The 144,179-nt window shown below is 44.1% G+C and overlaps 3 protein-coding genes across 5 annotated transcripts; 2 read left to right on the top strand and 1 right to left on the bottom strand.

Annotated features, from left to right (window-relative positions):
* Positions 1–16,705: 16,705 nt before the first annotated feature.
* MSGN1 (mesogenin 1) lies at positions 16,706–17,287 on the top strand. Its single transcript, XM_043553298.1, has one exon. The coding sequence runs from the start codon at positions 16,706–16,708 to the stop codon at positions 17,285–17,287; it is 582 nt and encodes a 193-aa protein (XP_043409233.1).
* A 33,382-nt stretch (positions 17,288–50,669) lies between these two features.
* KCNS3 (potassium voltage-gated channel modifier subfamily S member 3) lies at positions 50,670–90,023 on the top strand. Of its 3 annotated transcripts, none has more exons than XM_043604486.1 (3): positions 50,670–50,817; positions 75,760–75,951; positions 88,014–90,023. In XM_043604486.1, the coding sequence occupies exon 3, from the start codon at positions 88,073–88,075 to the stop codon at positions 89,546–89,548; it is 1,476 nt and encodes a 491-aa protein (XP_043460421.1). In that variant the 5' UTR covers positions 50,670–50,817; positions 75,760–75,951; positions 88,014–88,072; the 3' UTR covers positions 89,549–90,023. The 3 variants fall into 3 exon arrangements, with proteins under 3 accessions (XP_043460421.1, XP_043460420.1, XP_043460418.1); XM_043604485.1 differs by having other exon boundaries at positions 50,670–50,821; XM_043604483.1 differs by lacking the exon at positions 50,670–50,817 and adding an exon at positions 51,405–51,588.
* On the bottom strand, positions 60,229–60,560 carry LOC122497434 (10 kDa heat shock protein, mitochondrial-like). Its single transcript, XM_043604487.1, is given in 1 exon segment — positions 60,229–60,560. A coding segment is annotated over 1 exon segment (306 nt). The 3' UTR covers positions 60,229–60,254.
* Positions 90,024–144,179: the final 54,156 nt, after the last annotated feature.

Here is a 144,179-nt window from a genome sequence, read left to right as displayed (position 1 = left end):
TGGCTTAGAGAAATAACTGACTTAAGGTTCTTAACGAGTACTTAGTGGGACCAGAAGATCTGAACTTGGGCACTGCAGGTAACACAGACCCTTCCTGTCCCACAGCAGGTGGAGGGGTGTGATGAAAAGCACAAACAACACCCAGGTTGAAGTGACTGGCCTGGGAAATTTGTTCCTGTGCAGAAGAGTGAAGAGTTAGCTGAATGAAGCAATGAATGCAATCATTTTGTGGACTAATGGAGGTTGGGTCTGTAATCTAAAATCACCCAGCATTCACCAGCAACCTGAGTCAGATTTTGAGCAATAGGGCCTCCCCTGGGAAACAAGGATGGTGGGCTCTCCCCCAGAATCTTGAGGTTGTCTGGTACATGTCAGAAGATTCTGCAAGTTCCCTTCCTCCTTGGAAAACCCACCCCCCCCACGCCCAAAGAGGGGGCCTGAGAAGTGTCAAATTGGGAGCCATAAGAAAGTCGTTGCTGGTGCTGGGTCTTCCTATTGAGGTTGAGAGATCACGTTCAAAGCTCAAACTGCAGCTTCCTCCTCACCACTCCCCATCCCATCCCATCTCCAATCCAGACAGGGAATGCCTCTTCCCTTCCCCCACTGTAGTTCCTTGTAAACACCTCTAGATTGTGCTGAGCTGGGGGTCAGACTGGGAGTCTGAGGCATCCTTTTTGCTCTTTTCAGATAGAATCCAACCTCATGGTAGAGGCTCTCGGTAAGGTTCCTCTCCAGAAGAATGGCTAACAGAAGGAGAAATCTCCCCTCCCGAGCACCCAGGGTAGATTCTGGTGTGGACTGAGCTGCTCCTGAGGAAACTCTTTTCTGAATGATTGCCCATCAAACACATAGTTGTGGGGCCCAAGTTTCAGGACAACAGGGGTCCGAGATAATGCTGGTCCAACGACTTCAGATTTTATCCAGCATGCCCTGGCCCAACCCCATCTGCTCTTAAGGTATAACTTACAACTTATTTCCACCAAATTTTTTTTTCTTGATCATCAATACCAACCTCATTCTCCTCAGAAATGAGATATACCCACATATAACTACCAGGAGGATAGACTGTGGCATTTAGTTTTACCTCGAGGGCCTTGATACCTAAGGAAATTTTTCTGCATCTTGATATCACCCACTCTGGAGTAAATAGTTGACCTGTTAATGACAGGGTTACTAAAGATCCCAATTTGGCATCATTTTGTTAGCTTGCCGGTGATGACATTTTCTCTATTTAGAAGTACTCTCATCATTATCCATCCATCTGGTAGCTCTTAGCCTTTTTGAGTTATGCAAAACTTTTCAAACGTTGTGAAATCTATAGACCTCCTTACCAGTAAAATATACCCAGACACATACACGGTCATTGCTGTGCACTGCATTTGACATCCTGAAGCCCATTCCTGACCTCTAGTACCCTGCAGATAGATGTCTGTTCTAGAAAATGAGCACCCTGGTACAGGGACCTCATCTGGTTCCTGGTATGTCTCCAGAATATAGGGAGGTTTCTGGTACATCATAGATAGAATACTTAGAAAATGTGCGTTGCAGGCTGGATGCATTAACCAATCTGGAAGCGAGTTTGTGAGAGCAAAACCAGCTTGGTGATACCCTGTGAAGGAGGCTGTTGCTATTCTGGCCCAGGAAGAATGGCATTGAGAGACTGTGCACAGCTCACAGGAAGCCTGCAAGGCTGCACTCCCGCAGAAATGAGAGAGGGTGGGACAAACGAGGCCGACAAGCATTGACAAGGGAAATACCTTGGGATGTTCTGTACTGGGTCAGACTCCAGGTAGGTAACCATGGGGATTGCAAACCGCTAGACCAATCATTCCCAAATCCAGCTTTCTTAAGAGGACTCATCTGAAGAGTCTGTTATAAAAACAAATTGTTGGACCTTATCTGCCTACATTCTGAGTCAGGTGGTTTTTGGGTCACACTTAGAGAAGCAGTGCTGTAGATCAGAGAGGGATGGAAGGGGCCTGGTGCAAGAAAAGAAGGAAAATGATGGCATTTGTGGGGCACAGATCCACTTACCACACCGTGTGTTGGCCTGCATGGCACACACGATAGGTGCAATAGTGGCCACTAAGGTGGTGGCTAATATTCAGAGTAGACCAGAAAGAACACGTAGGGTTTGGATAGGAAGTGGGGTGGCACCACTCGCCCGAGGCAGAAAACCTACACTGGCCAAGGCCTAGCAGTGGGAAAAGAGGCCTGTTTTCCAAGGAAGAGTGAGAAGGGGAGGTCCAGCCTGGAGGAAAGGGAAATGTGGGGAAGGAATAGGGAAGCTTTAGGGACAAGTAAGATGGGTAATAAGAGAAAACAGAATATGGGCTCATCAGCAGGCATGGTCTCTTCAGCATCAAAAAAAGATGCTAAGATCCATAAGATGTCAACAGCTGGTGTCATGGGGAAGGCATGGGAGGGGAGGGGAGCTGGACATTTATCTCCAAATCCATTGTCTATTCCTCAGCACAGACACTACTAGGGCTCCTCAGCTCTGCCAAGAACATTCTTCTGCAGGGCTTATCACAAATGCTGATGATTAAGAAGTTTGCACAGCCCGCAAAGACTCTGCTTTTCATTTTGCAGAATGTCCAGGAAAGGCTAGTTTAAGACACTTACCTTCCTTCTGATGGCTTTCTCACTTGTACTTGCCGAACCCGATGTTCCTGTAAGGAATAATGACATGACATCTTTAGAACATTTTTGAGCTGTGAGAAGGGACAACGCTATGCACATTCACACACATAGGCACAGTTATTGTCGCAGGGCTCTATTTCCCCATTCTCTTTGAGCCCATCTCCTGGTAACAGCTGTGTGGCTCCCTAAAGCCGGCAACAGCTGCAATAATGAGCCTGCCATTTGAGTCTGTGGATGGCACAGGCTCAGCCCCGAGATGCAGCTGTTCTTTAAAGCCTTGGGGCTTGGCCTCCCCCTGCTCTGGACAACAAAGAGGGCCATTCATTAACCCTCCACATTGGAAATATTCATATGGGGGAATCCCTCTTCCTTTTACCAGTGGTACAGTCTTGTAATTCTGTCATTTACGGATAGTTTTGCCATAGGCAAGTGAGAAAGCCTCCTTAAACATAAGTTTACTCAACTCTCCGATGGAAATGATAACACTATCTACCTCATGTGGTTGTTGTAAAGCTCCAGAGATAAAAACAGGAAAACCATTTACATGCTATAAAGCAATATTCGTGTATTAGTTATGATCAAAGCCCTTGTTTCTGAGTTTGAAAAGTGAAAGAAGTTACTGAGCAACGCAGGACAGCACGGTAACCTTCAGAACTGGGCTGTCTGTATAAATGGTCACTGAGGGGTGGACAGGACACAAAGGTTTTTGGAGGAGACACTTATACTGGGCTTAAAGGGATTAAGAGAATTAGGTTAAGGGAGGGAGAGGGACATTTGAATGTGAGACACACCCAGGAAAAAGTCAAGAAAAGAAACTGTGGTCTAGGGACAGTGTAGAGCCATCATGGAGTGGGGTAGAGAATGTGCCCGAGGACCAGGGGGACGTAAAGTTCAAAGGGTCAGGATGGGCCAGAACATCCTAACCAGCCTTAAATGTCAGACAGACAAGTTATCAGGAAAGCTTTTAATAGCATGAAAAAGTCAAGGAGTCTTAAAGGCCTAGACATCATCCAGTCCTGCTCCCTGTGTTCCATACTTTATGTCTATTTAACACTCTAGACAAAGAGACCAGCGCTGGACATGCCCTTGGTTTCCTGGTGCCAGACTCAGTAGCTTTCAACCCTCTGGGGGTCTTTTGTCTGTCCAAATCAGCGGCGTGTGACTTCCCTGATTATTAAAAAAAGAAATTGGCTGGGCTCAGCCTAGATTTATCAAATCAGAATCTCCAGGAGAGGGACCTGGGAATCTTCCTTTTGAAAATAAATCTTCCTCTTTCCCTAGGTGATCTTGTCATCATGCAAGTGTGGGAATGTGTGCATGTGAACTCTATGACGTGCATACTGAACATAGAGCTCCAACAAGGACTTGGCAACCCTTACTGTATCCGACTCGCCAGCATCCTATTATCTTTACAAAAGTAATTCCCCTCCCTTCCTCCCTTCCTTCCTCCTTTGTCCTTTCTTCATTTTTGAGTAAATGTGCTACCCAGATGCTTTGATTCAACTTGAGGGCAACTGTGGTTCCTGAGTCTATATCCAAGTCCAGGTATCATGCCATTTCTCTACATATATTAATCTCCACAACAATCCTGTGAAGTGTGTACTGTTATCATCCCCATATCACAAACAGAGAAACTGAGACACAGAGAGATTCAGTTACCTGCTTATGATCGCATAGTTGTAAAAGGAGAAGGGTCAAGATTTGAACCTAGGAACACTGGCTGACAGTCTTTGCTTCAAACCATGCTTCAAACCATTAGACAACGAAGCAAGTAAGGTGAATAAAGAAAAATACCCTCAATTCCTCTTACCAGAAACAACCACTCAAACACTTAGTCATTTTTATATACAAACATTTAATTGAATCAAAGTATTAATTTTATATGCCCTGCTTAAAAACTCTACAATTAGATTATATCTCCTCTGTTGTGTGTTCCTTGCAAATCTGATTTTTGTTAACTATGCAGTATTCCATCATACAGAGAGGGCATAATTTATATATTCCTCCTTTGTTGTTAGATTTCAAAGTTGTTTTTAATTTTTTACTATCATAATATTATGATAAATATTCCTTTTTATAAATATTTGACTGTGACTTTGTTTGGTTCTATAGAATAAAGTTCATATGCCAAAGGTAGTTTTAAATCTAAAATGCATTCTAGGGACACCTGGGTGGCTCAGTCAGTTAAGCATCCAACTTTGGCTCAGGTCATGATCCCGTGTTTCATGGGTTCGAGCCCCAGATCGGGCTCTGTACTGACAGCTCAGAGCCTGGAGCCTGCTTCAGATTCTGTCTCCCTCTCTTTGTGCCCCTACCCTGCTCATGCTCTGTCTCTTTTTATCTCTCAGAAGTAAATAAACATTTAAAAAAATTTTTTTAATGCATTCTGGATATTTTAAAATATTTTTTAAAAATCTAGCCAGTTTACTCTTCCACAAGCAGTGTGTGGACAGGACTACTTTTTCACCCTTTTGCCAACTTTGCCAATTTGGAAGGTGCAAAATGGCCTCTCCTTGTTGTTTCCATTTACATGTCTTTGATTACTATTGAGGTGAACTTTTCTGTTTATTAGCCCCTTGTACTTCTTTGGTGAGTTGTTTATTCACTCCCTTGTTCATTTCCCCAATGGCAAGCTTGTGTTTTTCTTATCAGGATGAGTTTTCCAGAACAATACTCCTTTGATCCTCATATTTATGAGAAATATTTTCCCTACTTTATTCTTTGCCTTGTATCTGCTTTTTAGGTGCCAGTCTACTTGCAAGTAAGGAAATCTGGATTAAAAAATGGTCCAAAGGAGAGGCCAATGTTTCTGAAAATAAGCGGGGTCATTAGGCAGATATTTTCCTAAAAAACATGTTTAGTATTCATTTTAATACCAGGACTTCTGGCATCTTAATTTCTGGCATTGGAGAGGACTGAGGAAGTAATTTCACACTTCTTTTGCTCTTCAGGCTGGTAAGAACAGAGGCAAATCCTTAGAGAACAACCTCAGTGCAAATTGCTTTCAACTTTTTTGACATGGGTATTAAAACGCCACCCCAAGTACCAGTGGTAATAAAAAATCCAACTTAAAAGGGGAGTAGGTGTAAATGTAACACATGAGATTTTTTTTTTTTTTTTTGAATCTTTTGAATCTTTTTTTTTGAATCAGCCAGTTGCTGAAGAATCAGCGGAGAAGCACTCAAAGCTGCTTCCCCTTTCTGGTCTGTGAGGAAAACCCGAGCTATTTGGGGCTAAACGTTGACATGAGATTTTTGAACCAAGGTGAACTGCTCATATTCCCTTGCACTAAGGATTAATCAACACATCCTGCCCATTGCTCTCAAGGGAGAATTAGTTTCACTTCCTCTTTTTACTACCCTTTTCCTCTGTTCTGATGATTCTCCACCCATATGTCTCTCTACAACCCTCCTGTCTTCCACCTACGTGCCCATTTTGTGCAGACATGGTGGCTGGATTTTTCCCCCGCAAATGAACATACTTAGTCATATTTTCAAAAGAGAAAGAAGTTTAGGGACCCCACGGGGACATGGGTACTTGGAGTGGATTCTTTCTGAGACAAAGCCACACAACCTTGGCTTCCATCTACACTGATTTTGCAAAGAAAATTCACACAGCACTTGGCTATAAAGTTGGTTGATGAGTTAGGATCTTGAGGTCAGGTTGTCCGAATGCTGGAGGAGAAAGGAAGCCTTACAAATTCTTGGGAGGTAGGATTCTGTTGTTCTTCATGACCTGGCTTAGCAAGGGGGTGGAGATAAACTTAATTTCTGGTCAGGGAATCCTCCTCAGGAATGGCTTAAGAAGTACACAAGGGTTTTATCTTTCTGTTCTAAAGGACTTCTGGAGTTGATTTTTATTTATTTAGTCATTTAAAAGCTTTTTAATTTTTTTTAAAATTTGCTTTTTAATTTACATCCAAGTTAGCATATAGTGCAACAGTGATTTCAGGGGTAGATTCCTTAATGCCCCTTGCCCACTTAGCTCATCCCCCCCTCCCACAACCCCTCCAGCAATCCTCTGTTCTCTATATTTAAGAGTCTCTTATGTTTTGTCCCCCTTCCTGTTTTTATATTATTTTTGCTTCCCTTCCCTTGTGATCATCTGTTTTGTTTCTTAAATTCCTCATGAGTGAAGTTGTATGATATCTGTCCTTCTCTGACTCACCAATTTCACTTAGCATAGTACCCTTTACTTCCATCCATGTAGTTGCACATGGCAAGATTTCATTCTTTTTGATTGCCAAGTAATACTCCATTGTATGTATGTATGTATACATATGTATGTATATATATATATATATATATACACACACACACACACACACACACACACACACATCACATCTTCTTTATCCATTCATCAATTGATGGACATTTGGGCTCTTTCCATACTTTGCTTTTTGTTGATAGTGCTGCTATAAATGTTGGGTGCATGTGCCCCTTTAAAACAGCATACCTGTATCCCTTGGATAAATGCCTAGGAATGCAATTGCTGGGTCGTAGGATAGTTCTGTTTTTAGTTTTCTGAGGAACCTCCATACTGTTTCCCAGCGTGGCTGCACCAGTTTGCATTCCCACCATCAGTGCAAAAGGGTTCCTCTTTCTCCACATCCTCACCAACATCTGTTGTTGCCTGAGTTGTTAATGTTAGCCATTCTGACAGGCGTGAGGTGGTATCTCATTATGGTTTTGATTTGTATTTCCCTGATGATGAGCGATGTTGAGCATTTTTTCATGTGTGTTTGTGATGTTTTCTATGGAGAAGTGTCTATTCATGTCTTTTGTCCATTTCCTCACTGGATTATTTGTTTTTTGGATGTTGAGTTTGGTAAGTTCTTTATAGATTTTGGATAGTAACCCTTTATCTGATATGTCATTTGCAAATAAGGGATTTCTGGAATTCAGCACATCTATCTTCTGTCTCTCATCTCTCCCATGACATAAGCCAAATTATTTTGTTTCTATTTTTTTCCTGATATCTTGTCCTTGTCAAATACTCAGCCTGGGAAAATAATCTATTTGTTCATTTGTGTAATGCTTTATGATTAGTTAGGCCAAAATATTGGGGTTTTTCTGGCTTTACAATGAGCTTCAAACTCAAACCAGGAGAGCCAAAAATGCTTATTATTTCCCTGGTTTGTAGTGAAAGTAATGGCAGTGACAGGAAAGTAATTCTCCCAAGCACCTCAGGCTGCCTTTGCTAAAACTCTCACAAGCTTGACAACACAGGGGCTGCATAGGAAATTGCTACTTTTATTTCTCTTTACTAGCTCAAGGACATAAGAAGATATCCAATAGCACTTAGGTGTTTTAACACACACACAGACACACACAGACTGACACACAGAGACAGACACACACACACACGTGTACATACACACGCCATATTCCCTTTGTCTCACAAGAATTATCTGTTTTGTTATTGTTGAGCGTCAGCTGTGTGCCAAGATTGTGTGAAGAGTTGAAAAGATCCAGGTTCTTAACTTAGCCCTGATGTTTTTCAAAGGTTAGGCCCATCACTTGCCTACTAGGAAGGTCTGGGGGTGGGCTGCGCTGGCCAGTGGGGACCTGTGTGGCTGTGGCTGTGGCTGGACTGAAGAATATACAGAGGTCAGGGGAGTATGTGGAGCCCAGAGCAGGCAGGAACCCCAAAGGCTAAGGACAGCTGTCAGAACTCGGGCACTCTGAGTGTCCTGTGCTGAGCACAGAGCTGGAGGCAGGAGAGTGGGTGCGTTACCACAGCTGACCCAGGGTGTGCCAGCCACAGAATTGTTGGGTGAAGGTGTGGCCTTGCAAAGAGAAGCTTCGTCTGCTGACCTTGGGCCAGGTCCTTGGCGTCTAAGTTTGGCTTCCTCTCTTGTAAGCTGAGGGTGACGCCTACCTCGCTGGACTATCAAGGATTACATGGGATGATGTGTGCCAGGCTCTCATCTTCAGCCTAGCACAGACTCGGTGCTGTAAGTAGTCAAAAAAGGAAAGCATTAGGGGCACCTGGCTGGCTCGGTCGGTTCAGCATCCGACTCTTAATTTCGGCTCAGGTCATGATCAGTTCATGAGTTCAAGCCCCACGTTGGGTTCTGCTTTGAGAGAGCGGAACCTGCTTGGGATTCTGTCTCCCTCTCTCTCTGTCCACGCCTCCCTCAAAATAAATAAACATTTTTTTTTAAAAATAAAAAAAGGAAAGCATTAGCACTGTTATTATCAACATTAAAACGGAAAAGTGTTTTATTTACAAAATAATAAGACATTCTCTCTAAAATTTTAATTATAGGATAATATGCTTAAATATCAGCCTTACCTGTTTGATAAAAATTATTGCATGGTGCAAGGCCAGGGAAAGTACCTGGAAGTGGTAGGGAGAGACAGATGCCTTCTATTTTAGAACTATAAACCCAAAGTTGTAAAACAGCTGCAATCCTTACAACATGTGACAAGGGCCCAGTCAAACCCCTCCCTCACCCATGTCTTCCCTCATGGCGTAAAATCACCCCCTCGAGCCTGGTGCTCCGGAGTCAGACCACCCGGGACTAGATCGTGTCTCCTCCACATTTTAATCTCATGGTTTGGGGCAACTTCTCAACTCCTCTAAGCCTCGGTTTTTTTCTTATGTAAAATGGAACAAAAATAGTACTTTCTTGAGAGGATTTTTTGTAAGATTTAAATTAAATAAGTCATACAAGGCATTTAGTACTAAATACATTTATTATTCTTATCATCCCTGGGTCTGGCCAAGAAAGGGGTATCTCTCTAGGTCACACATAAACGTACACGACACCCCCCACCCCCCCTTAGACTACCAGAATGAGACTCACTGGGACAGAAAAGAGTTCCATGGGTGCTTAATTTAGGAATGAAGACAGAAAGTCTAAACCTACTGAATCTTCTCAGCCCCCACAATGCCTAGGACCCAGGGCCAATCTCCGGTGCTCTGAATACCCTGGCTACATGACTGAACGGCACCAACCAGTCAGTCTTCTCTTACTTACTGAGCTGAGGTTCAAGCTTGAGTTCTGGCTTCAAGAGCCCTACAGAGACCATCACACTGATGCCTGCAGCTGTTCTCAGTTCTTTTAGCCAGAGGTTAAAAGCCTGAACCGAGGGCGGCATGCCTAGGTTCGCATCCTGGGGTTACCAGTCATTAGGTGTGGGGCCTTGGGCAAGTTGCTGAACCCCTCTCTCCCTCAATTTCTTATTAGTAAAACAGGATGAGGGCTGCTTCTGGCACCTACTTTGTACGGTTCCTGTGAAGACTGATGTGAGTTAATCTACATTAAGCAACTAGAACAATACCACGTGCAGCCGTGGCCTCTATGCGTGATCTCCACCAGCAGCTGGTATGGTGGCCCCAGGCTGGGCTGGCCCAGTCTGCCTCCACTTCAACCTAATGACAAGGACTAGAAGCTCCTTGTCACCTGCGAGCCATGGTCCAACTGTCTTACCCTTAGGGACAAGGCTTACTTCTCCAACCTCAGCCTCAACTGGCCCCCCTGTGGACACTGAGTTAGTGGTTTCCTGCACAATTCATGCTACATCTAACCTTCAAGCAGTGTCTAGAAGGAGCTCCCCTAACCTTTCATCTTGCTAAAACTGGTCTGCTTTTAAAGGAACATCCTTTTAAGAACGCGAAGGAGTGTTACTTAAAAAGCAAAGCAGGGCTGTAGAAATCATGTCTTTCAGAAAGTCCTCCCGATTCTTCTCTGTGCCCCTCATCTGTGTGTGAATATTTATAAGATTTGACTCCGGTTTAGTCTGCCTCTAGTGGCTCTCCTCTGGCCAGTAATCACTTCCTATCCACCCACCAGTGTTTGGTGAAGCACTGAAGTGCTAATTTGTGATGGGGACACATTACAGAGGATTCCTGGGGGCTGTCACATACAGTCATGCCTGTGCCCTATGGTTAAATTTATCACAGCATTTATACATTGTTTTATCAGTATTTTTACTTCTCTATCTCCACCCTCAATACTCTAAGCAACATGAAGACAAAAGCTTCTTAATTTAATGTTCTGTTCTCAGCACCCAGCACAGGGCTTGGCCCTCAACATGTACCAAAAAACAAACAAACAAACAAACAAACAAATAGGCTAATTGACGGTCACCTTCTTAACTCCACCCACCATGTTGTGGCCCAGCAAAATAATCATCCATACCTTCAATGGATTTGCAACATAATTGGGAAAGCAAGTCAGACTAATGTGGATAGTAAACCAGAACATCAGACAGTATACATTAGTATCAAATGAATGGGGTCAAAGCTGTGGACTGTCAATCAGAGAAGGAAGAAAGTCTGAGGGCTGAGGCAAGCAGGGAAGGCTTCTTAGAGGAGGTGGGATTTGAACCAAGTTCCGCATCTTGCAGATTTTCTCAGTGATTACACTCCATGGGTGACGTTGCTTCTGGGGGCCAGAGTCTACTGTGGAAGGAGCCTGGATGTGGCATTCATACAGACTTAGGTAGTACCTACCCTGCTTTTATGTCCTCTTGCTGTGTCCGCTGGGTCCCTTTCTGAACACGGGGTTCCTCATGTTTAACATGTGAGTAGTCGTGATCTTGGACCCGTTAATGAATCTCTCTTAGCTTCAGCTTGGTCTGTACTATTGAAATACTAATACTTAGCTCATAGAGAACACACTTTTACCAGGTCTCTACATTGTAAGCTTTAAGTATGGTGGATTATAACCTCTACCATACAGAGTGTGGAAAAATTAAGATGACCTAATAGATCTAAAAGAAACAGGTGTAATTCTCAGTACCTGGTAGGAATTCAACAAAGAAGCTTTCGTTTTAATTAGACTCCAGGATTAGTATTTTCAGTTTACAGATCTATTGAAGGACTTTCTGCAACATCATGAGAAGTTGAAATCCACTTGAGCCCTCCCTTGGTCTTGAGTAAATGGTCCATCCAAACTGCCTTACGTGGTACAGGGGTCTAGGAAGCCATAAGGGGAATAGACCTTCCATCTCGGTGTTTCCTGAAGATCTGGGGACAGCGCTACTTCTCACAAGATAGACTTTAAAAAGGCAGCTTCCATGCTGATTCACTTAGTGTTATGTGGCATGGCAAAATTGCCAGGTTCAGAGTGGATGACTTCATCAGTGACCGTAGTAACTTTTATTAATCTGGAAAACATCTTAACATATTCCTATAGCCCTTTCCACTTCCCCAATGACAAGCTTCAGCTTTAAATCTTTTTTAGCTTCTTACAACACGGTATACAGGTTGACCCTAACTTTCCTGGGAGGAAACCGCAGCGCGTAAAGGGTGAGTGACTCACTCAACATTCCGTAGTAAAGCAGGGTCAAAACTAGGACTAGGATTGGGGCACCTTGGGTTACAGTTCCGAACTTCTGAGCAAAGTTTAAAGTTCTCTTTGGCAGTGGTTACCAAGGAGAGGTTGGTGGTGGGAGTGCTCCGTCTTAGCTAGGAGTGCTTGTTTTATTTTTGTCGTTGTTTAGAGTTGGCACTGGAATGTGACAGTAAAACACAGGCCAACTTACAGTCAGCTTTATCTCTGTTTTCAAATGATCTAGGGGCAACACATCCCTTTATTGACTGCACAGGAAGCTGATGGCTCCCATCACTGGCTCTGGGCAACTACTGCTCTTTGGTGAAGAACTCTAAATTGGTTTTGTTAAAAAGAAAAGAAAAAAAAAAAGGCTTCATTTGAATGCGAGAAATTTGATTTCTAAGCCGAGGTGAGTTGACACCAAAGAAAATAGGAGAGATGTATTTATAGTCCCACATATGGTGCCCATAACTTCTCTTGACTCAAGGAATCAACAGCTCACTGAACAGGGTTTAACACCTATGGCAACATTAGTTGCCGTACTCAAAGCTTACAGTGTAGACACCTGGTATGAGGTGAGTACTAGTATTTCAACTGTACAGACAAAGCTGAAGCTAAAAGAGATTCATTAAAGGCTCCAATATCACAATTCCTCAACAGCCAACGTAAGATCAGGCTGACTCCAGTGGACCCAGTCTTGCGACTACTGCCACTATCTATCTGTCCAACGATATCTGAACAGTCACTGAAGTACTAAAAATGCTAATGTTGCAAAGGAGACACATCACAGAGGGCTCCCAGGGCCACTCTTGGCAGAGATTGAGCCCTGCATCAATGAGCCTGGCCAAGGAGGTCAGTGGGAACTGAAAGAAGTCCAAACCAGGTATTTTTTTCTAATTTGCACAGAGGTGCCTTTTGGGCCAGCAGTGACGTGGGACCATGGGTGGTTTTAGGTTCACACATCAGAGCAGTCTGTTGCCCTCTGTTTCCTGTTGATTCTCTGAGCCCCGTTTGTCAGTTTCTCAGAAGTGGCTCTGCCTAGCTTCCTGGCCAGTTCCAAAGTCTACGGTCTCCTGTACAATCTCCACTACAGGCTACTGAAAAATGCCTAGTTGGCCATGCCTCTGTCATTGCTGTTATCAGGGATATGACTGGCATCCCCTCAGAAGCTCATCCTGGTGAAAATTAGACATTGGGATATTCACTCATTAATCTGTGTGGCAAATTGTGGGTTCTGCTCACTGGGGAGAGCTACAATCAAAAGGCTGCCATGAGCCTGGTATTTGAGAGCCAATCTGTACCTCCACATTACTCTTTGGAAACTAGGACCAGGAAATCTTGCAAGGCCTCTTGGGGACATGCCTCAGGGTTGGGGACTTCTTTTCGGTTTGTTACCATCATAGTCACAATATCTTATCAGTGTTTGCTCAGTGAATGACCTTTAGATGCACATTAAGACATTTATCCTGGGGCACCTGGGTGGCTCAGTCGGTTAAGCTTCTGACTTCAGCTCAGGTCATGATCTCACTACTCATGAGTTCGGGCTCCGTGCTGACAGCTCGGAGCCCGGAGCCTGCTTCAGATTCTGTGTCTCCCTCTCTCTCTGCCCCTCCCCTGCTCACATTCTCTCTCTCCTTCAAAATAAGTAAACGTTAAAAAAAAATTTTTTTTAAGATATTTATCCTACTAACTCAGTAATGTGGGAACTATGTAGTCTGACTGATATGAAAGCGTATGTATCACTTAACCTGCATTATTTTCTAGGGAAGAAAAATCTGGGAGTCACACAACTTTGCTTTCTGTTCCATTTCTGCCGCAGCCTTTTGATGTGACATTAAACAAGTCATTGTCATCTCTAGAATGCAGATAAAAGGATGGACTTAATTGTCTCTAAGTCCCTTCACACTGGTATGGTGGGTGCTTTTAATCGAGCTCACACACACAGTAACTTGTTTCATTGCATTTTAGAGCTGGAAGGGAGTTTAATGATCCCTTGCTCCAAACACCTTATTTTACAGATGCTCTTCATCAAAAAGACAGGACAGATACTATTATCCTCTTTTTACAAAGTAAAATCCTAGAGCCCTGAAAAGGTGAATGATGTGCTCGAACGGGGATGAAGTCTGGCTCATCTTTCTACTACACCACACACTCAACTAGGTTTTACTGGGTCCCGTCTAGCACCGTCCAGTTTTCTGCCTTATTGTCAACGGACGTAGAAAAACACCTAACTAGCGCGTGCCCAGCCACGGTCTTCAAGTGCTAATGGTGTTTTACCATCCTGCACAACCATTTTCCTCAGATGGGGCCTAGGATACTTCATGGAGACCAGCAGGAAAATGCAAGCTTAGTTCTGGTTGATTTCTTACCAGAGAGTATACACTGACAAACATAGAAACCAGGCAGCTTTTCTTGCTCTAAGAACAGTTTTTTGGGGAGCAGCACTGCTGGGGTCTGGGATCAGGGGTAAAGGAGCCGGAACAGAATAGGTCATTCTGATACTGGTGAGTCTGACCATGAGTGACAGTCACAACAGGAATAAAGCCTACACTTAACAAGTGTCTATAATGTACCAACTAATTGACAGATCCTGTCTCATTTAGGAAATGAAATTTCTGAAAATAGAAGTTTAAGAAATAAGCATTTTAGAAAGAAGCTATAGAAAGAAAAAAACAACATCTCTGGAGTCTGAGAGCAGAAGTAGTATTACAAGGAAAACTGTGAAGTTTAGAATATAAGGGCTAAGAGCTTAGTGTGTCAGTGGCCATCACAGCCACCTTGGGTCTACTGAGAGTCTCCATCTCATTGAACCCCATCAAGTCACCTGCCTCTACTACAAACAACTAAAATAGAGAAAACAGAATTTTTTAAAGAAGTGGACTTTGGGGTCTTACCAGGACTCTTGGCTTTACCCCTTGCTACCAGGGATATCGTAACTGAGTTTCCGTTTTAAAAAAAAAAGTTTAAATGTTTTATTATTATTTATTTTTGAGAGAGAGAGAGAGGGAGAGAGAGAGAGAGAGACAGAGTGTGAGCAAGAGAGGGGCAGAGAGACACCGAATCCGAAGCAAGCTCCAGGCTCTGAGCTGTCAGCACAGAGCCCGATGCGGGGCTCAAACTCACGGACTAAGAGATCATGACCTGAAGTGAAGCCAGACATTCAACTGACTGAGCCACCCAGGTGCCCCTTAACTGAGTTTCTTAACCTCTTAGAGCCTCAGCATTTTCATCTGTAAAATGAGACTCAAATAAATAAATAAATAAATAAATAAATAAAGGTTAGTTATATATAAAGTTTCTTGAATAGTATTAGCAGATTCTAGGCTTTTCCATAAGAATTGAAGGAAGAGAAAGCAGCGGTGGGCAGAGAGAAGAGGTTATTTATCACACTTACTATGTTTCATTAATGTTTATTCTTCACAATAGGGTCCTTTAGTAAGTGGTGAATTTAAGAGCATTCTTCCACAGATTAGCTGCTTTCGCTTTTTCTTCCCTGGGCCTAGTTAATTAAAAAATACCGTAAGTGTTCTAAATAAGACCATTGGCATTTCTTTTCAATAATTGCAAAGGGACTTAATCATGTTAAGGGACATGTTAAATGTTACTCTGCTACGTAACTTGCTTTGATCTGATGTTAATACTAATTCGTAGAACTAGTTACGTGGAGAATAAGTTAAATTTATGGGACAAATGGGGAATCTGAGACCCCTTTCCAACACCGAGGGTCTATCTCTCAGAGCGTGTAGGAAGTGAAGCAAACTAGCAGGACCATCCAACTTAACACATTCGGTGGCATTTGGAGCCACGGTGGGGAAAACAGGCTCCCTAGTTAATTTCACACTTCCTCTATACATTTCAAAAACCAAGGTGTGATTCTGCCGCTGGATTTTTAAAAGACCTTCAGAAGGCAAAATGCCAGGTATTCTGCAAACTCCCTGCCTTAAAAGAGTTTTCTGTTGCCTGGTGTCTGTTTGCCGTGGGGAATCCCAATCTGCTCAGTTAAAGCAAGGCCTTTAAGCTTCTGGAAGGATATTTCCTGCTCATTAAGGCTCTGGCTTTCCTGGAGCTGCTGGCCTTTGTCATTCTGAGTGTGGACATGTTGGAAGCACAACTCAGGAAAATTTGCTGAAGAGAAAGGCGAGAGGGAAATCGGCATTCGCTGTGTGTCTGCTGGGTGCTGTCTTCTGGAAAGCCCTCTGAAGTAAAAGTCATAATTGTCCGCATTTGACATGCCATGGAATCCAAGCCCAGAGGGGTTCCCTGTCCCTACACCACGCTGCTTCTCCACCAGAATACCCCATCTGCTCTGAAACGTCTAGGAGGTCTTGCTGAATGGGGATGGTGGCCCTCTGGGGCACCCTGGGACTCTCCACCAGGGCCCTGGGCCACCACCTCCTTGCTGCAAATTGCCCCAGGTTTGTTTTCTTTGGCTCCCTCATTAATGAGTTCCACAGGACAATGCTAAGTCTAGTTAGGCAGCCTTAATTGGTTTAGTTACAACAAGATAATTCCTTTTTTCTTCTCTTGGAGGCCTTTTTGTTTAAAGACATTTTAGCTGGAAGATGCTAATTATCAATGAGGAGAAAGTGACACCTGAAGAGTTCATTTTCCATCTTGGTCCTTGGTGTCTCCTTTGAACTCCCCCCACCCGGCCCTCTTTCCCACTTTATCACTTCTCCCCCACCATCATAAAAGGGAGCTTGCCCTGGCTGGCGGCAGAACTTTCTTTCTCACTTGCCAGGGAGCCGTTCTCTCTGCAGCTGTCTCCCAGGCATGGACAACCTGCGTGAGACCTTCCTCGGCCTCGAGGAGGGCTTGGGCCCCTCCGACAGCCCCGGCCTGCTGTCGTCCTGGGACTGGAACGACAGGGCAGGGCCCTTTGAGTCGAACGAGGCCTCCCCCACTCAGAGCCTGTCTCCGGCTCCATCGCTGGAGTCCTATGCTTCTTCTCCCCGTCCAGCTGTGGCTGGGCTGCCCTGTGGGCACGGAGGTGCCAACAGTGGGGGCAGCGGTGCCTGCGGTGGCCGTGGGACTGGTGGCCTGGGGGAGGTGGACTACAACGTGTTAGCCTTCCAGCCTGCCTATCTGCAGGGCGCTGGTGGCCCCAAGACCCAGAAGGGCGCCAAAGTCAGGATGTCTGTGCAGCGGAGACGGAAGGCCAGCGAGAGGGAGAAGCTCCGAATGAGGACCTTGGCCGATGCCCTGCACACCCTTCGGAATTACCTGCCACCAGTCTACAGCCAGAGGGGCCAGCCGCTCACCAAGATCCAGACGCTGAAGTACACCATCAAGTACATCGGAGAGCTCACAGACCTCCTCAACGGCGGGCGAGAGCCTCGGCCCCAGAGCGCTTGAGCTCCACCCCAGGACCACGACCCATCCCGGCCCCTGGGAGGGGACAGGAGAGCTTTCAAGACCTGGACTAGCTCACGGAACAACAGCGCGTAGTTATTTTTTTTAATAGAGTAAGCGTGGTGACTTTGTTGTCTGAAAAGTCCTGAGGGAATTCCCACTGGGAACACTTAACAGCCAGACAAGCAGGTATTTTCTCGTTTTCTCATGGTTTCTCAGGAGCCCGGTGCCTTTGCGAAGAGACAGATTGCGTGCCCTTCTCTGCCTGTCCAAGGTATTTTAGAGGGCCGATGACTTTAAATGCATTTTGTCCGTAAAGTAAAATTGTCACGATTAATCTTCTCTCCTTATTTTGGTGGTGGGAGCTTTCTTTCTGTTGCTGGCTAAACCCATATTTTGTGTAGCATCCAGCGTGACACCTGGATTCTTATTTAGAAAGATGTGTATCAAGTAAAGGGCTATAGCATTCCTGTTTTTATTTTGTCTGTGTGCTTGTGTGTGTACTTGTGTGTGTTTGACTAAAACCGTGCCTTTTCTTTTGCAGGAGCCAAAATCACGTAAATGCAGAAGGAATTAGCGTCATGGTAAATAGCAAGGCACAGGCAGACAGACCTCATTAAGATACAGTGAAGTACAGGCCAGCCCCTCCTCTCTTCATGCGGGGGACAGGAGGCTGCACGCGCCCGATGCCGGGGTTTGAGCGAGCGGGTAGGAAGGAGGAGGAAGGTAGGGGGTACTCAGCACCACAGCGTGGGCCTGAAGCAGGGCTGGGTGGGGGGCAGGCACGGCCTGGGCCAGGCCTGCAGTGACAATAACGTCACGGAGTCCCTTCGCGGAGTCCTTTTCAAATGGAGAGATTGGTTCAAAAAAAGTAAGAGACTATTTTAGTTCTATAGATGAGTGAAAGTGTTGGGATTAGAATTCAAGTCTGTCTCTAGCCCCTCCAGAGGTATTTGTTCTTCCTCCGCACATCCCCCCCCACCTCCAAATCAGCCCTCCTGCACCTATACACAAACACACATCCCTACTTCACGGGGGGGCCTTGTCTGGGGGCTGGTGAAACGCACTCTCGCCTTGGCTAATGGCACAAGCAGTCCAAAGGGGGCTTTGAGTGAAGGAAGTTCTCAAAACCTTTGAACTAAAAAGGCTTTTTTTCTTTTTTCAAGGCTACCTTTTTCTCCAAATAGTTATTAACAATTGATACTTTTTTTTCCCAGTGAACAGTCTGTTAATGTTTCCTGTCATTTCTTTTCCTATTGGTGATTTTTCTTTCTCTCTCTTTTTTTAAATTTTTCTTTTTTTAAAATGACATCTTAACAAAAGCAGTATATGTGTTCACAGTTTAATGTATAACTTTTCCACTTTTTTTCCTTTGTGGGTACAAACATTTACAAATAAATAGAGGCAAACATACACTTAAAAATACCTTGAGTTCTGCAAACTGCTTTTTTTTTTTTTACTTAGCAATACATAGTAAATTCCTTCTCATTTAACAGAGATAAATCTGAGATGTTAGTGTCATTATTACCTTGATTTTATAGATGGAAATGGAAGCACAGATTTGCTCTGAGTTACACATGTGAAGAGCAGGGTGGAGATCAGAGAGTCAGCGTGCCAGAGCACAGGTATTAACATAATTTAAGAGTCACCTTTTGAATAATACTTGGGCTGTTTCCCTTTTTTACTCCCCCAAAATGCTATGGCAATCATCACGGACAATTATATTTATCCATGGTAATTTTTCATAGCCTGGAAATTTCCCACCAATCGGATGCCCGGATCAGAATATATGCACATTTTAAATTTAAATAAATACTATTAGAAGACTTTTATAAAAGTTTGTAGTTATTTATGGGGCCCCAAAACCTGATGCAACAGAACTAGCTGTCCCACACTGCCACTGGATGTTGCTAACCTTCTGAATACTTAATAGATTAAAAAAATGGCTATGTCACTGTTGTGTTAATTTTAATTTCCCTATCTACTATTTGAGACGGTGCGTTGTTTTTTAGTTTACATGACTTTTGTTCATTTTGCTTCCTCTTCTGTAACTTGTCAGTTAATATTCTTTGCTATTTTTCTACTGGGTTACTTGTCTTCTCATTAATTTGGGAAAGTTCTTTGTACATTATACATATTGAAAAGATTTCCTCCTTATCTATCATTTTGTCATAGTACCATGTTTATGGTATCATATATTTATACTTTTGAATGTGGTGTCCTTTTGCTCTATGAAGCTTTTCATTTTTATATGGTCAAACCTCTCCCCCTTTTATGACTTATGCTTTTTTTTCTTTTGCTTAATTTTTCCCAGTTCCAAGGCTATCCAAATGTTATGGGTTTTTCAAATATTTTCATAGTTATTTACATATGTATCTTTTTATATTACATATAATTTGTTGTCAAATTGGTTTCCATACAACATCCAGTGCTCATCCCAACAGGTGCCCTCCTCAGTGCCCATTATCCACCTTCCCCTCTCTCCCACGCCCCATCAAACCTTAGTTTGTTCTCTGTATTTAAGAGTCTCTTATGGTTTGTCTCCCTCCCTCTCTGTAACTTTTTCCCCCCTCCCCCTCCTCCATGGTTCTCTGTTAAGTTTCTCAGGATCCACATATGAGTGAAAACATACATATGTATCTTTAATATACCTGCATTTTATTTTTGTCTATAGTACAAAGAAGGGATATAACTTTATTTCTCATTAGTGTTGTTATAACCGAAGAATAAATATATCTTGTCATCAGGGATGGTGGGTTGTGGGAGTGTTGCTAAAATGTCATTCTATGTCTACAAACCTTCATCAGCTTCTCATATATTTGTTGCTGGTGCTTTATAAAAGGAAAGTGTTGGGCAGTATATCAAGATTTTCTTCAAGGGACTCTGCCCTGTGCATTTGTAGCGAGAGTATATGTTCGTGCACATGTATATGTATTTGTGTGTGTGCGTGTGTGTGTGTGTGGTTTAATGTGTGGGGGGAGGAAGATTAGGGAAGATAGTAATATGGGGAAGGGGATGTCTAGCCTTTGATCAAGTTTTAGCTAGTTATTTTCCTTGCTGTTTTGAAAAGAGTGGGACCCAAATGCTCTTGGCTTTTGAGTTTTTCAAGATCGAGCATTAAGGATGGTTTATAAATAGGGGCGCCCGGGTGGCTCAGTTGGTTAAATGTCCAACTTCAGCTCAGGTCATGATCTTGTGGTCTGTGAGTTCGAGGCCTGCATTGGCTCTGGGCTGATAACTCAGAGCCTGGAGGCTGGAGCCTGCTTCAGATTCTGTGTCTCCCACTCTCTCTGTCCCTCACCCGTTCATGGCTCTGTCTCTCTCACTCTCAAAAACGAATAAATGTTAAAAAAAAAATAAAGAAAAAAAAAGAATGGTTTATAAATAGCTTGGGTAATTTCGGTTGCCCTGGGGACCAGATCCTGTGGATGAGTTAGGAACTGCTTGTCCTCACTGTCCAAAAACCTGGAAAGCCACAGACTCACCTACTAGCTGGGCCTGCCCTCAGGACTCCAAGGTGCCCATGGGAGGGGAGGCATGTGGAACATGAGGAGAAGGTGAGCGCTCTGTGGGAGGGGGCTTCTGGTGTGGGGCCTTGTCTCACAGACACGGTTGAGCCCAGCACAGCTGCAGTCCTCCCCAGACAGGCTCCACAGCCCAGGCCCCGTCCAGCAGAGACAGCTGTATACCAGCGTTTGCCTCCTGCGGCAATGCCCCCACGAAGATGCCTCCCTTGTGGGATATAGCTGGATCAGGTCCCTGATCCCTCTAGGGAGCATTTACGGGCAGTTGGCCGGGCAAAGCTTATAAATAGGAGCAAGTTATTTCTGGTGCTTGGATAGGGAACCGCAGATTGTGTGTGCCTGTTATGTTGTCCTCAGATTTTCATATTTATTATTTCACGTAATCCTCCTAACAAGCCCAGGAGGGGGCATTATTGATCCCATGTTGAGGGTGAGGAAACTAAGATTTGGGCCAGCTAAACAGTGCAAAGCCCCACGATTAGTGGCACATGGTTGACTAGTTGGCTGGAGGGTTCAGCTCTAACTCCAAAGCTGAGGCCCTTCCTTCCAGCTCACTCTGGGATGCTGTGTGCTGGGCAGTGGAGAGCTTTCTAGGCAAACGCTCGCTCCCAGGCTTCTCCGCCATTTTTCTCTGCTTCCCCATCTCTGGTACCCTCATTTCTTTCACCATTGGAAGCATTTCTGAAGAGGCTGTCATTTGTCTTGTCCTCTGAATTTTTTCCCTTTGAACCTCTGCCTCTGCCCCAAACGTTTCCTCAAAAATCCCTTTCACTTCCTTGCTGGCACCTAGGATGAACCACAGAGGAAACCTCACTTCTGTTCATTTGTGTTCAATAAAGTGTTCCACAATTCACACCGGGCTGAGGATTCTTTGTTCTTCTTGTTGTTTCTGCCACGAGCTAATCAGCAGAGAGGCCAGAGCAGGGGGGGGTGGGGGGGTGGGGGGGGATCCTTCGCAAATTGACAAGTAGACAGAATTGCCTTTACTTTAGAATATTAAAAAAAAAAAAAACAGCAAAAGAAAATGCACATGCAAGTGAGTTTTGGCGTCGCTGCTTTTGAGGTCCTGTTAGAGTAGCTTCTATGTGCCAACTCTGAGGTGTTATCTGATTCCTACACACACTCCAGGCTGCAGGACAGGCTGAGCTTGGACCCCAGACGGGCTTCAGGGCACCCAGAGTCTGGCACTCTCCTCCTGTCCTTCTCTGAGAATCTGAGGGGCTGCTACGTCAAAAATGAGATGTTGATGGGGCGCCTGGGTGGCTCAGTCCGTGAGTTCGAGCCCCGTGTCGGGCTCTGTGCTGACAGCTCAGAGCCTGGAGCCTGTTTCAGATTCTGTGTCTCCCTCTCTCTGACCGTCCCCCGTTCATGGTCTGTCTCTCTCTGTCTCAAAAATAAATAAACGTTAAAAAAAAAAAAATGAAGGGCGCCTGGGTGGCGCAGTCGGTTAAGCGGCCAACTTCAGCCAGGTCACGATCTTGCGGTCCGTGAGTTCGAGCCCCACGTCAGGCTCTGGGCTGATGGCTCGGAGCCTGGAGCCTGTTTCCGATTCTGTGTCTCCCTCTCTCTCTGCCCCTCCCCTGTTCATGCTCTGTCTCTCTCTGTCCCAAAAAAAAAAAAAAAAAAAAAAAAATGAGATGTTGAAGCTGAAGCAGTGCTTCCTAGAGAAACTGGAAGGACTTGATCTTGATATTTTCGTTCCAGAAAGGCCCTTAAACTGTGAGCTGGAAGAAAGCAAAAAACTTCTGAGGAAGTGGGGGGAAAAGGCAATCATTTGTTTGCCTCTTGGGTTTGGAAACTATTGACTGCCCTTCCCTTAGCAGAGCCTCCCGCTAAGTTCTGCAAATGAACTCTATTGACTTCTGTTTTCCTTCATTGAGTGAAGAGGGCAGAGGGCAGGGCCGGGGTCACAAGAGGAAAGCACCACCACGGGCTATTCCCAGCAGAGCCAATGCCAGTTCTGGATCCATCCTGCGAGGTGGGAGGCTCAGGGCCAAGTTCTCTACATACTCTTTCCCCTTTAACTTTGACAGCTAACAGTAGCGGAGGGCTATTATTAGGCCAGTTTGCAAATAAAGGGACCAGAGAGGTCAAGTCACCTTGCCCAGGGTCACATAATTGGTGCAGAGCCCAGAGTTCCACTGGATCTGCTTGACTCCTTCCTCTGGCCATTTGAGGCTCCACGTGCCAGCAGTGTGGCACACACACACATGCCAGAACGGTCTCTGCAGTCAAGTCTTTCCCACGAGCCTATGCTCTCATTTGAAGAAGTGTGCTTTTGCAGGGTCCAAAGAACTCATCGGGACTTAAACAGATCAGGGCATATTCTAAGTTGTGATTCCCTTTCTATTCTCCTACACGATGTGGAGCATGGTCATGATTCTCTCTTTTAAGATACAATGTGTGGGAGGTTTTTTCTTTATGTTTATTTATTTTTGAGAGAGAGTATGAGTGGGGAAGAGGTGGGAGAGGGTGGTGGATAGAGGATCCAAAGCAGACTCTGTGCCGACAGCAGAGAGCCCAACGCAGGGGTCGAACCAATGACCCACTAGATCATGACCTAAGCTGAAGTCCAACGCTTAACCAACTGAGCCACCCAGGCACCCCTCCATTATTATCCCCCTTCATAATTCAAGTGTGTAGGAGTTTTGTAACGACTTTGGGGGGTATTTGTATGCCTCCAGAGGTATCATAAGCCAGATTTCAAGAAATACCTGTTCATAGGGACTACAGCTTACACACTCTTTTCCTTCGGTTTCTTTTAGGCCCCAAATGACAAAACTGAAACAGCAATCATAGTAACGGCCACCACAACAACTAATATTTACCGTGTGCTTACTCCGCGTAAGGCACTCTTCTAAGCACTTTATAGGAAACAGCTATTTTAACCCCCTATCAGGTAAGAGACAGCTCCTCGAACGACCCTATAAAACAAGGACTAATGTCATCCTCATTTTGCAGATGGGGAGGCGGAGGCACAGAGAGGCGAAAGCTTATCTAAGATGGTACAACTTGGAGGCAGCAGACCCAGGACTGGATCCCTGTGGTCATGCTCCACCCCTGGCCCTTACTACCCTCCACTGTGTCATCCCACTGCTTTCGTGATTACAAAGCATTTTACTTACATCATCCTGTTCCACCCTAATCTAAACCTCATTACACATGAAGTTGAACAGGGACCGCCATGTCCCTTTTACAGATGAGGAGGTTAAGGCTCATCATGACAAGATATCACAGCGCTTAATAAACGGCAAGGCTGGCATCAGAATCCTAGTCTGGCTCGTTCTGGCTAAACACTTCTGTCTCCTGAGAATATCTAGCTGTGCCCTGAAGCCTGCCCCCAAAGGCATCTTTCTCAAAACAGGTACATTTCTTCAAGGTGGGTTTTGCCTGAAACCTTTCCGAATCTTTGAATCTAATCAGCGCGCACTCAGAAAACAACCAAATCCACAGGTAGGGTAGGGTGATGAAATCCTAAACCCTTGAACAGAATTTTATTCTCCCTCATAATTCAAGATTTTGCATCCCCAGGACCCCCCCCCCACCCCACGATTTTTACTGTGCATCTAATTACTTCTAGCAGAGAAAGTAGACGAAATGTAAGTAACTTCAGTTCAAGGAAACTAACAAACATCACGTGTAAAGGCACGGAGGTCTGTGCGAGCAGCAGGATTTGGGGGATCCGCTGTGGGCTGGTTTGGCCCAAGCACAGGGTCGGGCTGGAGGCTCAGGGAGAGCCAGACGCTGGGGGCTCGAACGTCCTCCAAGCTGCCACGGAGAGGAGCCGACTCTCAGCCTGGGGGCAGCCCCTCACTCACGGGGTAACTGGGGGACCAGCTCCCCGGGGCCCAGGCACAGCAACGGGCGTAGAACCTCACACACACGGAGTGAACGATGGGCAGCGTCCCACGTGGCTCAGTCACTAAATGCTCGAGTGTTTCCTGTTTTACTTCTGCCAGTACTGCTTTTCGTACCTGTGACGGAGAAATCCAGTGCTCAGTGATCATGCTTACAATCTTCTTCCTACTCGTGTCTGTTTTCTCTGCCTCTCACAGCTCCTTTCCTTCAAACCCTGCAAACAATTCCTTCCCGGGTGTGCCCACGTCACCCTTGTCCTTCACCCCTCTGTCTCCCCAGCACCCCCAGCCTTCGGTACTTGCCCCTCCCTCTGTTCTGCACCACATCTGCCCAGCCTAGCAGGGGAAGCCGGGAGACTAAGCAGACACAGCCGGAAACTTCTTTGGTGGCAGGTTACACTCATTCAACGGTCGTCCTGTCCCATTGGTGAGGACAGCACTGGGTGAACCGGCTTTCAGTTAGGGTCTCTTTCATGGTCTGTGTGCTGCAGATTATTAACCATACGTGTCTCTGGCTGAGTGCCAGGCCCTGTGGCAACACACAGGTGGAGGGGGACCAAGGCGCCACATATTTAAACACAAGTAACATTGTGTTCTTTCTTGACCATTGCGGTCTTGTTCAATCCTCATAATAACCTTGTGAGGGCAAAATGCAGTCTCTGTTCTCAAGATGTTTCAGTGGAGCTGGGAGAGATAGGCCTATACCTAAATAAGCATATTATAAGCAAAAAATAAAAGAGAGAAAACATTTTTAAGAGGTGTCCAAAACCAACGGGAATAAGGGAGGGAGAGAGGAATTCTGTCTGAGTGGGCACCTGGCTTCGTAGGTAAGCCAGCATTGAACTTGAACCTCAATGGGTAAGTGGAATCTCGGTAGGGCAGAGGGGCATTTCAAGACAGGAAGAGCAGCAAAGCAGAGGTAGAAAGGCCGGGATCGGCAAGAGGCAGAGTGCCTGGGCATGTGGGCTGAGGGCGTTTGGGAACAGGTTATGAAGGGCCAAATGTCAAGCCAAGGGGTTGGAGCTATAAAATAAGGGCAAATACCTTTATTTTTTGTTTGCTCATTCTGGCAGGGTATGTGATGATGATAAATTTATGCACTGGACAAGAACTTGTGAGTTCATGGCATGTTTCTTAGCCTGCACCTGGTACCTGGGAGAGAGGCAGGACCCCTGCGCTTTGGGAGCTTATCCCCTAATAGTGGAGGAGTCAGATTCCATGACAAGGAGAAAGGACTGTGGAGTGGACAGTGAGTCTGCTAGGAACCCTAGAGATGAGTATCTGCTCATCTGGGGATGAGCAGTGCAGACTGAGGGGTTGAAGGGTTCCTGAATATGAGAACTGAGGCTGGGTGGGTGGTGGAAAGGGAGTGGAGGGTAGAGCATTCTTAGAAGAACTGAAGAGCAGAGTGAATGAGGGGCCAGAAGTGGTGGGAAGGGAGAGGGAGGTCTCGTTTTGGAAAGCTCTGGAAAAGCCAGTGCCAAAGACAGCTTTCTGGGAAACTGATTGTACCCGAGCGTTATGTTGCTCTCACTCACTTCAGTGAACACCTGGCCCTAATACACTGCTTACCGCATGCCTGGCACTTCCTAGCCCTTCCAGCAAGGCTGTGAAGTAGCTGCCATTATCCCCATTTTGCAGATGAGAAAATGAGGCTCCCAGAGGGAAAGCAAGTTGCCTGGGGCCTGTGGCTAGTAAAGGGCTGTTTGGTCACAGAGCTTCCCCGGGCCCTCTCAGCAGAGCCACCCTCATTCAGACAAAGGACCCGGAAGTACAAACTACAGAATGATGGTCACGAGGGACGAGTAACTGCTTAGGGCAGGTTCTAAACACAGGGAATACCTGTGATTCACACTAGAAATGATCAGTTCCAGGAGAGGGGGAGGGGCAGATTTCGTCCTCTGTTTACAGCCGATTTAAGGAAGTACGAATGCCTCCCCCTTTTGATCTTTCAGTTTTCCTGTTTGGAAAGGGCCCATTCAAAAATCCCAGGGGGTGAAATAGGTATATAAAACCAAATAAATGTGCCGGTCACTTCCCCGGGGTCCCCGGTTCCTGTGATGGAGGCCCTTTCGGTCTATCCTACTCTGGAGCCCCCCTGCCCACCTCCCTCCGCAGCAGGCCAGCCAGGCTGGAGGTGCCAAAGTGGGCCCCTGGGGGGCTGGAGGGACCAGAGGCGCCATCATAAAGGGCTCTACTTAAAAGGAGCAAAAGGTGTCGGGGAAATGCTAGGGCCTTGTTGTTTGTTTGTGTGTGTGGATTTTAAATACCAGGGGAATGACAGGCTCACGGTGCCAAGGACCCAGTAGCAGAAGTGCAGTGCATCTCTGTGGAAACAGGAAAACAGGAACTGGAGGCAGGTGCTCTTTCCCCCTCTTTTGGAAGGCTCTGCCCGTCCTATTTGTCAACAAACTGCAGGTAAGTCTCCCGAGCCACCAGGCATCCAGTCATTGCTTCTGGCCGCCCCACGGCCCAGGCTCACCGTGAAGGGCACGGACAGATGTTCTGGCTGCCAGGGAGGCCCCTTGCTGCAAAACAAGGGATCCATTCAGAAAACTTTATTTCCGGGTGAGCAGGCAATCCTGCAGAACTGGTCCTGGGCTGCAGAGAGGCAAGAGCAGAAGGAATGGAATATTCAGGGAGGCTCCAGCATGCACCTCAGGGGCTGTGCTCCTGGGCTCCAAGGTGACAACCCTTTCTGCCAGCCAGGCTTTGAACAGACTGCCTACCAAGGCAAAGGAACAGCTTTGGGCCTCTTGTTGCACGGTCTGAGAACTCGAGACAGTGAGAAGCCCGGTGGTTTAGTGAAGTAACATAGCAATGTCTCCAAAGTCACAAAGTTCATGAAGTTTTTATCTGCAACATGTTGGATCAAAGCTTACATCACAGGCCAGTATGAAGATGAAATGGCATTAAGTCCTGCACAGTGACTGATGGAGTAAATGCTAGTTTTTTCCCCTCAAGGTAAGGAGATCTGGTAAACGATTATCAAAAAGTTATATCAGTAAGCTTAGTGGAGGAGAGTTAGCAGTACATGATCTTTTTCCCCCACAGTGGGTAGGGGGTATATGGCCCCATGATGTCAGAGACTGGGCTCACTATAAATGATCCATCCTGGAGGCAGAGATCCCAGATCAACCACAGAAAGAAGCTGCTGCCTTTATTTCAGTCTTGAGATGATAGAATTATTTAAGTGTTTGATTATGTAACCCAGTAAAAAAAAAAAGTTCAAACAGTATGGACAAACTGAAAATGCAAAGTAAAACTTTTCCTCATTGCCTAGACAACGGCCATACTGTTTTATACTCTAGAGGTTGCCTTATGAGTTTAAATGCCTTATGAAAGTCAGAGAAATTGGCATTTACCTATTTCATCTCCTAATTGTTCTTAATGACTTTTTTTTATATCAGTAAGATTTATAACATAAATTTTGCTAGTTACAGTGAGTTGTTCTGAATGATGTGTTTGGAGCCTTATGGAAACAGTATATCCGTGACTCTGCCTGATGCATAGTTTAGAGTTCAAATGTATACTCCCTGCATGGCCTGGGGACCCCCAAGCACAGAAATGGCCATCTTTATCTTTAGAGGTGAAGAAGAGGACCCCACGCTGTTCGGGGCTTATCTTTGCCACAACAGGGAAGGTCTTTCTGAGAAGGAAGAAGATGAAGTGAAAGGCTAGGCCAGGCATGCCTCAAGGGGAGCTCTAACTGAAGTTTTCGGTTTCCTGAATGAATAACTTTCATTGACCTGGTTACAACTGGGGATCCGTTGAGTGCAACCAAGAGCCCTAATGCAGGAATAGTCCTACATTGTACACTAGGCTAAAAAAGCCAGAGATTCAAGTGCTCCCCAAACAGCTCGCTTTCTGTTACCCACAGGCAGGCTGTGGCTGGGTGCACCAACGAAACCATCCAGCACGGCTTAGAGCAGAATGATCTGACAGTAAAAGTAATGCCTGGCATCTGCCAAGAATCACAAGTAGTTAGAATCCTGACAATTTGTTTTAAAGTTTGTTTTTGCAAGGTCTAAGCTGTATTGCTGAGTGGTTATAAAATAAATCCATTTGCATTTTCTATGCAAAATGTGTGTCTCAGAATTTTATGGGAAATAGTGTCTGCTTCTATTTGCAAATAGCATTCCACCTCTTGTCATTTAAAAGCCTTTTTGACTAAATAGTATTTTAATGGCTATTTGATGATGAAGAGACCATAGTCTAAACAATCTTGGAGTCTGAGATTTCAAACTTCCCTTAACAATGCCATAATATTTATATTTTCTATACTCAGTCTATATATATGTTCTTTTAAGGGGTATCACAAGGTCAAGCAATAAGAATTTCATAACAAATTCAAACTGCTTTACAATTAGTATTCCTATCATTAAAAACAGTCTTTGTAAATCTTGGGGGGGAGAAAAAAAAACTACAAGTTTTCATTCATAATTCATACATTGTTTTTATCGGAAGAAAAAGATATTCTTAGATTTAGAAATTCACCCACCTTTAATTGGCAGGCTTCAGGGGCTGTGAACACAGCTCACAGCACGACCCTGATGTCAGTCCCCTTCAAGGCCACACACCTGGTGAAGAACAGAGTTGAGTTTAAACTCAAGTGGTGGTGGGTCAAACTCAAGTCTAAGTGCTCTCCATAATGTTTTGTGGTTTCTCTAAGATATAAAGCTCCTTTTTGAAGGGCGAGCCACCCCAAAACAGCTGTTGCTTATTGGTCAAAGTCAACTATTTACAAGCACGCATCCATCCAAATGTGACATCTACCAATTATTCCATGGCCAGAGGTGCAGGTCCCAGTGATGTAAAACTCTACAGATGGCAAATGGGGCTGGTTAATGCTAAGAAAGGCAAAAGGTACCAGGGATTTATGGGAAACAGGAGGTTTGAGCTGCCATCCTTTGACAAAATGAAAACCAAGCAGAGCTGCTATGACTCACCATACCCCTGAGAATCCGGAGCAGTCGAAGCTGAACTCGTCAACTGCATAAAGGTCAGTTTACTTGTCTCTGCTGTGCGCAGGGCTCCGGGGTCATGCATCCCCTCCGAAGTCAGGAAGTCTGCATCTGCGTGTGTGGAGCAAAGTGAAGGGGGGTGATGGGGCTCTGAATACCACTTGTAGCCCCTCTGTGTCCAGGGGGACATAGAGTCTTATCACCTACCTGAGGTAGCAGCTCCATGTCTGAAAACCAAAGCTTCTAGATGAATTAACATGCAATAAAAGCACAGATCTGACCATTAAGTCTGTACACGAATGCCTTCCTGTTTCTGCTTTGAGAAGTGCTGAGAGAAGTTTACCAGTCAGAGAAAGAGGGGGTGGGGGCGGGGAGGAGACGCACAGACACATATGCATAGAGAGACAGAGATGGACAGACATGCACAGAGAGATGGACGCACACACACTCACACCCACACACAGGGAGAGAGATTGAGAGAGAGAGAGAGATGATCAGAACCCTGAACCCTGAGGTCCTGCGGCCTCTCTCAGCCCCAATGTTAGAGCCCGGTGGGATCACTCATCTCACAAGATGTGGAGCCGTGTTACAGCAAGAAGCCCAGCCTTTTGGCCTTTTATCTCTGCAGACAAGCTCTGCTTTCTGTTTGGCCTATGAGCATGGAACTGCCCTCAGTGGGGCTTGCAATCATCAAGAGACACCATTACAGCTGCCCTTCCTTCCTCCCTTTCCAGCAATAAGACAGGATCCAGGAGAGCCGTCCTGCAAGGAGGTGCCACCGTTCGCTGATTCTTTCCTACGGCTTCCCTTCAGCTCACTAGGAATGTTCCACAGACACTCCATAGAGGCCCAAGTAGGGCTGCCAGATAAAATACAGGATGGCCTTGTTAAATTTGAACTTCAGATAATGCTTGGAATATTGCAATATTTGGGACATACTTATAGTAAAAGATTGCCCGTTGTTTCTCTGAAATTCAAATTTAGCAGGGCATCCTTCATGTTTATTTGCTAAACATGACATCTCTGCTGAAAAGATTTTGGCTTTATTGAGTAGAAAAGGAAAGCTTTAGAATGAGCTAGAATAACTCATGCATATATATGGACAGTAATATATATATATAACTAAATATATATATAACTATATATATAACTATATATATAACTATATATATAACTATATATAACTATATATATAACTATATATATAACTATATATAACTATATATAACTATATATATAACTATATATATAACTATATATATAACTATATATATAACTATATATATATATATATATATATATATATATATATAAGTAAATAACTTTTTTTCTGACACTTTTGGTCAGATGTACAAATTAAATGGGTAACCAGGAAAGACCCGTGAGGTGTTTGGCCAAGACTAGGTGAAATCAGCCAGGGCATGAGTAACCCTCAATATGTTTGTGCCCACCAAAACATCTCTACTCACCGGAATGGGAACTTTTCCACGGCAAGAATATGTCATGGATGAAAACCCTACTATTTACCAGGGATTGTGCTAGAGACCAGGAATATGGGCATGAATAAAACAATTTCTTGCTCATGGCTCACCCACTGGTAACTTAGCCCCTACGCCATTGGTATGCATCCTCAGGAATTGCCTGGGTGAGATCTGAAGCTGGCCTCATACACAGACGTCAGGGATAAACCAAAGAAAGAAGCAGGCCACTCCGGACTGGTAGGTGGTAGTTTTACTACACAAGAGAACTTACGAGGCTTCTCCTGGGCACCGCAAGATGAGGGGATCTCCACACCCATCCTCCAGGATCTTAAAAGTTTATATAGAGGTCTTAACTGGGTTCAGTCACATATCCTGTCCAGAAGCTCTCAGCCACACGTTTTTTCTCAAGTCTACATCCTTAATACCAGCTCCTAGTGCAGGAACGGTGGGCTGCACATACATTCCAAGGACAGGGGAGGGGGCCTCTGGTTGTCCAGGTCAAGCTGGAGGGTCAACCAGCTGTCACATCCTCTTGATGATGTCCTTCAAATCAGAGCTGGCTGGTGGGACACACCCAGGAAACATGAGCTCTGCATGGACTTATATACGCTCAGCTGCTAACCCGGGTTGGGCATCCGGTGCTGGCAGAAGGCTCAGTGAGCAGTTCATGGCTAATGGTCCCTTTTCTTTTCTTTTCTTTTCTTTTCTTTTCTCTTCTTTTCTTTTCTCTTTTCTTTTCTTTTTTAAAGGTTATTTGTTTTTGAGAGAGAGAGAGAGAGAGAGAGTGTGTGTGTGTGTGTGTGTGTGTGTGTGTGCGCACGAGCAGGAGAGAGGCAGAGAGAGGGACACAGAGGATCTGAAGCAGGCTCTGCACTGACAAGCTCTGCTGTTCAAACTCAAGAACCATGAGATCATGACCTGAGCTGAAGCCGAAGCCGGATGCTCTACCGACTGAGCCACCCAGGTGTCCCTGGTGGTTCCTTTCTAACAGCCCTGTGGATGATGAGGGGGCAGCTGTCCCCAATCAATGTGTTATGGGCTCTGGTTTTTAATTTGCTGCCAGCGATGTGCCAGACACTGGAAGTTTAGCCTTCCCCCCCCCCCACCTGTTTCACATTTAAGACACTCTCTTAGGATCCACAATTACAGAGCTGCCTCTCGCCGTAACCTGCGGAGCACTTTGGTCAAGTCCCCTCAGGTTGCTGGGCTTCTATGTCCTGATAAGTGCAAGGAGGTAGCCAGGGTGGATGGTCTCTGAGGTCCTGCTAGCTGGGGCACTGTGTGATTTCTCATTAAAGATGCTTCCTCCCATGAGGGCGCTGGTTCCTGAACTACGACTTTGGGCACAGGCTTGGGAGGGTCTGGCTGCCATCGAACAGGACTTGGGGACTGTGGGGACACAGAGGGATGTCTTCACTCAGTTTGGGACTCCTGGCTGGTCACATCTGCTGGAACGGGTGCTTCAGCATGAGTGGGGAGGAATTCCCAGAGTTTGGAATGTCCCTAAGCCAACGGAGGAGCATTTTTAGGGAACAGGAGAAAGCAGACCCAGGAGTGACCCCTGAAGGCAATGCCAGTGCCTGTTGGGGGTCTGTGGGGGCGCTGAAGTCATTCTGGTCGAATGTGTAAAATTGATGAACAACAACGGCAACAACTTTGGAAGCTGTCCCAGCAGATGTGATTCGAAGACCCCCTCGGTAGGGATAGCTGGAAGTTCTAGTCCGACAGGTCTAACATCTCAGAGGTAATGGGGCTTTGGGGTCATAGAAAGGTGTGCTTGATTCCTGCTCTGTGCTTGATATCCTCCAGCTGTGTGACCCTAGGGAAGTTATTTAACTCTTTTTTTTTTAAGAATTAAAAAAAATGTTAAATGTTCATTCAGTTTTTGAGAGAGAGCCCGCAAGCATTATTGGGGGAGGGGCACAGAGAGAGGGAGACACAGAATTGGAAGCAGGCTCCGGGCTCTGAGCACAGAGTTCGACATGGGGCTTGAACTCACAAACCGCGAGATCATGACCTGAGCCGAAGTCAGATGCTTAACCTACTAAGCCACCCAGGTGCCCCATTATTTAACTCTTCTGAACTAAAGTTGTTAATCTGTAAAGTAGGGCTTTCCTGTGCCACAATGTTCTCCTGTAAAAAGCACCTGGCAAATTATGGATACACATTCAGGAGAACATGTAAGAAATTCCCTTCTCTCTTTCCATCCCCAACTCCTACCTGGAAGAATAGAGATTTCGTGTGTGTGTGTGTGTGTGTGTGTGTGTAAGAGAGAGAGAGAGACAGACCTACAGGCAGTTGAGAGAATTACTGAGTGTAATATAGGTCATTATTTCCAGTAGTTCAGCAATTACTTCATAGTTTAATACAATAATTTTTTTTTTATATTAAAAAATGCCCGAGTAGCAAAATTTTAAATTATCTTGGGAAGTTATGAGAAAAAAGAGACTTATAGATCTGCATTCTTTTTGTGCTAATGGAAAGGTTACTGGAAGTAAATACAACAGAATGGTAATGTGATGATTTCTGTGCTCAAGGTTCTCAGTCCTTAAAATTTTCAGTCGGCAATCTTGTGTCGGTGCAATGGCAGAGATAAGCCACACGGGGGCGCCCGGGGCTCTCTAATGGGTTTCAGGAGGCTCTGCATCACCGCAGGTGGTGATGAGAGTGGCGTAGGCCTCGGACAGTCCTAGTCTTTGGAAGGACCCCACTGAAATAAAACGTGCCCTAAGCCCTGCGATATACACCAGCTGGCTCCATTAGGGAAGCCGACATGCTAGAATGAGGCTGGGGTTGAGAAAGACGATCTCAGGTCTGAGGTGGTGTGGCTCAGGGTCAGGAGACCAGGCCTCCCCTCTGCTTTCTTGGGTTGACTGGGCTTCTCCTTTGGCCCCTGTGCATCTCTGGGAACCAAAGTGGAAGGATCGAGTCCCATAGCAGAGGTGAGTGCCCACCACAAGCTCGGAAGCAGGAAGCTCCAAGCATTCAGTAGGACATTAGGTAAAGGTGAGATTGGGCGACCACCGGAGTGGAGACCTTGCAGTCCTGTCCTGAGCCATCCTGAACAAGTAGGAAGGCCACCGGGGAGAGACGGCAGAGAGGCATGGCCACCCTTTGGTGCGGCTTGAAGGATGAGTTTCCCACGGCCCTCCTGGATACCGCGGAGGACCCTGAGGCATGCAAGTTTGTCCTCCTTGACAGCCATCTACGGGAGTGGCCTCAACTGCAAAAGGAGGTAGCTGGCAAGGGGAAGGAAGAGGTTGCAATCTGGGTTGGAACCTCCTGGGTGAGTGACACGTGTGGAAGGACCCTGTCAGGTCCTCTGAGGGGTGCACACCCCTCATCTCCACCCACATCGGACACTTGTCACACAAGAGCATTGCTGGCCAGTTGGCGGGGGTCAGAGGAGCCATGACCACTGACAGAGGACCACAGCAGTGGCCAGTTCATTAAAAACAAGGAAAAGACCCCAAATCATACCCCTATACACACACACACACACGCACACACACCCCCCCAAATGCTTGGTTTTTTCCCCCTCTTTCTCTCCTGTCTGCCTCAATATGCTGGAGATGTTGGTGCTAGAGAAGAAGGTGTGGGGGAGGGCTGGGAAACAATCACACTTCTCCACTCCAAAGTGTGTCTGACTCCAGGTCCCTCCAGGTAGCCTTGTCCTGGGCGGATTTCATAGACTCTGGTTCTTTTCTTTTATTAAGGCTAGTGCAACCCAGTTTACAATGCCAGACTCGTATGAGATTCAGAGCCGTTCTCCTTGGCCCTTTGAGGCCACTGCCATGCTCAACAGCCTCAGAGAGAGGAGGGAGAATGTTCTCCTTTTCCTCCTCCTCGTCCTCTTCCTCCTCTTCGTCCTCTTCCTCCTCTTCCCCTTCTTCTCCTCCTCCTTTTGCTTCTCCTGCCGCTTCTGGTCTTCAATCCAGCAGAAAGTTGGGGCAGGGAGGCAGAAAGGGGGCGGTGGTGTGCTGGTAAATAATGACCAGCTCTCCAGAAAAGATTCCCTGATTTGTAGCATCTGCCTGTTTCTGTGGGATAAATGTCCCACCAAGCTGCCAATGCGATGTTGCTGGACGTGGCGTTGGGGAGAAGTGTGCGCAGTCCCCCAAGCTGATGTGAACTGGTGTGAGCCAGCGTGAGGTGGGCTGAGTTGCAGTGAGCACACCCCTGGATGACGGATAAAGGGCTCATCTACCTGAGAGGGCACAGATCTGGTCCTCTTTCTGCCGACTGCCTCTGTTGCTCTGGCTGCCATTGATGGGCTCCCATGTCCTCTGTGGGCTGGCTCCTGGGGGCCCCACTGCTCAGCCCCTGACAGGGAAGACCTGAGTCTTTCCCTCCTCTTCAGCTCCCACCACCAGAGCCCACTTCAGGGCCTCTCGCTGGTGCTTGCCCTGAGCCGGATGGGCAGCCCTCCCGCGTGGGGCTCCTGTAAGATGGCCCAAGCCGAGCTATGTTCCGAGTGTCTGCTTGACGCATGGAGAAACCATGCATCTCTGACAACAAATCACAGGAGTGCAGGTGGTTTCATCCCTGTCTCCCCACCTTGAACTTTCTATGAATGAGTTTTCACTCTCATACCACTTCTGACACCAAATGTGTGTGTTTTCCATTCCAAGTCAGTCCCCAACTCTTTGTGGACACTAACTAGATGTCCTACAAGTCAATTCAATTCTAACTCTAACTACCTGGCTTCCTTCTGTCGTGTGATGACACAGAGAGAAGACGGCTATCTATGACCCAGAAAGCAGGCTCTCACAGACACCAAATCTGCCAGCACCTTGATCTTAGACTTTCCAGCTTCCAGAATCGTGTGAAATAAATTTTTTTTAAGTTTAGCTTTGTGAGAGACAGAGAGCATGCACACATGTCGAGGAGGAGCAGAGAGAGAGAAAGAGAATCCCTAGCAGGCTCTGTACTGTCGGTGCAGAGCCCAATGTGGGGCTCAAGCTCATGAGTCGCGAGATCATGACCTGAGCCCAAGTGGGATGCTTAACCAACTGAGCCACCCGGGTACCGCAATACATTTCTGACCTATGCAGAGAATCTTATAAATGCAAATATCCAACATGGGTGTTTTAGAGAAAGTTGGATTCCTTCAGGAGAGAGGAGAGCTTTTAAGCAATATAGCAGAGATGTGAGCAGCCATTGGAATCACTGATGGTCACACAGGGAACATGGACAAGTTCCAGGGTGGTGGTATTGGATGCTAGCAGTTCCCTAAGGCCGTGGATTTGTGTGCATAAGTTGGGGGTGGGGGTGGGCAGGGGCCATGCAGGGGATGCATTGGTAGGAGATAGGTTGCCAGATTTAGCAAAAACCCCGAAATGTGTGTGTGTATATATATATATATACACATTATAATGTGTGTGTGTGTGTATATATATACATATATATATATACACACACATTAATGTATGTATGTAGTACCCTAATAACCATGGGCTGAATACTTGTGACCTCCCAAGCTTCATCAGCCTCCACTGTGATGGTATTTAGAGATGGGGACCTTGGGAGGTATTTAGGTTTAGGTTAGGTCTTGAGGGTGTAACACTCATGATGGGATTAGTGTCTTTGTAGGAAGAAGGAGACAGAGCTCTCTCTCTCTCTAGAGCACACACCAAGGAAAGGCCATGTGAGTATAGACAGAGCAAGAAGGTGGTTTTATATAGGCCAGGAAGAGGGTTCTCACCAGGAACTGAATCTGCTGGCACCTTGACCTTGGACTTTCCAGCCCCCAGAACTGTGAGAAATAAATGTCTGTTATTGAAGCCACCCAGCCTATGATATTTTGTTATAGCAGCTAAGCTAATATATATATCTATACATATATCCCAGTTAAATTTTTTTAGTATAAATACATCCCATGCAATGTTTGAAAAATCTCCTGAGAATCATTCTATCAGAAAACAATAATTTAAGGACACATTAAAAAAACAATAACATAGGGGCGCCTGGGTGGCTCAGTCGGTTAAGCGGCCGACTTCACCTCAGGTCATGATCTCATGGTCTGTGAGTTCGAGCCCGGCGTCAGGCTCTGTGCTGACAGCTCAGAGCCTTGAGCCTGTTTCAGATTCTGTGTCTCCCTCTCTCTGACCCTCCCCTGTTCATGGTCTGTCTCTCTCTGTCTCAAAAATAAATAAATGTTAAAAAAAAAACAATAACATAATATGTGAGTCTTAAAATTCCTATGCATCCCCACTCATGCTAGAGCACAAAATATCTGAAAAATTAAAACATGTGTGAGTTATTGGACACAAAATAAATGCATTAAATATGTCCCCAGGTTTGGATACCCTAGTCTGCTTGGCAGTGGGTCAGTGGTTTCAGGGTTAGATTTTCTTGTATTTATGTATTTATTTACTTATTAAGAGTGTGTACATAAGCAGGGTAGGGGCAGAAGGAGAGACAGAGAGAGAGAAACTTTTTTTTTTAATATGAAATTTATTGTCAAATTGGTTTCCATACAATACCCAGTGCTCATCCCAAAAGGTGCCCTCTTCAATACCCATCACCCACCCTCGCCTCCCTCCCACCCCCATCTACCCTCAGTTTGTTCTCAGTTTTTAAGAGTCTCTTATACTTTGGCTCTGTCCCTCTCTAACCTCTTTTTTTTTTTTCTTCCCCTCCCCCATGGACTTCTGTTAAGTTTCTCAGGATCCACATAAGAGTGAAAACATATGGTATCTGTCTTGAGAGAGAGAGAATCTTAAGCAGGCTCCATGCTGATGTTAAGACTTGATCTCATGAGCAGAAGATCATGACCTAAGCCAAAATCAAGAGTTGGACGCTTAACCAACTGAGCCACCCGTGTGCCCCTCAGAGTCAGGTTTTAGATGTGAGTATTACTAGATGAATTCATGGTTGAGGAAGAAAAGAAAGGAATAGGCTTCATTTTTTTTAGAATGATGGTGATGATGATGATTTTTTCCCTTCATTTTGGTCTTCTCCAGAGTGCTAGCCCTGTTCTAGCAGCTAGTTGAGAGAATGCTTGGGAGCATGAAGTGTGTGGTTGTGCTTGATATTCTGTTTTATAAAGAAGAACCTGGAGGCCCTTTTGAAATGGTTCTCTGAGTGGTAGCCTGCCCCAGGAGACAGGGCTGGCACTTCCTGACAAGTGTGAATTCTCCAGCACGTCTGAGAAATAAATAGCAGAGAGTTTTCCAACTGGGAGTTAGCTCTGATTGGGACTGGATTCTTCCAACACCAGGTGAACTGGGCTCACCAACCAAGAGAACTAAATAAATCAGGAGTGGTGTTCAGAGGAGAGTTTGGATGGTTTGAAAAGGGTAAGCTAGAATTCCCGGTTTCTCACCAGTAGCCAGTCTGTCCGGGGGTCTGCAGGGCTGTAAGGGATGCATGGAACATACACCTTTGCACTTGCTCAGGAGACAGATGAATAGAGACCTGTTAGAAGCAGTCTGACTCTACTGGAATGGCTGGACAAGGGTTCCACATTAAGGTCCACTGACCTTCATGAGCCTTTCATAATATACACTGGTACCTACTTCAAAGGCTTGGAGAAGATGGCAGAAAACCTTTGTGGTATTTGTGAAATTTTGGGAGCTCATCTAAAGGCAAAGTCCAATACTTTCTTCATCACGTGAAGCTTTTAGTAATGACATAGGTTATGTTCATATCAAGGCTAAGTTGGGTGCTGTGGGGGCAGCCCTGGGCTCCAACTTTAGTAACCATTAATGTTAGCATTTATCGTCAGCCAGGTGTAGGTGCAGAGGCTTAGGACTCCTGTCCTGCCAGTCCTACCCTCAGACCATCACTTCCAGTCAGAGACCACAGGCTTCTGCAATGGCAAAGGGACTGGTCTATCAAAGAAGGAGCCATGGGAATATCACCCAGGCGGGAGACTGAGTGCACATCAGTGACAGTTATGTCACTCAGACCGACCCAAGATAGGGAAGAACAATGGTTGGCAAACTGCTCATTGAGAAGATTCCAAGATGCAGAATAGTGAGGGGTTGGGGTGGGGTAGGAAATAGGCCTTTCTGGTGGCGAATGCGATTGTGCTCCTGGTTGCTAGTAACTGAGATGCGACTGGCCAATTTAATCAGAGTAATTTCCTGAGAGCTCACAGAGTTCATGAGAGCCCAAAAGATTGCACTTGGGAATGAGCAAGAATCAAGGGCATTCTGGAAGGTCAAGGAGCAAAAAGCAGAAGCATGGCAGCTATGTCAGAACTGCTGCCACGGCCGCCACCATCGCCATCTGAATCTGGTTCCACCGCCTGCCTCACATTGGCACGGCCCACTTACAACACACAGCTTGGGAGAAAATGGCTGACTGGCCAGACAGAGGGCTCCATTCCATGTGGTTAAATTGTTCTCTTTCCCTGAGGAAGGATGATCACCCTGGCAGTCTCCAAGACCTGCCCCCCAAACCTGTCTTTTGCTCTGACTAACCTGGGAAATCCAATGAACATAGAAAGTAACTACTACCCTTCCATACAGCCTGAAAGCACAGACGACTAAATAGTAAAAGGCTAGAATAGAAGAAAAAAAAAACTACTTTTCGACAAATGGAGCTGATAAGAAAGCTTGTCTGTGTCAATTTGGATTCTGGGTAGAATAATTTTTTTTTCTACTCTCACAGTTAGGTTTGGGACTTGTATTTACACTATCTTATGGTCCATAGAACTACCACACCATGACATTAACCTAAACATGGTCTCTGACGATAACATGTCTGAGAAATAAAAACCCTTTGGTACACAGGCTTGAAACCAGGCCTTACAGACATCTTGGATGAATGAGTTGTGTTCATTAGGCTGTGTGTGAGGCTCCCTTATACTGTTGGAAGGAACTAGAACAGGAAGGCAAGAGTATCTGATAAGGCACTGGGGACCTCTATCTGTGCTCTTTTCATGGCCCCACAAATGGCATAGCCAGTAGAGGGGAAAGGGAATACATGAAGAACCAGCTTTCCTAGAGTTGATAGAGCAAGCTGAGAGATGGCAGGAAGACCTTGGAACTTAGATCTAAGAGAGCTGGTGGAGGCCCTAAGAAGGGGAGGAAGATGGAAAGTCCACATAAATTTGGAAGAACCCCAGAGCAAGGGTACCACTGCCCATTTTTGAAGCCATATAGAGATACCTGCTCCCAGCATGGCCTTTGAGAGCAGTGACAGCGGAATAAGCTATCTGAAAATGTGGCCCTCGGTGTACCTTACAGGGGCCACATGCCCCATGTAGTGTAGGAAATGGGACCAGGAGATTTAGACCCTGCAGAGATAGTGCAGGCATGCTGAGATGGAGTGATGGCCCCAAAGTGCTGGGGTCAGGTCCACAAGGGAACAGGGTGAGTTCAACAAGCAACTGAGGGCCCAGCGAAAACATGGATACCAGAGATGTGTGATGGGGTGGGAGGAGTATCACTCAGTGGGCAGCTCAGTCCAGCGGAGGCCCATGGTGATGCTATACTTCACTTACCCCCACTGCTGGGGTGATGCACACACAGCCCTCCATGGTTCATAGAGATACTTCAGAAAATAAGGGAAGGGGGTGGAGGTGGGGAATTTAACTCTAGAAATCACCAGATTTACCTGGAATTACCAATATTGTTTTCTGCTGCCAGGCAGAAATGAGTTCTCAAGAGCTATCAGGGATAGAGAAATAAAGAAAATTAAAAAAATTGCACCTTTAAATCTGGGTTCTTGAAATTCACATTCAAGAATCCCAGTTCTTTGCACTGATCCTGGTATAATATTAATGTTCAGAAAACCTTTGTTGACTGCGGGAATGAATGAATGACAACATAGCTCTTCTGATTGTCAGGGAGAACATATTTGGAAGCCACGCTGCCAGGCCTCTAGCCTAAGGGGTCCCTCCTGTCATCATCTGGCAGGATTTGTCCCTGGGATGGTTTATGTAGAATAAGAATGTGGTTCAACTAGCTACGTACAACCTAGTGCTTTATTGTTAGGAGGAAAAAAGGGTGTGAAGTTTATGTGGGATTTATATCGATGCTTCTCATTAACCAACTGGAAATTTATTTTGTTTATGAGAAATGCCTCTTCATATACAGAATAGGAGCATGAGTGCTATAAGCCAGGAAGGAAAGTGGAAGGTAATTCACACTTACTATTCCTTCTTGTGCTTGGTGGGGCACCAAGCCTCAAGATAAACTTTTAAATTGGTATTATTATTACCCCTCATTTTATAATGCCTCATGTAGCTATGGCTAGTACACTTGACACTCAATAGACCTTCAAATGTTGGCTGAAGGAATTAATAAATGAAAGTTGAGTCACATGCTCAAGGCTAACTAGGTGGTAAGTGGTAGACCCTAGAAATACCTCTGAAACCTACATATTTCCAAACTCCATATTTCCATTACACTCTGACATTCTAGGATTATAATTTGTTCCTTGGTGGTCATTTATTAAAATTCTCTTTCTCTATAGTCTTTCATGTCTTGATCACCATTATATTGACTCTCCTAAGTACTTCGGAATAAGCACCTTTCTTCAAAGCAGGAGAGAGAGAAAGTGTGGAAGCCTCAGAGAGACTTTGAGGTGGACAAGATGGAAGGTGAGGGACCACACCTCCCACAGCCTCTATCTTCTCAGTCAGCAGGTGGCCAGGTCATGTGCTAAGGATGAGACCTGGGGATTGAGTTGAGATGGAGACACTCCAAGGCTTAGAAGGGAGATTTGGATGGGGTTCTGTGGGAAGTGTTGAAAAAATAATAAAGACTTGCTGAGCATCAGAAGATATCCCCGAATAAATAGCTCACAAGTTTCTGAGGGCAGAAATTATTATTCCCAAAGTTCTACAGGTAGTAAGCATTATTTTAGATCTCCTAAATTACCCATACATTTTTAGAGCTGGCTCTCGACATTTATTTCTCAGTTGATTATCTGATAGAATGCTCACTTTTTGAGAGCATTGATTATGTTTCTCCTTCTTTGTGTTTCCCAAAGTCCTTAACACTATGTGCAGCTCTGAGCAGCCTCTCAAAGGACTGGGATCAGAGCCAGAAGTTGAGGTCTAAGCAACATCAAAATATACAAGCAGGGACTGAGTCAACTGATAAGCTTGTCGAGAAGAGCACCCTTGGAGAGAGAACAAAGGCTTGGATAGAAGCTTAATTCACACTCTCATGGAAGTGTCCTCCATGAAGGTGAGCCCTCATAATGACCAACTTACCCCCCAGCTCATCAGGATTCTTCTTCTGACTTTGACACCGTGTCTGGGAGGAGATCCCCCTCTTCCTGCCTCTCCCCGAGTGCACCTCCATGACTAATGATCGACTATCAGGCTTTCTTGCTCTTGCTGTTTATGACTCAGCATCCTACCGTCAGCCTAGTATACAAGGTTATTGAAATTAATAACTGATAAGAGCTTAGTGCTTTGATGAAGGAGAGACGTGGGGACTCCGCAATCTCAGGGAGCCACTGGAGAGTGGATATGAGGGTGTACCTGTGTGTGGCTGTGTGTGTATTTGAAGCATATGTGTAACTTCCTGAGAGTAGGTGCACACCCATGCAGGTGTGGGCATTTTAGTGTGTTTGTGTGTGAATGAGGGTGCATATGGGCCCAAGTCTTGTACAGCAGATTTACTGGCCTGAAATTTATCCGCTAGTTCAGAAGAAGGTAGAATTTTCCATACTTTGCAGTCACAAAATGACCTGAGCCCGAACATTGATTTGGATCTCCTAAAGGAAGTTGTGAAAATGTCTGCGATGCAATGTTGTACCACCACAAAGCTTGACATTTCAGAAGCTAAAAAAAAAAAAAAAAGAAAAAAGAAAGAAAGAAAAAAGATCATGAAGCATCTCAATTTTTAAAAAACCTAATGACATCTTCAAGAGCTAAATAAAATAGTATGCGTAATATTTATTAATACGAAGTATTTGTTGTAACAGTTGAGATAAGGATCACTTGCCTTAATACACACACTGACACACAAATAAACTATTTATTTTTCTCTTAGATAAAGGAATTGCAGGGGGCACCTGGCTGGCTCAGTCAATTAAGCCTCCGAGTCTTAATCTCAGCTCAGGCCATGATCTCATGGTTCGTGAGTTCGAGCCCTGAGTCAGGCTCTGCACTGACAGCGTGGAGTCTGCTTGGGATTCTGTCTCTCCCTGTCTCCCTGCCACTCACCTGCTTGTGCGTGCTCTCTCTTTCTCTCTCTCTCTCTCTCTCAAAAATAAATAAATAAACTTAAAAAAAAAGAATGGCCATGATTGGCCGTATATGGCATTATATAATAGTTCCATGAAGTAGTGGAGGCCCCAGATTTATGACTCTTTGAGATAGATATCTGTTCTGATCACCTCCTAGTCACTTGGTTGGTGAAGGAGGGTTCTTGCTATAAACAGGATGAGCCTTGAACACATGACACACGACACAGGACAGATGAGACTGACAACTGGTTATTAGTCATGTGTACTCCTGGGAGTGGGCACTGAGGAGAAGGATGCCACAACCCACAGGGCCACTTGGGAGCACTTGGGAGCACAGGGGAACCAGCAGGGGCTCCAAGGAGGCAGACTTTGTAGTGACAAGAGCATGAGGCTACTCTTGGTTCCTGCAGGAGGATGCGATTGGCTTTTTTGAACAATTCCACAGGCTGGCAGGGAGGCAAAACCCATTAGGTTGAGGACCAGATGGGGTGCAACTGGTCCATTCAATAGGGGAACCAAAGGGGGGAACCAAAAGGGAAGACCTTCCCCACTGTGTGGGGGACATATCTGGCCAGAGCAGGGGAATCTTAACTAAGCCTTGGGGGCCCTGTGACACTCAAAGATGTCAAGGCAGCACATGGAATCTCATAATAATTGGGGGATACAATACAGTATAATTATCCCCATTTTCTACGGGAGAAAGAGAGACACGGGGAGGGCCAAGGTGACACAGCTAATTTTACTCTGAGTTGGATACCAAGAGGCTTTTTTTTTCTTTCCTCTATATTGCTCTATATCATATCATTATCTTATTTGAACTCTACTCCCACCCTGTCAGGGAGCATATAGACAATGAGGAGACTGAAGGTCAGAGAGAGAGGTGAGATACTCCAGGTCACACAGCAAGAGAGGAACAGAGCTAGGGTCAGACTCAGGGTGTGGAGTGAAGGGTGCTTCACTTGCTGGCACGCTGCCTCAGGGGTTGGCCCTGATATCAGGAGAGTGGTCACAGCCCGCTGGCTCCCACACTTCTGCACAGGATTGGGAAGGATACAAGCTTGGTAATCCAGATAGAAACATCAGCAGGATTTCTGCAGCTCTGAGAATTCCTTAAAGATAGGACAAGAGACTGGACTGAACCCTCGGGTTTCTTTTTGTTGTTCATTCCTTATGAAGAAATAAGGAATGGAATGGGGCACTTGGGTGGCTCAGTCAGTTAAGTGTCTGACTTCAGCTCAGGTTGTAACCTCACGGTTTGAGAGTTCAAGTCCCACAATGGGCTCTGTACTAATAGCTTGGAGCCTGCTTCAGATTCAGTGTCTCCCTTTCTCTTTGCCCCTCTCCTACTCACGCTCTATCTCTCTCTCTCTCAAAAATAAATAAACATTAAAAAAAAGAAATAAGGGGGCGCCTGGGTGGCGCAGTCGGTTAAGCGTCCGACTTCAGCCAGGTCACAATCTCGCGGTCCGTGAGTTTGAGCCCCGCGTCAGGCTCTGGGCTGATGGCTCAGAGCCTGGAGCCTGTTTCCGATTCTGTGTCTCCCTCTCTCTCTGCCCCTCCCCCGTTCATGCTCTGTCTCTCTCTGTCCCAAAAATAAATAAACGTTGAAAAAAAAATTTAAAAAAAAAAAAGAACTAAGGAATGGGACCATTGAATCAAGTATGTGCATATTCAGGGGCAAGAGTCAAAATATTTAACAACTGCTAGAAAGACTGTCAGTTCTGGGTGGGCCAGGCATTGACCCTTTAGTTGTAGGATGGTGGGAAGTTCTGGGGGATCCTGGAGAAGGAGCTGAGACAACAGGAAGGATACTGAGGGAGCTTCAGGGCATGAGTGTTTACCAACTAGTACATAAATATTTCAATATTTCTATCAACCCTGTCCATACCCTATGACCAGCAATCCTGCTGTTGGGTATGTATACACCTCTCCCATTCTTCCCAGGTCCATAAGGGGGCGCCTGTGAGGTTGTCCAGTCCAGTGCTGTGGTGGTGGTGGAGAATGTGGTGCATTCTGGGCACCTGTCATTGGGGAGGGGACGATGTGCACAGTGGAAAAGAGGAGCAGACCAGAGGCACACAGAGCAATAAGGATGGAGGTCAAAACCACCACAGTGTGGAGTGAAACACTCGAGAAGATTAAGATAAAGGACAAATTCCATTTGCATAAATTAAAAATGCATGCATTCAAAGCAACCTTGTACAAGGACACATGGAAACAGAAGGTTATCAATAAGCACATTAGAATGGCTGCCTGTGGAGAGTGGGCTGGCAATGCATGTGTGGAATGGGGAATAAAGGAATAAATAAATAATAAAAACAGGAGAGAGGCTTTGTGTGTGCTGCTGCTGACAATACGCCATACTTGAGGACGGTGAGGGATTTAATCCTCTGTGACCAAGAGAAAAAAAAGGAAAAGGCAAGAAACATGAAGTCATTGCAGCTGCCCAACATCCATGGGTAGTTGCAGCTACAATTAAAGAGGAAGAGGAGGACGCATTTGAGAGAGTGCTCTCCCAGCAGACAGTAGGGCACTGATTTTCCACCTTGCTCCTCCAGAAAGATCTTTTGGTTCCTTCTTGTCACCCTACCATTGCAGTAAAAAGTTGTGATATTTTTTCAAAAGAAATTTTAATACAAAATTCCTTCCGTCCCAAAGACTGAATAGACCATTTCCACCACCACCCCCTTGGAAAGAACTCAGTCATGTGCTCTCCCCTAGTGGCAAGTTCTCCCCCACAGGTTTGGACATGTAGACTTTATCCTGGGCATCCATCAAATGGGATGACCAGACCCTGGTTTGTCTGGACTAGTTAGGTTCCTGAAACCCTGGATTTTAAGGTTTTTAAAAGTGGGACAATCCTAGGGAAACCAGGAAGAGTTCGTCACCTTATGATCCAGGTGACCACTGGGGATATTATTACTGAAGAAACAGAAAAGATCACGGGGTTGTGCCTAGCAGTCTCTACCATGCAGCAACTGTTCACTTTTCTAGTTGGAAATAAAGGCTAGACCCTAAGTTCCATTGCAGGAATGAAGGATTATTAAAATAGGTGTATAACACCCCAAAAGAAGGAAAAACCATGAGGTTGACTCATTTGGTCTTTGGTACCTCTGGGTTTGCTTTCTTGTACTCTCCTTGAGGTCTGAAGGCCTTAGTTCATCCATCTATCCATCTACCTATCCACCTATCTATCCATCATCCATCCATCCATCCATCCATCCATCCATCCATCCATCCACCATTCATCCACCTTTTTATTCTTTTTTAAATTAAAAAAAAATTAAGTTTATTTATTTTGAGAGAGACAGAGACAGTGTGAGTTGGGGAGGGGCAGAGAGAGAGGAAGAGAGAGAATCCCAAGCAGCTTCCATGTTGCCAGTGCAGAGCTCGACACGGGACTGGAACCCATGAAACTGTGAGATCATGACCTGAACTGAAACCAAGAGTTGGATGCTTGACTGAGCCACCCAGGCACCCCTACCTTTTCATTCTTAAAGCAGGCACTGAGCATCTGTAATGCACCCAGCTCTCAAGATACTGAGATAAATAATACCACATAGTGCCTGCCCTCAAGGAGCCCACAGTTTATTTGAGAAGACTCAATCCAAAAAGGTGACAATATTATAAGAATATGACGTAACTAGAGGTTTGTACAAAGTATAAGGGGACCCAGTAGAAGGAACAACTAAATATGATTTGTGGGTCAACGAAAACTTCAAAGAACTAGTGATAATGATACTGCAGGTCAAGTTGGCATTTGCCAGGCAGAGGAGGGGGCATTATAGAAATAGGATTCAGGCAGGAACAAGGCTCAGAGAGCACACAATGAGCACAGGGGAAAGATGGATCTAATGTGTCAGGATGGAATGTAAGAATGGACCATGCGTGCGTCAGGGCAGGGGAGGATTGTGGGTATGAGTGAGACAGGAAGAAAAGTGTGAAGAGCTTGAAATGTGACTGAAAAGGTAGGTTGAAACCAGATTATGAGCACATCCCTTGGAGTGTTTTTATAGACAAAGCCTTTACTATGCTAAAGTGTATTATGCATATGGACAAGTGGAGCACAGTATGTGTTTGCCCAAAGTCTTTTGACCATGACACAGGTGTTCTATGGAACTCATCTTGGGAAATGCTCAAGGGTCCTCAGAGGAAACCTCCAATTCCCTGAGAAGAGGATTCCTTTGCGCCTGAAGACTTAAGCCATATTCTGTTACAGAGATTTTTTCTTTAATAATTTATAAATTTTGTCCTTTTATCTATAGAATTGCAAGGCTTTTAGAACTGGCAAACACCTTGGGGGTCATCTTGTTCAAAACCAAACAGAGAACCTGAGAGGAGATATTGCTGAGCTGATCAGAGGCAGAGAAAGATTAGAATTCAAGCTTTGGTCTTGAACACCACAAATATTTAAGGTACTTTCAATCTAAAAATAATATAGCAGGACATTTAAAGTAAGCTTACAAATACTTTGTGAAAGAAGAGAAATCATTGTAGCAATTATCTGAAATAAAAGCATTCTAGCTAATTAACTAGACTCAGTCTTTTTTTTTCTTATCTTTTTTAAGTTTATTTATTTTGAGAGAGACAGAGACAGTGCAAGTGGGGGGTGGGCAGAGAGAGGGACAGAAGAATCTCAAGCAGGCTCTGCACTGCCAGCACAGAGCCCGATGCAGGGCTCCAACTCACAAAACCATGATCATGACTTGAGCCCAAACCAAGAGTTGGATGATCAACCGACTGAGCCACCCAGGTGCCCCAACTACATTTAGTCTTGACCTGCCTGGCATCCAAGCAGAGATTGATGTGATGGTTTATATGTTTTCTCTTTACCTGATGGAAGAAATACAGTATATCACTTCCCATCAGAAGCACATGGAGCTGAGCAGTCCTATGACGGAGCCTTCAGTAATTCACTGCACAAATATGCAGACCCTATGAAAGGTCCTAGAAATTCAGCCTTCAAGGAGCTCATTGCCTGGTTGAAGATAAACAATGAAAATTCAATATGGTGGGTGCTACCTAAGCAAGAAGCTAAAGGCATTGAGGGAGCATGGAGAGGAGGTACACAGCCCAGGGTGGGTGGGGGTGTGGGGAGGTGGGTGCTTTCCAGAGGGTAGTGATTAGAAACTGAATGGTCTCCTAAGAGAAAGTGAGTTGCTTGAGCAAAGAAGGCTGCAGGTTGGGAAGGATATTCCAAGCAGAGGGAGACCACTGTGAGTGCAGGGCGACATGAAAAACACTGGCACTTTGGGGGAATTGTGTTTCACATCCTGAGATGGGCTGGAGTGACACTCAGGCTGCTGTCTAAAGGGAAGCCAATAAGCGGAACCAATGGAATCCATGTTAGCCACTATTACCAATGCTTCCTCACTCACCATCTTCTTGCCAGAGGTGAGAACACCTTCATTTTCACACGTAGACCTTTTTCCATTTAAAAAGCAAATCAGTACTTCCCTTACTTACAGCGGTGACATTCAGCTGGGTTTCTGTCATTTGGATTTTAGAGACAACGAAGGGTCAGGAAAAGGTTTGGGAGGGAAGAGGAGAGGGAGAACATGGACAGTGGGTAAGTGGATAAGAGAGAAAGACCTTAAAAAGAGTGTCCAGAGCAGGAAAGAATATGGAAGCCTAGAAGACAAACTGCATTGGGCCCACATTTGCTTGAGATGTCTTCAATGCCTCTGGGAGTCTCTTTGGAAACTATGGAGGAGTGAGTACTATTGTCAGCTGATGATGAATCCCTTATAGGTTAATGCATGGCTTGCCCAGATGCTTTTCTATGTCCATGGATAATGAAAAGGGGATGGGGTCATATCATGTGGCATAAAGACATTTAGATGGTGTAGGAAGGAGATGGGTGTGTGGGAGGAAAGAGGCAGTCAAGTGGATCAGAGCAGGCACTGTGGCAACAGAGACTGAGGTCAGAGGAAGAAGCCCTAGTAGGAGGGGGCGGTGATGGAGAACATGGTTTTCTGTGTGTGTGTGTGTGTGTGTGTGTGTGTGTGTGTGTGTGTGTATGAATGCATTTGCCACTTTGCCTGGCCCAACCTTGGTAAACTGTCAGGGGTGAACTTTGGGGGAATAGACATGTAATTTATGGTCCATACAATGCTTTCCTGTTTATTATTCTATATGCTTCACATGATCATCTGTAAGGGAGGAAGTTTTCTTATAAAAGAAGAAACACCATGTTCCCTAAGTGACTTGCTTATGGGGCTCCCCCTAGGGTACTGCATGATGAGAACCCCAGTCTGTCTCTTAAATCTGTGCCCCTTCTACACCCCACCCCCATATGGCCATAGTGGAGGCCTGTCCTTTCTGTCTCCAGATTTCACAGATGCCATGTGGGGGTGCTTTCTGACCTCCACCATGGGTGCCTTCCCTCCAGTTCACAGGTGCCATCCGGACCCATGAGAAAGACCTTGCTCCCTGACTCTTCTGCACTGCAGATGCCTTCTGCAGTGCTTGGAAGATTCTGAACATATTTCATTCTCAAGTAAACAACGTTGGACTTTTTGGATAACTTAGTGATTTAAAATGATTAAATAGCTAACTGCTGGGAGAGATTTGGAAGCATTCTTCTTAGGTGCTGATAAAATATAAATGTATTTTTAGAATAATCTTAGATCTTACCCTAAACATCATGATTGCATATGCAAATTACCTTCTTCAGAGGCTTGCAAACAGCAGTGTAGACAAATGCTTTGGATCCTCTTCCACAACAGGGGACAGGCTTGGGGGAGCCAAAGAACAATGGGATTAGGGACAGAGGGCCCCCAATAGCTGTTCTCCAGTCACTTGCGTTCCCACCTTGCCTTCCATGAGCCAAATGAAAATGCTGGTGTCTGAGGAAAGACTGCGTTGTGCTTTCTCTTCTCCTCTGCCATTCCTGCTTGCTACTATCCTTATCCCTGTAAGGAGCAGATTTCACCCCCTTTTAGCCTACCAGATACTGTAAACATTGCTCCTTTTGGTTCCTATTGTGGGTTTTGATCAAACAAAAACAATGGGAAAATCCAAAGACATCAGCCGGTACTTGGATGAGGTCAAAGAAGGTGTCTTTCACCTTTTCCGTACATCCCTTTGCCCCTGTCCTCTCTCATGTGCCTGGTTCAGGGCCTGGAACTTCACTCTGTGTGGTCTTGCTAGGTGCTAGTCAGAGGCCAGTGGTCAGCAGGTGCTGGGTTGGGGGCGGCTGCTCCACTGCGTGATGTGGGGCGGGAACCCAGGAACACTGGGAGCCTACAGCTTGGAGCAGCTGGCTCTGAGGAATTATTGCAAGTCTGCACAACTTAAAAATCTGCAGTTTGGGGGCGGGCGGGGGAGCGCGGGGGTGGGTCCCCGAGCGTCCCATTTCTCCTCCGGGCGGTTCACTGAGTTCTTGCTCACTGCAGAGGGGCCCGCGACGCCTTCTGGACCGCACGCCGCCCTCGCTGAGGCCCGGGTTTGTTCCTCAACCTCGGCCGAAGGCATCTCCCTCTGACCTCTCTTCCATCCTTCGGGAAGGAGACTCGACTCGTCACCCTTTCGCTCAGTGCATGTGACTTGGTAGGTAAGTCGAGGAACGGAGCGTGAGAAACAGTCTTGTTCTGCACCGTGCAGGAGTCTTCGGGCAGCGGGGCGGCTGGTAAACAGGCAGGACCGGGGCCGTTTTTTTCTTCGCACTTTGTTTTAAAACAAGTTGGGGCCTCGGCACTTCCTAAGAGAATCCCGGCCAATGTACAGAGTGTCGCTTGGGTCGCGACTTCTGGAGAGGCTGTTGCGGGAGGCGCCGGGGCCGCGGAATGAGGTGGTCGGTCTCCCGCTGGGTCGCGGCTCCAGCCCGGAGGGCGCGCAGGTAGGAGGCACTGGGCGCGCTCCTGCTCCCACCCGGACAGGGCACGCGGCTCCGGGGGTGACTCTGCACTCGGGCCTGGGCGGGGGCGCGCGCCCCGCAAGGCCGCCTGTCTGTCTTTCCGTGCATCCGCGGGTCGCACGGCCTGAGTCCCGCAACCTGCAATAGCCGGCGTCTGAGCGCCGGGCCCTCCGCCTTGGGAGCGCGGGCGGAGGGCCCGAAGCCAGGCGGCTGCCGAAGCCCGACCAATGGGGCGGCGGCCGAGCGGCCGGCCCCGCCCCGTCCCGCCCCGCCCCGCCCTATTCGCGGCTCCCAGGCGCCTAGCTCCCGCCGGGCGGGACGGACCGACGGACTCAGGCGGGCCACCCCGCTCTCCTCGCCGCCGCCGCGGCGGGCGCGGGGCCGCGCGGCGAGGCCTGATTCCTGCAGCGCGGGCAGGCGGCGTCGCAAAGCGGAGCGAGCTCGAGGCGCCGGGACTCCTGCAGGTACCTGCTCCTGTCCCCTCCTCCGCGCGCACTCCGGCGACTTCCCCGTGCGACCCCGCAACTTTCCCCACCTTTTGCTGCCCCAGCAGCCCCGCGGGCCAGGTCACGGGGGCAAGACCGCGCAGGTCTAGGCCCGCAGGGACTTTGCATTCTGCTGGGCGCCTGCCTCGCGGCGCCCCTCATCCTCCGGTCCTCGGAGCCCGCCGTCGCTGGTAGTCCTAAAGATCCGCCTGTTGCTCGAGCTGCGGGTGGCGAAACTGGCTGGGCCCCTCTGAGGGCCTCGGGAGGGTATCTAGGATCCTCTTTGGGACGTGGGGTGGGTAGCTGCGGGGTAGAGGACGGACCGGAGGCGGGAGAGTCGGGGAGCGGAGGGGGGCGGGGGGGAAGGCGGCACTTTGCGTAGGGCATCCCTGGGGCGTTTCCTTAGCCGGGAAGCCTTTCCTTCTCTTCCTCGAGAGGAGGCGCTTTCCTGGCGAATGTAAGTGCTTCCCCGGCCTCCTGCTCCGCCTTCTTTCCTGGCAGTCCTCCCCTCCCCTTTGCCCTACAGCGGTGCAAGGCGCCCCGCGACAGTTGCAGGGAAGAGCGCACCCAGGGCCCTTGTCCTGGTGCGGCGCTGCGCCCACGGACTGCCGGGGCGCTCGGGGTGGGAGACGCTTGGGGCTTGCAGGGCCCATGTAGACTCGCCCGCCGACTCCTCGGTTTTGCAAAGGTGGTGGGGGGTCGGGAACTTCCCTTTCCCGCGCTCCTCGGGGTAGCTGCCGGACCTGTACATGTGAATGGGCTGGTGAGCAAGCCAGACCTTCCGGCAGGAGCCGCGGCAAGCCGGGCTGGGAGCCTTTCGCATTGCAGGGCTCGGTCTCCCCGCCCGTCCCCCCCTCCCCCTGCCTTCCCCGCTCTGTCTCTCCCCATGTCTTTTGGGAAAGGAGCACCTTTTGCGTCCTTGCGGTCACACACATTTCCACAAGGGAGACCGAGCCGGTAGTCTAACTCCGGCAGCCCGCGGCAGGGGTGGAGGACAGCGAAGAACCGCCTCCACCCACCTGAATAACCCCGGGGCTCTGGTTTGAGGCCAGAGCGTGAGCGGGTGGAGCGGGGTTGTGCCTGGTCTTCATAGAGAGCGGACTTGAAGTTCTTTCCGCTCCTGGATTTGTATTTCATCTTACCCTTTGAGGAGTGGGGCAGGTGAGGAAAACCAGATCGGAAACCTTCCCCTCCCTTTTTCATGTATTTGCTTAAGTGATTTGCATAACTATTTGCATAGAACCGTGTGTGTTTCCCCCCTTTTTAGACTACTTGCAAATACCTTGCCCAGGTAAACAGGAAGCAAGCATTTTCCTGAGCACCTGCCCCTTTGCTAAAGGGAGATGCCCTGGTGCTTCTCTTCCCCACATAGTTCAGGCTGAAAGAGGGCGGAGTTGATTTTGTGGTTGAATTTGGTGTAATATGTCGGTTTCCCTCCTTCCCTGGGTGCTAAATTCCGCGGGGACGTGGATTCATCACTTTGCCTTTACAACCAGCTCCCCCTGGGCTAGGCCCTGGGCTCTGCTCTGGGGGATGCGCAGCACGACATGAATCTCTGTTCTGTCTAGTTCTGTTCTTCCTTTTCTTTTTTCCACCAGATTCCTTCCTTCTCTTGATCTGATACCAAATTTGTGTTTTTCACAACTAGGGATTGTCAATATTGGGGTAGGGAGGAGAAGGTGGTCCCGAAGTGCTTAAGAACTCTGAATCCAAAGCAGGTGGTGAATATTCTAAGGAGATTTGTGGGATCTGTTTTAATTCCGGCTTGTGTCTGAGCCATTTTTACCTGGAAAACCAGCCTGAATAAGCCCATTCATCAGTGCGGCAAAGCCAAGCTTTTGCTGGTCAAGTGTATAAAAATAATTAGGGTAGGGGGTGGAGGCAGTCTTCGCTCTGTTTAGAAATATTAAAATATTAAAAATCCAATACTCTGACGCTTGGGTTTGCCAGCAAAGCACCAGCTAAGTATTTTTCCTTCTTCCTTATTGTTTTTTTAAAGAAAGATGGAGAAGAATGGGGACTCCAGACACCTCCTCTATCTTAAGTGAATTTTGCCCTTTGCTGTAATTCTTCCAGGACTCTGCGTCCCTCTCTTCTACCCGAGATCTCAATCTGCCCTGTGTCTGGCATTTGGGGTTGGAATGTGTGCAGCTTTGAGAGAGCAGGCACCACAGGGTTTCCTCCTCCTTTTTTTTTTTTTTTTTTTTTTTTTTAATAGAGAACATTTATTGACTGCATACCATATGCCAGCTACTCTTCTCGGCACTTTTCCAGGCATTATCTCATTTAATCTTCAGAACAACCCCATTAGGGAGTGAGGCTTTCCTTTTTCGTCACAGTGTTTCTGGGGAGCCAGCACTAGGTGGGAGCCCTCTAGGTATATTCTGAGTCCCATGGAAGATCAAAAGAGGAGGCTGGGCTTGGGGGTCCCACTAGCAGGCAGGGGCAGCTATCCAGGGTAGTTCCAGGCAGAGGGGAAGGTGGGTGTCTTTACTGCCCTTGCTTCTCAGGTTTCTGGAAGGTAGATTCTCCAGAGTGCCACTTGGGTGAAATGCCCACAAGGATGTGCGGTCCAGCCCTGGTTTCAATCTCTTTATGGCTCCTGGACTTAAGTCACTTTTCATCTCTTGACTCTCAGTCTTTTTAGCTACAAGATCTAGATGTCTAATATTTGTTATTACCCTCTACTAGGCACTATGCTAAAAGCTCTCGATGTATTGACTCATTTCATCCAGATGGCAACCTTTGGAGTTGGGGGTCTATTATTACCTATTTTAGTTTTTAAATATTTATTTATTTTTATTGCAGTATAGTTGATATACAATATTATATTAATTTCAGATATACAACATAGTGATTTCACAATGCCATACATCACACAATGCTCACCACGATAAGTGTAGCAATTATCACCCCATTTTAGATGAGAAAAAAAGAGAGAGAAATGAAATGACTTGTGCAAAATCACACAAGTAGGACTATGTCAAGCCGAGATTCTATCCCTGGCAGTCTGGGTGCAGAGCGACTGTGAAATTCTGCACTCCTCGTTCATCCCTGCAGCCCCAACACTGTGCCCTATGCTAACCAGATGTGACTCGCTGTTACCGAGTGACTTTTTGGCCTCTGTCTCATCCTTAGAAGGAACCTTGAAAACTGCATTAGAGAAATGTTCTTTTGGCTTTTGCCAAAAAAGTCTTCTTTCCAATGTAATTGGGAAAAAGGAAGACGGATCATAAAGATCATGGGCTAGGTAAACATTATGGCTATTTCCAGAAAAAGTGCTTCTTATCCATGAGAAATCCAGAAAAATCGTAGAACACTTTGTCTTCTGAGTCAAATCCGTCAAGAAAGCCAATAAGTAACCAACCTACGAGAATCTATTGTGTGGGTGCCATGTGCCCAGTACTGCAGATACCAAGGGCAGGCAGAATAAAAGATGTGTGTTCTCTGAGCCTGAACACACAGTGGACCTGGAAACTCAAGGTTAACAAGCACGAGACAGGTCAATACAAGATGCTAAATATTTGCCTGATAAAAGTCACAAACTGTCACATTTGTATAGCCTACTATAGTTTGCAGAAACTTTCGCAGGGTTATCTCATTTAAGTTCTAGTAACAGAGTGTGATAAGCAATGGACAGGTGGTGGTTTGGAAGCCCAAGTTGCAGATGAAGAAAACAAGGCAAAGTGAGCCACTTGGAATTGGTCATAGCAAGGGGTCTTCTGACTCCAAAGACATTATCCATCTGCCTCTCCAGTAAGGTCATGGATGTGGAGGGTCCTTGGAGGTGGCTGATTGTGAATTTCATCCTGAAACTGGCACTGCTCTTGGCAGTCAGGAGGCACAGGGAAGGAGGAGAAAATATTTATTGCTGTTGTTTTATTTTTGCATTCAGGAGCCTGGTATGGGAAACGTGGAGAGAAATCCCAATTACGAATTCAATAACAATGTTGAGAATGTGCAATCAAATGTAGAATCTGACTTAGAAGAATTTCCGTCCCTGCCTTCCTTTATCATTTTTCTTTCTCTTATCATTTCTTTGTGGGCAAGGGGGTCTTGCTCTCCTTGGAATCCTGCAGAGCCTTGCACCATGGTTTGCTTGGAGTAGGTACCCTTTAAAATTATCTTTAATTGCACACATGTTGAATGATAAGGGGCTAACATCTGCTTTTAGCTAATAATGTTACAGATTAGCAGTTAATGTTGATAGCAGCTGGCTTCAGTGTGCTTGAGGAGGTCCCTGGTGAATGAAAGCCTCTTGCTCATCATCCTGAGCAGATCATCTGGGCTCAGCTGACCTTCTAGCAGATGCTTATCAATGTTGACTTAACAATGAACTTATGTAATCATATGTATCCTCTTTACATATAAAAATATGTATAAGCATTCATTCCACAAGGATTGGAGTACTTACCCAGCGTTAGGCACTGTTAGGTGCTAGTATGCTGTGGTAAAAAAAACAGACATGTAGGGGTGGGAGGTGGATGGGGAGACAGATATTAAACAAAGAAATACAAACATTTAGGGGTGCCTAGGTGGCTCAGTTGGTTAAGCGTCCGGCTTCAGCTCAGGTCATGATCTCGCAGTCTGTGGGTTCGAGCCCCGTGTCGGGCTCTGTGCAGACAGCTCAGAGCCTGGAGCCTGCTTCAGATTCTGTGTCTCCCTCTCTCTATGCCTCTCCTGCTCATGCTCTCACTCTCTTTCTCTCTAAAAAAAAAAAAAAAGATGAAAACATTTTAAAAAAGGAAACAAACATTTAAGGATTGGCAGGTGCTCTAAACAACTTCCTAGGAGAGAAGAATAAGGATGGGGAAGGCACTAGTTAAGATGTGGGAGCTGGGAAGACCTTTCTGAGGAAGAGACTTTTCATTCGGAGGGATGGACAGGAGTTGATCAAATGAGAAGTTTATCAAATGAGAATTCCAGGCTGCGGAGGGATGTGAAGCTTTGAAGGCAAGGATGCACACTGAGCCTTGGAGGAACTTCTGGAGAGCTGGGTTGGGTGGCTGGGTTGAGGCTGGAGAGGAGGACAAGGGCAGATCATGCCGCACCCTTTATGCCAGATTGGGGACCTTAGAGTTTATCCAGGGGTCTGTGGGAAGGAGCTCACGGATTTGTAGGAGAGTATCAGGAGCCAATTCATATTTCTGCAAGATCACCTGTGAAGAACAGATCAGAGAGGCTCAGGCGTGGCAGTTGGGAGCCTCCTTGACTGGAGTGTCAGAGAGTTAGGACCTAAAGCCAGCTCGGACCAAGTGAAAAAGAGTGCGAGGGGAGGAAGTGGAGGCCACATCTGTGCAGGTTGGTTCTGAAAGGGACTGGAGAGACTGAGCAGGTGCCGGATGAGGTGTGAGGCTATGCCCGTCTGTGTGGAAGCCACCCTGGCCGAGGTTAGGGAACTGCACCCATGTCCTCAGTGAACCAACACGTCCACGTCTCTGTGTTTGGAGTTATATGCCACTTGCACTTCTAGAAGATTAGAAATGTGAATCCTGTTCTGGCTTTGTCACTAACTGCTGGGGAAATTTGAGCTTATCTCTTGTCCTTCTCTGTTTGTTTTTGTTCTTGTTTTCCTCACAGCCTGGTGATTTTCTGATTTAAAAAAAAAAATAGGTGATCTGTCTATGGATACTTTTCTTCAGTCGTATCATTCGGATGTGTTAATTTGGATCGTTTTCATAAATTGAATTAGGAGAACTATGAGTGGGTATGTGGAACATTTGTGGTGAGATTTGAAGCATTTGCTCTTTGATGATTACCAACTGCCTTAAATGGAGAGACACCAGTGATAGGCCTGGTGGTGTGGAGATGCCGAGCCCCACCGAGATATGTGGGAGTGAGGCCTGGTGGAGAGCCCCGGGTATGGCTAAGCCAACTCTCTGTGTCTCGGTGGAATCCCTCACCACCTGCTCTTCATCACGTGAGACTCTTCCTCCTTACCCATGGGTATCTTATGAAAAGATTCAGGAGAGATACCTGGGGACCCAGGTTTACCAGAATATGCTGGACTTAAAGATCAAGAATGAACATCACAGGTAGCCTGATGGGGCCTTGAAAAAGCGATCAATTTGTAGCTGTGTGGAATGAGAATATAGATAGGACCATAGAACTGAAAGATACCCCCAGATCAGTTAAGACATTTGCTGCTTCCTCATGACTTCTTTCAGGAATGCTGACTTCTCTCCTGGGAAATAATTATTGTGGTGAGATAAAAGAATGCCAGCAGACTAAAATTTGGGGTTTGAACATACCCTGTTTTTTGTTTGTTTTGTTTTGGTTTTTGGTTTTTTTAAGAGAGAGAGCATGAGCGGGGGAGGGGCAGGGAGAGAGGGGGGCAGAGGATCCCAAGAAGGCTCTGTGCTGACAGGTCGACAGCAGCAAGCCCATCTCGGGGCTTGAACTCACTGACCATGAGATCACGAGTCACATGCTCAACCGATTGACACCCAGGCGCCCCAAACATGCCCACATTGTGTAACTTTCATTCTGCTGTGGACTGCTCTGGCTTTCTTAAGCCCTGACTGACGTGCCAAGGTGACCCTAAAAGCATTTCCTGGGATTTACTTAAGGTAAACAATTTAATTGGCCAGAGGGATGGGAGAACTTGGTAGCTACAGACTGTGGTTGGTAGGTCTGGACTGAGAGGAGGCGCCTGGGTTCTGGCAAAAGGTTATATCAGTATGCTTGTCTTTGAGGTCAATAAATATACCTTCTGTGCCGTGTTTTTCTTGTGGGTTTTTAAAATTCCCAGTATTCTAAGTGTGGTACCCTCATGAGGCTGCTGACTTCAAACCTCTTCCTACCCTCCTCCTCTTGGTGATTAGACAATGCCTGGTCATGATTTAGCCCTGGGGCTATTTCAGGGTTGACTCTTCTTCTCCTCCGGGCTAAATGTGTAAATGCAAAGTATCTTTGTGTGGCAGTGTCCTACCTACCTAATCTTTATCTATCTATCTATGTATCTATCTATCTAATCTATCGATCATCTACCAATCATCTCTGTCAAAGAGTGAAAGGATCTCCATAAGCCCATCTTTTCTCACCATCTCCTTAGATCACAAATCTACAGGATAGGGTCTCTGGATATGCAAAAATAGGAACCTCATGGAAGTTCATATGATGCCTGAGAACTTCACCTTTTATGCAGTTTCCCCAGACTTCCTGATCTGATTAAAAAGCACATGTCAGTGTCGTGCATCTTTGTGGTGAGGGGCACCAAGTTTTCTTCTCCCGGTGCCCCCCAGACTTAAAATGTGGATGCTCTAGTGCATTTTGCCTTCTCTTCCAGTGTCCTTTATGTGGGGCTTAGAAGCCGAGAGTATAGGATGAAGTTGTGCTATGTGGTCCTAAACGAATGGGTTTGCTTTTAGCTGCTTTTGGCCAGTTGCTGCTGTCAGCCAGAAACATCATTTAAAATTGCACAAGCCAGCCCTGTTTTACAGCCCTTCCCTCATACGGTAGGGTTCGCCACTCAGAGATAAATCCTACGTAAGCATTTATTAGACACCGGGGTTAGGTTTCAGAATGCCCACAGATGCAGAGGCAAGTTGTAAAGGGTGGGAAGCTAGAAGGTTCGTACTGGAACTCCAGGATTGGGAGGTGTAGAAGAGAGGTGGCCGTTCTCTCCCCTGGCAGCAGGGTCCTGCTCCACACACCGTGCACTCAGACACGTGCCCCACAGGTGTGCTCACTGGTGTGAGCAGCTCAGCTGATGGCACAGAAGTAGACAAACCACAGACAAGTAGTAACTGGGTATAGAGTTTCAGTTTGACAAGATGCAAAGAGTTCGGGAGATAGAAGGTACTGATGGTTGTATGTTAGGAATTTAAAAAAAAATTTTTTTTAATGTTTATTTATTTTTGAGAAGGAGAGAGAGACAGAGCATGAGGAGGGGAGGGGCAGAGAGAGAGGGAGACCCAGGATCCGAAGCAGGTTCCAGGCTCAGAGCTATCAGCACAGAGACCGACGCGGGGCTCGAACTCACAAACCACGAGATCATGACCTGAGCCGAAGTCGGATGCTTAAACGACTAAGCCACCCAGGCGCCCCAGGAATACTTTTAATACCACTGAACTGTACCCTTAAAAATGGTTACTATGGTAAATTGTATGTGCTGTGTATTTTTTCACAATAAAAACAATTTGATGAAAAAAAAAGAAATTGAGATTCCAATCCTATGAAAAATAGCATTCTCAGATGTTTTGGTCTCAGATTCTTTACATGCTTAAAAATTATTGAACCTCCCCCCCCCCCAAAGCTCCTGTTAGTGTGAATTATAACTATCAGCATTTTTTGGATACCATTAGTTTATTATAAAAGAGAGACATAGAAATTATACTACATGATGAAAGATTTCACAACTTCAGTTATGAATGGGCAGCTTTACATGTACCATTTTTTTTAAGTTAATTTATTTGGAGAGAGACAGAGAGAGAGAGAGAGAGAGAGAGAGAGAGAGAGAGCACAAGTGGGGAGAGGGGCAGAGAGAGACAGAGAGAGAGAATCCCAAGCCAGGCTTTGTACCGTCAGTGCAGAGCCCGATGCGGGGCTCCAACTCATGAACTGTGAGCTCATAACCTAAGCTGAAGTCAGATGTTTAACCGAATGAGCCCCCAGGTGCTCCGATACCATTTCAATAATGTGTTTTAGTTTACATACTTTCCAAGAATGTCACCATCTCTAAATAAAAAGTCCTTGTCTTCTAGAACTAGTTTGGTGCCTCCATATTCTGGGACGAGACCTTGATGTCCAACTTCCACACTAACTGGGTGCATCTCTCCACACTTTCTTTAGAGCCCCATTCAACGGCTTCTGCTGTTGCTTGCAATATTTTTTCCTTGAGATTTTTCTGGAAGCATAATGCCTCTTTTGGTTACAGTTTCATACACACTCCTTTGAACTAAAATTTGGTCAAAGAAGTAAAGAAACTTTCTAAATGCCTGCCCTGCCATCACTCTGGCTGCTGCAGTGCGTACTCTCATTTATCAATATATATGTTAGAAATTAAAATAGTTATATTTTAGGAGCACCTGGCTGGCTCGGTTGGTGGAGCATGCGACCCTTAATCTCAAGGTTTTGAGCTCGAACCCCCTGTTGGGTGTAGAGATTACTTAAAAAATAAAATCTTGGCTGGGGCGCCTGGGTGGCTCAGTCAGCTGAGCATCTGACTTAGGCTCAGGTCATGATCTCACAGCTTGTGAGTTCGAGCCCCGCCTTGGGCTCTGTGCTGGCAGTTCAGAGCCTGGAGCCTGCTTCAGATTCTGTGTCTCCCTCTCTCTCTGCTCCTAACCCACTCGCATTCTGTCTCTGTCTCTCTCAAAAATAAATAGACATTAAAAAAACTTAAAAAACAAAAATCTTGGGGCACCTGGGTGGCTCAGTCGGTTGAACATCCAACTTCGGCTCAGGTCGTGATCTCACAGCTCGTGAGTTTGAGCCCCATGTGGGGCTCTGTGCTGACAGCTCAGAGCCTGGAGCCTGCTTTGGATTCTGTGTCTCCCTCTCTCTCTGCCCCTCCCCTGCTTGTGCTGTCTCTCTTTCACAAAAAATAAAATAAAAATTTAAAATAAAATAAAATCTTAAAGAGGTTAAAAGTTAAAGTATTAATTATTAATTCATTTAAAATAATAATAGTAATCTCATTACATGTTAATATAAATGGCATATCTTTATGAAAAAATTTTTTTTTCAAAACAAAAACAATGCAAGAGTAGCATTATTTTATATTTTTACAAATGTATTTATTGTCTGGTTTAATGGAAGGCAGGGGGATTCTTAGCCTTGCTTCTCTGTGTAGTCTGTGATCTCCCACATCATATACTCCCTGGAAAACTCCTCGGCCACTTATGAGAGAATGAGAGTAAACAGGAAAATAACATCTTCGTTTATTATGAAAATGAGTTTTTTATCTCATGGACCCTTTAAAGGGTCTTAGGAACCCCAGGGGTCCCCTGACCACACTTTGAGAACTACTGCTATAGAATAAATCTGCCACCACGTTAATTTTTTGTTATGTTCTTTGTTTTAGCCTCTTTTCATCAAATGTTATAGGAACTTGAACTTTAGCAATTCAATGTGTTGCTTATCTGTGATTTCAAATAAAAGAACTAGGTGGCTCCTTGGGGGGGGGGTACACATTATTTTTCTCTTGTTTATGTAACAAACAAGCAACAAAAAAACCCTGTTTGCACCATTCTGTTGTTAACTTTTTCAGAAGCTACAAAATTGATCTAGCGTGTACCTGTTTGGAATTCCCCTTGCTAAACTAACTTGAGTAGGAAACTCAAGACATGGAAAATTTTGAGCGTGAAAATCAGCTAAAGCCATCCAATGTTTCCTTCAGGGTATACAAAGTTTGCTTTTTTTCAAGTGTTCGTTCCTATTTTCTGTGGAGTGAAGACATTCTTTCAGCTTCTCTGGGGAAAGTCTGCACCTGTCCCGGGGTGGTGCCCAGAGCTCTCTCCTGGGGCATGGTCCTGAGCTGTGCTCTCTCATGGATACTGTGCTCTTCAGAGGATCTCTCCTTTTCCTCCCTCCAGCTCTGCCCCACCTCCTTCTTCCTTGTCTTGAGAACTTGGAAACTCAAGGAGGAGATTGCGTTTAGGAAACAAACTGGAAAAAAGAGAGGTGTGAGATCTAATTTTAACAAGTCCAACTGAAAGCTTTTTGGCTTGCATTGTCTGGGGAATCTCATTATTTCTATTTTCTTTTTCATGTTGATGAAGTATGGAATTAGTCACAGCAGATAGTCCTGGGGAAAGCTTTAAAAAAATCCTCCCAGGATAGCTTCTAGGAGCTGGATGTGGATGTTTGTGAAGAAGAACATTTCTTTCTACCTTCCAGATAATGGATTGGATGCTAAAGGAACTATCGTATTTATTTGACGGTTTCTTTTAAAACGTTAAATGCAACTTTTGTTTTTTCACCCCATGAAATAGCCACTGTGGCAGCTTACTACAGCAACAGACACTTGGCTCTCTGGGTTTGTTGTGAATGTGCTGAGGAGTTATGATTTGCCAAAAGCAGTCTGTTACTTCCAGCAGCAATAAGCGCTTTTCTACAATCCTTTGGAAAAGCCCTAATGTGTCTGGCGCTCCCGGTTGCAAGAGGCCGCTGGATGTGTCCTTTCTGGAGGGGCTCCCCGACCAGACCTTTCCTTTAGGAGTAGTTTCTGCTTGCAGACCTTCAGAAGGTCCCCAGTTCCTGCTTGTTTCCAGGTGTGCTTTTTTTTTTCAGACTTCTCTTTGACCCTGAGAGCCACCGATTGCCTTGGGACAAAAATCCTGTCTGTTTAGTGAGCCAACCCCAGTATCTCCTGCTGGTATCCCAAGAACCCTCATAGATGTGGGAACTATCCAAAGGCCTTATTTCGCACCGGCGTGTAAAGACTGAGCTTGTAGCCTTTTCTGCTGCTTTTGAGAGGGGAGTGGGGGGTGAACTCAAGGATGGTGCTTGCTGAAATGGAGCCAGGGATGTACTGAGAGGGGCACGGGAGACCAGGGCCCTGCGGACGGCCCTGCCGGCTTCCCTGTGTTGCAGGTGGTTCCGCTGAGGTGTGTGCACCTGGCAGAGTGAAAAGAGCATCAAACGGAGAGGAGAATTTCTGTGTAGAATTCCAGCTCTTACTCACATGATAATGATAATGATAATGAACACTGTGTAGCACTTGCATTGTGTGCTGAGCACTGTTCTGAATGTGGTATACATATCAACTCGCTTCATTCTCATAGCAATTTAAGGTAGGCATTATCATTTTATCTTAAGTGAAATTATATTTCTTGTTCTATCTATACCATCTCTGTCTATCTATCTATCTATCTATCTATCTATCTATCTATCTATGTATCTATCATCTATTTATCTATCTATCATGTACTTATGTATCGATCAACAGACAAGGAAACATCTAAGAGATTTTAATAATTTACCCACGTATACAACTAGAACTTGGCACGACTGAGACTCAAATCCTGGCAGGCCAGGTACAGCCTCTGCTCTTGTCTACAAATTTGAATCTCAGCTCTGCCCCTTACGGTGGGAAAGTTATTTAACCTCTCTGGCCTCAGTTGCTCATCTGCGGAGTGGGGATGATAATAGCATCTACCTTAAGGTAGATGAAATATTTAAAGCAGCGCCTGGTACAACGTAAGCGCCATATAAGGGCTTACTAGAGATTTTTGTAATGGAGACTGTAAAGAAGACTGAGTGTACATACTTCATAGAGGTAAGCACAGGAAAAAATTTGACTCTTTTACTGATTGCGTGTATCTACAATGACTTTGTAGATATTTTGAAGCTCTTGGTGGGAAGAGCGTGAGCCGATGGAAACTCGTATTCGTCATCCCACACTTATTTAGGGGGATAAGACAGAAGTACAGTTAGGGGCGCCTGGGTGGCGCAGTCGGTTAAGCGTCCGACTTCAGCCAGGTCACGATCTCGCGGTCCGTGAGTTCGAGCCCCGCGTCAGGCTCTGGGCTGATGGCTCAGAGCCTGGAGCCTGTTTCCGATTCTGGGTCTCCCTCTCTCTCTGCCCCTCCCCCGTTCATGCTCTGTCTCTCTCTGTCCCAAAAATAAATAAACATTGAAAAAAAAAATTTAAAAAAAAAAAAAAAAAAAAAAAGAAGTACAGTTAGTTTTAAGGACATGAGCCTCGTGTGTAAAGACAGCCAGCAGAGCACCGCCAAGAGGAGCAAAGTGTGAGCAGCTTCCCCAACACGGGCCTCCCCAGGAAAGCTGGGCTCCGGCACTGGGCTCGCTGTCTCTCCTGTGTGCTTAACACTTCTGAACCTCATCCAGAATGGCGGATCATAATAATGCCAGCCTTTCTGGGTTGGTTTGGGGATTAAAGAAGTTCGACCACTCATTCATTGTTTCTTGCTAGGCATTAAGGTTGCAAAGGTTAAGAAAAAATAGGCCCTGCCTTTGTGGGGCTCCCAGTGCTGTGGTGGAGGCTTCTGGGAAATTGTTCTACTCCAGGTTAGCAAGTTAAATACTCAATGGAGGCAGGCAATGGCGGAGGGGGCCAGTGGCTGGTTTTAGGGTAGAGAGAGATCTGGGGTCAGGGCTCGGTTCTGGAGAATATGATAGAGAATATGAGTCTTGAGGGGCATTCTGAGCAGATAGATAAGTGAGAAGTCGGGGGTACTTTTGGAGAATTTCAGGTAATTCTTTATAGTCCTAGAGTTGAGTTCGGTTGTGGAATGTGAGGATAATGGATGAGGAAACATAATGACAGCTAACATTTGGTTGAGCATTTACTATGTACTAAGCACAGATAACTTTATTTTTATTATCTCATTTTTAAAGATTTTCTTTCTTTTTTAAATGTTTATTTTTGAGAGAGAGAGAGAGAAAGAGAGAGCATGTACACATGCATGAGCGGGGAAGGGGGAGAGAGAGAGGGAGACAGAGAATCCAAAGCAGGCTCCATGCTGTCAGCACAAAGCCCGATGTGGGGCTCGAGCCCATGAACCGTGAGATCATGACCTGAGCTGAAGTTGGATCCTCAACCAACTGAGCAACCCAGGTGCCCTTATTCTCATTTTAAAACTTCATGATGGCTCTATGTGGTGTGTGATACTTAGTATCCATGTTTTACAAATGAAAAAACAGAGGCTCAGAGAACTTCAGTGATTTGCTCAAGGTTGCACAGCTAGTGCTGTTGAAGCTGGGATTCAGACTCAAGCAATCTGGATCCAGAGTTTATTCTGAAGGGCAAGGGAGCTATCAGAGGGCTTTAAGCCTGCACATTTTAGAAGGTAGTGTGAACTTGAGATGGACAAAAGTAGGGGATGGGGGGAGGTCTAAGGCAGGGAAGATACTTAGAAGTGTATTGTAATAAACCATGGAAAAATACTGAGTGTCTGAATTAAAGCAGAGGCGGGAGGGACAAGGAAAGGAAAGGAATTTGAGAAATGTTGGGGAATAGAGGATGAAGGGAAGTGTGGACATGTTTATTTTAAGGTCCCAATGGGACATTCAAATGGACACGTCCAGTAGGCAGTTACAAGAGTTTGAAATGTAGTGGGGAGATCCGGGTTGGAGATAATGAAATTCCCAGGGAGAGGAGGAGAGGGATACGAGGAGCCCCTGGGGCTGGAGTGACCCAGATCTGAGGCCTGCAGATTGTATCCGGCTACAGATTTGTTTGATTTGGCTCACAGCGGTAAAACATTAAAACCAATAGTTGCCAACATTTAGAAAATTGGGAAAGTTCACATAAAAACAAGATTTGTGGGTGTTCTTGGCAAACTGGGCAATCCGACCACCTGATGTGCACAAACAAGGGACAGCAGTCCCCTTTCAGCAGGGCCGGTGCTCTGCAGCTTGTCACCGTGGCCAGATGTCCTCTTTTTTTTTCATTTCAGGCACCTGGCCCCTGCAGGTATTTTATTTTGTGACCCCAGATTTAAGGTTTGGGAAGGTGAAGCCGGTGTGCCACAGGAAGCCAAGAATGAGTAGTCAGACAAGTGGCACCAGTGAACTGGGAGGGGCCAGAAGGTGGCTGGGAGGTGGGAAGTGGACAGTGACACATGCCTTGGACATGTAGGTCTGGTCAAAAGTCACCCTGAGGTGCCCTCAGCAAAAACACTTCGTGGAGTGTCAGGGCAAGAATTGCACAAGAGGAAGGAAGGGTGAGTGTAAACGATGATTTTAAGAAGCTGTGTTGTGAAGGGTCGTTGGGGTTGGGAGAGTTTTATTTTTCAGTATGTGAGTGAGTCGAGCATATAAGGATGTATGTGATATAAAATAGTACTTTCTCTGTCCTCGACTCACATTTTGGAACTACAAGGAATCCAGGCTTTCCTTTGGTGGTTCTTACTGAAACAGAGTGCTCCAGGGTGTGGCACGGAATGAGGTGCTTTGCATGTCTGTGAAGGCTGCCCTGCCACTGCAGATCTTCCCAGGGCTACCTGCATTTTTGCTAGTCTGAGTAACAGTGCCTTAGAAGGGGCCCCTGTGCGTTTCAGCAGAGCTGGCTAAGTTGAGCAGTGTCCATGTGGTGACTTGCTACCTGCATTTACTCATGTGTTTGTATGCTGTCCATTTCCTCCTGCCGTTTGCCAGGTGGAATCTGTGTGATGGTCTTATCAAGTAGCATCACTTCTCTGGCAGCTTGGGTTCACGGGCCTTTTATTGGTTGTATGCCATGTGCCAATTTTCCCATTTACTTTTTTGTATTTGTTTTATGATATAACTTGATCTGATAACCGTGTGTGTGTGTGTGTGTGTGTGTGTGTGTGTGTGTGTGTGACCTTGTCTATCTCGCCTTTGATGAAAACCCTTTTTATTAAGGAAGAAAATGCATCTCCTTCTGCAGTGGCTGATAAATCAGCTGCCTTTCTTCTGTGGTGACCACAACTTCAGAAACACATTTGCTGTGATTTTTCTTTTCTCCCAATAGCACAGTAGACAGACAGACTTTAAAATTCAACATAGGATAGAAGCAGCCAGTAGCCAAGCTATGTGACAAATGTGCTAATGAATTCAACAAATCATTTTTAAGAACCTACTGTGTGTCAGACGAGGTTATAGGCACTTGGGTTATGGTGGTATTTAAGACAGATAAAAAGTCCTGCTTGCACTGAGCTCATATCTGAGTGGGGGAATAAATAATAAATATGATAAAAAAAACAGATTATATGTCTTTAAGTCTATTTTAGGGAGTGATAAATGCTAAGGAGAAAAAATATAGCAAGGAGTGGGGGGATAGGAGTTTCGTTGGGGGGTATTTTAGGTAAGGTAACTGAGGAAGGGCTCATTTGGAAGGTATTTGAGTCCAGGCCTGAAGAGAGTGGGGAAGCCATACAATCCCCTGTGGATAGAGCATTCCAGGGACAGAGATCAACCAGTGCAAAGGCCCTGAGGCAGGAATGATTAAAGAATAGCATGGACACCAGTACGCCAAGGGGAATGAAAGAGAGAAAGGAGAAGGAGGTGAAATCAGATAAATAAAATGGAGGAAGGGAGCGTTTGCTCTGAGCAAGATGGAAGTCACTGAAGAGTTGAACACAGGAGTACATGGTGTGATGTACATTTTAACAGGATCTCTAGCTAATGGAGTCTTAATCCTTTCTGTGCCAGGGACCCCTTTGGCAGTCTGGGAGCCTAGGGACCACTTTTCAGAACAGTGCTTTCAGATACAAAAAATAAGAGCCACAGACTATAAAGGAACCCAACTGTATGGAAATGCATACAGTTACCAAAACAGTTAAACCACCTTATGATTTAGTGATATGTGTGCTTCTTTATCAGCTCCTTAAGGATGACCTAGCAGTTGGTCTGTTACTACTGTGATTTCAAAGAAACAATGAACTTATGTGATTATTTTCTGAGGCCTGCAACAATTCTGCTATGATACAGGATTATCTGGAATTTCTGGTGGGGTGAAGTCACTGGTACTGCTCTTATTGCCCTGGGCCACTGCCTGCATTTTTAAGGGGGGGATTCCTAACTTCAGTGAAAAATCAAGATTTTTTGCCACCCCCTGTCTAAATCCAGGGACCTCTTGAATTCTCCCTACCGACCCCTGCTTTCCTGCTCTGTTAAGTGGAGGTGCAAAAGAGAAGTGGGTGAATTCAGGGAATGTTGCCCACGTTTCTGGCCTGATCAGTCTGTGCTTCCATAGACACTACTGGGGTTTACTCTTTGCCACCTTTGATCGCTGCAGTTCCCGGTGGATTGCTGTACCTAACACCAGCCTCTAATTTTTGAGATGTTCTGGGAACAACGATAACTCCAAGAGGTGTTTTTGTTTTTGTTTTTGTTTTTGTTTTTGTTTTTGTTTTTGTTTTTTATGTCTCCCTGACTTTCCTTGTGGCTAAATAGTTCAGGAGACCTGAGTTATGGTCCCTGTTTCAGCAGATTTTCTGTATGGCCACCTGTAATCCTTTCTCCTTTCCTAAAGGATATCACTCACCTTGGTGATTCCTGGCTCACAAAGGTGTGGGTAGTGCAGGTAGAGTTCTTTATATTCTATATGAATAGCTCTAGGTCATAGGGCTCCATTAGCCAGACTCGACTATTTTCTGCTCTCTGTATGTAACACAAGCTTTCCAGTCCCGCGGCTTTGCGTATGTTCCTTCCTCTCCTTGGAGAACGGCCTTTTTACACTTACTTGTCTCCTTTTACTTGTTTATGTCTGACCCCACTCTCAAGGCTCAGCTCAAATGCCACCCATTCCTGTCATTCTCCCTACTTCCCGATCCCAGAGGGACCCATTACCTTCTCTGAATTTCCATGGAACTTTCTTGGTACCTCTCTTCAGGGTACCTGACATCTCCCGCCTGTACTACACTTATTTATTTACCTACGTACCCTCCTATAGCTGCTTCTAAGCAACTCTAAGCTCTGAGGGCCAGAGTCATGTTGTCCTTTGATTTCTGTAGTCCCTGGGACAGTGCCGGCCACAAAGCAGACGTGAATCTACGGCAGAAGCTTATGATTCTCACAAGGAGTCCATCGGCCGAGGGTCCCACCTCCGCCAAGTCTGTACGTTCACTTGATGTCCACCCCCCTTCCTTTCCCCAAGTCCTGCCTAAGCCTACTCTCAATTGTTTATTTTTCCAAATAGAAATGACTGTTTACACAAGTGTTTCTTAATGCTTGCAAAGAAAGTCACACAATGTTGAGAGGTACGGAGTAGAAAGCAAAAATCACCCTGAATTCTATCACCCAGAGAGAATGCATTTAGCATTTTCGTGTATATTCTTATAGATCATTTTTTTTTTCACTTTGTAAAGTTAGACATATTTTATAAGGATCAGATCATGCCATATGTTGTATTATAATTATTTTTCTCTTTTTTACTTAGCATATTTTGATGATTTTCTCATGAATCTAGAGGTAGTAGAGCATCGATTGCAGGTAACAGGGTGGCTTTAGAGTGTTATTGCTCAGATTCAAACCATGAGGCTATCACTTAGCTGTTGACCCTGGAGAGTTAGTTAATTTCTCTATCTACCAGTTTCTCCATCTGTAAAATGAATCCAGTAAAAATACTACCTGTTCAAGTGTCATGAGGATTAAATGGGTTCAGACGTGCAAACACTCAGAGGTATTGAGACACCTGATTCAGTATACGGGACCTCCTTCCATTATTATGATTTTGGTGTTTTTAATGGCCACAGACTGTTGCATTACATGGCTACCTCCTAATCTGACTATTTCCCTGTTGATGGACATTTAGCTTGCCTTCGAATTTTTACGCTTATGAGTAACCACTGATGCAGTGAACATCCTTGGATACCCATCCTTGCACACTTGTCTAATTCATTCCCTCAGGATACATTCTCAGAGGTGGAACCACAGCTTTGTAATACACATTGCTACAGTGTCCTCCAGAAGGTTTCCGTTTACCTGTTCCCAATCACAATTATCCTGGCATGCTATGTTTCTCCCTCTCTATGCTACAGAACTGCTTGCTTTGAGTTGCTCTTTTTATCACTGTGTTAGTGCAGACACATGATGCATCAGCCATTGAAAACGTGGGGACGAATGAGACAGAGCACAGGGCCTAAAGCCCCTGGGTGGGCTGATTTGCCTGCCTGTTATCTGGCTGCAGCCTGAGCCCCAGATTTCAGCCAGTCATGCTTTAGGGGGTATCTGCAAGTGGGGGTGTCCGGTGGAATAGTGGCAGCCATATGGGCCACTCAGGGTGGTCCCAGAGCCCTGTTACCACATGAGGATGACCTTGCTGGGATCAGTGACCATGAGATTTCTCTCCCTCTTTTGAAGTGCACACCCTTCCACAGGGCTTTTCCTTACTCTCCGTTCTGAAGATTGCCTTTGGAGGTGACTCAGTGACTCAGCAGCAGCCTGCCGTCTCCCTCTGTTCCCCAGGGAGGGTTGTCTAGGAACATAAACCCGAGAAGAGGAAAGTGGTATTTAGTTACCCGTGGTTCAAGCCTTAGGGATTTCTGGAGATGGTATTGCATTTGCTCATTCTGGATGGCCAAGAAAATATCATTTATATTAACTTTTCAAGTACAATTTAGAGCCTTTGCTTTGGAAGGCACTTACTGGTTTCCTCCCTGAAGACCAGAACTTGTATAATTTTATTTTCATTATTATTTTTGATAAATTTATTTTTAATCCCTGAATGTATTAGACTCTGAGAAGTTTTCACTTTCTTCTTGGGACACAGCAAATTTTTTAAAAAGTGTTTATTAATTCAAGGATTTCTCATATTAATGTATATCTTGAAATTTGATAATTTGGAAAAACTAAGTAAGTCAGGGATATTCTTAGTAATCTGCTGTCTGAATCAACTGGAAAGTGTTGTATTATTCTGACTTCTTTGGATTATAGGATTTAAATATAACTACAATTTTTCTGGGACACTAAATCTGATTTCAGACTGATTGTGATATCTTAATTTTATTTAAGCAAAACCCCAGACCACAACTCTCATTAGCTAATCAAGATAGGAGTAGCATCGAATTTCACCTTTTGTTATTATTCCTATTATTTCATCACTCTTAGATTTTATTGAAAATTAGTCTGTGATTGATAAAATAGTGGTGAGACTATAAAACTAACATGTATTTGCACTTTTCCTGGGACATTGATGAGTTTCCAAGATTGGAGCTTTGGTCAGGAGTGGGTTTGGTCAGGGGCACCTGGATGGTTCCATTGGTTCAGCTTCTGACTTTGGCTCAGGTCATGATTTCACTGTTCGTGAGTTTGAGCCCTGTGTTGGGCTCTCTGTTGTCAGCATAGAGCCTGCTTTGAACTGCCTGCACCCTTCTGTCTCTGCCTCTCCTGTGCTTGATCTCTGTCTTTCTCTCTCTCTCAAAAATAAATAAACATTTAAAAAAACAAAGGAGTGGGTCTGGTCAGCGGGAGGACCCGTACCTGCGAAGAGCTGTAGTAAGCCATCTTTCCAACTATATTAATGCATTGTGCTGTGTGTCAGTTCTGCCCCCCAAAATGTTAGCAAATATCATATAGATTCTCAGAGAAAATCACTAACCTTTACTCCAGACTCCAATTGCCTGAAGCACGCTTCGAGTTTCAACAAAAGGTTAACCCTCCTTTTATCTTTGCTCACTTGCAAAGTTTCGCTTGTCTGACACCAGAAATGCCATGACTGAATTCTAAAAGAACAAGTGTCTGGGGGAATATCCCTGGCCCCTGTCAGCAAAGTATTAGTACCATCTGCCATTCTGAGCTTTCTGAACTCCCAGCTTCCAGACAGGTGTCTGAGGTCTCCTTAGAGCAGGGGTTCACAAGTGGGGATGGTTTTGCTCTCTGGGGGACATTTGACAATTTTGGTTGTCACGACCTTAGGGGAAAGTGAGATGTGCTCCTGGTGTCTAGTGGGTAGAGGCCAAGGATTCTGCTAAATATCATAAAGTGCATGACACAGCCCCCCCACAGGAGGGTTACCTGGCCTCAAAATGTCAGTAGCGTTGAGGGTGAATAAACTCTGTAGAAGTTTGCAAGGTCAGGATGTCTCCAGGGAAGCTGGCTGGCTGTCAGGATGGTGCTTGATGGTGCTCTTTACCTGGTGACCTTATCACAGGTCAAGGTCAAGCTCTCTCTCTCAGCCCAGCAACTTCAGAAACTCACTTTCAGAGTACCAGACTCTAGCAGATTGACTCTCATAGGAACTCACAGAAAACTGAGTGAATAAACCTCTTCCCACCTTATTACGTTCCACTAATAAATAAAACCAGCGGATAGAATGGACACGGTTGTTGGCAGCATAGCTCATATGCTCTCTGTTGGCAAGGTGCCTGGGAACTGAAATTGCCAGGAGGTGCCTCAGGGAGCCTAGAATCTGAAAAGGCGAGGGTTTGGGGTATCTAATGATAGCTGAAACTCTAGGTCTAGACACTTAAAAATCCATGCGAGATGTGCCCATCAGGGCTGGAATGTGCAACATCTTCAGGATTACACCTCTAGAAAGTGCTGGGATGGCTCTCGGCAACCAACTTTGATCTCTCACACTTTCCTCCTCTGCTTCCCTTGCTGACCAACTGCCTTTCCTTATCCATATTGATTCTTTTAATTAATTTACTCTTTAGTCTCATTGCCGTGGGGGAGAGGAATCGGCTCAATAAAAATGTGTCAACCACCATTGTGTAACAGGGATAATTAATACGAAGACTGATATTTTAACACTGTCCTTAACTGGAGGCTTCTCAGCTACTGGGTAGCACGGAGGCGACAATATTTCAGAAGAACGTGAGCAGGGCAGTAACAGGTACACTCAGGATTCTGTGCAAGTCCGTAAGACACAGACCTATGCAGCAGTGACACTTGGAATGTCTGCTTTTATCTCTCAGGCACTGATTTTATAGTTTAATTTGAGTCTTAAGAGAAGGACATAGGGAGCTATTATTACCCCTGTGCACTGTCTGCTTGTCCATGTGATTTTCCTTGTTTTGTTCCAAGACTGGATGTCAGCTCTCTGGATGATGGAAGAGTTGATCTTCACTTTTTCCCTCTACATAATGGAGAAAGTCATTTTGTATATTTCTGAGTGCTGTGGTCAACCCACTAGGAAATCTAGGTGAGCTGGAGGGTCTATCCACAAGGATGCTGGAGAGGATCTCCCTTTTTACTGCGAAGAGAGTTCTACAGAGGCGAGCAATGCCTGAGCGAGCTTGATGTGTTTTGCCCCAATCCTGCTGAATCACTCAGCAAAGTCAGAAATCTGCTTCAGTGCTAAGTCACAAACAATACTCTCTTATTTTGAACCGTTAGGCTCTGACAGAGGTGGTAGGAACATGGAGGATAGAACCATTTGGTGGGGCTGTTAAGCAGGAAGGGGAGAATGTGTTGGGTGCACACATTTTTCTTTCCCAAATTCTGCTGGTTTGGGCCATGTTTTACCCACTTCTCCCAGTCCTTCACTTTCCCTGACCACTGGATGTGGATCTCGATTTTCTATGCTGATTGACATTAGGCAGACTTACCTGAGTTTGAATCCTGGCTCTGGCATTTGGACAAATAGCTTCCCTGAGCCTCGATGTCCTACCTATAAAAGGGGAGTCACAACAATTAACACTTACGGTGGTTAAGGTGATACGTGTGTGAAACTCCTGGGAGGTTCCTGGCATGTTGTACTGGACTCAGAAAGTGCTGGTTATCATTTTACAAGGGAAAGGTCACCCTTAGAATGTGAATGCCCTAGGAGGAGAGTGAATTGGCATAAATTCACACTGAGAGGTATTGACTGGTATATCTTTTCCAAAAATCCAGTTTTGTTTTTTGTTTTTGTTTTCGTTTTTTTGACAGGAGTCATAGTGATGGGAAATGAAGCAGAACACTAGAATTCTGAGTTTGGGTAGGGAAAGAGAAAAGGCAGCCCGGGACGTTAGTAATTTATCAGACATTGATGGAGGGCCCCACTAGGTACCAGTTTCTGTAAAAAAAGATACACTTGGCTCACCTCACAGTCTGTCCCTGGGCCAGCCCTTCTGTGATGAGCCAATGCTCAGCAATGCTTGGGGTTTCTTAGAAGTGCTGTTAATTTTTTCTCTTCAGTAATTAATATAGTCACATCAAAGCGGCTTGCAGTTAATTAATTATCTCCCAGCCAGATTAATCTTACCTTCCCTTAAAATGTGCTACATTTGGAAAGGCATCTGGTAGGCAAAGGAAAGACTGTATGTGTGTGCTGTACCCTTTAAAAAAGGGAGAGCAGCATTTCTGCGTTTTAGTGGAACACAAATATCTGAGGTTGACCCAATGATGTGTTGCTGGGGGGCCATGGAAGAAGAGGAGGAGGAGGAGGAGGAGGAGGAGGAGGAGGAGGAGGAGGAGGAAGAGGAGAAGAAGAAGGACAGATTTTAGCTCCTGAATTGATATTATTTATCCCTGTTGAGATTTCTCTACCTCTTCGCTAAGAGTCCCATCTCAGAAATTCCCTTTGGGTAGAGCTGCATTTTTTTTTTTCTGGGTCTTTCCTTGTTATCTTTATTAGAGGTGAAAACACACCGAAGTGTTGCTCTGGCCATTGTTGGGACCGGTGTGTTCCTGCTTTGCTCCCTCACCATTGCCCCCTTGATGTTGGTGGGATGCCATTACTTGTTTATTACATTTGGTTCTGGGCCTGGGAGCTCCTGGGGGGTGGGGAGGAGGGGCAGCCACTGCATCTTGTTTGTAATCCCAATGCCTAGGATAATTCCAGGCCGATCTTAAACTATAATGAATGCTTGTTTGATGACTGACGTAGCTGGAGGCACTTCGTTCATTTTCTTTCTGAAGCTGGGAATCAATCTTTTCTTCTTCCTCCCCACCTCGCCCCTGTCCCGTTCCCCCCCCCCCCCCCCCCCCCCCCGCCGCATAGCACATATCATCGATCTGAAAACATGAAAGTCAATGGATGGATGCTTAGATCCTAGTATAAATCTATGGGAATGTATCAACATGAGGCACAGCTTACCTTGTTGGGAACTGGACATTTTTGTGGTTTCTTTAATTTATTCAGAGAGAGAAATGTAAATTTGTCCCTTTGTTTTGATACAAATTTACCCCCCCCCCCACGCACATGCACACACATACACACACACATGCACACACACGTTTTAACTGGAGGACTCTGATCTAGCTTGTGTAGTCCTTTCTGATCTGTGAAATACAACAATGGACAAATAAAGCAAAATCGAATTTGGCCAGTCTTTGAAATTGATTTCAAATTAGAGCAGCACTGTTAATTCTATTAGGGCAGTCACACTCAGAACTGGGTCTCTGAAATGGATTAAAATGTATTCATTTAGAGGCTTATAAGTATATCCTTGATGAATTAGCTAGGGAAATAATGCTCCCGGAAGAAATTATGTGTGGGAGGTGAATGACCGCAGCCCTGTCTCTAGTGCCTCGTGTTATCTTTGGAGGTTTTATTGGCTTTGGGGTCTGTGGAGAGTCCCAAGTGTCCACCACAGTCAAGATCTGAGAGTCTGTGAGCCTGAGAGCAATTGTGAGTCTGGTCCTGGGACTATGATGCCTCTCTATCCATGTGTGCAGTGGGAGTGATGATGGTTCCGTGGTGGGGAGAAGACCACCCACTTCCTAAGATGAGATGGGCCTCTAAGATATAGGTCTAATCAGTAAAACGCCCAGATTGCTGAGTTTGAGATAGAACATGTTGGGTGTGTTTCTTCCTTGGAGCCAAAACTTGACCTGTGGTTTCTTCGGCAGGTGAGAGTGATTTCCCAGTGATTGCTTTGGCCCTTACAATCAGAGAACAGGATTCTTCCCTCCTTTTTGGCCACTAAATGCCTGCGCACACCACACATTCCTGCGAGGGAAGAAGGGCGGAGCTTCTTGGATGATGATGGACATTCCACTGGACAGGATGAGGGCAGAGAGTGTGACATCAACACCACAAAGGTAAGAGCTTCCACTGATCTTCTCTGGCCCCCTTACTTATCAAAGGGAGGGCAGAATGAGCCTTACAATGTAGTGACAGAAATGAAGGTCAGACACCGGGGAGACTATTCTGACTCAAATTCACCGGCAGTTGGGGCACGTGATTGAAGGAGGAAAGGAGAGAGCCAGCCTGGGAGGAAATAGGTTGGATTCTTTTGGGGGATGCACGAAGGCAGCTCTGGAAGAATCCGTAGCCCACATTGCCCATCTCCCCTTTTGACATTGATAGTTCAGACATGAGGAAGTAGCACTAGTATTATTGAGATAAAATTCCATTTGTGTCCATTTAAGTCAGTCTGGCTTAAAATGGACTGTGGAGTTGGGTTGGTAAGTCTGGGTCAGGCTGCAGATTGGGGGCTTATCGGAAGTAGCTGGCATGGAGACACATTTTGTGTGAGCCGCATAACGTTAGGAACACGTTGGATCGAGTCTAATAAAACTTGAGCTATCCCTCATAAAAATCAGGATTTCTGGGTTCTCCTGGAGCACCAGCCCTCTGCTTCTACAAAGGACAATGGACAACAATGTCCTGGAGAGTTCACCACAGTCCCAACCAGCCCACTTTATTTGTTGAACTTACTTGTTTGGCCGCTGGAAGCATTTCATTTCACCTTGTCTGGTCTAGATCATTCTGCTAGCTCTTGGATGAAAACAGTGATAGCCTTTTAATTCTTCCAGATAAAAGAGTATCTTTCACTAGACCATGGGCAGAAATTAGCATAAATGGCTGAGACTGTAGAGGTGGCAATACATGATTCCTTCCATGGAAGAGCTTAGGGTCTAGTGACAGCCATGGTCAGGTCTGTGGTGGTGAGGAGAGCTGTGAAAACATTATACTGTCTTGTGGTGGATGCTAAAATAATAGTGCCCTGCGGGCTGTTGTAAGGTGAGGGGATGAGGAAGTGGGTGGAGGGGACCTATTAATTTGGCTCAGGTGTGTTCAGATTCTCCAGAACTCCCTCCCCTGGACTCCAGAACTTCACCAGTACAACCACTAGTGTGTGGGTTCCTCCACATAATGTGACTGTTGATAGGCTCCTGTCTTGTTGTCCGTCCACATTTTTCCTAGTCCACGTTGAAAATCTTTCGTCTGTGATTCTTTGCTTTTTACAAATAGGACAGATTTCTGGCCACTTGTTTCACTAAATCACTCAGTCTTCTGAGCAGCCTCTGCTTGGAGATGAGCTGTATGAGTTACAGGATCCCTGGAGAGGAGCAGCCACACTAACTAGAGGTCCAGATGGAATGAATACAGTTCTAAGAGGACTGTTCCAGGTGGAGGGAGCTGCCTCGCTTCCAGAAAGCTCTTTGAAATTTCATGTATTCTATACACTGGCTCTGGGCATGACCTTCTAGGTATCTCAGAAGTAGCTATTTGTTTTTCAGAATTGCACTATTTTACCGGTTCTAACAACACTGAGTCACGAGGGCCTAAAGCAAGGAACCCTAGCATTTCCATTCCCAAATCCACATAGGGTGGGCTATGCAATGCCACTGACATTTGACCAGGCCCTCTTATCTTCTCTGGCCCATTATGTATTACCGATGTTCTTTTCCTTACATGTTACCCACACCAGTACACAGGGAGCTTGCTGGAAGAGATCAGCGAAGGTCAGCGAAGGTGCCTGGGGAGAATACCTCCATTCATGGGTGTGGATTGACTTTAGATTTCTAATTCTGTTTACATCTGCTTGGTTTTATTTGGAATATTCTCACATGCCATGGGCAGAAATATGAGTTAGCAGGACCTAACCTTTTAAAAAACATTAGTGATTTTTAGGGCTTCTGGGTGGCTCAGTCTTTCAAGCATCTGACTCTTGATTTTGGCTCAGGTCATGATCTCATGGTACGTGGGTTCAAGCCCCACATTGGTCTCTGTGCTGAAAGTTCGGAGCCTGCTTGGGATTCTGTCTTTTCCTCGTTCTCTGCCCCTCCCCTGCTCTCTCTCTCTCTCAAAAAAAAAACAAAAAACAAAAAAAACACTTAAAAAATTAGTGATTTTTCTTTTATATTTAATGGGATAAAATGCAGCTCTTAAAAGAATGTTCCAAAAAGATGGCAGTATTAATTCTGAAAAATGCCCTATTTGCTTTAATTTGATAGGAGGATTTAACGTAGATTTTGGACAAGTGGGAGGGCAGAAGGAATCTAGGTTTTTCTTTACATTTGTGGGATTGATTGAAAAAAGTGGTTCTGCCCCATAAAAATACCGACTTGTGTTTGTTATGCTTTTGTTATTTTTCTGAGCAAAGCCAGAGCATTATCAAAGCCACTCATGCACTTGTGTGCATGTGTATTTGTCAGCCTTGAAAGGACTCTGTTCCGAGAGTATTTTTTAAGTGAGTTTGAGAGCATAAAGCAAAAAGAGAGGGAAGTGGGCTAAGAAGAGGTGAGTAAGAGGTTAATGGCTTTGAAAAGCCTTTTACAGGGTGCCACTTGGAGAGAAGATCAATGCAGGTTTTCTTTTAAGCTTCGGTGGCTATCTTGGATTTTTGACATCTTTTTCTTTCTTTTCAATCCTGTAAACACCGAGAGGCACAAGGTAGCCAAATACAGTAGATAGTGTTCTCACCATGAGTAATTTGGGTTAGTAGTAGGCAGGGGGAGCGATACAGAAGCCAATGATCTTCTTGAGAAAGAGGACAAAAATAGCAGTTGATTTTTCAGCTTTGCAGCCAAATGCCTTTTGTGCTCCCAGATGTGCATGACTGGAGACTCCCATGTGTCCTCGGTATGCTTATACCCAATCTCCCAGTAAGGAGTATAGCATTCTTTAATGAGGATGATAAAAGACTCTGTGAATTTAAAAGTCAGCCAGTCCCTCCTGCCTCCCACTTAAATTTAAATACTCATGTTTGAGGCATAGTGGAAAGAGTCTGCCACACAAAAGCTGGATAATGTTGACCAAACTCTGCATCTCAGGTGTCCCTATTTGCAACGTGGGATATAAGATCTACCACTAAGGACTGTTAGAGAATTCAAGGAGGTTCTTCATTCATTCCATGACGCTTCCTCATTCCCTCCTAGTGCCTGGGTACTGCATGAGTTGCTGGGAATTCAAGGGTAACCAATAGTGTGTGTGAAAGCACTTACTACACAGTACATGGCCCAAAAAGGTGCGTGGTAAATTTTTCTTGAAACATTTTTGATGGAGAATTTTAACATGTACCAAAATAGGGAGAATACTACATTGAACTCCTGTACCCATCACACAACTGCAACAATGATCAATCCATGGTCATATCTTGTATCAGTAAGATACACCTCCCCCACCCCCCACCCCCCACCCCTCCCGACTCTGTCACTCCCCATGGATTATTTTGAAATGAATCTCAAATGTATACTTTTATCCATAAAATTTTAATATATACTTTCAAAAGATAAGGGTTCTTTTAAAAAGCATACTTACAATACCATCAGCACATTGAGAAATTAACAATCACTCTTTTATATGATCACATATCTAGCCGGTACTCCAACGTCCCTGGTTTTCATATTTTTTTAAGCATTTGGCCTGTTAAAATCAGGAGTCATACAAAGCCCACACATTGGATCTGTTTGATATGTCGCTTATCTGGTCTGTGCCGTTTGTCTGTACAGTTTCCCACAGTCTGGATTTCGCTGTGTCACTCACTGCACATGTTCCCCTGAAATCTCCATGTGATTTCAAGTGGCAGATCTAGACTCTCAATAAAATTCAGGCCTGATTTGTTGTTGTTGCTGTTGTTGAAATACTGCAGAATTGTGTATCATGAGGCACATGTGTATCATGAGGCACATTGTGTCTTGTTTCTTTCTGTTACTTCGGGCTTGATCAGTGAGCTCAGGTATTGCCATTCTGATGTAGCTGTGGTAAAGTTCCCCACCAGCTTTTTATCTGGGTGTTAGCAACCCAGATCTGTCATTTCATGATGATCTTGTGAAATAGGGAGATTTTAATTCTATCATTCCTTCTCCATTAGATGGAACCCTATTTTAAAGAATAGTTTTATTGAGATATACTTCATTTATGATACAACTTACCTTTTTAAAATACATAATTGGGGTGTTCTTAGTATATTCATAAGGTTGGACAGTCATCTAATTCCAGAATATTTTTATCACCCCCAAAAGAAACACATACCTATTAGTAGTCACACCCTATCTCTCTTCCTCCTAGCCCCTGGCAACCACTAATTTGCTTTCTGTCTCTATGGGTTTGCTTACTCTGGATATTTCATATAAATGGAATCGTACAATATGTGGCCTGTTTTGGTCTGGCTTCTTTCATTAGAATAATGTTTTCAAAACATTATTATCTACAGCGAAATATGTTGTCGTATCAGTAATTCATTCCTTTTTATGGCCAAATAATATTCCATTGAATGGATAGACCATTTTGTTTATCCATTCATCAATTAATGGATATGGACTTTTGGGTAGTTTTCCCTCTTTGGCTATTATCAATAATGCTGCTATGAGCATTAGTGTATATGTTTTGTTTGTACATATATTTTCAGTTCCTTTATAAATATACTTAGGAGTAGAATTGTTGGATCATAGGGTAATTCTGTGTTTAACTTTTTCAGAAATGGGCTAAACTCTTTTCCAAAATGGCTGCACCATTTTACATTACCCCTGGTAATGCATGAGGGTTCCAGTTTCTCCACATCCTCACTAACACTTGCATTATGCTAAGATGCTTATATTATTATTACTTTTTGATTTTAGCCATCCTGGTAGTGGCAAGTGTTATCTCGTGTTTTTAATTGGCATTTCACTAATGACGAATGATTTTCCGTCTTTTCACGGACATTTTGGCCATTTGTATATCTTCAGAGAAATGTCTATTGAAGAAATCCTTTGCCCATTTGAAAGTAAGTTATATGGCTTTTTATTATTGAGTTGTAAGAGCTCTTTATTCTGGATACTAGATCGTTATTGATAATTTATTTGCGAATATTTTTTCACATCATGTGGGTTGTCTTTTCATTTTCTTGATTCTTGTCCTTTGACTTGATAGTGTCCTTTGAAACACAAAATTTTTACTTTTGAAGTCACTTTATCTATTTTTCCTCTTATTTTATTATGCTTTTGGTGTCATAGCTAAGAAGTCACTTTAATCCAAGCTCACAAAGATTTATGCTTGTATTTTCTTATGAGCGTTTTATAGTTTTGGCACCTATATTTAGGTTTCTGATCCACTGATTCATTAACTTTTGTATATGGTGTGAGGCAGGCATCCAATTTTATTCTTTTGCATGTGGCTGTCCAGTTGTCCCAGTGCCACTTATTGAAAAGTCTGTTCTTTCCCCATTGAATTCTCTTGACATCCTTGTTGAAAATCAGTTGACAGTAGATATGGACGTATTTCTGGATTCTTAATTCTGCTCTGTTGATCTCCCTCTCTGTCCTATGCCAATTCTACCCTGTCTTGATTACTGTAGCTTTGTAGCAATTTTTGAAATCATGAAGTATGAGTTTCCTGACTTTGTTCTTCTTTTTCAAGATTGTTTGACTATTCTGGGTTTCTTGCACTTCCATATGAATTTTAGAATCAGCTTGTCTGTCAATTTCTGAAAAGAAAAGGCAGCTAATATTTTGATGGCAATTGTGTTCAATCTATAGATTAATTTGGGGAGTACTGCTATATGGGGATGTCTGTACATTTATTTTTGTTTAATTTCTTTCAACAATATTTTGTAGTTTGGGCACAAATTTGTACCACTTTTGTTAAATTCATTGCTAAATAATAACTTTGTGATGCTCCTATAAATGGAACTGTTTTTTAAATTTCATATTTCTGTTTACTCATTGCTAGTGTACAGAAATACAATGGATTTTTGTATATTGACTTCATATTCTGCAACATTACTGAATTTACTTATTAGTTCTAATACATGTTTTGTGTGTATTCTGTAAGATTTTCTATATACATAATCATGTCATCTACAAATAGAGATAGTATTTTTGGGCTCTATTGCCGGGTACATCTATATTTGTCATTTTTATGTTTTCTTGATCAATTGACTGTTTTATTTTTATATAATGCTCTTTGTCTTTGGTAACAATTTTTGTCTTAAATTTTATTTTGTGTGGTTATCAGTATAGCCACTCCTGCTTTCTTTTGGTTACTGTTTTCATGCTTTTACTTTCAAACTGTGTTTTTCAATCTAAATAAACATTTTCTAGTGTACTATTTTAATTGTTTCTGTTACAATTGTTTTTGAATTGTTGGAATATTTTTATAAGGAAAAATTTCCCTCTTTAACTACTATATGGTTCTCCTAAGGTATAAGTCATGCAGGAAAACAAGATAAATGTTTGATTTTCTTTTTTGTCTCACATTCCAGAGTAACGAGTTGGTACTTTAGTACCCTTCAAAGGTGACCAATGTATTCTTTCTTTCTTTCTTAAAAATATTATTATGAACTCAGGGATTTTAACATACTTGATGTGTTTCAGTCTATTGGAGATTTTTTCTTTTTGATGCACAAATCTTTGGCCAGTGTGAGTCTCCAGTTGGTCCTGAGTCCCTTTGAATATTCCCTTGTCCTTCCCTTCCCTTGTCCTTCTGTTCCTTGCTTTCTAATGTAACAAGATAGTCCAGGCTTATTTTGTGTATTTCTTACCCCAGACCTGGGATTGGCTATTTCTCCAAGAAGCCCTTGTTATTTTAGTGAGAAATTGTATTTTGATGCCTCAATCTGCACAAACTCGAGATGTTCATTGCTCTTGACTTGGTGTCTTCAGTTGGGTTCCCAGGGAAATAGACTAAGACAGAAATTTATGTGCAGAAAGTTTGTTGGGAGGTTCCCTTGGGACAAATACTAGTGGGAATTGAAGGAAGTAGGGTTGGGTAAGGAGAGGCGTTGAACTGGGATGAAGTTGTGACAGAAATCTTAGCTGATCCTATGGGAACTCTGGAACTCGGGTGCCCACCTTGAGAAAAAGGTGCTGGGTTGTTGTAGCTTCCCCATACTTAAGCCATTGGATGTGAACTTGCCTGGGGAAAGAGTGTGACCTTGGGCAAGGCAGCTCTCTTTGGCTGAGGGTGATTCTCAAAGAGGGACTTAACTGAGAGCCCTTTAGCTATTAACACTTCCAGCAAGTGTGAGAATGAGTGTTTCGATTCTAAAGGGGAAATATAAGTGATGCTTCAGAGCATCCACTGGAGATAGTCATTCTGTTGTAGGTTTTTTCAGTGGAAATAAGATTTTCTTTTAAGAAAAATTAAATTATCAGTCCATAATGATATTTCTAGTTCAGATTTAGGATCATTGGGTTTTTATTTTATTTATTTGATTTTATATTTATATTTCTTTTATTTTGCCCTCAAAATCTTGGGGGATAATGATATTAACATAATCATTTACTTGCTTTAACCTATGTGTATGCATAAAAGTTTCAGAATAATTATACCAACATGAATACTAAAAATATTTTAAGATTTCTATACTATATTTGTCCTATGGTATATACCACTATAGATGTACAGTCAGATTATTGAAATTAAATTGAATTTAGAAAACCTTGAGGGGCACCTGGGTGGCTCAGTTGGTTGAAGGTCTGACCTGGCTCAGGTCGTGATCTCGCAGTTCATGATTTTGAGCCCCACATTAGGCTCTCTGCTGTCCGCCTCTCAGCGCAGAGCCTGCTTTGGATCCTCTGCCCCCCTCTTTCTGCCTCTCCCCTGCTTGTACTCTCTCGAAAGTAAATAAACAAATGAAAAAAAAACCTTGGAATAATTTATCTCTCTGAAGTTACTGACCAACTTGATATACAGTAAGGTTACATTTTTAAGGATTGTCTTTTTTAAATTTAATTTTGTTTCATAATTATGTAAAATATTTACACAGTTCCAAGTCCAGGTTCCAACACTGTGCCCTATATCCTGTTCCCTTTCTCCCCATATAGGGAGGCACTTTTTTCATTTTTGGTTTATCCTTTTGCCATTTCTTTTTCTTTACATAAGCATGTGTGTACATGCGTGTGTGTGTGTTCGTATGTATGTGTATATGCATGTATATGTATATACACACACATATTTTCCCTTTACTTAAATAATATAGCCTAGAAATCACTCCATTGCATATATATATATATATATATATATATATATATATATATATATATATATTTATATATATAGAGAGAGAGAGAGAGAGAGACAGAGAGAGACAGAGAGACAGAGAGACAGAGAAACAGAGAGAGAGAGGAGAGGGAGAGAGACCGTAGTTTATTTGGCCAATCTTCTATTGATGGCTGTTTGGATTGTTTCCAGTTATGCAAGTGTTTTTAATTTTTGTCTGTTTCTCTTTGGGAGAGATTTCTAGAAGAGAGATTGCTGGGGCAAAGGGTAAATGCCTGTACAGTTTTGCTACATCTTGTCAAATTCTCCTCCAAAAGGGTTCCCCTTCATTTTGCATTGCCCACCTCTCCTCACCCACTTCCCCACAGACTCATTAATAGAGGATGCAGGCCAATTTTTGGATTATAAATCACATGAACATGCATAAAGACAATGCTTTAATGTATTTTAAGTTTATGTATTTATAAATACACATAAATGTGTATATGTTTACATCTATAAATAAATGTATACATTTACATATATAAATAAATTATAAATGTATAATTTATATTAATCATAAATGTACATAGATATGTGTAAATATACCTTTGATCTGGTGAATGTGTTCTGGGTAGGAGTAAATGAATGGCTGTTAAATAGATGCTGGTCTGAAATAGGAAACTTGGAAATAATGATGTTCAGTATCTGCCTTACTTTATGTTGCTTTAGATGTGTGAGGCAGAGTGCTGTAGAAAGCCCTGGAATTGGTGTAAGGAACCCCAGCTTGCGCCTCTGTTCTAACCTTTAATAGCTGCCTTATGTCCACTTATCTCTTCTGATCCTGCCTCCTCATTGGCAAAATCCCAGAGTAGTAGTGAGGGACACATGACAGAAGGGATGTTTGTGATTGGCAAGGGACTGTCTGCATGCCAGGGAGCCTAGCTACAGAAGGTAAGGTGAGAACTCTTTCTTCCCTGCCCCCTGCTGGCTGCTGTGGGATGGACACAGCCAAGGAAAACAACCCCGTCCTCTGGCCTCTGTGTCCTGGGACATCTTAGCTTGCCCTCTGAGCTCAAGCATTGGACCTGATCCGGAGATGCTTCCCTTTTCCTCTCTCCTGAAAGCCCCCAACAGGAACCCCTTCTTTTACGATGTGTGTTGGTTTAATGATCAGACTTTGAGGCATGAGTGGGCCTCACGAAGGGCTCTCTTTCACCAGCACAGAGCGAATGCAAAGCGAGGAGGACAGAATGGGAAGTCTGGCATCAAGGGTGATAACAGGGTCCTGTAGAAAAGTGCCCGCGGAATGATCGGGAAGTGGATGACACACCCCCTGAGACCAGCTTATGCACGTGTGTCATGAAGGCAGACCCTGGCATTCTATTGCTGGGGCTTTCCAGAAGAGCCAAAGAGATGAAAAATAAGCCACCCGGAGAAAATGTCCATTAAAGTCTTAGTGCCAGCTTAGCTAAAACTAGGTCCTTGGAACGTTTTACTACTATACTTGCCATGAGCACAAGCCTGCTGTTAGAGATCTGAAGTTCCATAAATATTTGGACCAAGCCAGGAGCTCTGATGTAGGCCCTTCAAAGATGATATCTAACTAAAAATAGAAAGCAGAGGCAGAAAAAAACCCAAGTATTTTGAAGAGGTCAGCTAATCTATTAAATGGCATGTCAAGCTATGCTGTGGTCTCTGGTTTCATGGGAACACACTCATGGGAGCACATTCGGTTAGTGTCTCGAGAGCGAATGCCCATGCATACTTTATGACTGTAGGCTTCCTCCTGGGCTGGATGGCAGAAGGCTGGACTTTAAGGCTGTGTTCTCTGGTGCATCCTTTTCAAAGGAGGAGTCTCTTGTCTCACCCACAGCCTTGGCTTTTCGTAAACACAAGGGGCAAGAAATTCCTTCCTGATCTTTTTGCCTCCTCTAGTAGTGTCCCCGTATCATCCACTTACTGCAGAGTAGAAAACACATTCTCGTTTTGCTTTTCTACTTTCCTGTCCTTTTTTTTTTCTTTCAAATTAATCACCAAGTACTGCTGATTTGACATTATAAACTTTCCTTGATTTTTGTCACTTCCTCTTTACACACACCACCACTATGTGAGTTGGGGTCTTCTCCCTTCCTCTCACCTGTTCTGTTGTAGCCCTGTCTCTTTGGCCCTGAACTTTCACCCCAAGCAGACCCCTGCTCCACTGTCAGTGGGGTCTTTCTAAGTCACCGTTGGCAAAGACAGCTGTGTCCAGTCATTGATTAAGATTGTTTAGGGGCACCTGGATGGCTCAGTCGGTTAAGTGTCTGACTCTTGATTTCAGCTCAGGTCATGAAATCATGGTTTGTGGGTTCGAGCCCTGCACTGGGCTCTGTGCTGACAGTGCGGAACCTGGTTGGGATATATTCTCTGTCTTTCTCTGCCTCAAAATAGATAAACATTAAAAAAATAAAAAATAAATAATAAAAAAAGATTGTTTAGTGGTCTTGCTTACAGGTAAAGTCCAGACTCTGTAGACTGATATACAAGATTCTTCCCAATCTTGCTTATGCCCAACCCTTGGTGCCCACTGTTGGGAATGCCCATTCCCCTTGTTTGGTCAACTCTGCTTGAACTGTTAATGTTTGAGCCAAATGTAACCAATGACAAGGGTCATTGCTCTTTTCTCAATAAGCCCAAAGATGCTTGACTCATTTCTGTTATAGCATTTCCCACATTGCATTATTGGATTATAATAAGGAAGAAAGTGGATGGAGGAGAGGGTGTATATAGTGGGAGTAGCATGGATTTGCATTAATCCAACCTGGGTTTAAATTCTGGCTCTACCATTTACCTATACTGTGATCTTTGACTCAACCTCTCTGAGCATCCATTTTTCTGTACACATTCTGTAAAGTGTTGGCAGAATTAAATGGCATCGTGTCTATCGAAGCATCTAATAGTACCCTGTAGGCATTTAGTATATGATAGTCTCCTACCTTTCTTTTTTCTGCACCATTTGCTCTAAGGAAGTATCATTGTATTGGGTGATAGTCAAAGCTATTACTTTCTCCCTGAGAAATGGATCTGGTACATCCTAATTAGTGTCAGAACTAGAAACAGGCAGTATGTGCTGGGCCAGTATAGACTGGGTATCTATGGGGCAATTGGGAGTGTGTGGGGAACTGTCTGTGAGGGGAGGGAGCAGGAGAGAGAGGAGAGTGTCTGTATGAGGAAACTGATAGTGCAATTAACTTATAGAGGTTTCCCCAAGTCACTGTCTTCTCTGTGGATGTACCTGAAACATTATCCCATGAAGTGTAACTATATCTTTAAGATGTAGGGTACTTAAGGACAGGGAGATAATTATATGCTCTTGATTGTCCACATCCAAATGTAGGAATGGGGCTTTCTCTTAAAGGAGTGAAACATGGGAGCAGAAGGGGAAAGCTACATCTTTTATAAGAGCTGAGCTGAGCCCCCAGTCACGTGTGGGTTGGGGGCGAGGGTCAGAGCAGAGAAGAGAACTGTTTGTGAGGGTGCATGACTGAGACCTGGGCACAGGGAGAGGTGAGCTACAAGTCAGGCAGCAACCAGCCTGTCACGTTTGAACTGAGCATTGCCAAATGTGGGAGCCTCGTGGTTAAGACTGGGGATGCTTGTATTGTGTCAGTGATCCACAAGGCGTTGCTTTTTGGGGGCCTGGAGGTAAATTTTGTATGCATAAAAAAAATAAAGAACTAGGAACGAAGGTTCATCAAACTTAGATGGCAGTCTTCTTTTTCCTAAAAAATGGATCCATCAACCCCAGTTTTTGGAGAACAATCTGTTTTGTGTTCATTTTCTTCCGGTTAAAATGTGTAATGCTTTTTCCTTCTTATTCCATTTCCTGCTTTGCTCTTCACGTAGCCCATCATCCTGGAAAGGGCAGATTAAAAATAAGCTTGGCAAGGCACAACAGGGCAGCGCTAATGCCGTCTTGTGCTCCTTCCAGGTGCAGCGTGAACTTCCTCATCTCCCTTCCCATCCAGCTCCCTGCCTCCTGTATCCACCATGGTGTTTGGTGAGTTTTTCCATCGCCCTGGACAAGACGAGGAACTTGTCAACTTGAACGTGGGGGGCTTTAAGCAGTCCGTCGACCAGAGCACCCTCCTGCGGTTTCCTCACACCAGACTCGGAAAACTGCTCACCTGCCACTCGGAAGAGGCCATCCTGGAGCTGTGCGATGACTACAGTGTGGCCGATAAGGAGTACTACTTTGATCGGAACCCCTCCTTGTTCAGATATGTTTTGAATTTTTATTACACGGGGAAGCTGCATGTCATGGAGGAGCTGTGCGTATTCTCGTTCTGCCAAGAGATCGAGTACTGGGGCATCAACGAGCTCTTCATCGATTCCTGCTGCAGTAATCGCTACCAGGAACGCAAGGAGGATAACCACGAGAAGGACTGGGACCAGAAGAGCAACGACGTGAGTACCGACACCTCCTTTGAAGAGTCGTCCCTGTTTGAGAAGGAGCTGGAGAAGTTTGACAAGCTGCGATTTGGTCAGCTCCGGAAGAAGATCTGGATTCGAATGGAAAACCCAGCCTACTGCCTGTCTGCCAAGCTCATTGCCATCTCGTCCTTGAGCGTGGTGCTGGCCTCCATTGTGGCCATGTGTGTGCACAGCATGTCAGAGTTCCAGAATGAGGACGGAGAGGTGGATGACCCCGTGCTGGAAGGTGTGGAGATCGCGTGCATTGCTTGGTTCACTGGCGAGCTTGCCATCCGGCTGGTCGCTGCTCCCTGTCAAAAGAAATTCTGGAAAAACCCTCTGAACATAATTGACTTCGTCTCCATTATCCCCTTCTATGCCACCTTGGCTGTAGACACCAAGGAGGAAGAGAGTGAGGACATTGAAAACATGGGCAAGGTGGTCCAGATCCTCAGGCTTATGAGGATTTTCCGAATCCTCAAGCTTGCCCGGCACTCAGTGGGACTTCGGTCTCTAGGTGCCACCCTGAGACACAGCTATCATGAAGTTGGGCTCCTGCTTCTCTTTCTCTCTGTGGGCATTTCCATCTTTTCTGTGCTTATCTACTCTGTGGAGAAAGACGAGCAGACATCCAGCCTCACCAGCATCCCCATCTGCTGGTGGTGGGCCACCATCAGCATGACCACTGTGGGCTATGGAGACACGCACCCAGTCACCTTGGCCGGGAAGCTTATCGCCAGCACGTGCATCATCTGTGGCATCTTGGTGGTGGCCCTCCCTATCACCATTATCTTCAACAAGTTTTCCAAGTACTACCAGAAGCAGAAGGACATTGATGTGGACCAGTGCAGTGAGGACCCACCAGAGAAGTGTCACGAGCTACCTTACTTTAACATTAGGGACATTTATGCCCAGCGGATGCACGCCTTCATTACCAGTCTGTCTTCTGTGGGAATTGTGGTGAGCGATCCCGATTCTACAGATGCTTCAAGCATTGAAGACAATGAGGATGTTTATAACACAGCGTCCTTGGAGAATTGCACAGCAAAATGAACAGGGACATTTGTGCCTGTATCTTGTGTCCCTTCCTGACGTTAGGTTAACACAGCTTTATAAACCTCAATGGGTTCGTTAAAATAATTTAATTCTCAGGGTGTACCTTTCAGCCATAGTTGGACATTCATTGCTCCAAAATGATAGAATCTTCTTTATTTTTCTCAGTAAAGTGAATTAAATGCCTTGTTCTGAAATTTATTTTTTACAAGAGAGAGTTGTGATATGATTTTGGAAAAAAAAAAGGTAAATGGGACTGGGTGGGATTTATTGCTACGGCTTATGTATCATTCTGTGTTTGTCATCTACTCACATTGAGCTAACTGTAAATTACTGACAAGTAGAATCAGAGGCCCAGCTGACTGAAGACTCCATGCATGTAAGATCCACAAAATGAGACAATGCATGTAAATCCATGTTCACGTTCTAGACATGGAAATTAGGAGCCTAATAAACTTGCCTAATTCAGTGTGGAGAATGTCTTGGTTGTACGTTTTTACATCAAGTAAGTATATTTCAGGATGTTCAAACTTGGTCTGGAAGGGAACTGCTCTTTTTGGAGCATCAAGAGTCCTTTCTGTTAGTTTCTGAATTTTGGATACACATCTACCATGGGCTAGTTCTTCTGTTCAGTAGACTGGTGGTGGTGGTGGGCGGCAGGCAGAAGGATCATGTCCGTGATGAAACCATGCCGTCCAGGGTATATTGATCACACGTGTACAGGTTTGGGACATACTCAAGTTGCCATATGTGAATGAAGCATGTGCCCTTACAGATATGTTTCTAGTGTGTATTTTGTGTTTTATAATTTCTCCTGTTCAGATAAAACCTCATCACCTGAAAAGTATGCAGAGCAGAGTAAATCTCCACATTCACAGGCAGAGATAGACTCCATGCGTGGAAGGAAGGAGAAATGGTGTCCAAACACACAGATATGATTCATTATGGCCAGAGGAGTGAAACTGTAATCACTGGGAAAAGCTACGCCAGGAGCTATAAAACAAGCCACCACTTAAAAATAGCCTTCGAGACAGTAATGTCTGCATCTTATGTAAAAGCCCCTCATGATGAAAGAAGACATACATACTCATTTCCAGAACAATTCCATCCCATGTGGAGAGAATGTAGTGAAAAATCTTAATTTTGGAGATGTATGTGACTCTAACTCATGCTGTCAGACCGAGTCCTTTCCCCAAGATCTTTTTGAATGGAAAAGCCGCCTGGATTTATTACCCTACTTCCTATGTCTGTAGACGCATTTCATTGAAAGAAGGACATTGCCTGTGGGTTATCTGATGAAGATAACTCTGACTCATCTCTCCTCTTAACGTTTCCGTGACTTCTGAGACGGATATAACTGAACAGAGTTTACAGTCACTTTTAAATCTGGAGGTTTATTCATTCATGTGTGTCATCCCCTGCCCATTTGAAAAATCTTTCTTTTCCCCCAAACGCCTTTTTGATGTTGGCATAAATATAGTTTTGAAGCATAGCAATAGAATTTGGGATCCAGTTTTATTAAAGATTTCCCAATTAGTAGTGAAGTGGCTGAAGACTGCTTGTATAGTAATAGTAATAGTAATAGTAATAGTAATAGTAATAGTAATAGTAATAGTAATAGTAATAACAATAGTACTAGTAATCATAGTACTAGTAATCATAGTAATACGAGCAACAATAGTAATAGTAATAATAGTAACAGCAATGGCACTGGTAATGGTAATAATAGCAACAGCAATAATGATAATTGGCTGCTATGTAAGTGCCCCACCTGTATCATCTCACTGATTGCTTACAACATCACCATCGGCAAGGATTTGTTCCTGTCTGCATTTTAAGACGAGGAAACTGAGACTTGCAAGAAAAGTGCCAGTGCACACAGTGAATGATGGAGTCGTGCCAAGGACCCCAGGATCCAGGTTCCAGAGGCTGTGCTTTGAACACTACATCACACTGCCTCCGGCTCCACTGTGTTGGGGAGTAGATTTAAGGACACATCAGGGCAGAGTTCATCTGAACAGACAAAGAGCAACCAACTGTCGGACTCTGATCTTTCCAGGATGTGAGTCGAAAGGGGAAAATGCTGGCTATGTACCTGTCCTCTCCTGACCCACAAAGCAGGCACATTTGTTTACAGAGAAGAGTTTTCTAGAATTCCCTTGAAGCAGAGACAGACTGTGAGGGTGCTTCCTGGGCACGAGTGGCAGGCACAAGAGTTCAGGAATGTCTCTCAGCGGGTGGGTACTGAAGGAGAGCTAGAATCCTGTACCTTCTACCTGAGCTTTTCTGGTTGGAGCAGAACAGGAGTTGTTTCTGCCTATAACTCAAATTAATTTCCTGACGGTGGCTTGCCAGGGCACTCAGCAGCGTGTGCCTGCGAGTGGTGGTAGCAGGCCTCCCTCTGGGCTCACTGGCTGGAAGCCTCTGCCCCAGAACCTTCTCACCTCAGTCCCCACCACGCTCTTCAGTCAAAATCCCTGCCGGGTCACTGGGCCTCTAGTGACACAAAGCTGCAGTGCCTTTTTGGGTGTATGCCTCTCTTAGCTTTCCCACAGTCTGTGCAGGTCACCTGTTGTTCATCCCACGTGGTGAGATGGCGGGTTCCTTCTTGCCTAAGGGTTGAGCCAGCCGCTAAACGCCCACTGCACAGGTTTGCTGGCCTGTGAGTGGGGACTGAGGGGCGGAGGAGGAAGCCAGTCAACCTGATCGACCTACCTCTGACACCGCCTGTTGTGGTGTGATCAGTTCTGGGCATTGGGGTCCCTTTGAGTGGGACCAGGCCACTTTGAGAGAGTTTGGTCTTTTAGTTCTTTCAAAATCCTTGTCCCTACTCTGTGACCTCTTCTTCCATGTCCTCAGATTTGTTTTACTGTCTCAGCTTGCCCAGGCTAACACTTGGCATTCCCTGAGTGCTTCCTGGGACAGGTGCTCAGGGCGGGCACTGGGAATAAAAGACAGAGATATGGTCCTTGCCCTCAGGGAGACTTTGGGCTACAGCTGACATGTATGTGTACGTGTGTGTATGTGTGTGAGAGAGAGAGGGCTTCCTGGAGGAGGTCATACCTGAGCTGTTTGGGAACTGTAGTCTGAGATCCTGGTGAGTTTGGTTCAGTTTTAAAGATAGAACCTTCACTGCCACTGGATGGGTCCCAGCTGCAGACGGTGCTAATCTCTGCCTTTGGGGCCTCTCTTTCCCCGCTCTGGCAACCACCACCCTTCTTTAGTTAAAGGATCTTCCACCTTTAGATGTGATGGTCTCCCCACCCCTTTTTTTCCTGTGGGAGTTTAACCATGCCTATGTTAGTCACAGTTGCTTTTGTATATGCCTGAGCTCATCCCCTTGTGTTGGTTTTATATTTAACTTAGAATTTGGGGGGCAATTGGTATTATCCCCATCTAGAGCAGGGCACAATGCTGTGCATTGTCTTGGGGTTTATGTGCCCTGGTTAATATTGGAAAAACATTTTCTAGCATTCAGAAAAGGATGATTTGCACCATATGACATTGTCATTATTCTATCAGTTTTTAAAAGTCTAGAATAACAGCACCTTCCATATGATTCAATGCGATATTGGGGGTTTGCCTTATGTCAGCAAAAAGGTATTTCTCACGTTCTTAGGCAAATTTGTGACTGGTTGTCTCTGCATGTCTGCTTTAAGGAAGAAGTGGGCATCAGGAAGCTTGGGGATTGGGTATCAGCACCAGGGCTAACGAGCTGTGTGATCAGGAGGCCCAGCAGCCAGTCCTTCTCTGAGCTTCTTTTCTTCGGTTGGATTTAAGTGTAATAATCACCAGAATCCTTTCTGTCGCTGGCATTTATGTAATCTACTTTGTTTCTGCAAACTGGCTAGTTCCCCTCTAACTTTGTTTACATTAGAAATTTACATAGCAAAATCAGATTTTAACCTGCCAATGAATTGGTCTTATTCTCTGTCAGTGGAGTCCTAACCAATGAGATCTTCTTGTTGAGGACACAGGGAATTGGCTTGCTCTAAAATTTAGGTTACAGGGGCACCTGGGTGGCTCAGTCGGTTGAGCGACTGACTTCAGCTCAGGTCATGATCTCACGGTTTGTGAGTTCGAGCCCTGCGTTGGGCTCTGCGCTGACAGCTCGGAGCCTGGAGCCTGCTTCTGATTCTGTGTCTCCCTCACTCTCTGCCCCTCCTCCATTCATGCTCTGTCTCTCTCTGTCTCAGAAATAAACAAACATAATTTTTTTTTGTAATTTAGGTTATTAAAGACATTTGCAGAGCCATTTCTTTCACTTTATCTGGTGATGAGGAGTAAAGGCCCCTGAAATTGCTGGAGGGTGATGTGGGTAAAAGTTCTCTTGAACATCAATAGATCCATGAACTTGATTTGCTTGAAAATCACCCAGTGGCTTAACCTTTGGTCGTTTTGGCATCTGACAGTTTTCCCTTCTCGGGAAGAATGCCAAAGCATTTAGGAACACAGGGGAATGGAGGGGTGAGCTGAGAAAGAAGGCACACAAAGAGGGCTAAGCCCTGCTTAAAGCCAGGAGTGTGACAGCTCAGAGGCACCTGGGAGGTCATCTGGCCCCCCTCCCCACTTAACAGATGAGAAAGAGGAGTGACTCACCGGAGGGCGTGCAGCTCGAGGCATAGAGAGAGACTAGATCCAGACAGGACCACAACCACAATGCATTGCTCCCTCCCTGCCTCCTTCCCTACCTACATTTTATTAGAAAAATTTCAAACGTGTACAAAAGTTACGAGCATAGCATCATGGAACTACATGTACCTACCATATGTGAACATTATCATCTCATTAGACGCTCATTTCCTCTCTTGCTCAACTCATTTCCTCTCCAGTGTATTTTGCAAGCAAATGTCAGGCATACCATTTAATCTAGAAGTATTCCAGTAAGTATCTTTAAAAAAAAATACTCCTAAACACAAATGCAATGCCATTAATTAAACTAAAGATTAACAATTTCTTTTTCTTAAGTTTTCTTTTAATGTTTATTTATTTTTGAGAGAGACAGAGCATGAGTGGGGGAGGGGCAGAGAGCGAGGGAGACACAGAATCTGAAGCAGGCTCCAGCCTCTGAGCTGTCAGCACAGCTGACATTAGCTGTGAGATCATGAGCCTGAGCCAAAGTGGGAAGCTTAAACGACTGAGCCCCAAGTTTGTTTTTCTTTTTACAGTAAACTCTGCCCAACATGGGCTTTGAAATTACAACCCTGAGATCAAGAGTCACATGCTCTACCAACAGTCAGCCATGTGGCCCCAAATTAACAATTTCTTCTATAATATTTTTTTCTAATGTTTATTTTTGAGAGAGGGAGACAGAGTGTGAGTGGGGGAGGGACAGAGAGAGCAGGAGACAGAACCCGAAGCAGGCTCCAGGCTCTGAGCTGTCAGCACAGAACCCGATGTGGGGCTTGAGAACCCACGAGATCATGATCTGAGCTGAAGTCAGACGCTTAACTGACTGAGCCACCCAGACGCCCCAACAATTTCTTTTTTTTTTTTTTTTAATTTTTTTTTTCAACATTTATTTATTTTTGGGACAGAGAGAGACAGAGCATGAACGGCGGAGGGGCAGAGAGAGAGGGAGACACAGAATTGGAAACAGGCTCCAGGCTCTGAGCCATCAGCCCAGAGCCTGACGCGGGGCTCGAACTCACGGACCGCGAGATCGTGACCTGGCTGAAGTTGGACGCTTAACCGACTGCGCCACCCAGGCGCCCCAACGATTTCTTAATAATATCTAATATCTGGTATCAGAAGGAGTTGCATAATTGCTAGGCTCCAGTTACTTGGCATTTCTGAACACCTGGTTCAGGTAAAAGAATTCCACAAATTATGTGTTAAAGCATCACAGGGAAGCAGGGAGCCTCAAGGAGTAATGAAAATGATTTCTGCTGAGACCCTCAAATTAGTGAGACAGATTACTGTTTCCTCCGTTTTTAAAGATCTCTGGAGGCTGAGAGAACACACCTTACAGTTTGCATTTAAGCGAACAGTTACCAAAAGTGCTTAAAAATTCATTTGTCTTTGCTTCACACTCGCTGAAGGTAGAAGCGGTTGCTAACTGCCCCGGAACAAAGAATGTCTGTGTTCCTCAAACCTATCAATTTCCATTCTGTACTCTCTTCTCCTGCTGTAAAGAATCCCAATTTTGAGAAATGTATTTGCTTTTTGTTTTTCCCAGAAAAACAAGGAAGATATTTATTAGGTGTTACCCAAGTTGACCAACATCCAAGTGAGGTTGGTGTTTTAGTAGAGGGTTTAAATGATGTTCTTGAGTGTTAGTTTCCTATGGCTACTGAGATAGTATCACAAACTCCTAGTGGCTTAGAACAACAGAGATTTATTGCCTCGTAGTTCTGGAGGCCAGGAGATTGAACTGAGTTTCAGGGGCTGAAATAAGGTGCTGTGAGGGCTCTGTACTTCTGGAGGCTCCGGGGGGTAGAGTACGTGCCATGCTTCGTCCAGCCTCTGCCTACATTTCTCGGCTTGTAGACACATTATTCCTGTCCCTGCACCCATGGTCACATTGCCTCCTTCTCTTCTGTGTCACACTTCTCTCTGCCTCCCTCTAAAGACACTTGTGATTACATTTAAGATCCAGGGTAATGTCCCCAGGTCAAGATCCCCAATTTTATCAAATCTACAAAGTTCCTTTTGCCATATAAGGTGACATTCACAGGTTCCAGGGTTTAGGACCTGGATATCTGCAGGGGTCAATATTCATCTTTCTTCACCAAGGTCACACAGCTACTAAGAAGCCTTGATTTTAATGGCGTGCTAATACAAATGCATCACGTTGGTTGGGAAAAAGGAAGAGTGCCTAAGAACATGGGTTTTGGCATCAAACAAACTTGAGTTCTAACCCTAGCTTTGTCTGTGATCATAGACAAGCTCTTTAATTTCTCTGACCCTCAGTTTTCTCATCTGTATTTGGGGTTGATACCGACCTTCTGACACAGATAGTGCAAGGATTAAATTGGCTGTCTCTCTATAAAGTGTCTGGTGCAGTGCCTGGCATACAGCACGCACCCCACAAATGGTCTTCCATATGTAATCGTGATGCAAGACTCCTTTAGGCTCATCTCAGGCGGCACTCATGTAGGACCAAGTATGTTTCCGTCTGATTGCAGTACACTAATGAGATTAGATAGAATTTGATGTGAAGACATTTACAGGTGTCAGGAGAAAGGTAATTTATGAAGTATTATTGTGTGAAAAGACATGAAGCTAATTTGAAAGTAAGAAATATACATCTAAAATAGAAGAATCGCACTTCATGTTGGAGCAACTTTTAAGTGGACTGTAAACGTTTCCAGAAAACAGAAAACATCACTGAGATGCAATAGGTTTGAAGATAGGAAACAACACTGGTCCCGGAGTCCGAATACCTTTGTTTGCATTTCAGATCTGTTGATGGGCTTGGGGAAGCCACCTGACTTTTCTAAGCCTCGGGGTCTCAAATGTGTGAAAAGAGAACAGCAAGATCATGGCTGTGAGGATGTAAAAATGCTTCACACATGTTCTAGTAACACTTCACAGGAAGAAGCTATCGTGAGGCCCTCTTTCCCTGATAGGAAAGACAAAGAGAAGAAGCAACCACTCTTGTGTCTATGATGAGTTTTACTGCATCATTAAAAGAAAATCAATGAACAGAACATTTGGTTCCTGAAGCGCTGTGTAGCTTTATTTGAACACAGCTTTCTTCCTAAATGAATCCTGCCAAGTACCAACGTGAATATACATTTTATGGAAAAGCTCCATGGTGCTGTAAGGCCAGATGTATGAAGCACACACAGGGCCCCTTTTCCAGTAGCAATTACCCGATGAAATTGTGCCTTGTCTGCAGCAGGCAAACCGGATCTGTTCCCATTGGAGTAGGGAGCACGTGCTATGGTATTTATAAACTGTAAACGATGTTTGTCAGTATGCACAGCACATGCATTCATTCCTGACTGCTGGCAAGAAATAACCGCATCGGTTCTGAACAGCTAATGATGGATTCATAAATTCTGTCAGCAAATCTGTTGCCGCGAGGGATTCTCTCCATAAATGGTGAAGACTCTAGCACGTGCACTTCTAATCCTGCACTGAACAGAGTGTAAGGCTCTGGGTCAGACACTTGGCTCATTCATCCCTGGGCCAACCCTAGCAGATTCCGGAAGCCAAGGAAGAGTCATGGTGTCTGGTGCATCGTGTCACATGGAAGGTAAGCTGTAGGAGGTTAGCACGGTCAGGTCTCGCTTTGATCTCTCCTGCTGCCTAGCCATAGAGAGTGTTCAGAGCCATCTCAGACAAGTCTTGCCCCAGCTGCTGGCGGGTCTGTAGAGGTCAGCACTTTTGAATCCTTTCTAGGCTCTCAAGGGGATAGGTTGGCTTTGTTGGAGATGGAGGCAAGAAAGGTTCATGTTTGCTATATCTTTTACCTGTGGGTGAGACCGACCGCCTCGCCGGGCCACGGAAGTGAGTGGCCAGCCCTCCATGGTGCTGGAAGCCAGGGACCCAGGCCATCTTCCCTGCTCCCTCCAACTTCCAGTTGATCTGGGTATGATCTGGCTCCAGATTCTCAGCTTTCACTTTTGTTCACCATCTGCCCTTGGGACTCGGCAAACGATTTCTCTGTTGTTTACTCCAGTTTGCCCTCATACCCTCAGTTGATGTGTCTCCTCATTTCAGGCCATGTTTAATGTGTATCCCAGCCAGCCTCTTAGGGCAACCCCAAACACCAGCAGGCTGGTTCAGCCCCACCTGCTCCAAGCCCTGCAGGGAGACACCTGGACATTTCAGGCTGTTGAAGTCCATGAGCTCAGGTGATCAATGTAGGCCTGATCAGGCTTCATTCCAGGCTTCATAGCAAGAGTTATCAACTAGCACTGGGAGTCCATGTCAAACCTAAAGTATTGCATGGTGTATACATAATGGGACTTCAAATAGAACCTTCTTTTGTGTATTTTTGGTTCCTCCAGTATGATTGCCTTCCCTCCTGATCAGAAGGCCCTATGGCTCTTGATGCTTGTCTATAAGGGACTTTGTGGACTCTACACAAGTCCATGAAGCCCCTTATATTTATGGCAGCTTCCCAGCATGATAGAAAAGGATCCCTGAGCACTTATCCTTGGTAATTTCCCTCTAGAACCCAAATTATTTATTATGATTTTTCTGGATGTCCAATTTCATTTGTTCAACAAAAAAATTATTAAAGATTTCACTTTGAGATATATGTATGTGGGTGATAAGGACACAACTCTCTTGCTCACAAGAAACTCATGGTGTGGTAGAATGGGCATCTGGGGCTATGGTGCCCAAGAGAGGGCAGGAAAAGAGCATAGGTCTTGGGGTATAGAGCTTGGTTCAGGGGCTGTCTTCACCATCTACTTCTCTTTGATCATGGTCAGGTTACTTAACCTCTCTGAAACCCCTATTTTCTCAACTATTCAAAGGGGGCTATTACAGCCCAAAAGGGTTGAGATAATGCACATTAAGGACACATAGTAGGTGCTTAATAAACATTAGTTTCTTCCTCTTTCTGTTCCCTAATATGGCACTCTTGGCTAAGGTTTCATTATATAAGATGAACTGAAGCCTTGGTATTTATTTAGTGAATCTGAATAGTGTGAACAGTAAACCAGATGATTCAGAGGTACAATCTCCTTGCTCTCCACCTCATGCTTTGCCTGAATAAACTCATAGTGGTTCATCAGTGTGGTATTAAATGCCAGTGCTGCTCTGAGGTCAAGAGCAGCCTCTTCCATCCCTCACTGATTGCTGGTACAGACCTTTTCATCTTTCTCTGATGATCATGTGCATCATGAGGCAGGAGACACCTGAGCCTTGGGAGTGTCTTTAGGCAGCTACAGACTTGACATTCGTGATCCAATATTGCCTTCAAACAATGGGGGATTCTAAAAACAACATGGACCCAAAATAACCTTCATGAATGCGGTATTTGAGTGCTGACAGTCATCACCATGGTCGATAAAAGGTTTGGCAAAGGTTTCTATCCCTCACTGAGCATCCGACTTCTACAATAGAGCTGTACCAGTGTGTCCTTCATTTCTGATGGTTAAATGTTTCAGCCTATCTCAGGAAATTGTGTGCAATCAGCGGGTCTAATAAAGCTGGAGTTTTAAAAGTAATTTAGACGGCATTGAAATATGCTGCTGTATTTGGAATGGCAGCTGTACAATAATAATATTACACATGTGCTTGGCATTGATGCTTTATATGAATTCACCCACTTAATCTTTACAACAACCCCATGAGGTAGGGTGCTGCTCTCATCCTCACTTTACCATTGAGAAAAGTAAAAAACAGAGGGGTTATTTCTTGTCCAAAGTCACACAGCTAGTAATTAGGGAGCTAGGATTTGAATCCAGGCACCTGGTTTGACCTCAGAATTCATGCTGTCAATGACTATAATACACTGACTCAATACTAGTTTAAGTCCCATGACTAATGGTTATTTAGAAATTCAATTGACAAGATTTTGACGATCTCAAGTGGCTGGGTTTAAACACATACAATAGTATGACTTCCAAATTTGAGCACCGAGAATTGTTTGCTTCTGATTTCTTGGTGTTGCTGTTATTGTTGAGGCCCTGCTCTGTGGTGAAGATTCTCTTGGGTATCCAGGAGAAGACTGGAGAATTGTTCCACATGATCATGTTGAGAACTGCGAAGGGTCTGAAATTTACCCTGCTTGCATAGTAACAAGTTAGTCTGCCATAGATTCATGGATGTTGGCAGAGGACACATGATTCCTGGGCCAGAGACAAAGGGCAGTTCATCAGTCACAGCAAGGGAAATAACTAGCATATCAGCATTTATATCTGCTCCCTGAGCCTGTCTCCATAGGGTGATGCAAAGTGGGCCTGAAGTGAACACCTGAGCTGAGGAAACACTAATCTTTCATAACGGGAAGCAAGCATGTCTGTCCTTCACTCTGGAGGCTGATTTTTACGTTTATTGTACTGAACAGTAAACCATCTGCCCTTTTGTTATGGACAGCAATATCTGGAAACACTCTATCTTTCAAGGCTGTTTGCTCTACAAATATCTTTGAAAAAGTAGACCAGAATGAAGGCATTTCATGGGTCTCTTGTGTTTCTTCTCATCTTGTGAACATGAATTGTCTCCCAATAGGTCTCTGTACTTCCAAGAATCTAGAATTTCAATGTGTGGTTATGAATAACAGTCATAAAATAATATCAGACTAATATACAGTATCACATAGTCTGGACGGCAAATATAAAGGGCCTCTTGGGAGGAAAAGTCATGGGGAGCTAGGGTGGGTGGGTGTAGAAGTCTTTTTGGATCAGGAGAGATTTCTCTAAGTCAGAATACATTGGAGAGTGAAATAATGGAGAACATTTTATGCTGTGTCACAGCTGAGGCTAGGTACTCCACCATACAGGATACTAGACTTGCTAGAAGATTTGGGTTCTAGTCATGACTCAGTTGTTTATTAGTCATGTGCCGCAGGCAATCCCTCTGAACCATCTGGCTATTGTTCATTGACTTTTACTTTCCTTTTCTATAGGGTATGAATACTTATTACCTGCAGATATAGGGATCAGAATTTCGGTCAATATCATAGTAAAAAATGGAGAGACTTTTGCTTACCTACAGATTTAATGGGGAGTTGAGAAAATGAGTTGGATTTTCTTTATATTGAAGAAAGTTTGTGGTCTGGCCACAATTTATCCAGATTCTTTGAGTAATTGTTGACATCTTCTATCTTTACCATTAAGACACAGGCATCTCATCTCCCTTCTCATAGCCCACATTGACTTTCCTCTCTTTGTTAGTGTCACTATTGCTATCAATCCATCGCTTGTACCCATTGTCCAAGGATGAAGTTCTGACTCCATAACTCTACTCACATGACCTCTGAGAGCTGGCTCAGGTCTGCCAGTCTCTTTCTCCATTAGACTGTAGGTTTTTAAAGAGTGGGTAATAGGTCCTCAGTGATATTTGTCCAATGAGTGAAGGAAAACAGTTGATTCTATGAACAAAGGAATCTTTGGATCTCTAAGTCAAGACCCTCATGGTGGATGCTCAGCAGATCATGGCCTCGTTGTCACTACCGCACGTGGGCTTGAAGAGGAAGGCAGTAGGCAGGGCTGGCTCTGGGTACAGACTGTCTTCTCCAGCTCCTCCTTACCTTATCACCTGGCACATTTCCCAACCCTCTGATTTACCCCTTTCTCATAGGGGATTAGTCAAAGGTAAAAATCAGGATTAGAAAGAATTGGCAGTGGGGGGGGGGGGGACGAATCCCATTTAGCCTAACCTTCTGTCCTTCCAAGGGCATCTTGATTTTCAGAGAGGCCTCATAAAGATCCCAAAGGCTGAGACCTCCTTCCCTGAAGGAATCACGGGTGGTGGGATTCTAAGCAGTAGGACAGAGAAGAACATAGTATCTTCACAACAGAGCTCCATCCCTCTCTGTTCTGTCCATAGGAATGAAAGTAGGTTCTGCTCGCTGATAGTTTAAGCCAGCTTTCAAGGTCACGATGAAGGAAAATGATCCGTATATGCAAACCTAGAGCCAGTTTTGAAAAAAACAAGCATTACCAGGAAAGGCTATAAACAAGTTTATTTTCCCAGGGTGGCTTAGTTTTCATGAGTCTGAAACCTCAAAGGACTGAGGTGTGTGCCACCCCTTTCTGAGGCACGCAGCGTGTTTGAGGACTCTGTGGGCATTCATCGTTTCCATCCGTGAATTCTCAAGAGATGTGCAATTCAGTGAATTGGTGGCTCTTAGCTGGGAAATGGCCTTGATATGGACCACGGAGCAGCAGAAAGCCATTTTCCCCATGCCTGAGTTCCAGGAGGGAGACTTTGAACATGGGGACTTCCCTGGAGACATCAGAGCAACCAGTTACAATTGCTGTCACATTCCGGTGCTTTCTACGATTTGGTATTCTATAGGGTATCTGTGTGCACACAGGTACACATTTTGCATGTTAGAGGAAAAAGCCAAAACTTGGTGGGGATTACCCTGGTAATCCTGGATTCCGATCACTTACTAGCTGAGGGACCCGTATAACTACTTCCACCTTCAGTTTCCCCATCAGTCATGTGGGGATGATGAAGTCCACCCAATTTAGTCATCGGGAGAGTTACGTGAAATGACAAGTACTTGGTGAGGTACCTAGTGAACAGCAGGTGCTCTGTAAATGGTACCTATTGTTAGTATAGAAACAGGCCACATTCACTTATTTGTTTGTTTACTTATTTAATAACACCCCACCTCATCCCCCCACCTAAATACTGGGGAAGCGTACAGAGAACACGCTCTGATCTGCTGACTTTGATCAGAACAGATTGAAAGAGAGATGCGAGACACGAGAAGATAAGAATGAATTAGATGAAGAAAAGGTGGCAAGTGTAAAATAAATGGAAAACCCTGCATAGTTACAAACTTAAAAAAAATATGGTACTTAATTATGTGTGCTCCCACTTGTTAGCGGAGGGTTTTAAAGTAGTTTACAAAGATACGTCACAACAGAATTAAAATGACTGCAGTATATGCATTCGTGCCCTGACTGCTTCTCCAGGGGACTTCAACTTATAAACTTAAACAAATATCAGGAAGTTACTAATAATGAGAAAGAACAAAAATGAGTTAGCAGAAGAAAATTGAAGAGAGTCGAGATGCTAAGTGTGGGGTTTCTGTGTGCAGCGAGTGGCCCCTGGAATCTGTCCTGACCTTTGTCTCACATGCATGAACACCTGCAGGGGCAAGCTGAAGACCTTGAACATGGCATTCTGTAGTCATCTGGCTTCCCCTGCTTTGCTTGCAATCAGTTCCCCTTCAGCTTCCGCCCTGACTCTCAACTCAGATTCCCCTGCAGTCCTGCTCCTGCTGTCTGGCTTGTGCACCAAACCCTTTTCTCCCCTACTCTCCCAGGACTCTGGCTCAGGACCCCTCCAGCACTCTGTTCCTGGCTGCTCCATCTCAGTCCCCCATATGGGCAGGTGCTGTCTGGGAGAATGGGATATCCTGCACCGTCTGTCGCCCCACACCCACACTGATTGATGGCCTGGTCTGGTTTTGTCATTTGCATATGTGTCTGGCTCACCAGATCAGCTGCCGTGGGTGTGGAGCCCGGCTCTGGGGCCTTTTGCCTCTCCTTACTGTGGATCAAGTCTTGGACTACTTTATGTGTAGTTAGTGGTTTCCAGAAGTCACTGACTGGCTTGGCAATTTGCTGATGGGACACTGTGCATGCATACTCAGGGCAATCATTTTACAAAGGATTCTCAGGTTTCTGCCAAATGAAATATTTAGACACAGAGGGCTTGCTTCTTTGCTGCAAAACAGCATCATCAACAACACAAGCAATGATAATGACAATACCTTCAAATTTTGAGCATTTCTGCGACAGGAATTGTGCTAAACACATTATACTCATTCTTACAAAATCTCATGAGTAAGGGATAACTGTTAGCACCAGTCGCCAAACAAACTCAGGTACAGAGAGGTTAGTTGATTTCCCCAAATCAATAAGTATTAAGTTTAAACAGGATTAAAAACTGTCTTCCTGACTCAAAGGCCAGGTTGCCCACACCACTACACCTTCTGTTTACTCAGTGGCATCCATGACAGCTAAGGGACGGCTGCCTGGAAAACCTGGGGAGTCTCATTTTGGGGTCCCTCTGTAACAAGTGCCTCAATCTCTCCACATTCTTCATCTCCAAGTAGCTTCTTTTTTTAATGTTTATTTATTTATTTTGAGAGAGAGAGAGAGAGAGAGAGAGAGAGGTGGGGGAGGAGCAGAGAGAGAGAGAGAGAGAGAGAGAGAGAGAGAGAGAGAGACAGATAATTCCAAGCAGGCTGTGCATTGTCAGTGCAGAGCCTAACACGGGGCTCGAACCCACAAACCATGAGATCATGACCTGAGCCAAAATCAAGAGTCGGTCGCTTAACTGACTGAGCCACCGAGGTGCCCCCAAATAGCTTCTGAAGTAAGTGTTCATTCAAAATGAAAGCATTTGCTGTAATACTAGTCACAATCTGTAGCGATTTATTTATATCTGCACTCATTCTGCTTTCTTTCCAGCTAGGAAAGTCAGCCTTTCTCTTTTTTTTTCTTTTTAAAATATAATTTATTGTCAAATTGGCCAACATACAGTGTGTAAAGTGTGCTCTTGGTTTTTGGGATAGATTCCCATGGTTCATTGCTTACATACAACACCCAGTGCTCATCCCAACAAGTGCCCTTCTCAATGCCCATCACCCACTTTCCCCTCTCCCCCACCCCCCACCAACCCTCAGTTTGTTCTCTGTATTTAAGAGTCTCTTATGGTTTGCCTCCTTGCCTCTCTGTTTGTAACTATTTTTCCCCCTTTTCCTTCCCCCATGGTCTTCTGCTAAGTTTCTCAAGATCCACATAGGAGTGAAAACATATGATATCTGTCCTTCTCTGACTGACTAGGAAAGTCAGCCTTTCTCAAAGCCAGCCTCTTCACCTTTCTGTCCATTTGTTCATTCATTCATTCATTCATTCATTCATTCATTCATTCATTCTATTTATCGATCATCCCTGCACCATGTGCTGGGGAATAGCCGTTTGGCGGCCTTCGGTGTTAGTCCTTCCTCCTTCCTTCAGGACTTCCATCCGTCTGTCACCCCCTTGCCTGTCACTAATGCCCCCTCTTTTTGTCACTGTTCATTTCTACAGACATGTCCAAATGTTTTCCATCCTTTTCCATCCCCTTCTTTTTATCACCTTACTCTCGGCTTCTGAGCCAAGCTTCTAAAGAATTGCTAGGGCTCCAGCCTTCCCTCTCCTCCTGTACCTTTACTTCCAGTTCCTGCGGCCTGGAGCCCCCTCGCACCCCACACTGGCCTCCTGGAACTGCCCTCACCAAAGTCGCTCTATTGCACACTCACGTCCACACCACACTGATCTATCTGGGCAGCTTTGGTCCTTCCCTTGTTCTGGAACTATCCTTGCTGTCTTTGACCCGACTGTCTGGATTTTTGTAGTCTTCTGAATGTTCTTTCTCTGTCTTCTTTAGGGGTTGTTCACTCTCTGCCTAGGACTAAAGGTGGGTTCTGTGCAAGCTTACCTTTGACCCACAACCTCCTTTCCCTCCATGTTCTTCCTGTGCAATCCCATTGACCCCAGAGGTTGGGGCAGACATTTCTATTTCTGTACTCATTCCCCTGGGCTTCAGATGGACAAAGAACTCTCCCATGGAGCATCCCCACTGAGATATCCCAGGTCAAGTCCCAAACTGAGCTCATCATCTCCCCAAGGCGATGATCCTTCTGTCCTGTTGGCTTCTGAGAATGGCAACACTGTCCACCCAGTCACTCCAGCCAGAGGCCTGGATGTCATGGCCCAGAGCTGCCCAAGTCAGGTCCTCCTTCCCTCTCTTTCTTCCTGCCTTCCAAATTTCCATATTTCCCATGTCTTGTGCTACTTAGTGAGAAAATAAAATAAAGCAAAACAAAAAACAAAAAAAGAACTCTAAAAAACAAACAAACCCAAAGTCTCAGCCTCTGGTCTCATGAACTTATACTCTAGGGGGAAAGGCTGACTTTGATCAAAGTACTGTAAAAAGAAGTGTAACCTGCATTTGTGATAAATGTTGGTATGAGAATGTAAAATGAGAATCTTTCCCATGGAAAGTGAGGTTTAATTTGACACTGAAGGAAAAATATATGACAACTAGCTAAAGGGCAGAGGACAGGTGCAGAGAGAACAGCACATGCAAAGGCCCTGGTGAGAGGCAGCCAGTGCACTGAAGGAATCTTTACAGGTCTGGGGTGGCAGCCACACAGAAGAGGGGGGCGTAAGTGAGGCTGGGTGGGGGTGGGGCAGAACATGCAGGGCCTAGCAGGTCGGCCCAGGGGCTCTGGTCTTGACCCCACAAGTACATGGGAATTGTTTAAGGGTTTTATTTTTTTTTTTTCATATTTATTTTTGAAAGAGAGAGAGAGAACATGCGAGCGTGTGCAGGGGAGGGGCAGAGAAAGAGGGAGGCACAGAACCTGAGCCATCAGCACAGAGCCCAACACGGGGCTCAGACTCAGGAACTGCATAATCATGACCTGAGCTGAAGTGAGACACTTAACCAACTGAGCCACCCAGGCACCCCTGTTTAAGGGTTTTAAACAGAGGAGTGACATGATCCTGTTTTCATTCTGTCTTATGGCATGGAGAGTGAGAAGGGAGGAGAAAGTGAGGGTGTGGGGGTGCTAGTTAAGAGCTGGAGACCATGGCAGCTTGTTAGTATGCCCGATAACCACTAAGAACAGAGGGCTATGGGTCACTTTACAAAAAGTCAATCAATTTGTGTTGAAATAATTAAATTCACCTCTCCGAGGGGAGTCACCTGACTGTTCAATTATGTGAGCCCTGTTTCTTGCTCAGGAAATTCATGAAATGAATTAACTTGAATCTTCCTGAGGAAGCTGTTTTGCTGCTACATAAGGCTGTTTCCTGCAACTCCTCCATGGGCACCGCCACCCCCAGTCTCCCCCCCCCCCCCGTTCCCTTGACACCCCCCCCCCCCACCCCGCATGCCATCAGATGCCAGGAGCCAGGAAGTTGCTCTGTCAGCAGTGCCCTCAGAACTTTATCCAGGGGTATCAGTAGTGACCCCCAGTGGCCGAGGAAGGCCCCCCTCCAGATAGCCATAGTGTCTCCGGGACTGGTGGCAGCTTCCTCTGTCCTTGGCTTTGGGGACCTCTGCCTGAAGCAGCTTCCTGTTTGCGCTGAGGCTCTGATACCAGTGGCCCAGCAGGGGGTCACATGCAGGCTGGGTTAAATGAGACCACTTTTAACTGCCGAATGGACTAGGGTTTTAAAACTAATTAATTTTTTCTTATCATTAAACTTTAGAACTGAAATGTGGAATGCGGCTGGAATCTGAGTGTGAAATGCATCTTGCATTTTCCCTGTGGCATTCCTTCCTCCTCTGAGTTATGTGGACATGGGAGTGGAGGAAAGCCCAGTAAATGTTTGTTGAATGAAGCTGCAACCTATTCGTCAAGATTCTAGGAAGCTTCATCTTGCAAGAATGTCAGAGCAAGAAGTAGATAGCAAAGGACATTAGGGCATCCTGGGGAAAATCCTAATCATATAGAAGGATTTGGTGGGACCAGTAGAGTGCATGGCTGAGGATGGGGGTGTCACGCAGAAGGGCAGAAACTGAGGGGCATTTGGTGGTGAGGGCTCCACATGGAGAGTGAAAGATGGAATAGCAGTCCTGGATTACCAAATTTGGGGGGAGGAGACATAGTGATGTGTGTTTATATTGGAGTAATTCCTCCGAGTTCTTCAAAAGCCTTCACCAAAGTTCAGTATTACCCTTCAAAGTCTCTGCAGTTAGATTGGTGTCTTATTAGATGGATCAAGAGGCAGAGGCATGTCTCAAGGAAACAGACATTTTTTTGGTTTTGCACATAAATGAAAGTGTCTAGACTGCTTCCCTGTGCTGTGTTTCTGGAGAAATCTTGGGGTTGGCCCTGAGCCTTGCCAATATTGCAGGCTATTGGGGGACCAATCAGTACAGGGGTTTGAAACAGAAATGTACATTGGCTCATTCTGGGCTCTCAAAAACTCAGAGGCTGTCAGAGTTGGAAGTCATTCCGGAGAGTATTTAGCATTTTAAGATGGGAAATTGAGGCTCACGAAGGAATATCACATATTAACACATAACTTGTCAAGGAAAAGCAAGAACTCGAACTTGACATTCTTGGGACAAGAGCTCTTTTCTGTTTCACTTCATTTTCCCGGTTCTGCGGGGTTCAATCCTTAGGTTCAGTAGCCTTGGTAAACATGAATTAGAAACTCCCTGTGTCTATTAAGATTCTTTGCAAACAACAGAAACAATTTCTAGCTAACTTAAGCAAAAGGCGGGAGTTCATTAGAAAACACTAGGGAGACTCACAGATCCAAAGGAAGAGCAGAATATCAAGCCCGGAGAGGACAGGATGGGGGCAGTGGCGGTGACCCTCCCTAGGGCCCTCGCTGGCTGACTCCAGCAGCTGCGCTTGTGGACTCAGATGAATCCTGTGTTTCTTAAAAAATTTTTTTTTCCTCCTCTTTTACAATCTGAATGGAAAGCATCATAAAGAACCGAAAATTGCTACAATGATTCTTGTCTGTTCAAAAGGTTCAGAACTTTTTTGATGACAAAGATAATTTTTGCTACATTATGGATTAAACTTATGGAGTACTGTTACGGGCTGAATGTTTGTGTGGCTCCAAAATTGATATGTTGAGACCCTAACCCCTAAGAACATGGTATTATTTGAAGGTGGGGCCTTTGGAAGGTTTAGATGAGGTCATGAGGGTGGGGCCCCCGTGATGAGATTGGTGTCCTTTTAAGAAGATACCAGAGAGCTTTCACTCTCTCTCTGTCATGTGTGGACACAGCAAGAGGGTGACTCTCCACAGACCAGGAAGAGAATTCTCATCAGGAACGGAATCTGCTAGCACTTTAATCTTGGACTTCCAGCCTCCAGAACTGTGAGAAAAAAATACCTGTTGTCTAAGCCACTCAGTCCATGGTGTTTGTTATAGCAGCCCAAGCTGACCAGTACCCTGACTAGTACCCTCTTGTGTACAAATGACCGCACACCCAGTCATGGCTGATATGAAGGTGCTAGTTTGCTAATGGCTCCACTAGCAAGAAATATCTTCGGGGATTTTTTTTTTTTTTTTTTTTGTAAATAGAGAATGTGGTTGAAACTACGATTTTGGCATTTTGCTTCTGAAACTCAAAGTACAGAAAGTTGTCTACAAATAGTACATACCTTAATTTTTCATTTTTAAAATTTTGTTGATATTAGCTTTTATTTTATTTTATTTTTTTAAGTTTATTTTTTTGAGAGAGACAGAGACAACATGAGCAGGGGAGGGTAGAGAGAGAATGAACCAGGGCAGCGCAGAGCCTAATGTGGGGCTCAAACTCTCAAAATTGTGAGATCATGACCTGTACCAAAACCAAGAGTTGGATACTTAACCAACTGAGCCACCTAGGCAGCCCTGTACTAACTTTTAATATAATTATTTTTTTTTTTTTTTTTTACTTTATAATGTACACAAATTTCCCATGCTAATAAATTACGTTCCAGCAACAGAACTGCAAATAATTGCATGACCTTAGGGCAAATTACTTTACTTTGAAATTTTTAGTTTCATCTATAAAATGAGGATATGGGGACTGAGCAGAACACAATGAAAATTTCTCTTATGCTTATCATATATTGCCAATTATTTGTCTAGTGATAGTTTTCCTCACTAAATTTGAAGCTTCCTGGAGGCAATAGTCTACCTGATAACATTTTTGGCATTGACTGGTCAAGCTTCAGTTGCTACCCAGGCTCTTAGGTAAATATGGGAGTAAATCAGTACCGGAAGGAGGCTGGGCTGGGCTTCCTTGGTGGACTCTTCAGCTCATTACTGGAAGACAACTGGCATGATTTTGTTGTTTGGGAAACATGGCTGTTTCGGTGTCTTTAGTTTGGATGCCTCTTTATTTATATCCCAGCTCACTCTGTAAAGTGTTTGAGATGTGACAGATGTCAATTGTTTCTGCTAAGCTTTTGCTCATAGGGACAGCATGTGCAAATTTGGATGGGGGTGAAAAGGGGTGCATGTAGGGGCTTCCTGGTTCTCAGTTATGCCGTCCTAAGCACTTGGAGCCAAGCTGATGCTATCTGTGCATTAGATGGATCACAGTGACAAGCAGATGTGCCTCTGTGACCTCAGTTGCACGTAGGCACAAAGAATCCAAATAGCAAAGCCAAATTTACCTTAATCATCAGTGGGAGATTCTGTCACCCAGGCAGAGTGGGCTCTTTTAGTTGGAATGGTATAGGACAGAGGACTGAGCAAGGCCAAAATATTCAGTCCTGCTGTTCCCTATCCCATCTGCTTATATTTCATTCATTCATTCAAAACACATTCATTGAATACTCCTGTGTGTCAATCCAGTTCTTTGGCTAGTGCTCTGGGCAAGATAGGAATCAGGAGCCATAGGAGAAGTTGGAAGAATCTAATCCCACCTGGGTGGGATGGGGCCAGGGACAACTTCCCAGAGGAGACTGACTTATGCCAACTGGATGGATGTGTCATTATTTATTAGGTAAGGATGGCTGTGCATTGGGAAAGATGGGAGATTGTTCCAGGCTGAGGAAGTTTTGGTCAAAGGCAACACTGAACGAAAGGGGGTGTGTTGGGTTGTGACCTGGGCTCAAGAGCTTGAAATTTATCCCATGTCCAGTGGGAAATCTTTGAGGGAGCTTAAGCAGGGAATAACCTTATGAGATTTGTATTCTAGAAAGCTCTCTTTGGTAGCTGTGTGAACAGGTGGAGAGAGAGCGAGGGTGGTAAGAATAGATGGAAAATGAGGTGAGGACATATAAATGGGACATGTAACAATCTTCTTCAACTGTTCTGCAACAGGCTACTCAAGTTTAGAAGCGAACAGTATGCAGGCAGTTTCCAGAAGTAAAGTGGGATCTTATTTTAAAAGTTCTCATCTTGGGGTGCCTGGGTGGCTCAGTTGGTTGAGCATCCAACTCTTGATTTGGGCTCAGGTCATGATCTGGTTTGTGAGTTCGAGCTTTGCGTCAGGCTCTGCGTGAGCGTGGAGCCTGCTTGGAATTCTCTTTCCCTACCCCACTTGTGCTCTCTCTTCCTCTCTCAAAATAAATAAACTTAAAAACGAAAAACAGAAGTTCTCATCTTTTAGATTGTCTCATAGCCCAGACTTGCAGTGGCCCTAGAATGGGGCCCCTGTGTACACCCACCTTCCATTACCTGCAGAGGTGCCATGGAGTCTGGTGTGGCTCGGTGTCCAGAATGGTTTCCTTTTATACTTCTATTCCAGTTTTTTTTTTTTTTTCCTACGGGAGTTGGCCATGTGACAGGGCCCCTCTTGGGTCACATGCCTGGCTAGATCTCGACCCCAGTGATGCCAGGAGAATAAAGTGTGGCAGCACTGGGGCTCCTGTCTGAGTGGCTGAGGGACTGGAGAGTCTTGAGGCCTGTGTTACAGGCATGTGTCACAGTCCTCTTTCAGCAGGACTGCGCTGCACAGGTAGGAGCCCCCTCCATTTTCTGCTGTGGCTCTGGTCAGCAGGCCAGCCTGTGTGACCCAGAGCACAGTGCTGCCAAATCTGCCGTCTCAGAGCTTGAGAGGAGCGGAGGCTTCTTCCCAGTGGCTGGGCAGGGGCATGGGGAGGCAGCTCAAGGCTGAGGCTCTCCCTCGGCCTCTTTGGGGACTGCACCTCTGCTACCCTTCCCTTGCACTTAAAAAAAAATGTTTATTTATTTTTGAGAGAGAGAGAGACAGAGTGTGAATGGGGAAGGGGCAAAGGGAGAGAGAGAGAGAGAGAGAGAGAGAGAGAGAGAGAGAGAAGAGAGAGAGAGAGACATAGAATCCGAAGCAGGCTCCAGGCTCCCAGCTGTCAACACAGAGCCTGATGTGAGGCTTGAACCCACAAATCATGAGATCATGACCTGAGCTGAAGTCTGATGCTTAACTGACTGAGCCACCCAGGCGCCCCTCCCTTGCACTTTTATATCAGCCTCATCATCTGTCTGTCCACCTCTACCTTCTCCTCATCCAATACATATTGGTTATACGTTCATATTCGTTTGGTCTTCCTGACCATGTCATTTTAAAAAAGCAAATTAAAAAATTTTTAAATTGTGTTAAAAATACACATAGCACAAAATTTACCAACTTAACAATTTCTAAGTGTACTGTTCAGCTGTGTTAAGTGTTTTTACGTTGTTGTGCAACCAATCTCCAGAACTCTTTTTATCTTGCAAAACTGAAGCCGTGTACCCATTAAGCAACAACTCCCCATTTCTCCTCTCTCCAGCCCCTGGCAACCACCATCCTGCCTTCTGTCTCTGTGACTTTGACTATTCTAGGTACCTCACATAAGTGGAATCCTACAGTATTCGTCTTTTTGTGGCTGACTAGCTTATTTCACTTAGCATAATGTCCTCAACATTCACGTGCGTTATTGCATGTAACAGGATGTTCTTCCTTTTTTAAGGTTGAATAATGTTCCGTTGTCTGGATACACCACCTTTTGGTTATCCGTTCATCTGTTGATATACACTTGGGTGCCGGCTTCTGCCTTTTGGCTATTGTGAATAACGCTGCCATGGACATCAATGTACAAACCAGCCACATCATTTTTTGAACCAAGTCCCATCTCCAGAGCCCACCCTGCCTTTCCCTCATCCAGAGAACAACAACATGGCAGCTCTTTCTGCTCTCTGCCCAGCCACTCTCTATCCAAGGTGGCCAAAAGGAATTTCTGTTCTACAAAGATAGTCTATGTTCTTTCACCTGGACTAGTTAGCCTTTGTGCTTCACTCCTCCCAGTTTTTTGAGGGGATTCTTTGTGAATTTTCTTTGTGGAAGTGTTGTCTCTCCATTTCCTTTGCGTTGTTTGCTTCTGGGAGGATAGAGCAGGAGCATCGATTGTAATGAGGGGGAAATGCTCCATAAGGGTCTCTCCCAAGGTGATCAGAGCAAGAGAAGAATGCTCTACAAAGGGGAATCCCGTGGCTTTCCAGTGGGGGAGTAAAAGTGGATGAGGGAGGTGTGACGCTTCTGGCTCCTTCAGCCTTTCCTGGATTGGAAGAACATGACCAGGTATTGCGAACAGCAGGCCGCGGAAGGAGCATACGTCAGGTGCCAGGGTAATGTGTGTCCTGCGCATATGAGGGAAGAGGGCCTAGAGAAAGAGAGCATGGTGGTATGAGAGCTGCTTGCATGAGAGCGAGAGACGGCAAACAACGTCTGAAGGTATTTCTAGGATGCTTTTTTGAGTAATGAGATGTGTAGAAACCTCTGCACTCATGCCACCTTTTTTAAAATTTTACTTTATTTTATTTATTTATTTTTTATTTTTTAAAATTTACATCCAAATTAGTTAGCATATAGTGCAACAATGATTTCAGGAATAGATTCCTTAGTGCCCCTTACCCATTTAGCCCATCCCCCCCTCCCACAACCCCTCCAGTAACCCTCAGTTTGTTCTCCATATTTATGAGTCTCTTCTGTTTTGTACCCCTCTGTTTTTATATTATTTTTGTTTCCCTTCCCTTATGTTCATCTGTTTTGTCTCTTAAAGTTCTCATATGAGTGAAGTCATATAATACTTATCTTTCTCTGACTAATTTCACTTAGCAAAATACCCTCCAGTTCCATCCACGTCGTTGCCAATGGCAAAATTTCATTCTTTTTGATTGCTGAGTAATACTCCATTGTATATATATACCGCATCTTCTTTATCCATTCATCCATCAATGGACATTTGGGCTCTTTCCATACTTTGGCTATTGTTAATGGTGCTGCTATAAACATGGGGCTGCATGTGTCCCTTTGAAGCACACCTGTATCTCATGGATAAATGACTAGTAGTGCAATTGCTGGGTTGTAGGGTAGTTCTATTTTTAGTTTTTTGAGGAACCTTGATACTGTTTTCCAGAATGGCTGCACCAACTTGCATTCCCACCAACAATGCAAAAGAGATCCTCTTTCTCCACATCCTCACCAACATCTGTTGTTGCCTGAGTTGTTAATGTTAGCCATTTTGACAGGTGTCAGGTGTTATCTCATTGTGGTTTTGATTTGTATTTCCCTGTTGATGAGTGATGTTAAACATTTTTTCATGTGTCGGTTGACCATCTGGATACCATCTTTGGAGAAGTGTCTATTCATGTGTTTTGCCCATTTCTTCACTGGATTATGTTTTTTGGGTGTTGAGTTTGATAAGTTCTTTATAGATTTTGGATACTAACCCTTTATCTGATATGTCATTTGCAAATATCTTCTCCCACTCTGTTGGTTGCCTTTTCGTTTTGCTGATTGTTTCCTTCACTGTGCAGAAGCTTTTTATTTTGATGAGGTTCCAATAGCTAATTTTTGCTTTTGTTTCCCTTGCCTCTGGAGACTTGTTGAGTAAGAAGTTGCTGCGACCAAGATCAAAGAGGTTTTTGTCTGCTTTCTCCTTGAGGATTTTGATGGCTTCCTGTTTTACATTTAGGTATTTCATCCATTTTGAGTTTATTTTTGTGTATGGTGTAAGAAAGTGGTCCAGGTTCATTCTTCTGCATGTCGCTGTCCAGTTTTCCCAACACCACTTGCTGAAGAGACTGTCTTTATTCCATTGGATATTCTTTCCTGCTTTGTCAAAGATTACTTGGCCATACGTTTATGGGTCCATTTCTGGGCTCTCTATTCTGTTCCATTGATCTGAGTGTCTCTTCTTGTGCCAGTACCATACTGTCTTAATGATTGCAGCTTTGTAGTATAGCTTGAAGTCTGGGATTGTGATGCCTCCTGCTTTGGTTTTCTTTTCCTTTCTTTTTTTTTTTTTAATGTTTTTATTGATTTTTGAAGGAGAGAGAGACAAAGCATGAGTGGGGGAAGAGCAGAGCGAGAGGGAGACACAGAATTTGAAGCAGGCTCCAGTCTCTAAGCTGTCAACACAGAGCCCAATGCGGGGCTCGAACTCATGGACTGTGAGATCATGACCTGAGCTGAAGTCGGATGCCCAACCGAATGAGCCACCCAGGCCCCCCTGGTTTTCTTTTTCAAGATCGCTTTGGCTATTTGGGGTCTTTTCTGGTTCCATACCAATTTTAGGATTATTTGTTCTAGTTCTGTGAAGAATGCTGGTATTTTGATAGGGATTGCAGTGAATATGTAGATTGCTTTGGGTAGTATTGACATTTTAACAATATTTGTTCTTTATATCTAGGAGCATGGAATCTTTTTCCTTTTTTTGTGTGTGTTCTTCAATTTCTTTCATAAGCTTTCTATAGTTTTCAGTGTATAGAGTTTTCACCTCTTTGGTTAGATTTATTCCCAGGTATTTTATGGTTTTTGGTGCAACTGTAAATGGGATCGATTCCTTGATTTCTCTTTCTGTTGCTTCATTGTTGGTGAATAAGAATGCAACCAATTTCTGTGCGTTGATTTTATATCCTGCAACTTTGCTGAATTCACGAATCAATTCTAGCAGTTTTTTTGTGGAATCTTGGGTTTTCCATATAGAGTATTATGTCATTTGCGAAGGGTGAAAGTTTGACCTCCTCCTGGCCGATTTGGATGCCTTTTATTTCTTTGTGTTGTCTGACTGCAGAGGCTAAGACTTCCAATACTATGTTGAATAACGGTGGTGAGAGTGGACATCCCTGTCTTGTTCCTGATCTTAGGGGGAAAGCTGTCAGTTTTTCCCCATTGAGGATGATATTAGCGTTGGATCATCATATATGGCTTTTAGGATCTCGAGGTATGCTCCTTCTATCCCTACTTTCTTGAGAGTTTTTATCAAGAAAGGATGCTATATTTTGTCAAATGCTTTCTCTGCAACTATTGAGAGGATCATATGGTTCTTGTCCTTTTTTTATTGATGTGATGAATCACGTTAATTGTTTTGCAGATATTGAACCAGCCCTGCATCCCAGGTATAAATCCCACTTGGTCGTGGTAAATAATTTTTTTAATGTATTGTTGGAGCCAGTTGGCTAATATTTTGTTGAGGATTTTTGCATCCATGTTCATCAGGGAAATTGGTCTATAGTTCTCCTTTTTAGTGGGGTGTCTGTCTGGTTTTGGAGTCAAGGTAATGCTGGCTTCATAGAAAGAGTTTGAAAGTTTTCCTAACATTTCTATTTTTTGGAACAGCTTCAAGAGAATAGGTGTTAACTATTCCTTAAATGTTTGGTAGAATTCCCCTGGAAAACCATCTGGCCTGGACTCTTGTTTTTTGGCAGATTTTTGATTACTAATTCGATTTCCTTACTGGTTATGGGTCTGTTCAAATTTTCTATTTCTTCCTGTTTCAGTTTTGGTAGTGTATATGTTTCTAGGAATTTGTCCATTTCTTCCAGATTGCCCATTTTATTGGCATATAATTGCTCATAATATTCTCTTATTATTGTTTTTATTTCTGCTGTGTTGGTTGTGATCTCTCTCCTCTTTCATTCTTGATTTTATTTACTTTGGGTCCTTTACTTTTTCTTTTTGATCAAACTGGCTAGTGGTTTATCAATTTTGTTAATTCTTTCAAAGAACCAGCTTCTGGTTTCATTGATCTGTTCTACTGTTTTGTTTTGTTTTGGGTTTTTGTTTTTGTTTTTGTTTTTTATTTTGATAGCATTAATTTCTGCTCTCATCTTTATTATTTCCTGTCTTCTGATGGTTTGGGGTTTTATTTGCTATTCTTTTTCTAGCTCCTTAAGGTGTAAGGTTAGGTTGTGTATCTGAGATCTTTCTTCCTTCTTTAGGAAGGCCTGGATTACTATATACTTTCCCCTTATGACCCCCTTTGCTGCATCCCAGAGGTTTTGGGTTATGGTATTATCATTTTCATTGACTTCCATATACTTTTTGATTTCCTCTTTAACTTCTTGGTTATCCCATTCATTCTTTAGTAGGATGTTCTTCAGTCTCCAAGTATTTGTTACCTTTCCAAATTTTTTCTTGTGATTGATTTCAAGTTTCATAGCGTTGTGGTATGAAAATATGCATGGTATGATCTTGATCTTTTTGTACTTACTTCAGGCTGATTTGTGTCCCAGTATTTGGTCTATTCTGGAGAACATTCCATGTGCACTGTAGAAGAATGTATATTCTTCTGCTTTAGGATGAAATGTTCTGAATATATCTGTTAAGTCCATCTGGTCCAATGTGTCATTCAAAGCCATTGTTTCCTTGTTGATTTTTTGATTAGATGATCTGTCCATTGTTGTGAGTGGGGTGTTGAAGTCTCCTACTATTATGGTATTACTATCGATGAGTTTCTTTATGTTTGTGATTAACTGCTTATATATTTGGGTGCTTCCACATGTGGTGCATAAATGTTTACAATTGTTAGGTCTTTTTGTGGATAGACCCCTTGATTATGATATAATGCCCTTCTGCATCTCTTGATACAGTCTTTATTTTATTTTATTTTTTCATTTTTTTTAACGTTTATTTATTTTTGAGACAGAGAGAGACAGAGCATGAATGGGGGAGGGTCAGGGAGAGGGAGACACAGAATCTGAAACAGGCTCCAGGCTCTGAGCTGTCAGCACAGAGCCCGATGCAGGGCTCGAACTCACGGACTGCAAGATCATGACCTGAGCCAAAGTCAGCCGCTTAACCGACTGAGCCACCCAGGTGCCCCAATGCAGTCTTTATTTTAAAATCTAGATTGTCTGATATAAGTATGGGTACTCCAGCTTTCTTTTGTTGACCATTAGCATGATAGATGGTTCTCTATCCTCTTATTTTCAATCTGAAGGTGTCTTTAGGTCTAAAGTGTGTCTCCTGTAAACAGCATATAGATGGGTCTTGTTTTCTTATACATTCTGTTACCCTATGTCTTTTGATTGGAGCATTGAGTCCATTGACGTTTAGAGTGAATACTGAAAGATATGAATTTATTGCCATCATGTTGCTTGTAGAGTTGAGTTTCTGGTGGTGTTCTCTGGTCCTTTCTAGTCTTTGTTGCCTTTGGTCTTTTTTTTTTTTTTTTTTTTTTTTTTTTTTTTTTTTTTTTTTTTTTGCTTTCATCTTTTCTCCCCTCAGAGAGTCCTCCTTAAAATTTCTTGCAGGGTCAGTTTAGCGGTCACAATCTCCTTTAATTTTTGTTTGTCTGGGAAACTTTTTATCTCTGCTTCTATTTTGAATGACAGCCTTGCTTGATAAAGAATTCTTGGCTGCATATTTTTCTGATTCAGCACACTGAATATATCCTGCCACTCCTTTCTGGCCTGCCAAGTTTCTGTGGATAGGTCTGCTGCAAACCTGATCTGTTTTCCCTTGTAGGTTAGGGACTTCTTTTCCATTGCTGCTTTCATGATTCTCTCCTTGCCTGAGTATTTTGTGAATTTGACTATGATATGCCTTGTTGATGGTTGGTTTTTGTTGAATCTAATGGGGGTCCTCTGTGCTTCCTGGATTTTGATGTCTGTGTCTTTCCCCAGGTTAGGAAAGTTTTCCACTATGATTTGTTCACATAACCCTTCTACCCCCATTTCTCTCTCTTCCTCCTCTGGGACCCCTATGATTCTGATGTTGTTCCTTTTTAATGAGTCACTGATTTCTCTAAGTCTTAAACCGTGCTCTTTTGCCTTAATCTCCCTCTTTTTTCTGCTTCATTATTCTCTATAAGTTTGTCCTCTATATCGCCAATTCTCTGTTCTGCCTCATCCATCCTTGCCGCCGCTGCATCCATCCGTGATTGCAGCTCAGTTATAGCATTTTTAATTTCATTCTGGCTATTTTTTACTTCTTTTATCTCGGCAGAAAGGGATTCTAATCTTTCTCCGACTCCAGCTAGTATTCTTATTGCCGTGATTCTAAATTCTGGTTCAGACATCTTGCTTGTATCTGTGTTGGTTAAATCCCTGGCTGTCGTTTCTTTGTGCTCTTTCTTTTGGGTGAATTCCTTCGCTTTGTCATTTTGACGGGAGAAAAGGAATTAATGAGGTAGAAAAATTAAAATTAAAAAAATATTAAAATTAAAAAATTAAACACACACACAAATCGAATAAATGATGCTAGATACTAGATGTGTTTTGGTCTGGGTGTTGAAAGTGGTTTGACAGAGTAGAGAAAAAAAGCGGGGGGGGGGGGGGAAAGAAGTAGTTTGAGAATTTGAAAAAATGAATACACTGAAGTAGACTAAAATGAGATGATGGGAGTAAAATTGAATTTGAAAAAAATATACACAAAAGTAAAGAATATAGTAGAAAAAATTAAAGAAAAATATTTTAAATAAAAATTAAAAATAAATATGAATTTTTTCTTTTTCTGTATTCAAGAAAAAGAAAAGAAACAAAAAAGAGAAAAAAGATTTTAAAAAGGGAAAAAAAGGAAATTGTTTGAAAATTTGAAAACGTGAATACACTGTTGTAGACTAAAATAAAATGGTGGAAGTAAACTAGAATTTGAAAAAATTTACATAAAAGCAAAAAATATAGTAAAAAAATTTAAAGAAAAATATTTTTAATAGAAATTGAAAGTAAAAATGAAGTTTTTCTCTTTCTGCATTCATGAAAAAGAAAAGAAACAAAAAACAGAAAAAAAAGGAAATGGTTTGAAAATTTGAAAAGGTGAATACACTGAAGTAGACTAAAATAAAATGATGAAAGTAAACTAGAATTTGAAAAAAATTTACACAAAAGTAAAAAATATAGTACTAAAAATTAAAGAAAAGTATTTTCCATAAAAATTGAAAATAAAAACGAATTTTTTTCTCTTTCTGTATTCAAGAAAAAGAACTGCAAAAGAGAAACAAAAAAGAAAGAAAATTGAATAGATGGGCCTGCTAACAGATTGAAGTAGGACTGAAATTACTTCATTTTCCCCTAGAAGTCAGTCTATATAGCGCTTTATAGTCCATAAACTAAGCAGGCGGTGAGACTTGAATATTTGAAGAGCGAAGTTGGCCCAGTTGGGCGGGGCTCAGTGTAACGGCTTCACTCTCCACTAGATGGCGCTGCTCGCCTACTGGGGTGGAGTTTTGTGGCGCTTGTAGGTGTGTATGCGCGTGCGCGGGAGTGGTGAAAATGGCGTAGTCTGTTCTCCCCATTTGGCAGTTGTGCATCGGTCCTCTATCTTCAGCTTTCATCCACTCCCCGCTCTTTCACTTTCCATGACTGGGCCCCAGGCAGTACCTCTCTCCCGAGTTTTGTCTCAGATTGTGGCTGTTTTCCCCAGCCCCTTACTTCCGAAGGACTGCAGCTTTGACCCGTTCCGCCCCTCTGCAGAAGGGTCTCACCGATCAGAGGCCGAATGAGCAATGGCCGAATGTAGGCTGCACCCAGGAACGCTTGCTGGACCCTGCTGCCCCCTGTGCCCCGAGACTGCAGCCAGGTGCCAGCCTGTCCCAAAAAAAGATTGCGAGACAGAGTAGCATCAGTGTTTCAGGGATTATGGAAAATCGTAACACACATCTGACACCAGGCTTCACCCTCAACGACCTTGCCCCAGCACCAACGAATGTGTCTGCCTTCCGGGGTCTGCTGGGACCAGGTGGCTTCAACAGTCTCCACCAAATGTCCTTCCAGCAGTGGAACCGCTTTTCCCCGTGTGGCTCCAGAACCTCCCGGACCCCACTCTGTTCCTGAGGATTCGCCCTTCCCACCAGAGCACCACCAGGTATCGAGCTGTGGAGTTGCAGACTTTGCGCTCCCCTTGTTTATAGTCTTAATGGAATTTAAACCTCTCCTTTCTCCTCTCTTTTTAGTTTAGTCCCTGCCGCTGTTTCCAATTTTCCACTTTCTCTCCAGCTGCTTTTGGGGAGGGGTGCTTTTCCCGTATTCTCCCTCCCCCCCAGTCTCCATCCTCTCTCCGCTCGCAAAAGCACCTCCCTTCCTGCGCCTTCTCGCTCCCCAAGTTCACCTCTCCGTGCCGCATACCTGCTGAATTCTGTGATTCAGGTTGTGCAGATTGTTGTGTTAATCCTCCAACTGGTTTTCTAGGTGTGTAGGATGGTTTAGTGTTGGTCTCTCATGCCGCCTTTTAAACAACAACGTTCTTCTTTAATGCTGCTAAGGTCTGATTTATGTTTCCTTTCAATGTGATTCATGTAGAGGCTGGGCTCCGTGTGGCTCCCCAGGATTTATTGAAGATAAAATGTTGATTCTAGAATGATTTGTTGTTGGTTTCTTGTCCACATGTCCTTAGTTTGATTTTTTTTCGGGGTTTTCCCTGTTTTTACTCTTCTAATTTAATTTAATTTAATTTAATTTAATTTTTTATTTATTTTGGTGGGAGGAAGAGAGAGAGGGAGAGAGAGAATCTCAAACAGGCTCCACATTCAGTGTGGAGCCCAACATGGGGCTCGATATCACGAATGTGAGGTCATGACCTAAGCCAAAATCAAGAGTTGGATGCCTAAACCCATGAGCCACCCAGGTACCCCTACCCCACTTTTTACTCTTAAATTTAGAGTGAAGGTAGTTTCCCTAGGACCCGGGAAAAGTGAAATGGGATCTTTAGGAAAACACAAATCAGAGAGAGGCAATTTTATTCTTTTTTACAGGAATTCAAGTTTTAAAAGGGATAAAAGTTTCCTTGAATAATGCTGTCCTGAATAACTTGAAACATGATTTCATGTTTTCCTCTATTCCAAGTTTCCTCTATTTCAAGTTTTCCTCTATTACATTTCATAAGCACACTAATAATTCTTCTGATTATAAAATATATTTCCCATGTTATGTTTTCATACATTTACTTACTCTTAACCTGGCATTTGAGATTACATGCACAAAATGTCATAAGAGACAAACTCTTCTCATTGTCAGGGACACTATAGAAGACTTGGAAGGACCCGGGGTGCAGACCAGGGGTAGACCTTACATAAGTGCCCACATTTTGCTGAGCATTGTCCTGGGGCTTCTGCACCGCACTTTCTCTCTTTGTGCAATACACCCATTGAAAAAGACACAGGCATCTTTCCTGCTCTCTTGAAAGGGGTTATCTGCGGATCAGACTTCAGAGCCGCTTCTCTGGATTCTACCACGAATTCCATTTTCTGTTTCCTTCAAGATGGAAGGCATTCCTTTCACTGCTTCCTGGCCCCCATCTCTAGCCATCATTCTAAGCTATGTGTTTAATTTCAGGGATGACTGGTCGCTGGAAATGTTTTTTCCACTAAGCAAATAGTTGCAAGCTTGCAACACTTGATAATTATCAAATTCTTCTATTCAGAAAAATCTCCCTCGGACATGACTGCCCGATGAGGAGAAGGTAGCTTTTCTGAAGCTATGTGTTCTTGGGAGTGAGGGCATCTTATGGAGGAGCATGGACAGGACTGTGATGATTTCTCACTTGATGTTTTAAATCTGACTTCAGTCCCCTCTTCTGTATGACAGTAATATGTTTCCAGTTCCAGTTAGTGTCCTTGGTGGCCCCTGAGACCACTTTGTTTTCTGTTATGCCTAATTTTTTTATGCTTATTTATTTTTGAGAGAGAAGGAGAGAGACACAGAGCATGAGTGGGGGAGGGGCAGAGAGAGGGAGACACAAATTCCAAACAGGCTCCAGGCTGTCAACACAGAGCCTGATGCAGGGCTCGAACCCATGAACTATGAGATCATGACCTGAGTCGAAGTCAGTGGCTTAACTGACTGAGCCACCCAGGCACCCCTGTTATGCCTAATCATTTATGGAGGTTTTCCCCACATGGGTTTCTCCCTTATATCAGGTAGACAGATAAAGGATATAAACATTACTTTCATCATTTCTTTATTCTCCCTAACCTGTAATTCCTAGCTGCTTCAGACAATCATTTTTCAGTCACCCATCATATCCCTGCTTCCAGGCCTTCCTCCTGCTATTCTTGCATTAAGAACAGCAAGAAATCCTCTTTCTCTCTTGTTTCAGCATTGGAGGTTTGACTGATTAACACACTTCTGTGAGCGATGGAGTCATTGCAGCTTTTGTTATATTCTGTGCACATTTTCCTTTCCCGACTCCTTTGGTGGCAAAGAACATCTCTCCTCTGGGAAACCCTTCATGTGTTCCCCGATGGAGCTGATGCTTCTGCGTGGCAGTGTCAGGAGTGGGCAACACCCGAGACCTTCAGCAGTCCTCCGTGAGCCTCTTCTGGAAGCAACTGGGAAAGAGGCAGAGCTCCTTCCCTTCATACAACGATTCGTCGTGAGGATGATACAAGCTGGAACTGCCGGTTGCCATCTTTGCCACCACGTGGGCATAAAGGGCTTGCCTGAGAATAAAGCCCAAATACAGACAGGCAAAGCCGAGAGATGGAGAAAATAAGATGTTCTTAATGACACCATCAGACCCCTTCATGCTGACATATTGAAGTCAACCGTGTCCCTTATGTTTTCAGCTACATGGGACAATACCTTCCACCTTTTGTGCATACCAGCTTGAGTTAGGTTTCTGTCATTTGCAACTAACGGACTGCGAGTGATACAACTGCCAGGCATTTTATCCATGGACGTTTCTAATTGGTTTCAACATCTACTTCATTTACTCCTCTGGCATCCTAGGGCATCAGCCGGTCCAGTGATGTGCACAGACAATGGAGGGACACACAGCTTTTATGTAGGGCACTAGGCAGGTGATTTTCAGCGACTGAAAGGTTTCTTACTAGGGTGGCCAGATAACATACAGGATTGCCAGTTAAATTTGAGTTTTGGATAACTAATAATTTTTTAAGTTATATTGCCCCATGCAATATTGAAATTTCAGATCAACAACAAATAATTTCTAGTGTAAATATGTCCCACTCAATATGTGGGATCTACTTATACCAAAAAAAAAATTCATTGTTTACCTGAAATTCAAATTTGAGTGCCCTATATTTTGTCCAGTAACCTTAGCCTCATCAAATCTCCATATTTTAGAAATGTGCTTGAAATAATGTTGGTAGGTTTCTAAATTTAGGAGAGTATCCTACATGAGTGTCTTTCATACCCATGGTGTGAAATTCAAATTTATTATTTATAATTTGCATTTTTATTTACTGAACCTGGCAATCCTGTCCCCTACTCACCTCAGTTATCTTCCTGATCCAATGATACAACACCTAAATTCTAGTATCCAAGAGCCATCTTGTTCTTCTGCTCTGTGGTCAAGGTCAAGAAGCAAGGTCTGGGTTCAAGCCACTTCACTGGGCACCCCTCTCTCTCAGGTGTTTAGAGGCAAGAGGGCATTACAGTTAATGAGGGACTATTTCATGACCTGTGTGGGAGGAGAAAGAAACTCAGGAGAACATTTACCAGTGTTCTTCACTTATTGGCCATGAGGGAGAAGCTTCATATCCACTAACTCATTTAATCTTTGTGACAGCCATGTGAAATTGAATAGATTTCATCCATTTCCACTTTTGTTTATTTATTTATTATTTTTTAAAGCTTATTTTGAGAAAGAAAAGAGCGAAAGAGAGAGCATGACCAGGGGAGGGGCAGAGAGATGGGGAGAGAGAGAATTTCAAGTAGGCTCTGTGCCGTCAGCATAGAGCCTGATCTGGGTCTTGAACTCAAGAACTGTGAGATCACTACCTGAACCAAAAATCAAGAGTCTGACACTTAACCTACTGAGCCACCCAGGTGCCCCTATTTCCTTTTTTAAAATGACAAAACTGAGATCCAAACAGGTGAAATGAGTTGCCCAAAACCACATAGCTCAAAAGTAGTCAAGTTAAACTGACCCGAGGCCCGTGATCTTCCCATGGGTTCAGTTTCTTAGGGAGAGGGCAGCTCCTGATACCTGTTAGCTGAGTGGGACATTCCCAGGGCACCGAAACCGGTAGAGGGACAATGACTGCCTATGTCCACAGCTTTAGGACCAGAGAATCTGTGACCTTTATTCCCTGCCCACACCCAGCTGGGACGAGTGAATACTTTGGTGACTGGGGTCTTCCATGCCTTTCCTTGGGATAGTGATACAAACAAAGCAGACAGTCTTCAAACATATGAACAATGTTCAAATTACTCATAATTAGACAAATCAGGATGAAAATGTCACCAGAGACCACGTCTCACTTGTCAGATGTGCAAAGTACAACGCAGCATTCTGGCGGAGGAGTTGGGGAGACAGGTACTGGTACACCTTGCTGGAGGCTGTGCCCAACTGGCACAACTCATCTCGAGAGGCTGTAGGCCACACTTGCCAGAGCTCGCCACGCACTTGCTTTGTCATCCGGCCACGTCACTTGAGGAATCTGCCTTTAAGACACAGCAACGGTGTGAAAAATATAGATGCACCAGTTTTTTTTTTTTTTCCTTCATTGCAGCACCATTTGCAATGGCAAAATATCCATCTGTAATTTAGTTAAGAGCATCGTATGATATTAATTTCCTGGGTTGATAATTTTATAATTTGGCTGTGGTTATGTAAGATGTTAACATGATGGCAAGCTGGGTGAAGGGTACTCTCCTGTGCTATTTCTGTAAGTCTAAAATTACATCAAAGTAAAAAGTTAAAATACCAACAAAGAAGCAGGTTTCTCATCATCTTACGTGGGGCATGAGGTCAGCCCCGGACCAGCACTGAAGGGCCGTAGCTGCCCACAGGCCTCCTCCTCGGGCCTGGTACCTCCCAGAGAAGGGGCCGGGGCTGACCTTGTCTCATCTGTGACAAGAGAGAGTGGAGGGGTACAGACAGTTGTCAGCCTCACGCTTGAGGTGACTCTGAGGAGAAGTAGGGAGCAGGGAGAAAATGTAAGAGGGCATACCTGCCCGGACTGCTGCTCACATTTAGCTTAAGTCAGTGAAAGATGTCCTTGGAAACAGTTTCATTATCTTGAAGCCTCATCTCATATATGTGAGACATCCGCTGTCCTTTCTCAGTCCCTGGTTATTTGTATTGCACGTTCAAACACCTTGAACTATTGAGACTATTTGCAACCCTTTCTTCACGTGGCATTTTCAGCCCTGCAAATAGAACAGCTATGAAATGCTTACGATGTGGAGCAAGTTCCCTTTCCCTGAACAACTTGCTCCAAAAAAACCCCACAGTCCTCTTACTTTTAAAAGGTTGTGAAATTGGCGAATGAATTCGAGTGTCCTCAAGGTGACTTGGGGGTCTTCTAACATTCTTATCATTTCTAATTTATGCTTTATAGTAAAAGAGATTAGCTGCTTTCCGTTTGCTGTTCTGAATTGTTTTGCCAGAGACTAGCTTTGGGCTTCAGTGATTCCTCCCCCAAATATCAAACCCTTGATCCTGTGGAGATGGGGGTGAATTAATAGAGTGTGGGAGATGCTCACTCCGCTGCCAGCTTTCTGGGGGTCAACGTGGAGGCTGGGTGGACCCAGCCCAGTGTCGTTGAGGGTGCCCTTCCTCGGGGATTTCTATCTTGACCACCAGCTGGAGCTAGGTACCATATTAAAGCTGATTCCATCCCCCTGGAGCCCTGTTAAGACAGAAAGGTTGAGTGCCTTTCTGAAGGTCACAAGGCTAATAAGTAGTGGAGCTGGGGCTTGACCCCAAATCCAGAGCTCTTTTTCCTAAGCAGCTAAGGGAGATCAATTTAGTCACCTCTGCCACCTTGCTGAGACCCATGCCTATGGAAAGAAATAATGGGGTGTCCTTCTGTCAGTTCAGAAACCTCACTTCTGCTCTAAAAATTGGAGTGTCTTTCTGTTGTTCCCACTCCTCACCACCTTCTGATCCTTTAGGACTCACAGTCCTGGCATACTAGGGTGGGCATGCCAACCACTCTCCTCCTTTCTTTTCAAGGGAAGTTTCCATGGGTGTTTTGAAAAGAGCCTAGGCTTGGAGTCCCCCCTTGCGTGTGACTCTATCTCAGCACTGGGTTTCCTTGGATAAATGACTCACTTCTCATATCGCAGTCTTTTCTGTAAAGTGGGGATGGCATTTCTTTTCGCAGAATTATTGTCCAAATCAAATGACCTACCAGAAAAAGCACCAATTGCAGAGTAGGTGAATGACGGGTTATTATGTTGACAAATGCTACTAATTCTCAATATGGCGTTTCCCCACGTATCCCCTTCACAGCACTCGGGCTTTTTCCAACAAAGAGGAATAAAGTTGCAAAGCATGTTGCCTCTCAGAATTACTTTTCTTTCTAGAGGACAGAAACTCTGCCAAAGAGGAAAATGGAATTTATCCCAGGCTTTTGTGCAGGTTTTATTTGTATGCAAAAGCGAGCAAGTCTTCTTTGTTCTGAAGATGAATTTCATTCTAATGGTGCCAATGAATCTTTTAAAATTTCATAATTGCCATTCTTAGCATGCTCCAAACCAAAAGACAACAAAAGGGTTAGGTGGCCAGTTCAGATTGGGTTTGGAGGCGGATGTACATACGAAATGCTTCAGCTGCTCCCTGAGTCATCCCCGTCCACTGAGACATGCGTGCGGTGAGCTGGATGGTTGAGTCAGCAGACCCCACCCAGCCTCGCCCATCCCTGTACTGGGGATGCTGGATGGTACAAGGCAGGCCCAAGGGGGTGAGTGTGGTGCCCCCTGCCTAGCTCTCCTTTTGGTCACCCTTACATGCAAATGCGTGGAGCACTAGGCAACTTGCAACGCCTTTTTTACATTTATTGTCTCGTGTAATTCAAAAATCCTTGAGAAGGGATTAGGTCAAGATTATTATCTCATTTTCTAACGTGAGCTTCAGAGGAGTTGTGGCTGATGAATGGCAGAGCCGGGACTCGAATTCACGTCACTCAACTCTAAAGCTAATAATCTTTCCACTCTATTTGTCTGCCGGCACAGTATGATGGTCCAAGCTTGAATTATAGATTTTCTTATTTTTTCCTTTGAAAAAGCTGTCGTAATCCTAAAAATCCTGTGTAAATTACCAAAGCATGGAATTTTGTACTCTGGTGACCTGACACACTATTTTCTTTTCCTTTTTTTTTTTTAACCTTATTTATTTATTTTGAGAGAGAGAGACAGAGAAAGTGAGATCAGAGGAGGGGCAGAGAGAAAGGGAGAGAGAGAGAGAGAGAGAGAGCATCCCACACTGTCAGTGCAGAGCCTGATGCGGGGCTCGAACTCGCGGACTGTGGGACCATGACCCTAACTGAAATCAAGAATCAGATGCTTAACCGACCAAGCCACCCACACTATTTTCGACATTACCTCTTGCACTTCTTGGATCTCTTTCTCCTCACTCCCTTGCTGCCACCAGCATGCTAGTCACCAGCACAGCAGAGCTGTCCCTCTGTGCCCATCGTTTTATTTCTCCGAGCACCACCAGTATCAAGAGATAAGGTAACAGGTTTTACTAAACATTTGAGATCACAAGGACATGACGAGAAATTTTAAAGCTGGATGTTAAATGTCACTGCTTCCATCACCCGATGGGAAAAGAAAAAGGTTAATTCCTTCACAGAGACCCCCTCATGAAGCACCCCTTCGCTCTGCCTTGCTTTTCTATCTTACTTCCTTTCTCACAGAGAAAGCCCTTCTCCGACCCTTTCCAGGATGGGTGTCTTCCTCCCTTAAGGAAATTAACATCTTTTGCTCACAGAAGTTGGCTTCGTCCAAGTATTTATTCTACGGATCCCTTCAGTCTTATTAAGTTTGGATTGCTACAACAAAATACCATAGACTGGGTGGCTTCAACAACAGCAACAACAAAAAACACATTTATTTTTCACAGTTCTGGAGCCTGGGAAGTCCAAGATCAAGGTGCCAGCAGACCCAGTGTCTGGTGAGAGCCCTCTTCCTGGTTTGCTGGTAGCCTTCTCATTCTTGTGTCCTCACATGGCAGAGAGAGCAAGCACTAATCTCTCTTTTATAATCGCACTAATCACATCCTAATGGCTCCATGGACCTCATGACCTTATCTAAACCTAATTAACTTCTTTTTAAAAAAAAATAATTTATTTATTTGTGGGTACCTAGGTGGCTCAGTCGGTTAAGCCTCTGACTCTTGATTTCGTCTCAGGTCATGATCGCATGGTTCATGAGTTCGAGCCCCCTGTCAGGCTCTGTGCTGTCTATGTGGTCCTGCCTAGAGTTCTCTTTCTCCCTCTCTCTCCCTCTCTCAGAATAATTAAAAATAATAATAATAATAAAAAAACCTTGAAAACTTTATTTATTTTGAGAGGTGGGAGGAGGGGTAGAGAGAGAGAGGGAGAGAGAGAGAATTCCAAGCAAGTTCTGCACTGTTAGTGTGGAGCTCAGTGCGGGGCTCAAACCCAGAAGCCTTGAGAAACCTGAGCTGAAATCAACACATGGATGCTCAAGAGAATGAGCCACCTAGGCACCCCATATCTAAACCTAATTAGCTTCTAATACAATCTCACTGAGGGTTGGGAGCGTCAACACATGAATTTTGGGAGGGACACAGATATGCAGTCCATAACACCTCTTAAACGGGCCATCGGTGGGGCAAAGGGATTCAAATGAGTTTATTTGAAGGAGGAAAGATCTTGTCAAACCAGATCTGCTTTGAGGGCTCTGCTAGTGTGAGGCAGAGATACAGGCTTCCAGCCACCTGAGAACAGCTCATGGACACACGTCCATATTTAGATGCATACTCACCACATCCCTCAAGGACACACACAAGTGCTTGCAGGCAGCTCAAACTAATCCTGGGTTTAGGATGACAGCTGTTTTCCTAAGGTGACACAATTTCCAATCCTTTCCCTGGCCTGCGGCACAGGCAAGCCTGTGTTTTTCCCTTCCCCTCCTCTTGCTTTCAGGTTCGTGTACAGGAAGCTTCCTGTGCAGGCAAAGTGGGGGGTCCACTGCTCTTCCTCAAGAGCAGACCCATGTACCTCTTACTCCATCTCTGGCTGCAAAAACAAAGGGACACACACTTTAAATCAGAGTTTGACCTTGGGTTGGCTACACTGAGGCTTTTGTCTGAAGTCCCCCTTGTCCAGAGTTAGATGGAGTAACCCTAGCCTGTTCTTTCTAAGCAGTGTGAGATGCATAGCAACACGCTCCATTTCTTACCCAACTTTGTATTTTCACAGCCTGGAACACACCTGACATTCAATGGTTTGTTTACAGACTGACTGACTGAATGGACTAAAAAAATATGAGTGTTCCTGAAACTAAAGGAGATTTAGAGGAATGGTGGATACCATACATTTATATTTTTAAGCAATAATAAAAATAATATACTTTCCCTGTATCATTTTGGGCTCTTAACATCTATCAGGTGAAGACTTTGTATTGATTTCTATATTTACTAAGGCATCTACTAGAATAGTACTTGGTATAAATAAATTCATCGCAGTTTCTGGTCTTCATGATCCCTAGCATAATACTTTTCCTATAGAAACATTTTCGAATAAATTAATTTTATGTCAACATACGTGTCTTAATTTTTATGTCGTTTTTTAAAGTCAGTGATCTAGAACATTCAATTATCACATCAAAACTTTCTTTGATGATGACAGACTAATCAATTACTGCTGAGCACATTCCTTATATTTTAGATCACAGCTTCGTAATTTTTTTTCTCAAACATAAAAGTTTGGCAATTGCTTTTTGATGTAACTTTTGGGTAGAGTTTTTATGAATTTTTTGTAGTGTTTCTGTTAAGAAAAATAAGAAAATTTGGTGCACAAATTCTTAACAATTCAGTGTAAAGTATGGCAGATTAGCTCAAGGAAATGTCCTTGAAAATAGAATAAAAGTTTGGAAAATAAGAGAGAAAAGATGAGACAGGGAACCGGTCTGGGGTTTCCACCATCTGTAGTGTGATCATTCCAGAAAAAGAGAGAGAGAGAGAAATAGAGGACAGGAAATTATCAAAGAAAAAAATTGAAGAAAATTGATCAGAAAGGAAAAGACACACTATGTTTACATATTGAAAGGGCCATTTAATGCCCAGCCATCTGATGTTTGTTTGTTTGTTTATTTCATAATTTTTTTTTTTTTATTTTGAGAAAGAGGACACATGAGTGAGTGGAGGAGAGCAGAAAGAGGAGAGAGAATCCCAAGCAGGCTCCACACTGTCAGTGCAAAGCCTGATGCGGGGCCTGATCCCACAAATCCTGAGATCATGACCTGAGCCGAAACCAAGAGTCAGACACTCAACTGGCTGAGCCACCCAGGCACACCCCGCCCCACTGTGATGTTTAAAAAGACCCATATTAAGGCAAATCATTGTCTCAGAACAGCCAAAACTTTCAGAAAAAGAAAAATTCACATAAAAAAAGAAAAAGAATCAAAAGTGTTACTTGTTTAGTAGTAATGGGAAACTGGAAGATGATATGGTAATAACTCCAAAATTTTGAGAACACACTATTTCCAGTCCATAATTCTATATCCAACCAGAATATCACTAAGTATGAGGGCAAAATAAAAATGCAAGGCCTTTTTTTTTAGACATGCAAGTCCTTACACTTTTAATGCCTATGCACCCTTTTTTGGGAAGCTACTGACAGGCACCCCTCCTAGAAATGAGGGAATAAACCATGGAGCCAAAAAGACACATATGATCCAGAAAACAGGATTCTGCCACCAGAGAGGAAGGATATTTGGATAATGTCAATGTAGGGGAAGCTCAGGATGCACATCAGGCAACAGGCAGCCAGCCCCAAAGGACTTCTGGACGGAAGTTCCCAAAGGGTGCCTGTGTGTGTGGAAACAAACTGATAGACCACCTGATGACACTGGGAGGACTGTCACCTCATGGTTGGAGTACTTGGGAAAAATCATATGACAGGTACATATAAAGCTAAGACATATTTTTTTTTTTTTAAATAAGAAACAATTTTTTTCCCCCAGGAAAAATGCAAACTTCTGTAAGAAAGGAAATGTGCTCCTGGTGCATCCATATCTCAGCTGTAACATTCCAATGGTCATAATAATGTCAGTATTGAATATTAATTTACCAGAAAGTGTGATAAAATGTATTAGGAAGGTGGGGAGAGGGGGGACGTGTGTGTGCCCCAGTGGTGCTGGTTTAAAAGAGTAAGTGTGCCATTCTCCCTGGTGACAAGTCAACAGAGAGCGTCTAAAGTTGACAACTAACCTGGAAGTAGCCAGATGAGCACGTTGTTCAGCAAAGTTAAGTAGCAAATACAAGAGGTGGCTAAGAATGGACAGCGGCTGCCTCTGTGCAGTAGAATGCAGGGCGGGGGGCAGCAAATGCTCTGGTTCTTTCTCCTGCTTTCTTTCTCTCTATGCATTTTCAGCAATCCTACACTGACCAGATGAGTAGAGAACTTTATCTCGAGGTCCTGGAAAGAAAGGAATGAAGCTGAGTCCATAATGTTGCCATGTAAAGCTAAACAATCTTTTTTCCTCATTATTCAAATTCTTACTAGGCTCCAACAGTATTGGGTCTTTTCAAGAGCCCAGCAGTATTCCTGAAGCAGAGATGAGATGTGAAAGGAAGAAGGTCTGACCGTAAACTAGCATTTGGCTCAACGTCTTGCAACATGGAAGCTTGCAAAGGTGTGACAGGGCATCCACATCCACCGTGGACTCATGCATTTTGGCATTGCCACCCTACAAGAAGTTTATACAACTTTTTTTGCTTTAAAGATGATTGTGAATTGACATACCCTAGGAAATCAGTGAGGAGAAGCAGTCAGTGGTATGGGAGGCTTTACTTTGCTCTGAGAATTGAGGTACAGGAGGGGCTCAGAGAAGACACAGTGCTGACATTTTGGCAAATTTGGAACTGATTTTATAACTCGGTGTCGTGCCTTTGCCTCTGTTAAGCCATTTCTTGAGTGATGCCTAGGGAATGAGCCTAGCTCAGAATCAAAGTATTTATTTTTTGTCAACTCTCCCTGCCCCTTATCTTCTCCTTCCTCCATTCCAGCATCATTTCCTGCCAGTGAGCTACTAAAGTCCTTGTCCTTCCTAGCCCACCTTCTGTGGGTCTGGACATCACCAGCTAAATGCCCGGGTGGGTAAGACCATTCGCTATAGGGACATTTTCACCCATAGGGATGCAGTTGCATTGAGATACAGTAGCTTTGGTTCCAAATATGCTCTCAAGACATCTGGCCCATTAAGGAAAATAGTATTATTTGTGAATGATTATTGCTAAGAAGGCTCAGGCACGTATTGTGTGACCTGTTAATTGAAAAATTACTCCCTGTCCTCACTTTTCTACTGCTTACCGTAGACACGATGATGCATTTGACAAACTTCTTGTAAGTTTTGTGTTACAGCTCAGCTCTGAATATGTAAAGCGGTCTGTTCTTTACCTATTCCGCATGCTCTTAAGAGAGTTGTTTTGAATGCAACATGTTTTCTTCCCTATTAAAACTACCCAAGCTTTTGCAAGTGTTGAATAAAAGAATAGACAGTAGTAGGTCTGGGTTGCATCCGGCTGCCACACTAAAGCCGGTAGGATTATTTATCCGTAAATCCTCTGAGGAGTAGCCAGTATGAGCATTGCTCACTTTTCTGTTTCTCCCAGGAATTCTGTCAAGTTTGAGCAAAGCTGCAAAATCTCCTCTTCCTATGCTTGATAGGAAAAGTTATATTTCTAGAGGCCCTTGGTGCCATTAAGACAGAGAGGCCAAAAGGATGCTTAAAAGAATGACAGGGGATAAATGTCCTAAGCCCACTTCTCAATCAGGTGTCCTACTCCCTTTGTGCAAAGAGTGGCCACTGAGAGAGGAGCTGGATAGCTCAGTCTGTTGAATATCCCACTCTTGATTTTGGCTCAGGTCATGATCTTATGGTTCATGGGATCAAGCCCCATCAAGCCCTGTGTCAGGCTCCTTCTGTGTCAGAATTCTCTCTCTCCCCCTCTCTCTGCCCCTCCCTCACTTGTGCATGCTCTTTCTCTCTCAAAATAAATAAACTTAGAAAAAAAAAAAAAGAGTGACCACCCAAAGCCATCTGCTGTTGCTGATGTCATGTGGTTGGTACTTAATACCTGTCTGGCATGTGAATTAAGGCTTGGTGAATGGCACGTAGGAGACCACATGAAGTTCTCTGAGTCCCCAGAACTCACAGTCTGCCTTCAAAAGACCTAGGTTGCTATCCCAACTCTGTCACTTTTCTTGTCCAGTGACCTTAACTTGGTTTCTCAAAACCTCAGTTTCTTTATCTGCAAATAGAGGTGATTCTAGCTACCTTTTGTGGGTAGTAATTAAGATCACGGGAGACAAAAATGTGTATGAATATATTTTTTATTTAGCCCTAATAATGGAAATGATTCATGAAAATAAATTTGTGCTCTCTGTCATCGAGACAATTTGGTATGTGTATGTTTATAATCCAGCACAAGAAATAAGGAATTATTTGATATTTGAGCATTCAGGCCAGCAGAAATAAAGTAACAACATTTTGTGTATGTAATATGAGCACAAAGTGCTTTCAGCCGGAGAAAATTTGACTCAAGTGTAAATAAGTCTCTACATATTCTAGGTTACATTGATATCCTCTCTTCAGATTTTCTGCAGCATTTGCTTTTTCTGCTATTCAGTTAGCACTTGGTTCAGTAAGGATGTGTAATTTAATAACAATTATTAACTTGAGAGAGTTCTAACTTTTCTTCTGCCAAAGAGAATTTTTACTTGGCAGCCAAGTGTACCATCCACCTCCCAGTCTGTTTCCAAAAAGTTATTTTTTTTTTAAATGTATTTATTTATTTTGAGAAACAGAGAGAGAAAGAGAGAGAGCATGCACGGACACAAGTGGGGGAGGAGCAGAGAGAGAGAGGGGCAGAGAGAGAATCCCAAGCAGGCTTTGCACTGTCAGCACAGAGCCTGACGTGGGTCTTGATCTCATGAACCATGAGATCATCACCTCAGCCAAAATTAAGAGTCAGATGCTTAACCAACTGAGCCAACCAGTCACCCCCCCAAAAGCCACTGTTTATTCTAAAAATCTATGGGAGAGAATGGAGAGGGAAGGCAGGAAGAAGAGGAGCATAAAAAGAGGATGGAGAGGAAGATTTTTCTAGGAGCTCCCTCCCTGTTCTGTAGCTAGAAATTGATGAGCAAGCATATCACATGTTTGATCTCAATGATAAGGAAATGCCTGGTGACCATTTCAGTCTTTAGACCATTTGAGCCTTTAGAGATCACAACTTGAGGTCCAACCGGAGTCTCCATGGGTCCATGCACAGTAAGACCAGCAGAATGAGTCTGTGTCTTGAACTCTGGAGATGGGGTGCTGGACCCAGAAAGATGAGACAACCATGACAGAAAAAAGAGCACTGGGGTTGTTGATGCAGCTGCAGGTAGGACATTGACTTTGGCTGGCACACCTATATTCACATTTTGAACTTCAGGCTGCTTTTCTAAGTCCTTGTCGCCATTAAATGCTATTCCTTTCAAGAGGGTCCGTCCGTTATATTAAGTCCTGAATTTGTTACACTTTTAAGGTGCTTCATAAAGGAAAGTGTTTTTTTTTTCAAGTGCAGCTGTCTCAGTAACTCTAAAACCTGATGCATTTTGATTTAAAGTTAAAGCTCAGATTGCTTAAAACAGGCAGTTATTTGAGATCATGACTTGTTTCCAACAAACTCTTAAAGAATAAAAGTGATTCACATGATACAGGGGAAGGGGAACTGGTCAAATATTGAAACTAATGTTACCGGAAGCTGGGCAGAAATAAAAAAGGGAGGGTCGGGGCTTGGAGGGGGACCAAGGGACAGAGACCCTTCCTGGACCCCATAATGGGCATAGCTCGCCGACACATGCAAGGTAAAGCCCATGCTCCTAAATATGGCAGATACAAGCTTGGAACCCCACCTACCTTTTCCGCTCCATCTTTCTGCATTGCCCCTTGCTTGTGTCCTATCTCTGAGCTCTAGCCACCCTTAAGCAGCCACGTCTCTATCACACTCTTTCATGCCTCTGTGCCTTTATATGTTCTATTTCCCTTTCTCGGGAAGCTCAATTCTTTTCTTTCTGAAGCTTTCTATATTCTTCTTTAAGAATTAGCAAAATAGCATGTCTCCCATAGACATTTCTCTAGTTCCATTTCCAGTCACATCCCAAGGAAAAGCGGTTGTTTTCCTATTTGTAATGTCGTTCTGGAGCCAAAATGCCAAGTTTGACTCTTATCTACCTCACTTCATGCTTTGTGATCTTGCAGAAGTTATTTAATCTCTCTGTGTTTCAATTTCCCCAATTGATCACAGGGATAATAACAATGATAATACTGCCACTTATAAAATTTTAATGAGGATAAGGTTCTTAGAAAGTTTACTGGAATCACATTGTAACTTAATAAGTGCTAATTATTTATTCTTTTTATTATCATTTATTATTGCTACTACCATTACCATCATCATATATACCTCCCTAGGGCTTTCATTTACATAAATATTATTCACATAATTATTATTGTTTGTGTTGGTCTGAATCTCATCTATTTTTAATCCTCAGGACTTACCATAATATTTGGCATGAAGCCATGTCCAGTAAATATTTCTGAATTCCAATTATTGGGCGTCTATGGTTTTTTTTTCCTTATCAGATGATTAGTTCCTTGAAGTGTGTTTTCTACTTTATAACAGTCTTTAGGGATGCTTTCCCAGTACCCTGAACATAATCAGCACTCAGAAGTCTACTGAAGAAACCAGTGAATTAATGAAGAATGTATAGAAGTGACTATTTAGATATTTGCTTCCAGAAGGCAGGGCAGACCACTGGTGTAAGGGGAGACTTAGTCCCAGCTTGTCATGCAGGGTCAACTGGAGAACGAAAAGCCCATACTTTGTTCCAGTTCTTTGCTTCCTAAGCTTCTGCCGAAATTAAAAGGCAGGCAGGATGTAGTGTTAAGGATGAAGGTCTGCCTTCTGAGCCTGCAGCCAGGGTGCAGAAGCCATAAGGGACAAATTCGGGATTCATGTGGGGACCATTAGATGGACTAGATGACTAGCATGTTCTCTGTAAATCCAAGAGGTAAGATTTTGTGCCCCACAGCTTAAAACATCTGTATTTCCACAAAATTGGGCTCTTACAATTAAAGTTTCTCTTCCTCCACAAACCATCTAGTGGACATGATTTGATTGGATGTTTCCTTATGTTACATTTGTCAGATTACAAATAGCTTAAAGTCATAATTTTCCTCAATGAGGGATTAGACTGAATGAAACACTTTGATCCAACTTCTAACTGAGAGAATGTATTTCCATGAAGGTATTGTTTGCACCCCAAGAGTGTGGTGTGCTTTTGATCCATTTCCCATCCTCTTTGAGGAAGAACATTCTGAACTTTGGGTTGATTATTTAACAGCTCTTCCTATTAAATATTAGTTCTTTAAAGGGACACTTGTTAAGCTGTTTGAGCCCTGAATTTATGTTTTGTTTAAAGAGTGCCTTTTAAGGTTTAGATTAAGAGATTTGGGGGGAATGGTTTAAGTCAAAAAATGAGAAGTTATTTGAGCTCAAATTTAACCTTTAAAGACTTTGCCAGCGACCCAGAATGCACACAAAAAAATGTGGGGTCTTTATAAATGGAATGTTAGACTCTTTATTTTTCTTCTGTGAGATGTTGGAAATGAAAAGTGAAAATGGAAAGATAAATGAAGAGGGGATTTTGGAAGTTCTTCATCAAGGAACCCAGTCATTGACTGAAACATCAAGGGAAGTAGAGCAGATGCCTCTTAGAGATGCCTCAGACAGGCTCAAATGCCCAGGAAGCATGGCTTCCCGAAGCCCTTTCCGTGATACTTTACCCACCACTAAAGCTTTGCTTTAGTACCTGCCACTGCCTCTACTAGCTGCCTTTCTCCCAAGCTGAAGGAAAGACCCCTGTATTCATTTAATGTCCATATTCCCTTCTAGCCCTGGTATATTATGGGATAAAGACTCGCCTAAAAGTGAGAAGACAGTCATTTTATTCACTAAGGGAGTGTTTCGTGAGAACCCACAGTGCTATATCTAGCACTGTGATTGGTTCTGGAAGTTCAGGGATGGCATGGCTCAGGCACTGTTGGGTGCTCCTAGAACAGTTTCTTTTTCCTCCTGGACCTTTAGGTAACCGTGCTTTTTAGACCATTTGTGGTCAGGTGAGACCACATGCCTAGATGATGCCTAACAGATTTGAGTAGAAGCAATATGAGCCACCTCCAGACTAGGCTCCTAAAATACCTTGTGTGATCTTACTCTTGACGTCTCTTTCACCATCTCTAGCTGAAAGCAGAATATCTAGAAAAGGAATCCAAGGCTAAGAATTATCTTCGTCTCCATGTCAGAAAGTCTGGGTTCTTGAATTACCATGTGGATGGGAGCCACCTGGGGTAACTGTCTGCCTAGAAACATCTGCATGGGATTTTGTGTGATTAAGCAATGAACTTTTATGTTGTGAAGCTACTAGATCTCATAGTTGATTTATTACTGCAGCAGTTATATTATGTTTTCTGACTAATAGAAATGAGTAAAATACAGATCTTGTCTTCAAGGAATTAACTTTTTGGTTAGAAGAAGCATATAAATAAAAGATTAGAAGATAAAATGATTAGTATAGCAAATGAGATATAGGACATGATGAAACTAGAGAAGGAAGTGAGATGGGTTGATGACAGTGATAGACTTTCTGGAGGAAACCCACCATTGTGTATTTCTTGCAAGTGCGGGTGTGTTTGGGGTGGCGGTTGTAGGTGGAGAGAAGAGGAGGATGAGAGGCAGGTCAGTGTTGCTGGAGCAGGAAAGATGACGTTGCTCATGGTGACACATGGGGCTGGAGAGCAAAGCAGACAACAGACCTTACAGAGTCTTACACATCACGCTGGGGACCTGAGCTTTTTGAGATCAGTGCTATTCCAAGTGGTGATGTCAGAAGCTTGTGTCAAGATGTACGTCAACACTTCGCTTCTTTCATGGAGAATGTCTTGCTATTTCAAAAAAAAACTGAAATAAGTAACAAGCATAGTGATATAGTTGATTCCCATTCTGGCATGAGCTTCTTCTCTTATCACATCCAGCAAACTGCTCACTCATCTGACGGCCACAATTAAGTGGCCCTGCTTTGGACAAATTATGCTGCTTTCTGTGGATGATGGGTGTGAAGGGCGTATATCCAGGGCAGGGACCACTTTAGGGGCATGAGAAGTAATTCCAGAGGAAGATGATGAACACCTAAACTGGGGCAGTGGTGGTACCCGTGCACAGGAGGGAATGGATTGCGGACATATTAGTGCAGGAGCAGAGCACGGTATACACAGCGAGGGAGAGAGAGAATTAAAAGCTAGGTTTGTCTGGCAACAAAACCTATGCTCTCTTTACCATCCTACGTTGTACAATGATTTGAAAGAGAGATAAGGCACCAGGCAGAATGTGAATTGAATTTTGGTAGTAGATCATTTATAAGGGCCATCCTTGCTGTATTTTCATAGGCAATATCCTTTAATAAAAGGCAGAATGTTCCTTTTGAGGAGCATAAACAAAATTCAATGCAAGGGCTTTGAACTAATCTGACATTAGGTATATAAAAAAAGACCAGGTTGATCAGCAAGTGACAGGGACATAGGGAACTTTTATAAAGACTAAAAAAAAAAAAAAAATCAATACTAGCATAACAGTTTACAGAGGCAATGCATTTTTTTTTTTTTTTTTAGTTCTCTGAAAAATCTCTGAAGATGAGCGTACTAGTCGATAGTTGTAGAAACTCTTGAGGACATAATTCTCATTCAGTACAGATAAGCAGTTATCCAAAGCCAATTATCTGATATAATAAGAAAAGAGCTCATGTTTTCGCCAAGTGTCTTCCTTTGAGTATGTTTTAGGAATAATTATTTTCAAAGTTCAGCAGGTTATCAGGGGGATTTTCTGCTTCTAATCAGAGAGAAAAAGGGGAAGAAGATTTTGAATATATAACAACATGTTTAAAGAACCAGTGGTGTTACTGGGCTTTGTGGAACTGGGTAAAGAGGTATGGCCAGCATTTTTGGAAGCTCCCTAATTTAGGTATCCAGGCTTTTCTATATACTCCTTCTGGTTCAGATGCTCTATGTTCAGTAGTCTTGCAATTTCTTCTTATGCCCCCAAATAGTCTTTTTGGAGATAACCTACCTTATAAAGTGTTAAAAAATACAATGTTTTAGATATTATCAAGTCCAAATATTCTATTTTACAATTAAGAAAGGAAGTAGGGGTCTTGCCCAACATCACAGTTAGGGTAAGCTGTGACCGCAGCCCAGGTATCCTAGCCTCTAGTGCAGTGCAGTTTCTGCCACCCTGCATCTGGAATGTAAACTCAGTGCAAAACGGGGCTTTATCTTAGCCACTGTTCTATCCCCCAAAGAGCCTAGAACACTGCCTGGCACAAAGGGTGTGTTGGCTGTGCAATTCGAGTAATGGACCAAGTGTGTGTTTTAGGATTCCTACAGCATGGAAAAGCTTAGTATGACACTTGGGGAGGTGCCGGTTTCCCCATCCATTCTAGATTCACCAGGCTGTCTTAGGGGCTATTCAGCACCATCCCCAGTTCACAATTGCCCAAGGATTTGGGAGTAGCCCAGCCCCATGGTGGCAGGAGAATGGGGAGCCCAGGGCCTCTGCACTCGGGCAAGCTGGCTTTACTCCTGCTCTGATCTGGATCTCATTCTCCCTCTACCTCGATTCAGGGATTGAAGATACTTCTTTATTTTTTAATATTTATTTATTTTGAGAGAGAGAGAGAGAGAGAGAGAGAGAGAGAGCGAGTGAGTGAGCATGGGTACAAGTTGGAGGATAGGCAGAGAGAGGAGAGAGAGAATCCCAAGCAGTCTCTGCACTGTCAGGGCAGGGCCTGATGCAGGGCTTGATCTCACAAACCATAAGATCATGACCTAAGCCGAAAACCAGAGCCAGATGCTCAACTGACTGAGCCATCCAGGTGCCCCGAGTGATTGAAGCTATTTTGTGATAACCTGAGGCCTAAGTCTCTGTCTTGATTTTTTGCTCATTATCTCTGTTAGTCAGACTAATCTAGGCTTCAGTACAATAACAAATAAGCCCAATATCTCAGTGGCTTAATACATAAAGGTTCATACCTTATTCATGAGTCTGGCAGCTCTCTACAACAATTTCTTCTCAAGCAGTGACTTAAAGGAGCTCAATTTCTTGCATCTTGCAGTTGTACCATGTGGAAAACATGACTTCCAGTTCAGTTGGCAAGGGAAGAGTGGGCAGGAGGGTTGTGCTCTATCTCTTAAATGCATTAGTTTGGAAATGACACACATGGCTTCTGCTCAATGCCCATTGACCATAACTAGTTGCATGGCCTTCTCTAACTTGCATGGAATTTAGGAAAGCATACACATTTTAGTAAGTAATAAAGAACTTTGTGAAAATGAGATCAGGCAAATAAATGAGAAATCACTGATATTTTCATCTTTTTTTCCTTCCTTAAAAAAATCTTGTAACAAGTTGACTTTGCACAGTGGAATGTTCTTTGTGTCTTAACAAGACATAAAACAGAAGTGTTGGTGGATCTAGGAAATATAATGGGTGAGGCTTTAGGTTCTTGAGAAGTTTGCTTGCTCTGGTAAGTGCTCTGAGATTAGGTCACATGAGTTGTCTCATGGAGTAATAAAAGGTAGCATGGCTGAGCTGATCCCAAGTTGGCTGACTATTCAGTTCAGACAGAGCTAAAGAAAAACAGTTGCCCAGTGGCCTTTCAACTCTTCTCCTTTCCTGTTATTTCTTCAGCCATTTATAGTCTCGTGTCTGGACAGAGCTGGGCCAAAGTTTGGCAGGGTTTGAGGTAGATAAATCATTTGCAGACTAGCAAGGGCTTTGCAGCTTTACCAGGAAAGGGAAATTGGAAGCTTGGATTGGAGTAGATCAGTGTCTCCTTCTACTGGCCAAGCATGCTTTCCTTTTAACCCCCATGGAAGCCAAAGCACAATGTTAGAATCGCACATGCTACACCTAGGTGTTTGGTGGAAAGGCTCTAAGGATTCCCTTCAGGCAAAACAAATGGCAGTTGGACATGATGTGGATGACGTGGGGCGTTGCAACTGGATGAGCGGAGCGTGATGCCTGCCTTAGTGTTTTCTAGTTGCATCTGTTCTTGAATAGGATTGGCTACTGAAAGAAGGCTTTGTTTTCCACTTTTACATAAAGTCAGACTTACTGTTGCACCTGATAGAAAACAGAGGGGAGAAAACCAACGATAAGTCCTTTCCTCTTTCTCCTCCACCCATTCCTTCATCTTGTATCTAACCAGTTATTCCAACCTCACAGTGTGACTCAGAATATCTCCGCAATCTGATTTATACTCCCTACGTGATTGCCTTTGCCTTAGGTTCAGGCTCTACTATAGCTCATTTAGAGTATTTTAATAGCATCCTGGTCTTACTACCTCCAGTCTCAATTTAACTAGTTTGTTTTTATTCTTCTATTCAGAGTGATATTTCAAAACCCAAATATAATCATGTCACAGATATGTGTAAAATTTTTCAATGGTTTTTGATCATCTGTGGAGTAAATTCCAACCTGCCTGTTGTGGTTCATATGGCTTGTTGTGATGTGACTGCTGGTTACCAGACTGTCTTATACCCATTTGTGCCTCTGCTCTTTCCCCTATGTTCTACCCAGAATGCTGTTCTTACTTGTTCATCTTGCAAACACTTTAATCTTTTAGGATTCTGACAATATATCACTTCCCTTAGGGAAACTTTCTAGATCCCTTCAGTTTGGTTAGAAATCCTGTATCAGGGCTCTCATAGCATTTGTTCCATTGAACCATCATTTTTAACATGCTCAGAATCTTCGTGTAGGCACTGAACCTCTTGAAGGCAGGAGCCGTATTTCTAACTTTGTCTCTATCATGCATGGCTTTGTTTTGGGACCCTCTATTGTGTTCTGTTGATCTATATATTTATTATTATGCCAACATCACACTGTCTTAATAACTGTAGCTTTATAGTAAGTCTTGGAATCAATTAGTGTAAATGCCACATTTTGTTCTTTTCAAAGTAGATATGGCTATGTATATGTGAAAAATTGTCATGACTGGAGCCATTTAAAGTATTCCCAGAGCACTCACTGCAGAGAAACTGCCTTACCTGCCTTTGTTTGGACTGGACCAAAATCTGTGGAGTGGGCAAAACAGCATTTGTTTTACAAGCAATTGTTAAAGTCAGCACGACAGTGGGCATACTGATCGATCATAAGACTGTTGGCTGTGGACTTACTGAAGACAGAATAGTTAATGAATTCATATCAGGAATGGTTTCCTTTGTTGACATCAATAGAATAGTTGATCAACGTGTAACCAAAAGTGGCTCAGCCTGTTAGTGCGAATTGACAATACTTCTTCTCTTTTATTCAAGACATATAATTGCCCCTCTTCCTCTTTCTTATAAGATCCCCTTGCTTTCACTTCCTAGGTGGGACACTATTTGGGTTTCTAGCTGAATCTGTGCTCCCTGAATTTCAATTCTTTGATCCCAAATAAGTGCTTGTTTGCCTCTCATTATGGTTCTTTATTTTCAGTTGACATGTCACCCTATAAATTCAAAATCAGCTTGTCACTTTCAATAACTGAAACCTCTTTGGGATTTGGATTTGGATTGTATTTAATCTATGGATCCATTTGGGGGGGGGGGTATAGACACCTTACCAATATTGAGTCTTCTGACCTAGGAACATGGTGTATCTCTCCATTTATTTAGTTCATCATTCATTCTCTCAGAAATGTTTTGTAGATGACAGTATATAGCTCTTCATATCTTTTGTCATTTAAAAAAACACTAATATGCAAAAACTCAAATCTAGGAAACAAATAAATCCAGAGAGGATTCTTTGCTTTCCAGTTGGGTTCAATGAAAGGTTCTTAAATACAAGCAAATCCCACACTGGAAAGAATGCATCAAAGAGTAAGTGCTCAAACACACTCTGGACAACTGAGTGCCTGCTGTGATTTAGAGAATTTGCATCAATAGCAACTTCCCTGAATCCAAAGAATACTGGAAGTAAAGGATGCCTGCATTCTGTTTACCTCACTCCTCCATGGCATTTGTTTTGGTTCTTTGCAGGCAAAAATTTGCATTTTTCTGAACCTGGTACTCTGCGCCAGACAGAATCCACATCTGGGAGAGTAAAGCTGGGTTTAGTCGCAGTGACTAGGGCCTGGGATCCCCTGAGCCCGTGAGTTCCTATCAGCCTGATGACTCCTACAAATGACTCCGTCCTGCCCACACAGAGCCAGACTGTGCATGTGGGATGAGACCTGGCTCCGCCAGTCAGGCATAATTTATGGGCGACTACAGAAAGCAGAAAGTCTTAGGCTAGACTGATAAGACAGAGGGAGACA

The sequence above is a fragment of the Prionailurus bengalensis genome, chromosome A3, assembly GCF_016509475.1.
Source record: "Prionailurus bengalensis isolate Pbe53 chromosome A3, Fcat_Pben_1.1_paternal_pri, whole genome shotgun sequence".
Lineage (NCBI taxonomy): Eukaryota > Metazoa > Chordata > Mammalia > Carnivora > Felidae > Prionailurus > Prionailurus bengalensis.
This window is presented reverse-complemented; position numbering and strand designations above follow the sequence as displayed.

Bases quoted from the DNA above. Each gene is read 5' to 3' on its own strand.
- MSGN1 (XM_043553298.1), top strand. From the start codon at position 16,706: ATGGACAACCTGCGTGAGACCTTCCTCGGCCTCGAGGAGGGCTTGGGC.
- KCNS3 (XM_043604486.1), top strand. From the start codon at position 88,073: ATGGTGTTTGGTGAGTTTTTCCATCGCCCTGGACAAGACGAGGAACTT.